At 37.2% G+C, this 113,033-nt stretch overlaps 5 protein-coding genes and 1 long non-coding RNA gene across 9 annotated transcripts; 1 reads left to right on the top strand and 5 right to left on the bottom strand.

The window, feature by feature from the left end:
* Window positions 1–10,548: 10,548 nt before the first annotated feature.
* Window positions 10,549–21,747, bottom strand: LOC126812170 (uncharacterized). Of its 3 annotated transcripts, none has more exons than XR_007675835.2 (3): window positions 21,653–21,747; window positions 18,654–18,871; window positions 10,549–15,615 (listed from the first exon to the last, which is right to left on the bottom strand). It is a non-coding gene; the product is annotated as an uncharacterized LOC126812170 (long non-coding RNA). The 3 variants fall into 3 exon arrangements; XR_007675833.2 differs by lacking the exon at window positions 21,653–21,747 and adding an exon at window positions 20,837–21,630; XR_007675834.2 differs by lacking the exon at window positions 21,653–21,747 and adding an exon at window positions 20,841–21,630.
* A 6,549-nt stretch (window positions 21,748–28,296) lies between these two features.
* LOC126812115 (alpha-(1,3)-fucosyltransferase 10) lies at window positions 28,297–40,579 on the bottom strand. Its single transcript, XM_050538366.2, has 6 exons — window positions 40,449–40,579; window positions 39,631–39,688; window positions 37,983–38,164; window positions 34,324–34,727; window positions 33,439–33,613; window positions 28,297–32,407 (listed from the first exon to the last, which is right to left on the bottom strand). Exons 1-6 carry the CDS (start codon window positions 40,530–40,532, stop codon window positions 31,898–31,900), a joined length of 1,413 nt encoding a protein of 470 aa, XP_050394323.1. The 5' UTR covers window positions 40,533–40,579; the 3' UTR covers window positions 28,297–31,897.
* Window positions 40,580–43,555: 2,976 nt separating this feature from the next.
* LOC126812116 (alpha-(1,3)-fucosyltransferase 10) lies at window positions 43,556–54,556 on the top strand. Of its 2 annotated transcripts, none has more exons than XM_050538367.2 (6): window positions 43,556–43,909; window positions 45,054–45,136; window positions 46,571–46,746; window positions 48,787–49,196; window positions 50,707–50,893; window positions 53,962–54,556. In XM_050538367.2, the coding sequence occupies exons 1-6, from the start codon at window positions 43,878–43,880 to the stop codon at window positions 54,460–54,462; spliced, it is 1,389 nt and encodes a 462-aa protein (XP_050394324.1). In that variant the 5' UTR covers window positions 43,556–43,877; the 3' UTR covers window positions 54,463–54,556. The 2 variants fall into 2 exon arrangements, with proteins under 2 accessions (XP_050394324.1, XP_050394325.1); XM_050538368.2 differs by having other exon boundaries at window positions 43,556–43,914.
* An 11,165-nt stretch (window positions 54,557–65,721) lies between these two features.
* On the bottom strand, window positions 65,722–67,000 carry LOC126812471 (neuronal acetylcholine receptor subunit alpha-7-like; the record flags this gene model as incomplete). Its single annotated transcript, XM_050538879.1, has 3 exons — window positions 66,988–67,000; window positions 66,391–66,530; window positions 65,722–66,219 (listed from the first exon to the last, which is right to left on the bottom strand). Coding segments are annotated over exons 1-3 (651 nt in total), but the record flags the coding sequence as incomplete, so codon positions are not given.
* A 9,181-nt stretch (window positions 67,001–76,181) lies between these two features.
* On the bottom strand, window positions 76,182–78,558 carry LOC130010646 (acetylcholine receptor subunit beta-like 1). The gene is made up of 4 exons (XM_056098401.1): window positions 78,509–78,558; window positions 77,056–77,176; window positions 76,420–76,737; window positions 76,182–76,187 (listed from the first exon to the last, which is right to left on the bottom strand). The coding sequence occupies exons 1-4, from the start codon at window positions 78,556–78,558 to the stop codon at window positions 76,182–76,184; spliced, it is 495 nt and encodes a 164-aa protein (XP_055954376.1).
* Window positions 78,559–78,596: 38 nt separating this feature from the next.
* On the bottom strand, window positions 78,597–87,861 carry LOC130010645 (neuronal acetylcholine receptor subunit alpha-7-like). Its single transcript, XM_056098400.1, has 4 exons — window positions 87,855–87,861; window positions 86,181–86,353; window positions 85,665–85,829; window positions 78,597–78,614 (listed from the first exon to the last, which is right to left on the bottom strand). The coding sequence occupies exons 1-4, from the start codon at window positions 87,859–87,861 to the stop codon at window positions 78,597–78,599; spliced, it is 363 nt and encodes a 120-aa protein (XP_055954375.1).
* Between the last annotated feature and the right edge of the window lie 25,172 nt (window positions 87,862–113,033).

Raw genomic sequence — 113,033 nt, 5'->3', positions numbered from 1 at the left:
ATTTCGAATTCCAGCTTTCAAGGGTTCTTTTAAGTGCACGTCAATGTTTACACGGAACCTCGGTATTTCGTCTCGTCCGAACGACTAGGCCCTCATCCCTGACAAGAGAAAACCACCACCATCTTACTTACTGAGCCACAGCAGCTCTCTCTAAATAAGATACATTAAATAATAACAAATTTAATAGTTAAACATATAAAACATGAGCTGTTTAATACACTAATTAATAACAAATTCCATACTTACATATTTATATAAAACATAATCTATTATATAATATAAACTAAATAATAACAAATTTAATAGTTAAACATATAAAACATGAGCTGTTTAATACACTAATTAATAACAAATTCCATACTTACATATTTATATAAAACATAATCTATTATATAATATAAACTAAATAATAACAAATTTAATAGTTAAACATATAAAACATGATCTGTTTAATACACTTATTAATAACAAATTCCATACTTACATATTTATATAAAACATAATCTATTATATAATATAAACTAAATAATAACAAATTCAATAGTTAAAAATATAAAACATGATCTATTATATAATATACATTAAATAATAACAAATTCAATAGTTAAACATTTAAAACATGATCTGTTAAATACACTAATTAATAACAAATTCCATACTTAAATATTTATATAAAACATGATCTATTATATAATATACACACAATAATAACAAATTCAATAGTTAAACATATAAAACATGATCCATTATATATTATACATTAACTAATAACAAATTCAATACTTAAATATTTATATAAAACATGATCTATTACACAAAATAAAAACAAATTAAATATGTAAACATTTATACAAAACATGATATATTATATCATATAAAATAATCTTTTTTTTTTCTTTTTATTTTCAAAACTTCAACTGTTAAAATATCCTGATTATATCATTTGATATTTATAGTAAAAATATATGATTTGATATGAACGAATCCTTAACAGGCGTATAACACATATCTATCTATTAATTATAAAAACACGTTTTATGACGGAGTAAAAGAATAATATACTATAAAAAAAATAATTTAAAAAACTGAAAAATTCAAGCCATTAAGTGAGCATATTGCAGCCTAAGAAGTAATTATACAAAAAAGATAACATCTCCTCAAAACAATCATCCTATGAAAGAAATAAAAAATGTTCTGCTCCAACTGAGCTAACGGGCATACGCCATACAGTGTGCTGTGAGAGAATTTTTGCCGAAAAAGAAATAAAAGTTATCAAATTAAAATAACAATTCCATAACACCGATTGTTTATTAATTCAGAACCTTTCTATTTTTGATCAAATAATCTTATATTATGAGTAACTCCAGACAGATTATCAACTTGTAAACAATGTAAATGAAAGTATTCACCGATCAAAGATGACGATTTACATAATTTATTCCGTCTACGAGTATTAACATGTATTGAATGACCAATACACACTGAATTTTAGGCCTAAAAAATGACCTGCAAATAGGCAGATTTAGCTCTTGCATAATGTATGTTTAAATGACCAATATACACGTTAACTAAAGTTGGAATAGGGCACTATGCTAATCAAATTAAACACGAATCAAAGATATATCATAGATTGCGTAAGCCAGGCAACGAAACATATGCCCACAGTAGCTAAATCGTCCGGCAGTCGACAATGGTTGTCGCATATTTATTTTTTATTCAAGAAGTTATTAACGAAAATTGCTGAAATTCAAAGGGCGCCTTCGTGTTACTAATTTAAATAATGTATCAATCGGATTATAACACAGATCCTATTGCGTTTCGTTTTTTTATAGTTCAAACTTTTGTTTAATTTGTCTGTACTACACTTTGGCGAGATTCTAGGCTAGGGTTAGTGTATAAGTATTGGGGCTACGTCCAGGCTTAGGATTAGGGTTGGGATTAGCGCTAGCCCTGTTTACATCTCGTGACCTATGACGAAAAATTGAGCGGGCCTTATCATTTAGCACTAACCATACTACACTAGGATTTGGAAGAGTTGTTATATAACCTGCGTTCTGGATGGCGTGAGGGATTAGCCAATGAAACTATCTGTTACGGCGACGTCTTGGCGTGCTGTAGGTAAACTACTAGAAACGTCAACGCTGATTGATTAATCAATGTCTGACGTCTTAGGGTCAAAAGCCGCTCGTACGACGTCTGACGCGACCTAACGCTACAACCTGTCAGATCTTCATGTAGTGTAGGCCACCGAAATTATAAAAAAAAACGAAACGAAATATAGATCTGTATTTTAATCAGATTGAACTTTTTTATAAAACCCCTTACATTTCACCCTGTGCACGCATCAAGTGTATTTTTCAGTATATAAGATTGAGAGAGAGAGAAAGAGAGGGGGAGTGGGGGGGGGGTTGACGTCCACTCGACAAAAACCAGGTCATTTCGGGACTAACATATGGTTCAATGTTATTTCAACAATTCGCTAGTGCATAGGGGTCTTTAGCAGTGGGAGAAAACCACACACTCAAAAGGAACAATCACACCATCCGACATCAGGGGGGTTGGGATGGCCTAGTGGTCTAGAGTGCCGCGCTTCGACCTCTAGCTGGCCGGTCACCTCTGGCTCGTAGATAGGGGGGGGGGGGCTTCTCAACCTCGTGGGTTTACTCCGGGTACTCCGGTTTCCTCCCACAGGAAAGACCCCTGCGCGTGCGCTAAGATAATAAAAATGAAAAATAAGACTTGTCTGCGATATTACCTTCGGTGCAAGCAAGCGTTAAACACTAAGAACAACATCCGACATCACATCTTCCCCAATGACAATCACATCCATCGTAACCACAATCACAATCGCAACAATCTCCATCAAAACAGGCGAAAAAACACGCTCCAACATCACACCCACCGCAATCACAAATCACAATCACAATCGCAACCACCGCAATCACAATGGTAACCACCGCAATCACAATCGCAATCGCAACAATCCTCGTCACAATCACATCGTTTACGACAGCCGCACGTTGGACAACTAAAACAACAACACAACGGACAGGTGTCATCAACTACCGTCGTTCCCCCTCCATCAACTGTTGTATACCTGAAAATAAATTATCCAAAATATTACCATAGGTCATTTCGGGACTAACATATGGTTCTTTAGCAGAGGAAGGAAACCAGAGTACTTGTCACCTACAAGCGGTGGATCGGAAACCACATCAATTGACAGACCATACGATCTAAAGCGCAAGCGTTAAACCATTCAATTCCCCCATATTTAAACTATGTATTAGCAATAAATGAAATGAAATGGGGTTCAACGTCCTAGCTAACGAAGATGGGCTTACGCCAAACGACTAACACACTGTTCCTTGCCAGACCATCCACCCTGTACCGCTGACAAGGAGGTCCATCCATCCATCCAGCACCGCTGACAAGGTGTATAAACTACCTAAATGGAAATAGAATCCATAATGTAAAACCAAAATGAAAGATGACAGTTGTGCAATAAATGAATAGTTATTACACTTCATTTAAAACGTTTGGTAATTTATAGGGATTTTCTTTTTTTTTAAATTCTATTTGGATTATCGCCCTTATTATCGTTAATGTTTGTCCATTCTAACTGATGACGTCGAATGGCAAACAGACGACCACCGCCAATATTTCTTGTAATTCTTGTAACTCTTCTTCATATCTGTTTAATAAGAACTGTCTATTCGTCGCGATTGTCAAGCCACTCATACGATTTGAAGGGTTAGATTCCTTAAATAAGTCACGTACTCAAATCATTTCAGAGAGAGGGAGAGAGGTAGAGGGAACCAGGGTAACAGGGGAAACCCATGAGGTTGGACAAGCGATTAATCGAAACCACGCCAACTGAGGACCCGGAGAAATCCCACGAGGGTGGACAGGCGACCCCACTCTCTACTCCTTGTCACGTGCAGGCGGGGAATAGAAACCATGCCAATTGACTTAATGAAATACCTTCTGATCTGATATCCCCTTCTGATCTGATATCCCCTCCACCCCTGCCACACCCACACACATTCATAAACCAGCGGCTGTCAGGCAGGATACGCCCACATTTTCGAGAGATGAATAGAGAACAAGCTAAAAGGAAAGTGATTTTTCCTGCAATCAAGGGCCATAATTCAGGAAATTGCAATTCGATATGCGCAAATATCGACAGGAACCGAGATCTTTGGGTTATAAACTTTCATTTCAAGTTTCAACAAAATCGGATAAAAATCGTGAGCTCTATAGGGTCCACAACCTTGATATACCATATTTTTACGCTATTTGAGAACGAGGGACGGCCATTTTGCCTGTCAGTTTTGGGCTGATTTTCACAAAATTCGAACTCAGCCGTCCTTAGGGTGTAACGGTGATACACTAAAACGTTTTTTTTAAAATGGGATAACAATTATGACCTCTATAGGGTCCACAAGCTAAAACGCGATTTTTCCTACAATCAAGGGCCATAATTCAGGAAATTACAATTCGATATGCGCAAATATTGAAAGGAGCCGAGATCTTTGGGTTATAAACTTACATTTTAAGTTTCAACAAAATCGGATAAAAATTGTGACCTCTATAGGGTCCACAACCTTGATATACCATATTTTTACGCTATTTGAGAACGAGGGGCGGCCATTTTGCATGTCAGTTTTGGGCTGATTTTCACATAATTCGAACTCAGCCGTCCTTAGGGTGTAACGGTGATACACTAAAACGTTTTTTTAAATCGAATAAAAATTATGACCTCTATAGGGTCCACAAGCTAAAAACGCGATTTTTCCTACAATCAAGGGCCATAATTCAGGAAATTACAATTCGATATGCGCAAATATTGAAAGGAGCCGAGATCTTTGTGTTATAAACTTACATTTTAAGTTTCAACAAAATAGGATAAAAATTGTGATATCTATAGTGTCCACAACCTTGATATACCATATTTTTTACGCTATTTGAGAACGAAGGGCGGCCATTTTGTCTGTCAGTTTTGGGCTGATTTTCGCGAAATTCGAACTCAGCCGTCCTTAGGGTGTAACGGTGATATAATAATACGTTTTTTTTTTAAATCGGATAAAAATTATGACCTCTATAGGGTCCACACGCTAAAAACGCGATTTTTCGTACAATAAGGGGCCATAATCCATGAAGTTTCGATCCGATACATGCCAATATCGAAAGCAGCCGAGATCTTTTGGGGATAAACCTATATGTCAAGTTTCGTCAAAATCGGATAAGAATTGTGACCTATAGAGAGTCCACAAACAATTGTGGACGGACGGACAGGGGCGACGGCATAATACGTCCACATGAAAATGTGGGCGTATAAAAATCTTTCGTCCAAGAATACTTACGCTACAACCGGTACTGGTTGAGTTCTAACGACGGGCGTAGAATTAACCACGGAGAGCGGTTGCATGGTAACGGCGGTTATGTTTTCTTCTTTTGCTACAGCCGTCTGAATGCTAGCGTAGGGATTAACCATGGTCACGAAGGTGGCCTTTTCTTGTTTTTGTCTTTCTTCTTCTTTCTCTTTCTCACATGAATCGGGATCGCTAACGGCTTCTTCATAGCTTGGCGATGATGCGCCATCTTCTTCTGCTGAGTCCATGACAATATATAATGACCTTTCAAATTTATCTGGGGAGAGAGAGAGAGAGAGAGAGAGAGAGAGAGAGAATGGTGTTTAACGTTCACTCGACACAAACTAGGTCATTTCGGGACTAACATATGGTTTTTAATTTTAATAATTCGCTTGCGCGTAGGGGTCTTTAGCAGTCGGAGGAAACCGTAGGATCCGGAGAAATCCAACGAGGTTGGACAGGCGACCCTACTCCTTGTCACGTACAACCGGGCAAATTTATCTAGGGAAACAGAGTAAAATATAATTCTAAAAACAGGAGAATGGTTCAAATATGCCAAATTAATAATTAAAAGCAATCGATGGGAGGAAACTAAATTTACTTCCGTGGACAAGGATACATGTATCCTTTTCATTTTAAATATTTCAAATTGTGATATTTGCTTTATGCCTGAGGGGTTGGATGGCCGAATAGTTAACGGGCTGTATAGTAAGATCTATCACTGAATCAAGTGACGTGGTTTCGATTTTCCGCTTGTACGTGACAGGAGTAGGGTGAGCTGGGTAAACTGTATTATGTATAGCAAGATACCCCGCTTCGCCCGGGGAATAAATTCGCAAGGAGCCAAATTCGACAGGGGTCCAATTCGCCCTGGCCCCGAGTTCACAAAGCATTCTCAGACTTAAGTTGAGAATTTACTCAACTTTCAATCACTGTTTATGAAAAATATCTTTGATCCAGAAACACGAAACTTTGCACATAGTTTCTTATTGATGTATTTGCTACATTAAAACAACAAAAGTTTTATAAAGGTCTATATTTTAGTTAAAATAAGGTGAACAATTTTGAGTAAATTCTTTACTTAAGTCTGAGAATGCCTGTTACATAAAACTCTCCCAGGTCCTAGTGTTGTAAAGACAAGTAAAACGAAATTTTGAACTATAAAAAACGAAACGAAATAGGATCTGTATTTAAATCAGATTGGCGCACATATAATCCTACGTATAAACATATTTATCGTGTTGGGTTGTAAGTAACGTATTGCGGACATTAGAAATGTATAATGTACTGTTATCAAATCACGTGAAAGAAGTGGGTTAAATGTACGATTTGTCATAAGCAGTCTTATTTATACTCTACATATCGTTCAATTAAGATAGTATATGATATCCTCTCTTGAGATAGGGACGGATTAATCGTGCATGGGGTGTGAAATGAAATGAAATGAAATAGGTTTTAACGTCCTACTGTTCTGCTCCGACTGGGCTAACGAAGACGGGGATACGCCATACAGTGTGCAATGAGGGAAATTTTGCCTGGGCAGCGGCACTATGGCCTACTCTTATTTTACGTGCACGCCAATGTGTACACGGGGCCTCGGTTTTTCTTACCATCCGAACGACTAGGCAGCTGTCATTGTCAGGCCCATCGCCCTGCACCACTGACAAGGGGAAACCACGCCGGAAAATCGGCCAACACAAGGATCGAACCCCCGACCTCCAGACTAGCGAGCCAGCGTCTTACCCACTTAGCCATCGTGACATTCATGTACCTATACATACCTCTAGGTATTAGTGGTACATAGCAAAGTACAATACAAATCGTCGGTGACATGGAAAAACTTATTTTTCATGATTTTTAGTAGTATAACTGCCTTCGTAGCTTGGATTATATTTTACAGATAAGGTTGCTCAAATGTAGTTTTGGTGTGTTATTTGTAAGATAATTAAACAAATTAAGTGCTGTACAATTTATAATTTTATTTATTTATGTTATTGTTAAGCACACCTGGGCACTTATGTGTAGGGTGAGCTATAAAAAGTACCCTCATAATAATAAAAATAATACGAAATAATGTTAATAATTGAGTGTTAGTTGTACTTAGTGGGTAATTGTGGATAAAGTATATATACACGATAAAAGCTAGCCAATGAGATTAAAAGATGGAAAATTCAGCATTGAATATTTTCGTTAAGTAGACTTACGAGGTTTTTCCATGTCACGGACGAAACACTACTTACTTGTTTTCTTAAATTACACTGTATGTAATGTCTGTAACGTCGACAATAATATATGGAAATATTCGAGTTGTGCTGGTCAATTAAAAGATGGAAAATTCAGCACTGAATATAAATCCTAAATAAAATCTATTTTCGGTAAGTAAACTTATACGAGGTTTTTCCATGCCACGGACGAAACACTACTTACTTGTTTTCTTTAATTACGCTGTATATAATGTCTGTAACGTCGACAATAATATATGGAAATATTCGAGTTGTGCTGGTCAATTAAAAGATGGAAAATTCAGCACTGAATATAAATCCTAAATAAAATCTATTTTCGGTAAGTAAACTTACGAGGTTTTTCCATGCCACGGACGAAACACTACTTACTTGTTTTCTTAAATTACACTGTATGTAATGTCTGTAACGTCGACAATAATATATGGAAATATTCGAGTTGTGCTGGTCAATTAAAAGATGGAAAATTCAGCACTGAATATAAATCCTAAATAAAATCTATTTTCGGTAAGTAAACTTACGAGGTTTTTCCATGCCACGGACGAAACACTACTTACTTGTTTTCTTTAATTACGCTGTATGTAATGTCTGTAACGTCGACAATAATAGAAGGAAATGTTCGAGTTGTGCTGGTCAATTAAAAGACATCAATAGTAATATTTCACAATAACGAATATTCATCATCACGACCTTAATTCTTTGTCGGGGGAGTGGCGTACCTTAACAGATTGCACTTTAAGCAAGATATTATTTCAATATTAGATCAATGTTTGTATTATATCAATGTATGTATTATTAAGCTTTTATCACTAACATATCGGTTGGCATTATTTTATTTATAGACTATGACTGAAATCCTCACGCACTACAACCAGGGGACCGTTTCACGAAATTTTACCTAAGATAATTTGATTGGATAATATTAGATTGATTTTAGTGCTTAGCCAATCAAAATTGAAGCATCTACTAAAATTTGGATTTTATCAATAGTTAAGATTTCGAGAAACAGGCCCCAGTAGAATAGTATTACAACTGATCATACGATACTACCAGGGATGCATACAGAGAGAGAAAGAGAGAGAGAAATGGGGTTTAACGTCCACTCGACACAAACTAGGTCATTTCGGGACTAACATATGGTTTAATTTTATTTCCATAATTCGCTTGTGCGTAGGGGTCTTTAGCAGTGGGAGGAAACCGGAGGACCTGGAGAAAACCCACGAGGTTGGACAGGCGACCATACTCCTTGTCACGTACAACCGGGGATTCGAAACCACGCCAGTTGACTCAATGACAGGTTTTATGATACAGCGCACACGTGCTAACCAGTCGGCCATCCAACCCCCCAGGCAGAGGCGTAGCCGCGAAATATATATTGGGGGGGGGGGTCCGCAACCCTAACCCTAACCCTTTTTTAAAACCCCTAAAAAAATATAAAGAAACACCATGTGGCCATGCTGTCTACACAACTCATTTGCTGATTGGCCCATCCACCGCGTGCAAAGCATTATGGTTACGTGGCTGTCCGGCTAACTAGAAACAATTTTATGGAACACAGTTACGTTTCACTTAAAACACGTTTCCAGGACGATTCTCTCTGTAAATGTAAACCATATTGGGATATGTACAGGTTTTATACAGATAAGATCTTAACTAATCCTAATAATTGTTGTAAATAAATAGGAGTTAGGGCCTACTATGTAAATTTTCGGGGGGTCCAAGTATATTCAGACCCCCCCCCCCCCCCGAAAAATAATTGGGGGGGGGGGGGATCGGACCCCCCGGACCCACCCATGTGTGACGCCCATGCCCCCAGGGATGCATACGGTCATGGATGAAGATTGGAGAGATCGTGTCACACTGTCACCAACAAATCAGTAAAGTAGTTAAGCCTCTAACCCAGTATCATCCACAGTCTTCGAGATTGAAAACACAAATTTATTGTCGATTTAAATCAACATTGATTTTGTGATCTTACCTGGAAAAGATGGGATTCTGATATCCAATATTTAAGACAAAATAAACAGTTTACCATTGGTACACGAATCGTGTACCAGAAGCGTGTCGGCGCCATTTGTAGCAAGGAGCCACGGTGGCTAGGTGGGTAAGGCGCTGGCTCGCTAGCCTGGAGGTCGGGTTTTCGATCCCTGCATTGGCCGAGAAAGTTCGTCCGATTTTCCGACGTGGTTTCCCCTTGTCAGTGATGCAGGACGGAGGGCCTGACAAGGACAGCTGTCTAGTCCTTCGGATGAGACGAAAAACCAAGGTCCCGTGTAAACATTGGAATGCACGTAAAAGATCCCTTGGCAGTTGGAATTCGATATAAGAGTAGGCGATAGTGCCGCTGCCCGGGCAAAATTTCCCTCATAGCACACTGCATAGCGTATGCCAGTCTTCATTAGCCCAGTATAGGAGCAGAACAGTAGGACGTTAAACCTCATTTCATTTGTAGCAAGGGACTCGAAGAACGAGGCTATTCCACAAGTCCTGTCAAACGGTGACGTCATATTCTTATCTGGAGAGCATGCGCAATAAATACTATTGATTTAGACTGGAATAACCAGACGCTAGAGATCGCCATTCGATTGAGATTTCTCGCGTATTTCGCTGAACATAACTGATTAGAAATTACAGTAAAACAGAAGCAATTGAATGTAAATCAGTTTATATACATTCATATTACAATATTATATGCGTTACGATCCATTTGTGTCAATTTCTAGATCCCATCCTAAAAACTAGACACTGTCCTTGCCAGGCCCTCCGTCCCTCGCCACTTACAATCGAGAAACCACGTCGGAAAACCCCGGGTTTTCGGCCATCACAGGGATCGACCCCCGGAACCCCTGGTTAGTAGGCCAGCGCCTTACTTACTGAGCCACCGCAGCTATCTCTACATAACATACACTAAATAATAACAAATTTAGTAGTAGTTAAACATTTATATAAAACATAATTTATTATTATATATATTAATATAAAGCAATCTATTATTTACAAAATTTCAACTTTTAAAATATCCTGATTATATCCTTTTGATATTTATAGTAAAAATATATGATTTGATATGAACGAATCCTTAACAGGCGTATAGGCGTATATATATATATACCTATCTTAATTATTGATTAAAACATGTTGCACGACTTAGTATATAGAATAAAATATAATTTAAAAATCCTGAAAAATTCAAAGATAAAGTAAGCCGGTGAGTACATTACAGCCTAAGAAGTAAATATAAAAATCTCATCAAGACAAATATCCTATGAAAAAAAAAAAAAAAAAAATAAACAATGAAATTGAAATGGGGTTTAACGTCCTATTGTTCTGCTCCAACTGGGCTAATAAAGACGGACATACGTCATACACTGTGTTGTGAGAGAAATAGTAAAAGTACATGATTTAACAGACATACATGCAATATGCATGTAAAATGAACATATCTAATATATGTATTAAAACATTTTGTGCGGGAATATTTAGTAAAATAATATACGAATTAATATCAGTGTGTACTTATATACATGTACGATAAAAAGAAAATTCAATAAAACTGAAAAATACAAAGATAAAATAACCCGGGTGAGTACATTAGAGTCTAAGAAGTAAATATACAGACCCCCCCCCCCCCCCCCACACAAAAAAAAACATAACAATCTCCTTAAGACAGTTATCCTATGAAACGAAATAAAAGTTATCAAATTCAAAAACACAAATTCATGATACACATTTTAAATTCAGAACCTTTCTAGTTTTGATCATATAATCTTATTTTGAGTTATTCCAGACAGATTATCAAAACGTAAACAATGTAAATTGAAGTATTCGCCGTTACCTAATTTATTCCATCTACGTGTATTATTAACGTGTTAAACGACCAATATATACCTAACTAAAGGTGTGATAGGGCATGTATCACTTTCTACATCAGATCTTTAATTGATTATGTAAGCTTAACAATAAGTTTGAGAAATTCAAGTACTCTAAATCACTGAGATTTTGAGGGCTTATTTATCAGTGTTGGCAAGTTCAAGTACTCTGAATAAAAAAAAACATTGAGATTTTGCAGGCCTTTTAATTAGTATTGGCAAGTTCAAATACTCTGAATAAAAAAACACTGAGATTTTGTAGGCCTTTTAATTAGTATCTCTGAATAAAAACCCCAGAGATTTTGTAGTCCTATTACTTAGTAGGATGACCCATGTACTCACAGAAATACAGTCCACCGCTGATAGTTCGAGACTACCACTGAAGCGTGCACATTCGCCGTGCCGAGACCAACTTTCTGACAGTATGATACTATAAATAGCCATGGCACGTGCAATTCTCTACAAATCTATCAACTATTACAGCCGTAAAAAAATTTATTGTTGACGATTTTGAATAGCAGTAAAATTAAGCTTCTTGGTTATTACAGCAGATTTAGAAATTACGTTCGTTTCATTTTTTAAATCGCTTTATCATTAACTGTACCGTTAAGAGCGGCATCTTTTGGTTTAGTACAAATAATATCTCTGAATCACTCGGGTTAGACAGGAACATGATACTAGCAATAGTTTCATTTTACTTTTACAAGCTTCTTAAAACGATTGTTGAGTTGTCTAAAGTGCTTATTTCTAAATTCAATTTCTTGTTCTAGCTTTCTGTTATGTTTCGTAAAAAAAGTAGTCTTGATTATCCCGACCTGTCAATCAGACGTAGAATGGTCGATAGACTGGTTAAGCGAGACTAATTTCAAAACAAGGGCACGTAACCTATCTTTTACTCAAATGTGTCTGGATGTTATGGACGACTCTTGGAACCAGTTTTCAGTCTATTATTTATACATGATTAATGGTCATAGCTTATTAAGTACAACATGATCGTTTATTTAGTGACTATAATTGTGTGAAACTGATTTGAGGCTTGGCATATATATAAATATTGTGGCGTAATTGTCGAGATATATGGAGATATTTATTTATGGTGGGTCACCCTATACTTAGCATAGTTCAAATATTCTGATTAAAACAAAGAATAAAGGCCCAGTCCCAGTGGTCGATGAACACAAAACGTATGCAAAAAGGACACAGCGGACGAGCACACTTTCGGGGGTGGCTCCATCCGTTTTCATCCGCTCCAGAAATGGACAAAATTGACGAAAATTTGCGAAAACAGAACGGAAAAGAACGAACGTGGGAAGTATGTAGCGGGGATGTTAAGTGGATGTTCATCGTAAGCCTAGCGGAAGAAAGCGGGTGGAAGTGGATGACAGCTCCGAAGGGGTTATCGGGGATAATTTCGAAGCGGACGCCTAGCGAAAAGAGCCGAAGCATAGCGGGTGAAGCGGATGCATCACGTACTCCTTACGGGAACAAAGGGGATCCCGCGCGGATGTATATCGGATGCAAACCGTTCACTGCGCATGCGGGGTGTATGAATTGCGTCCGCTCCGCAGATATAAAGGGATGCAGCACGCGCGCAGTCAGCATAAAGTGGAAAGACGTGCTGGCGGCTACATCGATACATCTCCACTACGTGGCAAGGCGAAGAAGGCCAGAACGAGCACCCTACTCCCTGCTGAAGGCCCTGATGTTCAAGCCCCTAATGCTGAAGCCCCTGAAATCCCTAAACAAGCTCCTGGAGGCCCTGATGCTGAAGCCCCTGAAATCCCTGAACAAGCTCCTGAAGGCCCTGATGCTCAAGCCCATGAACGCCCTGCTGAAGCCCCTGAAGGCCTTGAACAAGCTCCAGCCAGGGAGAAGAAGAGGCAACGGAAGAAAAAGGAAGAGAGGAAACAGTACACCGTTTCCGAGGAGCATGAGGATGATGTGCTGGAATGGCTGAGGGAGAATGAGTACCTCTGGAGAAAGGGTCACAGACTGTACCGGGACACCAAGAAGTGGGCAGCTTGGAGAGACAAGGCAGAGAGCCCGGGGTACACTGCAGAAGTACTCCTTGGATGGTGGAAGCACATGCACTCCTGGTATGGGAAGCTACACCTCAAGAAATCCGGGCAGGCCGCCATCAAGCTCACTTACCGGGAGAAGTACGTCATGGCCAAGTGCAATTTCCTGGAGGGTGAGATCCGCCACCGAGGAGCAGCCCCGCTGAGACCCCTCTCCCTCAGCCAGCCCACAGACAGCCAGCCATCTTCAAGCCAGAAGCCACGTACCTTATCCAGACAGGAGTCTTCAGAGGGCCGCACAGCAGAGACCCCCTCGACAGCTGCACTACCCATGGTGCAGAACTTAGAGAATCCCGTGGAGGATGACGCCCTGCTCTCACAAATGGAGGAACAAGCGGCAGCCACCAGAGGCCAACCCACCTCCAGCACCAGCTCCAGAGGACGCAGGCAGAGAGGCAAACTGGAGGGCCGGGACGACATTGTGCTGTTGGAGATCAGGGACACAATGAAGACCAGCACAAGCCTCAAGGCCCAACTGAAGCTCATCCTACCCAGTCCAGGTCTGCTCCTCCACCCCAGGCGACGTCACAGCCCTTCCACGGCTTTCAACAGTCCCTCACCTACCAAGACTAAGACTACCAGGTCTTCCCACAGCAGAGGCAGATTTTCTCAGTCCAAGACCAGGTTCATCAGACGCCACTCATCACCCAGCTGCAGACCAGACAGCCCCAGCACACTCACCCCAACCCTTCCTACACCCCAGAGCCAAGGCCGTCAACAGACAATTTCACAGCAGTATTGGGCCTGACATCTCAAGTCCTTCATGAAGGGCCTCTCAACCTCTCTGGACTGACGTTTTTTCCCCGTTTTACATCCTCTTTGCATTCGTAAGTGCAGTGGGAGCGGGCCTTAAGATTTTGTTTGAATGAGAAGCGTTCTATTATGAGGTAATATGTGGTAGTGGTGTGTTTGTGTTGGGTAAATCACAATTTGACTTTAAGAGAGAGTCTATTTAATTCGATTCTATAACTATATCTGTCAAATTAAAACGTTGTCCTCTTTTTTCGGGTGAGTCACTGTAAACAGTGAAAAATAAAAGAATATAATATTTGCATCACTATTCAGATGGCATTTGTGGTTACTCGCTGTCCAGTTACAATACATATCGAAGGCTGAATTATCCCTTGCCAATGCCTTTTTCCGCCGTTTAATCGCAGAATATATTCAGTCTCTCAACGCATAAGCGCTCCATACGTCAGAGCAGACACAGCGACAGTTGGCCAGCTTGTGATACCCTTACATGTTTGTAGTGTGCAGGCTACATGGATGTTATTTTTTAATGTTTTCGGGAATCCATTAATTTTCTAGTAAGATTGGATATCTCTACACGATTAATAGATAAATATTTGCCATAGTTTTATTGGTGGTAAATACCATTTAAATACTTCCGTGGGAATGCATCTTTAATAATACAAGAATCCAAATTCAGACTGGCGCACGGTTCAGGCACTAATGGGTTTACGTAGCTATTGAAAATCCTTATAAATTTCTAAGCATTTCCTTGGATTAAGATGCCAGCACGTTTTAGTGCCAAAGTCATCCATTTTCCAATAAACCAAAATTCCACAGAAACACTACACGATGTTTTCAGAAGCCCAGTATCAATTCGGCAACTTTTAACATGCCATGTGTAACGGAAGTATGTTTCCAAAACAAGAATCACTTAAAAGGAAAAATCACAGCATCCGACATCGCACCCTTCGCAATCACAATCACCGCAATCTCTGTCACGGTCACGTCGTTTAATGTCACGGTTAGGACAACCTCTACCAATTCGATAATTTTTGACATGAAAAATGTAAGTAGGTTTTTAAAAAAAATGTGAGTCACTTAAAAGGAACAATCACATCCTCCAAGGTCGCACCCACCGCAATCACAATCACAACCACCGCAATCACAATCGCAACAATCACCGCAATCACAATCACAATCGCAACAATCACCGTCACAGTCACATGGTTTACTGTCGCAGGTAGGACAAGTTAAACAGAAACATAACGTACAGGTGTCATCAACTAGTGTAGTTCCTCCACCACCATCAACTGCTGTATACCTGAAAATGTCCACAAAATTAACTTATTTAAACATACATTATGCAAGAGCAAAATCTGCCTATTGCAGGTCTTTACTGAGGCTTCAGATGTTGTAGAAATTATTAATTAGATCTTTATTTACACGACAAGCTCAAAATCAACTCTGTAGACCCACGGGTGGCTTGGATACAGTTTGGATTTAAACAGTCGTCGATTTAAAATTAAATCAATAAATGGCGGACCAAGCTAAGGTTTACCGTTAGTCGCTAGTGTCACTACCGGAAACTGGTGATGAAAGGCCTGCCAAGCAAGGCTACCATAAAAATTGAGCATGTTACTTGATAATAGAGAATATGTGGGTGGAGTTATCGTCTGTCAATCAAACGATCGCCAATTCTCATAGACGGTGCAGACACAATTGATGCCTATTTCTAGTCCAAACTTCCAACAGTGACAATTCCGTTCAGAACAAAGTAATGTGACTGAAATTTTCAACATTTTCTTTTTTATCATCTATTTTTGAATTATTATAGCAAGAATGGCCAACTCTTTATAAAACTCTTAACTAATGTATCTTTAAAGATACATTATGTCACATTATGATAAAGAGCTGATCGTCCTTGCTATAATAGTTCAAAAATAGATAATGCAAAATAAATATCTTGAAAATTTCATTCAAATTACTTTAATTTGTGCCAAGTTATCACTGTTTGTAGTTTTAACAAAATGTGTGCATTGATTGTTTATTATCGTAACCACGGTGCTGGTTATTCTAGTCTTAGCCTTGCTCCTCCATTTTTAGATTTAATCACTAACTGGCCGAACCGTTCTATCTACTAAAAATCGGAGCCAGATGGCATCAAAAGTTGATTATGGTCTTGTCATGTTAATTAAATGTCCAATTAAAGGACAATATTTATGCCAGTCATTATCACATATGTGACAGAACTGGTTAAACACGTTCCAAATATTATTTTATCACATATATGAGTAATCAATGTTTCAATAATAGGAAGTGACGAACGCAAAAGGAAAACACGAGTTATACCTTTATATAACCGAATGAAGTGACGGGTGATAACAGATACAACCAGTCCCATACAACAACTTTTGGTCTTCGAAGGAATTATTAGTGAGCAGAAATTCGCCCATGTATCTGTTATCACCCGTCACTTCATTCAGTTATATAAAGGGGTAACACGTGTTTTCCTTTTGCGTTCGTCACTTCCTATTGTTGAAACATTATTTACTCATCTATCGTAGCAATGATCTCTGTGATAAAATAATATTTGGAACGTGTTTAACCAGTTCTATCAAATATGTGATAATGACTGGCACCAATATTGTCCTTTAATGTAACATTAAGTCCTAACTATGCCTCTTTAAACTGTCTATTAGCAGTAAATGACATGAAATTTTAACGTCCTACTGTTCTGCATCGACTGGGCTAATGAAGACGGGCATACGCCATACTGTGTGCTATGGGAGAAATTTTGCCTGTACACCGGTACTACGGTCTTTATTTCGAATAAAGGGTTCTTTTGAAGGGTTCTTTTATTTGGGGTTAATGTGTACACGGGTCCGGCTTTATCGTACGAACATGCATGCCAATGTGTACACGGAACCTCGTATTTTCGTCCCATCCAAACGACTAGGCACTGTTCCTTGCCAAGCCACCTATCTTGCACCTCTGACAAAGGGAAACCACACCTGATAATCCCAAGGAATTTTCTCGGCCAACACTTAGGTCGAACCCAAAGCCTCCTTTTTAGCAAGTCAGCGCCTGACTCACTGAGCCACCACGGCTCCCGATTAGCAGCAAATTGCTCTTCCATAAATTTCAATACTACCTTTTCTTCCCATGAGGGGCACGCAAAAATCTATAATTTAAAAACAAAATGGCAAATGACAGAATAAAGGCTTTACTCACTACACTTTGTTTTTTTCAAACCAAATTATTTGTATTCCTAATTTGTTAATTTTTGGCGTTTTTTGAAATTCTATTTGGATTATCGTCCTTATCAGGCGTTCTAACTTATAGCGTCAACTGGCAAACGCCATTCAGCAGACAGCCACCGTCAAGACCAGTCGCATTTCTTGTAAATTAATGCCAAGTTCTTATGTTTCACTGATAACAGGTCCTCACATTTTGTCTATGCTGCGTGTTCGTCGGGATTGTCAAGCCAGTCTTACAACTGACGGGTTTGATTCCTTAACGAGTCACGTACTCATACAAATAAAGGGTTTGATTCCTTAACGAGTCACGTACTGGGTACACATCATACAATTGACGGGTTTGATTGAAGGGTCACGTATCGGGTACGCATCCCACAATTGACGGGTTTGATTCATTAACAAGTCACGTATCGGGTACGCATCCCACAATTGACGGGTTTGATTCCTTAACAAGTCACGTACCGGGTACGCATCCCACAATTGAAGGGTTTGATTCCTTAACGGGTCACGTGCTCATACAATAAATGGGTTTGGTTCCTTAAAGAGGCATTAGGTAAGATAAGATAAATAGCTGACAGTTTTCGCTATAATAATAGTTACAAATAGATAATCAAAACAGAAAATATTGAAAATTTCAGTCAAATTGCTTCACTCTGAAACGAGATATTAACGATGTACTATAACAAATACTTATGGAAAAACAGCTATTTATTTATTTGACTCAATCACAGACCTTATGATACAGCACGCACGTGCTAACCATTCAGCCTTCCAACTCGCCTCTTCGCCAAAGAATGGGGGGTTGGATGGCTGAATGGTTAGCGTGCGCGCGCTGTATCATAAAGTCTATCATTGAGTCGACTGGTGTGGTTTCGAATCCCCGGTTGTACGTGACAAGGAGTAGGGTCGCCTGTCCAACCTCGTGGGTTTTCTCCGGGTCCTCCGGTTTCCTCCCACTGCTAAAGACCCCTATGCGCAAGCGAATTATTGAAATAAAATTAAACCATATGTTAGTCCCGAAATGACCTAGTTTGTGTCGAGTGGACGTTAAACCCCATTTCTCCCTCCTCTCTCTCTCTCTCTCTCGCCAAAGAATACTTACGCTACAGCTGGTACAGGTTGAGTTTTAACGACGGGCGTAGAATTCACCACGGAGACAGGTTGCATGGTAACGGCCGTTCTCTTTTCTTGTTTAATTTCTTCTTCTATCTCCTTTGGATTTGGATTGGGATTGGGATCGCTGACCGCTTCTTCATAGCTTGGGGGTGGTACGACATATTTGTCTGATGGGTCCATGATGATATTATACACCTGATTTATCTGGGAAATAAAATAATATATAATTTAAAAAACTGAAGAAAAAGTCATAAATGCCAGATTAAGATTAAAAACTAAATTTACTTCTGTGAACATAAAAAGGAAAAGGAAATAAAATAAAATGGAGTTTAACGTCTTACTGTTCTGTTCCGACTGGGCTGTTGAAGAAGTGCGCGCCCCATACAGTGTGCTACTTACTCACTTAACCACCGTGACTCCGAACACCAAAAGGACACGCGTAAATGTATCCTTTTCATTTTTATATCTTAAACTGTGATATTTGTTTTATTTATGCATCTAAATATTCTTTTTTTTATCTCATATAATTTCATCGTTTGGCGCGATATAGCCCGTAACATTTCATTCATTCACGTTATACACAGAAAAGGTTTGTATATCAAGGTTCAAATCTACTTGTATTTGGGTCCTAATGTATATTTGGATTTTCGAAAGAGAGAGAGAGAGAGAGAGAGAGAGAGAGAGAGAGAGAGAGAGATGGGGTTTAACGTCCACTCGACAAACCAGGTCATTTCGGGACTAACATATGGTTTAATTTTATTTCAATAATTGCGCGTGGGGGTCTTTAGCAGTGGGTGGAAGCCGGAGGACCCGGAGAAAACCCACGAGATTGGACAGGCGACCCTAATCCTTGTCACGTACAACCGAGTATTCGAAATCACGCCAGTTGACTCAATGACTGGCCTTATGATACAGTGCGCGCGTGCTAACCATTCGGCCATCCACCCCCCTTGGATTTTCGAAATACAGAAAATTCAAAACATTTTTACGTTCCCATTCATTCATTCACGTTATATACAAAGAAAAAATTTGTAGTTTGGTCCTGATCTATATTGGGTCTTTCGAACCGAAATACAATAAATTTAAAACATTTACGTGCTCATTCTACTGAACTTTAAATTAAAAATAGTAGTATTTTATAAAAAATAAAAAATAAAAAAAAGGTTGTTGGCTGCGCTGGTCTAACTTTAATAAAAGATCGAGATATATTTCACTTAGCTTTTGTTACAAAACAAGATTGAAGGACATGCACCGGCAGTAGGTGGGGAATAGGTTGCTGAATAGTATTTGATGTCCGTGATTGAGTCAAGTGACGTGGTTTCGATTCACCACCTGTACGTGACAAGGAGTGGGGTCGCCTGTCCAACCTCGTACCGGTACGTTTTCTCAACTCCGGGTCATACAGTTTCCTCCCACAGCTAAACACCTCTAAGCGCAAGAGAGTTATTGAAAAAAAATTGAACCATATGTTAGTCCCGAAATGACCATATAGTTGGTGTCGAGTGGACGTTAAACCCCATTTGTCTCTCTCTCTCTCTCTGGTAGTACGTTCCGTGTGTATACCCAATCCCCAATACAATACTACTTATAAACATGTTATTGTTTGTCGCGCTGTGTACATGTATATATAGGAAGTAACGTGTTACACCACGCTAGGTCACCTAGCGGGGTGAAAGAATTAGGTTAAATGTACCATTTGTCATAAACACACGGCCATAACTGTACAAATAGACTATCCTTCAATAAAAGTATTATCTGGTCCTAAATATCCCCTCTTGAGATCAGGGCCTGATTATGCCTGGCCCTTGAATCAACAGTGAAAAGAGGCATATCCTGGTCATTGTCAGTCACAATCAGTATGTATATCAGTATATGTTAGATAAATTAAAATAGATTTATTAGACTTGTCCCTAATAACGACCTAGGCTATATTAGTATAGGACGGAACTACGATTACCGTTTCCGTAATTCAATGGTTTCAGCATCCATATTATTTACAGATTTTATCTACACTTTCAAATGAATAATAATAGCCTGATAATAATATAGGTTTGATATACAAGAAAATATATCATCTATATCTATGCATCTACATACCTGTTGGAATTAGTGGTGCATAGCAAAGTACAATTTTGAAAGCGATGTTTACAAACACATATTCATACTTACTTACTTGTTTTCTTAATGTTGATGTTGTTGATAGATTCACACTAATGTCGACAGAGTTGTTGTCTACTCTGCTACTACTACTACTAGTAGATTAAAAATACCTAGTGGCTATAGTAATATTATTATTACTATTACTTAGGCTACACAATAAACTGTCATTCACGACTCACAAGATTATGAAATAAAGCTTACAAAAGTTGTCACTATAAACTGCCTTTCACGAAGTCTCACTTTGTAAGATTATGAAATTAAGCTTACAAAAGTTGTCGCAATTTATTATCGGGAATTCTAGCTGTACTTTACCTAAATTGACAAGGACTTTAAGCGGGATGTTAATTCAATGTAAGATCCTTTATGTTGATATTAAAACCTTTTATCATTGGTTAGTATTTTTGTTCGTTATTCTATTTATAGACTATGATTGACATCACGCAGTATAACAAGTAAGATAGGCTAGTTTTGCTTACGGTTATATCTATCTGATAAGGCCAACTTGAAGTTTGGTCAAAGGTCACGAGATGTAAACAGGGCTAGCACTAAACCCAATCCTAATCCTGGTCCTAGCCCTAATACTTAGCCCAACCCTAACCTACATTCCCGTCAACAATCACGTGCCCTAACCTTATTTACATCTCAGCGATCTTGACGAAAATTGAGATGGCCTTAACAAATAGATTTAGTCATGATATTGCAGTATTCAGCTACACACTACTAGGATTTGACCATAAATGTAGAGGGGCAGGGCGTGTCACACATTACTGTCACAAACCAACCGTTAAAATGTTATTATAAGATTGTACACATTAACGATGTTACCAGTCGATCTATCTAATAGCTCTAGCCTGAGAGCAATATGTCACTTTCACAACTTTCATTCTTGTTGACTAAAATCTGACGTTTAACAGGAATTGTTCAAGGGAGATAAGTCCAAGAGACAAAATGGATTCAAACGGAGGTAGCAGACCACCAAATATTCTCTCATTGACTTTAATGTTAATTCTTGAATTTCAAACAAAATGATCTATTTTTTCTTACACTTATAACTTTCAAAATGACTTTTGGTTGTTTTAGAAAGTCTAAGATGAAAAGCATTTCTTATGTAAACATTAGACATTATACAAGCAGACACATTAAAATTTGTAGCAGGTTTACTTCTGGTGTTGGCCGAGAAAGTTCATCAGGATTTTCTGACGTGATTTTCCCTTGTCAGTGGTGTAGGACGGAGGGCCTGACAAGGACAGCTGTGTAGTCATTCAGATGGGATGAAAAACTGAGGCCACATGTACAAATTGGCATGCGCGTAAAAGATCCTTTGGCAAGTGGAATTCGATATAAAAGTAAGTCTTAGCACTGCTGTCCAAGAACTATCTCCCTCATAGCCGGTCATTATTAGCCCAGCCAGAGTAGAACAGTTGGATGTTAAACCCCAGTTCATTTCATTTTTTCACATTAAAATTGGGTTAGAATTAGCACTAGCCCTGTTTACATCTCGTAATTATGCGTTTGACCTTGTCAAATAGATCTAAACCACCACCTCTAACAAATGGGACTCAGGGGCCCTTATTCACGAAAACTTAAACTAAGTTACAACCGAGATTTTAAGAAATACTGCAACTTCATTGGATATATGCAAATTGATTTTACTGGTCAGCCAATCGTATTGCAGTATTTCTTAAAATTTCGATTGTATCTTAGTTTAAGTTTTCGTGAATAAGGTCCCAGGTTTAAAAAAACCCAAAAGATTTTTTTGAACATTCCGGTTGTTATAGTCCGGTGTTCTAACCACTGAAGACCTACATTTTATGTGCTGCTGGACTACAGGTTTTTGACTGGGTTCATATAACGTTAATAGTTCATCAAACTTTTCAAGGCAAGGACAATAACTCCCTAAATAATTGGGGACAGATGTTGATGTTCCATAGGATTTATCCTCCCATTTAAGTGCTAAATGAAATCTTTTAAACGCATTACACCACACCACAAATTTCAAACGAGAATTGCAGGATTATTGCCCTCTTTAAACTTTTAACTCTAAAGAGGACAAAGCTCTCGAATAAATTGCAGATTTGTCCCTTTTTAGCTCTTTGAAATTAACTCAATGGAATTCTTTAAATTTGACCTTGTAGCAGGCACTGACAATGTTGCTTTGTGGGTGTTTGTGAGCATTTCAGAAGCCAGTTTTGTTCTTTTTTAGCTCTTTGAACTTTAACCTGATGAAATTCTTTAAAATTGGCAAGGACAAAGTTGCTGGCGGGTGTTTGCGTCTTTGCGAGACTCTCAGAAGCCATGGTTTGTGGGGTTTTTTTTATCTGTAACTAAATTCATATTTCTTTCTAATTTACAATAAAACGGTTCCATATAAAACATTTAACATGCAATGAGTATCCTTTATTATGATGATTCATTTTATAAAAATTTATAAAATATTATATACAAATCTATATTTAATATTAAATGCCTATAAACCACTTTCTAGTACATATTTTTATGATATTTAATATGAGATCAAACATTATTTCAGACTAATATATGCGATATATATATACAAACATGTTGAAAACTGAGACAATATTATAAAGAGAGAGAGAGATGGGGTTTAACGTCGACTCAGCTAGGTCATTTCGGGACTAACATACGGTTTAATTTAATTTGAATAATTTGCTTGCGCGTAGGGGTGTTCAGCACTGGTGAAAACTCAAGAGGTTGGACAGCAGGCGACCCTACCACTGGGGAATGGAAACCACGCTAGTTGACTCAATGACAGACCTTATGATGCAACGCGCACGTGCTAACCATTCGGCCATCACCTCCATCAATACTATACTAGGGCTCTTGATTCATTTCTATTTGCCAGTTTCAACTGACTGGAAATGATTATTGACCAGTCAAATTTAAATGCCATAAAATTAGAATTTCAAATAATTTAACATTACAACACACTAAAACAGTTCAAAATATCTTTAAAAATTGGAATAATGCTTAAAACTGTCAAATTCTTGGCAAACAAAAAATCTTGTTTATGCAAGATAAAGAAAATATATCAAAAATTAATCTGCTGGCAAAGTTTTGAATTTAAAGTTCTGATATACGTATAAAATTTATGTAGATCAATCTAAATGAAAGAGGAAAATGGGGTTTGAGTTCACTTGACACAAACTAGGTCATTTTGGGACTAACATATGGTTCAATTTCATTTCAATATTTCTCTTTGTACGTATGGGTCTTTAGCAGTGACGTGAAACAGGAGCACCTGGAGAAAGTCCATGAGGTCCAACAAACGAACCTACTCCTTGAAACCATGCCACTTGGCACAATGACAATCTTACTATCTAAAGCGGACACGTTAAACGATTCGGACACACATTCCCTCAGCAAACAATATACAAATGTGTGAAAATATAATAAATTAAAAACACAATCAATTCATCAGATATTACAAAGTTTTTAAAGATATAAAACATCGTAAATAATACTTAAAATTCTGTAAAATGTTTACAACAGACAGAGATGAAAACACACAAGTCTAAAGAAGTAGGCCCTTCGGCTCAATAAAATCAATACACTAAAACAAGTATTAATACAGGAGTGGCCAACCTTTTACATACCATTCGTCAATTTGTTCATACATGAATTCAGATGCACCATACAACTCTCTCCACCCACCCCAACCCCCAATATAAATGAACAAAAGTCCATCTTTCCTAAACTGAAAACAGATTGATGTGGAAAAGATAACATTTGCTAAAAGAAAGAAGAGAGCAAGAGATAAATGGGGTTTAATGTCCTCTCGACACAAGCTAGGTCATTTGGGGACTAATATATGGTTCAATTTTATTTCAATAATTTGCTTGCTGGTAGGGGTCTTTAGCAGTGGGAGAAAACCGGAGGACCTGGAGAAAACCCAAGGGGTTGGACAGGCGACCCTACTCCTTGTCACGTACGACCGGGTATTCGAAACCATGCCAGTTGACTCAATGACAGGCCTTATGATACAGCGCGCACATACTAACCATTCTGTCGAGTGGACGTTAAACCCCATTTCTCTCTCTCTCTTGTCTTAGTGCATGTGCCGGAGGTAGGCCATCCCTGAGTAAGAGGACAACTAATAAACTATAATATATTAAAATCTATAAAACAGGAAGACAGGATATTATATGAAGAGCCCCGGAGAAGAACGATCCAAGTCACTTTCTCAACGAACCCCAGTTAATGGCACCATCTGGTAGCAAATTGTATAAGCTTTCTGTGGAACAATCAATTTCAGGTAAAAAAGAGGCACATCGAACCAAGGACCTTCTGAAATGGCATCCCGGAGAAATACAAGTCCATCATATTTATTTGACCTTATTTCGGCTTAAAAGTGGAAGTCAGTTGTTGTACTGCTAATTATGTTTCGTATTAAACATCATTTTAAAGTTGTAATTAAACCCACTCGTTGTTCTGTTTGTGTCAAGCATTCTCGTCCAAAAGTCTGTTTTGCCTTTTATGCGAAAAGACATAAATGTGACTTAGATCGTTCTTCCCATGGACTCTTTATATATATCACCTTTTGTTCACTCTATATATATATATATATATATGCACATTTTTATATAAAAAAAAAACAATCTATAGAATAGGCAATTTGATTAAAATACAGATCTATATTTCGTTTCGTTTTTTTTATACTTTCGATGGCCTACACTACATGAAGATCTGACCAGTTATAGCAATAGGTCACATCAGGGGTCAAAAGACCGACTTATGTATGACCCTTTTGACGTCAGACATTTGATTAACCAATCAGCATTAATGTTACTAGTGGATTACCCACAGTTCCGTGAAAAACACGCCTACTGCAGCTCGCCGTAACAGACCGTTTAATTGGATTATCCCTGACACCATTCAGAACACGAGTTAAATAACAACTCTTCCAGATCCAAGTGTAGTAAAGACAAGTAAAACGAAATTTTGAACTATAAAAACGAAACGAAATGGAATCTGTGTTTTAACCAGATTGTAGAATAGGAAGACAAGATATTATATATATCACTCTATATACACATTTTTATAAAAAAAAAATTGGTATTAGTCAGGTCATTAAGGTTAGAAATCAATAACATTTTGACAAAAGCATGAAACTTGGCATACAACTAGTGTTTGATGTTCTATTTCAAATAAGAACTTGACGCACGTGATTTGACCTCATTTTCGACCGCCATTTTGAATTCAAAATGACTGCTCTGAACTATGGGATTTTGGCTATTTCAGCTTGACAATATGATGGAAGAAAGAATTATGGGATTTTGGCTATTTCAACATCACGATATGATGGAAGAAAGAACTAAGTGTCAAAATCTATGTTTTAGCACCTGATGAATTCATCAGAAGTATCGTACTTCTATTACTATATATTTATAGTTACCAAAAACAACAGTTCAATCTTTGGGTCACTGACATAGCAGTTAAAAAACACAACACAATTTATATGGAAAACAGTCACTAGTTTATACACATACAGCATGACGTTTCGACAAATTTGTGTTTAAACCAGTGATTGTTTTTCATATAAATTGTGTTGTGTTTTTTTTTAAGTGCTCAATTGCTAAATGCCACTCAAAGGATTATATTCGTGATAGAAGTACTTTGTTAAGCGGTGGACACACTAGTCGGATCAATTTGCGCCAAATTTTATTCGGCCGAATTGGTGGACACCGCAGGCGAATCCTTCATCCGATTCACTAGACGATTGCATCACCTTTCACGTCACATGATTAAACATGGCAGCGACCATGTCTTCAAACAATCATGTGACTTCTCGATATGATTGTATGATGAGTGGTGATAACTTTAGCCTTTAGAGCGTCACAAGATTTTGCAAAGTGATCAAGGGCCATAACTTTGGCAGTAATTATCGGAAATCAATAGGATTCTTTGTCTCATTATCTCAAACACTGTGTATAAATTTAAAGTCAATCGAATATTAACTTTAGCCTTTAGAGCGTCACAAGATTTTGCAAAGTGATCAAGTGCCATAACTTTGGCAGTAATTTTCGGAAATCTTCGTCTCATGACCTTAAACGCTGTGTATAAATTTAAAGTTAATCGGATATTAACTTTAGCTTCTAATGCGTCCACAAAATTTTTCAAAGTGATCAAGAGCCATAACTCTTGCAGTTATTATTGTAAATCGCTTGTAAATAGGCTTCTTCGTCGCATGACTTTAAACACTGTGTATAAATTTAAAGCCAATCGGATATTAACTTTGGCCTCTGGAGCGTCCAAAAGGTTTTTTGAAGTGATCAAGGGCCATAACTCTGGCAGTAATTATCGAAAATCATGACCCTAAACACTGTGTATAAATTTAAAGTCAATTGGATATTAACTTTGGCCTCTAGAGCGTCCACAAGATTTTTCAAAGTGATCAAGGGCCATAACTCTGGCAGTAATTATTGGAAATCGCTGAAAATCAATAGGCTTCTTAGTCGCATGACTTTAAACATTGTGTATAAATTTAAAGTCAATCGGATATTTACTTTAGCCTCTAAAGTGTCCACAAGATTTTTTGAAGTGATCGAGGGCCATAACTCTGGCAGTAATTATCAGAAATCGCTGAAAATCAATAGGCTTCTTTGTCTCATGACCTTAAACACTGTGTATAAATTTAAAGTCAATCGGATATTAACTTTAGCCTCTAGAGTAGAGCGTCAACAAGCAATTGTGGACACCAGACTGATGGACAGACCGACGGACGGACGGGGGCGACGACAATATACTACATTTCAATGTGTGCGTATAAAAAGGCAGCATGACCAATTTTCATTTTTGTGTAGATTTCTTAATTTAAGGTCATACAAAAAAATATTTCGGATCTCAAATACTCATGTAAATATATCATGTAAATATATTCCCTCAGTTACAGGAAGCGAAAATCTGACAAGTACACAACGCCGACAAATGTTACTGACACTAGATAATCATACATTCCTATAAGCCACATGATGAATGAGATATGTGATACTGGATAATCTTAAATTCCTCTACACCACATGATGAATGAGTTAAATGATACTGGATAATCATACATTCCTATAAACCACATGATGAGATAAATGATACTGGATAATCATACATATCTATCAACAAAATATAAGATAAATGTTACTGGATAATCATATATTCCTATAAACCACATGATGAGTTAAATGGTAAATCATACATTCCTATAAATGATACTGGATAATCATACATTCCTATAAATGGTACTGGATAATCATACATTCCTATAAATGATATTCGATAATCATACATTCCTATAAATAATACTGGATAATCATATATTCCTATAAATGATATTGGATAATCATATGTTCCTATAAATGATATTGGATAATCAAACATTCCTATAAATGATATTGGATAATCATACATTCCTATAAATGATACTGGATAATCATACATTCCTATAAATGATATTGGATAATCATACATTCCTATAAATGATACTGGATAATCAAACATTCCTATAAATGATACTGGATAATCAAACATTCCTATAAATGATATTGGATAATCATACATTCTTATACAGTCTTAAGACCAACTAGAAATCAGCCAGATTTCTTCAAGTTTGGGAATGTGACCTCAAAGATTTGTTGAAGAGAATCCTGTCATTAACCTCTCAAAGACAATAAATTGTAGCCCAATTATTATCTATTCAGATGGTGTATTGTATAAGTGTCATATTACACTACTCTATATTTAGAATGTAACACTAAAGCTAGATGGGTTTGGAATCAGATTCTATGAAATTTGAATAAGAGAATAAGAAAAACTAATCAAATTAAACACAGAAATAAACAAATTTAATAACAATTTAATAAAATTAAAAAAAATTGATTCAAATATTACATAATGTAATAATAAGCTTATTAATTTGATGTAATATCTACAGCAGCTTGTCTAAGCCAGGGTATAAAATATCTTACATTATTTTACTCATATACTTTGATATTGACCAATTTGATGTTAACCAATTAAATGATTTTGGAACTTTTTCTTGGGGAGATAAATATTCATAAGTAAAACAAGGGTTGTTGAGCACATTACGATTGTATAACTCTTGCCAATTATATATTGATTTCTATAGAAAGGGGCCAATATCGAAATATTAATGGCCTATTGATCCATCGTACAATACTATTTACGAACTTATCAATTATCAGTAAAAGAAAATTTGATCCAAAATTATCTATTTTGGTGCAAAAATATGAACATTTACTGATTATTTACATACAGGGAAAAGGTCACCCCAAAACAATCTACATGTATTTGTTATTTAAAAGAGCTAACTCGCTAATATTTAGGACCTAGAAATTGACACAAATGGTTTGCAACACAAATAATAATGTAATATGAATGTACATAAACTGATTTAGTATTTATTGCGCATGCTCTCCAGATAGGAATATGACGTAACCGTTTGAGTTACTTGTGGAATATATCTAGCCCCGTCCTTCTAGTCCCTTGTTATAAATGGCACTTAAAGGCATTCGTGAACCGATGGTAAAATGTTTATTTTGTCTTACAATCTTATGGAAGCCTATAACTACCATTTATAATTTCTACTTTTCGCCCCTTCAAAACACGAAAGTCGAAAAGTGACCTTGAAAGTAGAGACTACATCAACTTCTGAGGCGAAAAGACAACAGTACGACAGCAAGCCAAAATCAAAGGTCGCTAATATCGCCATCAATATTAGACTTTATAAACTATTTTGTTAACGCGAATTTATTGTCAATGTCAACAAAACAGTACACCTTTAATAATGTATTATAACAATATTACTTATATTCTCTGTCACCACAGGGGGATCACGTGGCTAAGTGGGTAAGACGCTAGCTTGCTAGCCTGGAGGTCGGGTGTTCGATCCCTGCATTGGCCGAGAAAGTTCATCCCGATTTTCCGGCGTGGTTCTCCCTTGTCAGTGATGCAGGACGGAGGGGCTGACAAGGAAAGCTGTCTAGTCGTTCGGATGGGATGAAAAACCGAGGTCCCGTGTACACATTGGCGTGCACGTAAAAGATCCCTTGGCAGAGTAGGCCGTAGTGCCGCTGTCCGGGCAAAATTTCCCTTATAGCACACTGTATGGCGTATGCCCGTCTTCATTAGCCCAGGTTAGGAGCAGAACAGTAGGACGTTAAAACTCCATTTCATTTCATTTCATTTCTGTCACCACAGAGTTATTGATGTGGAAATTTACACATCAAGAACTCGTAGTATTATTCTTACAATTTCTCGTACAATAGGGGCCACAAGGCAAGAAGTTAGGCCCGATATATGCGAACATCAAACCGAGATCTTTGATACATAAACATATAATATTAAGTTTTTTTCAAAACCGGATACAAATCGTTAGAGGGACCACAGCCTTCGATCCGATTATCACAAAATTCAAACCCAGGGTGTAACGGTGTATATTTAAACGGTTTTTAAAATCGGGTATAAACTGTAATTTTTGGTACACCCGGGGTCCATAATCTAGGAGGTTACGGACCGATATGTGCGAATATGGAAAGAAACAAAAATCCGTGGAATATAGACATATATTTTAAGTTTGATCAAAATCGGATAAAAAAAATTGTGACTTCTACAGTGTCCACAACCTTGGTATTATATACTTTTATACTATTTGCGAACGAGGAGCGGGCAGTTTCAATCCGATTTTCATGAAATTCGAACTCAACCATCATAAGGGTGGAATGGTGATGTGTTAGAACAGCTTTTAATATTGGATAAAATGTCAATATCAAAAGGAACCGCGTGTCCACAAATAAATTGTGGGCTGACAGGGGCGACTCAATACACGTCCACTTGAAAATATGGGCGTACAAAAATAGCTCAGCATGATAAAACTTGGTTTTTGGAAGACTAAACAACTGATATCAAAGACTTTATATGAAATGAGATTTTTATTTTAGAAATTAAAATGTTAAGTTATTTGATACTCCCACTGGCAGGTTAATAGTTGTCAACGCTTATGTAATTTATATTAGGGCAACACTACTCAAGACGGACATGTTGTTTAGATCAGCATACCAAGCAATTAAAATCAGTGAACCGGACCAAACCCAAACATCCAAAATTTAGCACTTTTTCCTAGATAGTCCTAGCACTGTATAAACCACATGATGAGATAAATTTAGGAGGACCTTGAAATGTGGTCTGAGAATTTATTTAGCCCAGTAGTGACTTGATCCTATGACAAAATAAAAACACAAATATAAAAATCTCCCATAAATCTGATTAAAATACAGATCTATATTTTGTTTCGTTTTTTTTATACTTTCGATGGCCTACACTACATGAAGATCTGAACTGTTGTAGTGGAAGGTCATGTCAGGGGTCGTACGAACAGCTTTTAACCCTATGACGTCGGACATTGATTAATCAATCAGCGTTGACGTTTCTAGTGGTTTACCAACAGTTCCGTGCATCGCACGACAAGAAGTTTTCATTCCGTAATACATCGTTTCATTGGCTAATCCCTCACTTCAACCGAACACGGGAACACAACTCTTCCAGATCCTAGTGTTGTGAAGACAAGTTAAAGTTGCAATTTCATATTTTTAAGTTATATTTTTAAAATTTATTAAAATAAAGCCTTAAAATAGATGGTATCTATAAACAGTCCTACCTTGTTAAAGAATAATCCTATTAATCCTAAAATAATTCACTATTGCCAGTTGAGAAATTTCATCTTCAAATTCAAACGTTTGAAGGTAACTACTCCATGGTGGAGAATAGAAAACAAGGGAGGTAATTGTGTTATTATTTCCGGGGTAAATGAGTTTTAAGTGTGAGAATGACACCTATGTTCGTATAATAGTGAGTTGACAACCTATTGAGCAAAAGACATAAAAATAATTATGTTTTGACTTTCTTAGAAAATATGAAATTGTAACTTTAAATGAAATTTTGAACAATAAAAAACAAAACGAAATAGGATCTGTGTTTTAATCAGATTTTTGGGAAGGATTGTGTAAGAACCAGAATATTTTTTTTGTATGCCCTAAACATCAGTTAATGCATTTCTTTAAACGATTCCTCAAGGATGGACTTTACATCATATTTAATATTATGGTCTATAAAATGTCTGAGTGTTTTGGCCATTTTACCGTGTAATTCCCATTCAGACTGCCAATTCATATCGTCAATCTGTTTATTACCATCAAAACTAAACTTGGTCGGCTTAGGGCAGCCGTAATGTTCAAAGGTAGCCATATGATTTTTCTGTCGTCTTCCCCGTTTTTTGCGTTGAATATTTTCGTGCACTCTTTTACAAACAAAGCACTCAAATCCATCGATGAAGTTGATGGCTGTTGGAGACCAACTACCCCCACTATCGATGGACCATTCTCTGTTTTTCAGAATTTTTAATAATATTGGGTTCGTTACTCCAGTTTTTTTCCATTCTAAATATTTATTGTATTCGTCGTCGTTATTATCGAGGTATTTTAGGTAAGCTGCCAATTCCTTTACAGATTTAAAGTCATTTATAATAATTGCTGAATGATTTGATGGCAAGAGATCCTGAAATCATAAATTTGTTGACATGTTTCAATTGGCAAGTACTCTCAATTTGTCAGTAATTATAATTAATAAAAAAATATAGCACAATGTTTTAAACATACATTACGCAAGAGCTAAATTTGCCTATTACCGGTCTTTCTTTAGGCCTGAAATGTTATCTAAATTATTGATTAGACATTAATTAACTTATCCAGACCATAATCAACTCTCGATGCCACAGCTAGCCTGCAATATTTAGCGGATTGAATATATTTTTCGAAAAAAAAAATTAAACGTAAAAATGGATAATCTAGGCTTTGTTTTTTATCATACCGACTTTAGTAATGATGATCGAGGCTAGCCTAAAATTCAAAAGCTCATGTCTCGGTTCAAAGTGGAAAGATTTGACTGAAATTTTCAGCATATTTTATTTACGCTATATATTTGATAACTATTACAGCGAGAACTGCCAGCTCTTTATCTAATCTTCCACAATGCCCCTTTAAGTAGTTTGTTCATAATCATAGAAATCTCTTTGAAATTTATAACAACTCACACAGTAGTTACTAGAGACGTTTTCTTACCAGTATATATGTCATGTTATATATATCTAGGTTGAAAAACAATTGTATTCTTTCTACCATGTTCATGATGGACTGGATTCAGGGTAAATTTGTTCATTTGACAGGTGGAGTTATTTCCCCTTTTCCCACAGGATTTCAGAAACCAAATCAAAATGAAATGGGGTTTTCGTCCAACTGTTCTGCTCCTATACTGGGCTAATGAAGATGGGCATACGCCATACAGTGTGCTATGAAGGAAATTTTGCCGGGCAACGGCACTCTGGCCTACGCTTATATCAATTCCAAATGCCAGGGGATCTTTTACATGCACACCAATGTATACACGGGTCCTCGGCTTTTCGTCCCATCCGAAGGACTAGACAGCTGTCCCTTCGTCCTGCACCACTGACAAGGGGAAACTACGTCGGAAAATCCTGATGAACTAAGACCAAATCAAAATACACTATATTTTAAATATTTATTATTTACCCTGACGGTTGGAGAACCATACACTATAGGTACAGATCCCACCATTAATGGTCTCCATAGCTTTTCTGTTACATAATCTGGACACACACCATTCTCCATCGCCAATGAAAACTTATATTTCGCTACTAATTTGTAAAAGTCGACATGATCCATACCTTTGATGGGGTCACTTAGGCTAAAATTTCAAATAAGAAAAGTCTGAGTTATAAACAACCATTTTAAGAAAAGGAAAGAGATGAAGGTTAACATTCATGTACCATCCACAGTTAGTGGTGCAATAAAATGAAATGGGGTTTACCACACTACTGTTCTGCTCCCACTCGGCTAATGAAGATGGGCATAGCTATACAGTGTGCTATGACGGAAAGTTTGCCCGGGGAAAGCGACACTATGGCCTACTTTTATATAGAATTCCAACTGCTAAGGGATCTTTTCGTATATATTAAACATACATTATACAAGAGCTAAATCTGCCTATTGCAGGTCTTTCTTTAGGCCTGAAATGTTATCTAAATTATTAATTAGACATTAATTAACTTATCCAGACCATAATCAACTCTCGATGTCATCAGATTTCTCAGATATTATATAGATTAGAACAGTTCAGCCATATTTTGATTTAAGCTAAAAATGGAGGAGTGAGACTTAGCTTCGAACAACCAGTACGGTGGTTGAAATTATTGCACATGTCTGTCAAACCTTCAAAAGCTAATATCTTCGCTCGCAATAGAGTAATTTGAATGAAATTTTCAAATTATTCATTTTACATTATCTATTTTCGAACTATGATAGCAAGAATGGCTAGCTCTTTATCTAAATCTTACATAATGTATCTTTACAGATTATGGCCTCACACACCTATCAATAATAGTATACTGTACTTACTGATCTGGAATATTTTTATTGTGTAAACACTTTCCATAGGCATCCACCTGAACTAAATCCATGAGTATTTTAACGTAACTGTCTCTGTCCGATGGTGGATCACAATCTGAATGAGTATATATTATCGATCCTAACTCGGCCTGCCATTCATTCTTCTCTTTCACGGGAACAACGTATTTCATACTCTGTAACCAATCTAAGCTAATCAGATACTGAGTTGTGATTGGGTAATCAGATTCGCGACGAAATGTACATGTATGGTTAAACATGGTCATGACGTCTGCATGAGAAAAATAATAACTATTTTTTGGAGATTCTTCATGAAACAAGGCCCATTCATGATGAGGTAGTCTAGGTAACGGAAGATCGTCCATTTTCATATCCGAGCCATAGAACATAAACACCTATAAAAACAAGATAATAATAAAATGAAATGGGGTTTAACGTCCTACTAATAGCAAGAGATAGAAAGAGAGAGAGAAATGGGGTTTAATGTCTACTCGACACAAACTAGGTCATTTCGGGACTAACATATGGTTTAATTTGATTTCAATAATTCGCTTGCGCGTAGGGGTCTTTACCAGTGGGAGGAAAACGGAGGACCCAGAGAAAACCCACGAGGCTGGACAGGCGACCATGCTCCTTGTCACATACAACCTACTAATAGCAATAAAGATGGGCGTACACCATGAGAGGGACTTTTCTATGCCACTGAGAAAGTTTTGACAGCTGTCTAGTCATTTGGATGGTAAGAAAAACTGAGGTCCCGTGTACACATTGGCATGCACGTGAAAGAGTAGGCTGTAGTGCCGCTATCCGGTCAAATTTTCCTCATAGCACACTGTATGGCGTATGCCGGTCTTCATTAGCCCAGTTCGGAGCAAAACAGTAGGACGTTAAACTCCATTTCTACGCCTAACTCTTTATTTCGAATTCCAACTGTCAAGGGTTCTTGCATGTTCACAGCAACATGTGCACAGCTCCTTGTTTTTTCGTCCCATCTGAAGAACAAGACACAGCTCCTTGTCAGGTCCTATCTGTCCTACACCACTGACAAGAGGAAACCAGGACAGAAAATCATGAGGAACTTTCTCGACCAACACCAGGAGTGAACCTGAGACCGCCTGGTTAGCGAGCCAGTGTAATACTCACTGAGCCACTGCGGCTCTCAAGATATTAAAGATAGGTTCCCAGAAAAGTATTTATCAGGTGGTTATTTCCAATTAGAAATATCTGCATGCATGACGTCAACAGTTGCACGCTGAGATTGAGTGCTTGATGTACATGTTAATAAACTTTATCAAGCGTTAGAAGTACAACACTTTCTGAGATAAAAATCACACAGAAAGACGCTGCCAGTGGATAATCCGAGAATTTAATTAGGATTTGATATTTGTAATAAATAGTCAGCGATTAAAGACAACATCGTCTTGTGTATGCAATGAATTCTCCTCCGACTTCGCACCTGTTGCTAGGTACCGAGAGAGGTAAGTCACGTGACACAAACATGACCTCTTTTGATCGATTTTTTATAGCAGGGGCATTCCTTGGCAATTACAATATTCTGAGAAGGATTTGAAGCAAAATTATGATAAATTAATTAGTTTGAATATGTTTTTAGTCCAAATATATCATCAAATCACCCAGTTTGTACGCGGGAATGTATCTTTAAGATATTAAGTGTCACTCCACGAGAAAACCATGCAAAATCCTGCAAAAGTGATAAGGTGGGGGGTCGGCACTTCGGATCCATATTCACAGTGATTAATCAGTCCGACTAGACTACTCGTTGACCAAAAGGGCCGATCTAAAAAATTAACCGTTCGGGAGATATGGCCCTATAACGATTTTCAGCCTATTTTCACCGATTTTGAGTCAAAATTTAAGCATATTTAGAGTCATTTTTTCAGGCCAAAATAGGGACTGCGTGATATACTGATGGTAGGTGATGATAGTATATGTCTTCGACTATTCAAGCATCATGACCAATTTATGTTGCTCCATGTCTCTGAGACATAGTATGGAAACCACTAATAGGTGTCGCCCATCACCTTGAAAGTACCCTATCTTTGAAATTAAATATAGCCGATGGTACGGGTATGGGCAAGATGGGTAAACGGTAATTATGTAGAGGGGTACTAGTGCTACCAAAATCAACAATAAAATTTTTGCCCACTCTTGTCCCATTATCAGAAATAATTTTTAAAGTTACCCCTTTTTCGAAATTTTGACCGATAGTTAATTGGTTGTTCACTATATATGCGCATAGTTTAATCGCCATATCGACCATAAATTTGCTCGAATCTGCTCGAATGAACTAGAAATGTTTGATAGAATGACTCCTGTATCAGGGGGAACTGTCAATTTTTTTTTCCGATATCACTTATTCACTGTTTCTGAAATTTTCGCATATTGACTATAAATCTTCATGATACGATTTCATGGGTTTGGTGACCAAAAGTACCTTTATGCATTATCAAAAATTATTTTGACGGATACCCCCTGTCTCTACCTAGTCCTAAAGCGGCGGAAGCTTTATAATGATCAGACCAATAGACGAAATTTTATCAAAAAAATTAAGTAAGTGAATCAGTAATTATACACAAATGTAACAATTAAGTAAGTGAATCAGTAATTATACAAGAACGTAACATTTCTTATAATGTATAATGAATGACTTTAAAATAACATAAAAATGGTTTTCTTGTACAACATAAATATTTTTGCGATATCTATTCTGCGTAGACTCTGGACAAGACATCAATAAATTTCTGAAACGTACGATTTATATCAAATAGGCAAATTTAATGTTTGGCCTTCATATGAAGTTACGTTGCAAGATATTATCCTCGAAGAGTTGATCCGATACGATCCTCGAAGAGTTGTGATTCTTATAGTTCACACTGTTCAATAATTTGAGAACGAAGTTTCCTTCTCGAAACTAGATCTAAGGCAGGTTCTTCATTAATTGTGTCATGTTCAACCTGCCCGAGTGGATGACCGCACGTGGTTCCCTTTGTCCGTGGTGCAGGACGAAGGGCCTGGCATGGAACCATGCATAATCTTTTAAATGTACACAGTGGTCCAATGTACACATTGGCGTGCACGTAAAAGATCCCTTGACAGTTGGAATTTGATGTAAGAGTAGGTCGTAGCACCGCTGCCCCGGGTCAATAAAAACAAAAAAACAAAAGCACACTGTATGGCGTATGCCCATTTTAAATAGCCTAGTCCTTTTGCATTTCATATCCCTTGCTGAATAGTTCATAATTCGTTTTGCAAAACGAAATAAAATGGGGTTTAACGTCCTACTGTTCTGCTCTCACTGGGCTAAGGAAGACGGGCATACGCCATACAGTGTGCTATGAGGGTAATTCCAACTGCCAAGGGATCTTTTATATGCACGCCAATGTATACATGGGGCTTCGGTTTTTTGTCCCATTCGAATGACTATACAGCTGTCCTTTTCAGACCCTCTCCGTCCTGCACCACTGACAAGTTGGAACCACGCCAGAAAATCCTGATGATCTTTCTTGGCTAATGCAGGGATCGAACATGCGACCTTCAGACTAGTGAGCCAGCGTCTCACCCACTTAGCTACAATTCGCTTACTAGAAGATTAATCTATTTGGTGCATGTCATGCAACCTTTTAACCTACCTGAGTTTTAGGATGATCTTTAAGATGTCTGTTTACAGAGAAAAAACATTTATTATCTCCGCAAGTTTTATATCTTCCCTTTTCTCCAGTAAATGGTGTCCACCATAATATAATAGGTTGATTAATTTTATCTGGTTTTAGAGCTAATAATTCCATTTCATCATGTAGAGGTATACGAGGTTCTTAAAGTAAAAAAAACAAGCGGTTGCCATGCAAGAAACGCCCACATTTTGCAAGAGATGGACAGATAAGCTAAAAATAGTGATTTTTTGTGCAATCAGGGGCCATAATTCAGGACATAATTTTGGGATATAAACACAAATTTTTTGCATTAGTACAGCAGTGTTGCGTGTGGATTTATCGGCGATCATGTTTGATCGGACTCCCTTTTCTACTTCCATCACTTTTACACAGAAGACCTAGCGGTTAACCGTCCCTACTGTGTCCACATGGAACTTCCTACTTTCTATTAGGGTTAGGAATAGGGTTAGGGTCAGGTATTTCAGATTAAAACCTATAACACAAAATGAATGTCGATTTATCATGTATGAATTCTTATTTACACTTTGTTTCAATAAAACACAATCTTTCAGAGAGAGAGAGAGAGAGAGAGAAATGGGGTTTAACGTCTACTCGACACAGACTAGGCCATTTCGGGAATAACATATGGTTTAATTTTATTTCAATAATTCACTTGCGCGTAGTGTGTCTTTAGCAGTGGGAGGTAAACCGAGGACCCGGAAAAAACCCACGAGGTAGGACAGGCAACCATATTCCTTGTCAAATACATCCAGGGATTTGAAACCACAGCAGTTGACTCAATGACGGGCTTTATGATACAGCGCACACATGCTAACCATTCGGCCATTCATCCCCCCATGATTTTTCAGAGAATATTTTTGAAGAAATGGCGATAATCTAGGGACAAACAATATATTGGATTATTGCAGTATTTTTAAACGGTCAATAAATTATTGTCAATAAAATTTACACATTGAGATATATTGATTTATTGAAATTATTGTCCAGCCCTAGATAAGTTATAATGTTCCAAAAACCATTGACCAGACAGATTTTAATTGCTGTCTGCTTTTTTCAAAAGGTGGGGGATAAATATTAAGGGCTACTGTGTTTCAAATGCCTCAAAGAACCTATTTGTAGACAGACAAACTAATTTTAATTGCTCTTTCGCTTTTTTCGAAAGGTGGGGGACAACAATTCAGGGCTACTATGTTTCAAATGCCTCAAAGAATCTATTTGTAGGCTATAAGCTTGTCCGATCAAAGCAAAATGCATTGCAACAATAGGACTGTGTATGGCCTTGTATAATATGTGACCCGCTCCCACGAAACCAGGAGCTTGTCGTACAACTTCATTTTGTACTACGGGAACCAAAGCATAAACTGTATGTCTTTTTGTTGCTGTGATTGAGCCGAACTCAACTTCTGATATGACAAATTTGAAAAGAATTGCATTTTTGGAAAGCCTATGCTGTGGACTATTCAAATATGCTGCCAGCTCTATTTTTATAAAAATGATCAAGAGTCTGGTTTTGTGGGAGCAGGTCACACAAGTCATTGAAGTCATATAGTATGTAGGCCTTGTAATATATATATATAGTCACAAGTCATATAGCCTGTATATTTACCCTCTCCATAATCAATGTAATCATCATCCATTTCCTTGTCTTCATCTTCTGACAGAAACTATCGTACAAAACACAAGAGAAAAGTTAAAGATACATTATGGGAGATTAGATAAAGAGCTGGCAGTTCTCACTATAATAGTTAAAAACTAGATAATGTATAGGCAATTTGCTGAAAATTTCAGTTGAATTGATCCACTACGAACTGAGAATTAAGCGATTGAAATTTCGACCTTACTAAAGTCGGTCCGATAAAAAAAAAACATAGTCTCAATTATCTATTTCATGATTAAATCACGAATGGAACTCGAACAGCAAATCAGATCATAATCCAATATGCCATGATTTCTGGATAAGTTAATTAATATCTAATTAATAATTTAGATAACATTTCAGACCTAAAGAAAGACCTGCAATATTAGGCAGATTTAGCTCTTGCATAACGCATGTTTAAGATGCATTACTTCGTGTGTGAACACTACCTAGTACACACTTAGGAATAAAAATTATCTGCATTTTTATTCATAATACTAATAGTTTCTATTATTATCTTGTGTATTTAAGTCAATAACAGATTCAATGGCACAGATTAGGTACGTAGTAAATGCATAGAACCGACCAACACAAAAAAATATTGTCAACTTGCAAGTGATCAAATTGAATGCAGAAAGCATTAACGACCTACACATGCACAGGCCTGATCGGTGAATCAAAATATTACCGGGTAGGCATAAGTAATCATAATGACAATGTATCCATCGGCATCAACAAGGAAGGTAATTTTTCAGTTCAAATGTGTAATTTTCAACATATAAATTTACCTGGAATCCTATGAGAACAAATGAAATTAAAGCAATTAAGAATAGTATAAGAAAATATCGAAACACTCGACGGGAGGACACCATTGCATTTCATCCATGAGTTGTTTGATCGTATCACTTTGTTCACGTTGACAGTAGTAAATTTAGTAACCGAAAGAAAACTAGTGCGCATGTCATACCGGAATTTTCAATTTGCTTCCTAATTCGGAATCAGACCACTATTAAATTTTAGTATTTTGTATTTATCCCCCCTTACAAAGCAGCATTTTAGTGTGTATTGATCTATGTTAATAATGTGTGTTTGTTCTATTGTGGCTATTCTTTCATTTTGTTATTGTATGCTGCTCCACGTGCAATAAACTTACTTATTTTATCTCATTTGCATTCTAATTTTCGTTGATCCTTAGTTTAGGTGTAGAATTGAAGAAATGGTTTAAAATTTATATTTTTCTACAAGTTTTGGTTGTATATTTATAATTGTATCATGGACGGGACATCTTCTTTAAGATCTCGGCCTATATTATAAGATATAGGATAAATTATATAATAATATGTTGCTAATCAAATAAAATCGCACTTTTTATTTCATTTTCAACATTAAGAAAAGCTATCGTCTAATGACCAATTTTGACCTCATCTGCATCGTAAAGGACAGACAAAATGAATATTATCATATTTTAACTAAATATTGTCTGAAATCAGGATAAATTGGCAGAAAATCTTTAGATAGCCCTAAGTGAAATTTGGCCCTGACAACGGCACAAGGCCTACTCTTAACTCGAATTCCTACTGCGAAGGATTCTATTAAGTTCACTGCAAGGTGTATACTTTTGGACCCTGTCCCACAACAACGAATAGACATACCACTTATAGAGAGAACCACGCTTGGGAAATTCCCGCGGGAGGGCTTCCTGCAGTAACACAGGGATCTAACCTTGACCCCTGTGTATTGTTGTCTTTTTGAACCAGATGTCATTATGTCTATTAAACAGGGCCATTAAGATGAATAAAAATCGATGTGGCAAGAACACCGATTTTAAACAACCATAAAAAAAACATCTGTTACGTTCATTAAGATTTGACAACACCAAACATACCGGGATATTTATACCAGCCCCCAACCACCACAAAATCCAGCATGAACATAAATTCTATTTCATATAGCGCCTACCCTACTTTTCGATCCATGACGACGGGTTGATAAGCGAGTGGTGATGCCCCCCCCCCCAACCCCACCGTAGTAACGGAATATTTATTTACCCGCCCCCAACCACAACAAAATCCAACATGAAAATAAACTTTATTTTATATATCGCCTACCCTACTTTTCGATCCATGACCCCCCCCCCCCTCCACCGTAACGGGATATTTTCCAGCCCCCAACCACCACAAAATCCAGCATGAACATAAATTTTGTTTGATATATCGCCTATCCTACTTTTCGATCCAAGACCAGGAAGTGAGTATGACGTCATCGCTGCCATCTTAGACGTCATATCAATAACCGAAGTTTGGGAATCAATTCGCAATTATCCAAGTTTCGTTCATGAATTGGCGGCGCCTTAGGCATTTTTTTTTGAAAAGCGTCGTCCTAAAGAACAACAACATCAACAACTTTTTCCGCCCCTAGGAATTATCATTTTAAACGGATCCTTCCAATATTTCTGTATCTCCGCTTGACGACGAGAGCATCCCCTTGAAACGTTTATATCGGTATTGGCCGATTATCACAAATTTTCTAGACAATCTAATTTTCCAACCCCGACTTATAATCAAATCACATCAACAAGATTTTGTTTTTTATCCATCGACAAAGATCTTCAATCTTGTAAAACGTTTTTAAAAATGTAGCAGCCGTTCGATGTTCGATTTTCTATTACTTATACATGAGAACCAAATGGCCTCATGAACATTTCTAAATGGATGTCGGGTCAGCTGGAAAATGAGATTTTGATCAATCAATAGGTTTTGAACTACATTTAATTTTTTTACACCAAAGCATGCATGTATCCATTTGCACATAATATAGATGGAGATGAACAGGTAGGTCATAGTTAGAAAATACAGATGTTTATGCTATATTCTGTCTGTAGAGTTACGCATGATAAAATGAACAAGTTAGCATTACCAAAAGAGTTTTATTTTCAATCTTTTGAACCAGTCAGTGAGAGTGATCTTAAAGTCTCGTTGCATTATCTTAGCGCAAACGTAATTCTCTTACAGAGATATCGGCCTAAATATGGTATTTAGAATCTTTTGAAGCAGTCAGTGAACATGATCTTCAAGCCTCAGTGCGCCATTTTAGCACAACAAGAATCCCATGCAAACTACAATATTGTGTATACAGGTTACTATGGAACACAATTACTGCTTATTACTGAGCGACGTTTCGATTAGGCTTCTCTAGTCATTGCTTGATAATGAATAGAGAAGCCTAGTCGAAACGTCGCTTAGTAATAAGCATTAATTGTATTCCATAGAATTGTGATCTGTATACTCAAATTCAATTACTAAATGTCATTGAAACAATTTACAATATTGTGAAAGGTGAATCTCTAATAATATCGGTCCAAAACAGTTCAATGCAGTTCAGTATTTATATTTACAAAGATATGTTAAATTCGAATTTCATCGATCTATGCTACTCTCTATGTCATTACGTTGTGGGCGAACCGAATTGATAGGCCAACGCCTGTCCAACCTCGTGGGTTTTCTCCGGGTCCTCTGGTTTCCTCCCACTGCTAAAGACCCCTACGCGCAAGTGAATTATTGAAATAAAATTAAACCATATGTTAGTCCCGAAATGACCTAGTTTGTGTCGAGTGAACGTTAAACCCGATCTCTCTCTCTCTCTCTCTCTCCGATCGCCGATACCTTGGGATAAAGTTAGAAACCCTATTTTTGCATACCCCAAAATGTGGTCCATAATATATCAATCTTCTAGATAAACCTCAGTTCATAAAGACCGACTATACTTCAAAATTATTATACACCCTACATAATTTTTGGAATACTGAACGGGAACACATTTAAAAGCTCCTATCGTGTTACACAAAACGTCGACTTACGTCGTATACGTATATGATTCACACAACTGTTCAAGCCATTATGGAGTAGACAAGCAGGAAACATTCTTTTCTTATACAGGAGACAAAAATACAAACGTGGCTATGATGGTAGTGTAGATCTAATATAGATAAGTCCTACATAAACATATGTATAATTATAGGTTAAAGAATAAGTTACACAGTGTACATGTATATCTTCTATAAGACTGGGCTGTTTATTTTGAAAACGTGTGCATCTTTACAATGTGAGCATTGCATGGAACTCTGTAGAATACACGATGCATTATGCGTGATGGAATTTAATGTTTGTTTGTGTGTGGGAAAATGAATTCCGGAAGTTGGACGCCTTTCTATTTAAAATATGGTTTCGTGGAGTTATTACGTTTATAGAAGGTATGGTATGTAACAATATCTAGTGAATTGATAAGTCTGGTATATTAATAAAACATCGCACTCCCATTTTTGTGTTCTTAAATAGCTGACTCTAACCTTAACCCTAATTCCTATAACCCTAATAGAACGTAGGAAGTTCCATGTGGACACAGTACGGACGGTCAACTGCTAGTTATTCAGTGTAAAAGTGATGGAAATAGAAAAGGGTGTCGGATCAAACATGATCGCCAAACATTGCAATACCCATCACCCCATCCAGATATTCCTCTGCCATCGTTATTCGCATATAGTGTAGAAATCGTTTGAAAGCTAAAAATAGAACTTCTAATTTACCATGATATATGAACGTATTTAAATCAACAATCTGGTATTTGACAAAGCGGGGTGTGGGGAGGGGGGGGGGGTCACGGTGGGTAAGTGGGGAAGACGCTGGCTCGCTAGGTTGGAGGTCGGGTGTTCGAACACTTCATTGGCCGAGAAAGTTCATCCAGATTTTCCGGCGTACGTGGCTTCCCCTTGTCAATGATGCAGGGCGGTGGGCCTGACAAGACAGCTGTCTAGTCGTTCGTGCCCGTGTACACATTGGCGTGCACGTAAAAGATCCATTGACAGTTGGAATTCGATATAAGAGTAGGCCATAGTGCCGCTGTCCGGGCAAAATTTCCCTCATAGCACACTGTATGGCGTATGCCCGTCTTCATTAGCCCAGTTCGGAGCAAACAAAACAGTGGGACGTTAAACCCTATTTCATTTCATTTCATCAAGCATATACACAAATAGTGTATATGTTTGAATCTGGTTAAATCTGGTTGAAACATCGCAGTGAAATAAACCATAGTTATTCCATAAAAGTGTGTTATTTGACAACTCAACTTTGCTCAACCTAATTGCAAGAAGCATAGGCTGATAAACATTATAATTTTCGGTTTGCCTAGAACTCCTTTCAGGAATTATGTTCACCACCTTTGACATTTGACTTTCTGATAAATGGAAAACACAAAGTGTTAAATTCATGGAAGTCGTTAAAATATATATATAAACGGATGTTTGAACAACCTCATCAAAATAAAAAAAAACCCCGAAAAACGCCAAAAATAAATTAATTATTGGACAAAATATTTTATTAATGTATTTGTTTTTACAGGTTAACCAAGGTGAAGGGTTTGTTGTTGTTTTTGGCGGGAATATGTTGCATATTATTATGGTATAACAAATATTACAGTAAAGGTAAATAACATTAAAATATTGATCATTTAAAATTAGAATACACGTAATATTTCGTCATGGCCGAGGATTGTAAGTAAGGGTTAGGATTAGCGCTAGCCATGATTACATCTAGTGACCATGAATAAATCTGCAGGTGGCCTTAATATTTAGATCTAACACGGAACCACCGGACATTGTAAGTCATGCACAAGAGGACCGTGAAACCAAATGAATGGTCGTTTGTACGGTATGCATAAGTAAACTTGAACAGAATATCTTTCTGCACACAGAGATCCAATTAATTCATACTTCGAGAATAGATCTCTGCTCTAAAATTATAATACAGTGTTGTAATGCGGTTCTACCTCGTTTATATATCTGCCATACGCACAAAGACTAATTAAAAATTTCCAGTTATTACATGGAAGCAAAATAACTACTTAACAAAATTCTCGAAGTATACTTATAATGTTTTCGACTAAAATCGACGATTTAGGACGTAAAATGTCGATCAACTAGCTTAGTGTCTGTTCTTAAGCCGAATTAATTGTAGACTGACAGACTTACTTTAATATGTATCTTTCCTTGTCCTTAATTATTTCTATGTCTTTTGCTCAATAGGTTATCAACTCACTATTATACGATCATAGGTATCATTCTCACACTTAAAAATCATTCACACCGGAAATAAGAACACAATTACCTCCCTTGTTTTCATATTCCCCACCATGGAATAGCTATCTTCAAACGTTTGAATTTGAAGTTGAAAATGGTATTTTTGCCAATTTCTCAACTGACAATAGTGAATTATAGGATTAATAGGATTATTCTTTAACAAGGTAGGACTGTTTATATATAGATACCATCTGTTTTAAGGGGGGTTGGATGGCCGAATCGTTAGCACGTGCGTGCTGTATCATAAGGCCTGTCATTGAGTCAACTGGCGTGGTTTCGAATCCCCGGTTGTACGTGACAAGGAGTAGGATCTCCTGTCCAACTTCGTGGGCTTTCTCCGGTTACTCCGGTTTCCTCCCACTGCTAAAGACCCCTACGCACAAGTCCCGAAATGACCTAGTTTGTGCCGAGTGGACGTTAAACCTCTCTCTCTCTCTCTCTCTCTCTCTCTCTCTCTCTCTATCTGTTTTAAGGCTTTATTATAATACATTTTAAAAATATATGAAATTGTAACTTTAATAAAGACCAAAGAAATGTCAAATTAATTGAATATCATATTCACAATAACTGTGGATTCTCGTGATTTATGGTCTGTCATTGAGTCAACTGACGTGGTTTCGGTTCCCCGGTTGTACCTGACAAGGAGTAGGGTCGCCTGTCCAACCTCGTGAGTTTTCTCCCACTGCTAAAGGCAACGTAATTATTGAAATAAAATTGAACCATATGTTAGTCCCAAAATGACCCCTCTCTAACTGCTATACCGTTTAAATTTAATTGTAGATGGACCAAGAGATATTTTATACACATTACCAAGTGACATGGCCAGTAAATCCACAATACCTCTTATATTACGCTGGGAACCAATATCCGGTGAAGGAGAAGGGAAGATAACTTGTGGTCAAGATGTTTGTGAAGTGACATCTAATAAAAGTAGAAAGGCAGAACAGAGTATTATGGTACACGTATGATTTTAGTGTAGTTTTGAAAAAGTGAGGCGCTCTTGGATCACTCGGTGAACCTCAGCAGATTTCAGTACCCTACATCTAGCCTCGGCTGTATGACGAAGTCCGCCATTGGAACCACTTTCAAGTTCCCGGATTACCAACGGCGTTGCTCATAACGACGCCTTTGAAAAATGTTTTATCATACAAATATTTAAAAGTCTGAAGCTGTTTTTCTTTCAAGTTTATCCGATTTTCTTCAAACAAGGACAACTTTGCACTAAAAATTCTACACACGCTTCGAACGACGCAATTTTGATAACTTCTTTTTAAAAGCGTCAAGTTTTCATAATACGTAAACCGGTGCTGTATCGCAATTGTATAGGCGTAGGTACATATCACTTACCGTCATACAACCGTAGGAGCCACGGTGGCTAGGTGGTTAGACGCTGGCTCGCTAGCCTGGGGGTCACGTGTTCGATCCCTGCATTGGCCGAGAAAGTTCATCGGGATTTTTCGACGTGGTTTCCCCTTGTCAGTGGTGCAGAACGGGGGGCTGTCTAGTCCTTCGGAGGGACGACAAACTGAGGTCCCGTGTATATATTGCCATTGGAATGCACGCAAAAGATCCCTTGGCAGTTGGAATTCGATATAAGAGTAGGCCATAGTGCTGCTGCCCGCGCAAAATTTCCCTCGTAGCACACTGTATGGCGCATGCCCGTCTTCATTAGCCCAGTGTAGGAGCAGAACAGTAGGACGTTAAACCCCATTTCATTTCATTTCATGTCATACAGCCGAGGCTAGATGTAGAGTAACGGAATCTGCCGAGGTTTGCCGAGTGGCTTATGGATGGTCATCCTGGCGAGATCTACGAAATATTAATAACAGGAAAATTATTAGTCTGATTAAAACACAGATCCTATTTCGTTTCGTTTTTTTATATAGTTCAAAATTTCGTTTGATATGCGTGTAAAACTTGAGTTAATTAGAACATATCCGGTGTTGGGGTTTGCTCGACATCTTATTTTTTTCCTTTTTTGCAAGTGGATATCAATTTAACATTCTAGCAAGTAAATGTAAATTTGAAATTCTTGCAAGTAAATGTAGATTTGACATTCATGCAAGTTATGGTAAATTTGAAATTCTTGCAAGTAAATGTAGATTTGACATTCATGCAAGTAAAGGTAAATTTGAAATTCTTGCAAGTAAATGTAGATTTGACATTCTTGCAAGTAGCTGTAAATTTGACATCTTGCAAGTAAATAAATGTAAATTGCTGGGTCAGCACATAGCATACAGTACAAAAGGTCACAGTACGATTTAAATAGAAAAAGTAAAAAAAAAACAACCAAAAACAAACCCAAAACATGCTCGATGGTTTATATATTAAAACACGATTGTGGTTATTGAAAGGGACTCGAGCAGAAATTACATAAAAACAATAAATAAGAAAAATAAGGTGATGGCAAAATCACTTTTTAGCTGTTATAAAAATAGACACGTACAGTATAGTCGATACGGTTAGGTCTAATCTCGTGTACAAGAAAGCACAGAGAATCCAGTGTCTAATATATATCAGTTGTATCCATCCAAATCCATCATCGTTCAGTTTAAAGTTACAATTTCATATTTTCTAAGAAAGTCAAAACATAATTATTTCTATGTCTTTTGCTCAATAGGTTGTCAACTCACTATTATACGATCATAGGTTATCTTTCTCACACTTACAAATCTTCACACCGGAAATAATAACACAATTACCTCCCAATTAAAACCCTTGTTTTCCTATTCCCCACCATAGATTAGCTATCTTCAAACGTTTGAATTTGAAGTTCAAAGTGATATTTTTGCCAATTTCTCAACTGGCAATAGTGAATTATAGGATTAATAGGATTATTCTTTAACAAGGTAGGACTGTTTAAAGATACCATCTATTTTAGGGCTTTATTTTAGTACATTTTAAAAATATAACTTAAAAATATGAAATTGTAACTTTAAAGGATTATCTCCCTTAGACTTACTATTTTAACACAAAAATTGTTATTGTCTTTTCAGATATATTCTTTCTATGGCAGCCATTTTAAAATGCACGATCTCCCACTGCCAAGAAGGGCTGGGGATTTGTGGGCTCTGGTTCACGAAGAATCTCCCAAGAATAATCACTACATCTTCTCAAATTTAGAAATACTTCAGTTGTTTAATTTAACTTCCACGTTTAAAAGACAGTCATCATATCCATTAACAACGTTTGGTTTGCGTGATCACGAGAAAATAATGGATCGGACGTTTTTATTAACTCTGGAAGAAAAGAACCGTTATCGTAAATTAGGATTAGCCCCCATTGTGTATGTACAGAGTGGTTGTGACGCACCATCAGATAGGGATAAACTGGTCTATTTACTTCAACAGTATATACCCATAGATTCCTATGGAAGATGTATGAAAAATAAGGATTTCCCTAAAAGGTTAGATTTAAGATTTGTTAGCGGGTGTGTGTGTGTGTGTGTGTCGGATGATATCGTAAACTTTAAGATTTACGACTGTGTTTTTTTATCCGACCACCACGAATTACGTGTAGACACTCAGGGGATCAAATGTCATATATATAAATTGTTCAGAGCAGTCGGGCAAAGAAAGGGGGGGGGGGGTCTAGAGTGTCACGCTTCGACAATCTGGTTAAAACACAGATCCCCTTTCGTTTCGTTTATATAGTTCAAAATTTCGTTTTACTCGTCTTTACTACACTTGGATCTGGAAGAGTTGTTATTTAACTGTGTTCTGAATGGTGTCAGGGATAAGCCAATGAAACAGTCTGTTACAGCGAGCTTTAGGCGTGTTTTGCGCGGAACTGTGGGTAATTCACTAGTAACATCAATGCTGATTGGTTAATCAAATATCTGACGTCATAGGGTCATAAGTCGGTCTTTTGACCCCTGACATGACCTATGGCTATAACTTGTTAGATCTTCATGTAGTGTAGGCTATCGAAAGTATAAAAAAACGAAACGAAATATAGATCTGTATTGTAATCAGATTGACGCTTCGACATCTAGCGGGCCGATCACCTCAGGCTAGCGGCCGTGGTTTCTATCCCTGGTGTGAACGTATGTGGCTTGGAGATAGGGACGCATTCTCAACCTCGTGGGTTTACTCAGGGTACTTCGGTTTCCTCCCACAGGAAAGACCCCTGCGCGTGCGCTAAGAGAATGAAAATAAAAAAAGACAATGTGTCAGCGATATCACCTTCGGTGGAACAACAACTACCGGGCAAAGAATCGTAGCAAATTTCAACAATTAGTGACAACCATTGTGGACGCTCTGACGACTTAACCTACTGCCGCCTTATCTTATTTATTTACTGGAATAATAAAATCGATAAGGTGAAATCTTATTTATTTACTGGAATAATAAAATCGATAAGGTGAAATGCATTTATTTTTTGACATATTGATGAAACTGTGAGAGGATAGGCGTCTAGTATCAGTTTGAAACATAGAGATTCTGTCATATTGGGGGGTTGGATGACCGAATGGTTAGCACGCGCGCGCTGTACCATAAGGCCTCTCATTGAGTCAACTGGCGTGGTTTAGAATACCCGGTTGTACGTGACAAGGAGTAGGGGCGCCCTTCCAACCTCGTGGGTTTTCTCCGGGTCTTCCGGGTTCCTTCCACTGTTTAAGACCCCTACGCGCATGCAAATTATTGAAATAAAATTTAAAACCATATGTTAGTCCCGAAATTTTCTCTTATCTAGTGACAGTCAATTTTTTAAATGAAGTGTCAGATATCGTTTCACAGTCTCACACAACAACTTTTGGTCTTCGAAGGAATTATTAGTGAGCAGAAATTCGTCCATGTATCTAGCTGTTTTCACCCGTCACTTCAGTCAGTTATATAGAGGGATAACTGTGTTTTCCTTTTCGCGTTCGTCACTTTAAATTGTCCTTTAAATCTTATTTTAAAATATCATTTCAGTTTGTCTTTTGACGATGATGGCAGCATGGCGCCAATGGAATCCGACGAATTTTATGCTTTCTTGTCACGGTACAAATTTGCCCTTGCCTTTGAAAATGCGATATGTGATGACTATGTTACAGAAAAGTTCTGGCGCCCGATTCAGATAGGCGTGGTTCCAATTGTGTTTGGATCCCCGACAATTAAGGCAAGTGATATTTTGCTATAAATATGTTTATGACAGATATATGTATCTCTTCAACTAAGGTTGTACGTGACAAGGAGTAGGGTCGCCTGTCCAACCTCGTGGGTTTTCTCCGGGTCCTCCGGTTTCTTCCCACTGCTAAAGACCCCTACGCGCAAGCGAATTATTGAAATATAATTAAACCATATGTTAGTCCCGAAATGACCTAGTTTGTGTCGAGTGGACGTTAAACCCCTTTTCTCTCTGTGTGTCTCTCTCACTGTCTCTCTCTCCCTCTCTCTCTTCAACTAAAAGCGTTGTGCCATTAGGTGACCTCGGTGGTTCAGTGAGTAAGACGCTGGCTCGCTAACCACGAGGTATCGGGTTCGCTGCCGGTGTTGGCCGAGTATATTCCTCGGGTTTTTCCGGCGTCCAGTGGTGCTGGGTGGGATTACAAGGAACAGTGTCTAGACGATCAGATGTGACAAAAACCCGAGTTCGGTGTACACATTAGTTTTGGGGATCACGTGGCTAAGTGGGTAAGACGCTGGCTCGCTAGCCTGGAGGTCGGGTGTTCGATCCCTGCATTGGCCGAGAAAGTTCATCCAGACTTCCGGCGTGGTTCCCCCTTGTCAGTGATGCAGGACGGACGGCCTGACAAGGACAGCTGTCTAGTCCTTCGGATGAGACGAAAAAGCGAGGTCCCGTGTATACATTGGAATGCACGTAAAAGATCCCTTGGCAGTTGGAATTCGATATAAGAGTGGGCCGTAGTGCATACTGTATGCCCGTCTTCATTAGTCCAGTCGGTGTAGAAATGTCGGACGTTAAACCCCATTTCGTTTTAGTCTAGTCAAAATACTGAAAAACCCACAACAAATTCCTTTAGAATATTTATTAGTACCGTCTTGTAGATGACCTTTCCCTGTACATCATACTGAAAATCCACCGAAATCCACTTGGGGTTTTGGGAGTTATCGACGTGATAATTTAATAAATTCCCCCCGAATAACTGCGTCCGGAAGCGAATATCGACGGGTTTATAACGTCACACTTTTCTCCATCGCTGGAAACCACGCGTTTCAATCCCGTATTGACCGAGAAGGTTCACCGAAATTTACATCAGGCATGGTTACACCTTGTCAGTCGTGCAAGACAGAGGGCCATGGACAACGTATACTCCTTCGGATGGTACGTAAAAGAATTTTCGGCAGTTTGAATTCGATGTAAGAGTAGACCGTAGCCCAGACACAATTTCCCCTTTAGGACTCAAAAAAACTCGACAAAAACTATAATTCGCTTGCACGTAAGGTCTTTAACTTTGGGGGAAAACCAGTGGACCAGGAGAAAACCCACGAGGTTAGACGGCGACCCTATTCCTTGTCACGTACAAGCGGAGAATCAAAACCACACCACTTGACTCAATGACACTTATGCTCTAATGTGCACAGGTTAATCAATCGACCCCTCCCCCCCGCCCCGCCCCGCCCCATAACCAAAGAACAATAACATAAACCGAGAATATTAGCTGAATACTTGGGCATTTGCCGTGACCGAACGCTATGCATTTCTATTTTATTTTAAAAGAAACCTATTGGAAGACGACAGATGTATCGAATTGCTTGTTCCTTTATTTTAATCTGTATCGGGGGTGGGGGTGGGGGGTGGGGGGTGGTGGATGGCCGAATGGTTAGCACGTGCGCACTGTATCATAAAGCCTGTCATTGAGTCACCTAGCGTGGTTTCGAATCCCCGGTTGTACGTGACAAGGAGTAGGGTCGCCTGTCCAACCTCGTGGGTTTTCTCGGGACCCCTACGCGCAAGCAAATTATTGAAGTAAAATTAAACCATATGTTAGTCCCGAAATGACCTAGTTTGTGTCGAGTGGACGTTAAACCCATTTCTCCCTCTCTTTTTTTTAATCTGTATCATATATAATTGATTTAATTGAGTATCAGTTATATTCGCTTTCGCTTTGTCGTCTCTGAAATAATAAAATTGAATTATATCTATTGTTGCATAATAGATGATGGTGTAAAGGTATCTTGTATTATTAATGTAGTGTGACATGGTGATCAATCAGGGACAGTTAATGATGCATATTATGTCAAATTTAGATATAATAGAGGCCTGGGCCCTGTTTCACGAAATCTTAACTAAGGATAGAATCCAAGTTTTAGTAGATACTTCAATTGTGATTGGCTAAGCACTAAAATCAATCTAATATTATCCAATCAAATTACTAAAATTTGGATATTATCTTAGTTAAAATTTCGTGAAACAGGCCCCAGGTATGTACATAAGCGAGAGAGAGAGAGAGAGAGAGAGAGAGAGAGAGGGATCGGGGTATCGTCCACTTGACACAAACTAGGTCATTTCGGGGCTAACATGGTCTTAATTTTATTTCAATAATTCGCTTGCGCGTAGGGGCCTTTAGCATGGGAGGTAACCGGAGGACCAGGAGAAAACCCACGAGGTTGGACAGGCGACCGTACAACCGGGGATTCGAAACCACGCCAGTTGACTCAATGACAGGCCTTATGATACAGCGCGCATGTGCATAAATGATTTATATAACATTTGCGGCTACAGGAAATATCTGCAATAGCCAAATTCACATTAAGAATTCGCTTTTATTCATTTTAATTAGCAAAAGGACACCCTTTTGCCTACTTCAATAATTTACAAATCCAAATGTCACCGCAAATATATGTCCATTTATTTGTGGAGTCATGGTGGCTAAGTGAGTAAGGCGCTAAGTCGCTAGCCTGAAGGTTCGATCCTGGTGTTGACCGAGAAAGTTCTTTGGGATTTTCCGGCATGGTTTCCCCTTGTCAGTGGTGCAGGTAGGAGGGCCTGACGAGGACATCTGTCTAGTCGTTCGGATGTTACGAAAAATCAAGATCCCGTTTAGTCTACACATGTCATGCACGACAAAGATCCTTTGGCAGTAGGCTTAGAGCCGCTGTCCGGGCTAAATTTCTCTCATAGCACACTGTGTGGCATATGCCCGACTTCATTAACCCAGTCGGATCAGAGCAGTAGGACGCTAAACTCTATTTTATTTCATTTCATATCCATTTATTTTTCAGGATTTTTTGCCAGATGAAAAATCAGCAATAATAACTAGTGACTATTCTTCTGTAAAAGAACTGGCAGACCATTTATGGCATTTAGATGAGCATGACGATGAATTTTCTCAACATCTACAATTTAAGTTTTCTGGAATAACAAATCCTAAGCTAAAGAAATTCATAGAGAAGAGAGAATGGGGACGAGGCAAAGCCGCGTTTGATATGTTCACTGCCTACACTTGTTTTCTGTGTCACACAATACACGATATTAAACGCGACCCGAAAAAATTCTACAACAAGGAGTTTAAGAAGGTAGATTTATCACATTACGGGTGCCCAGCCCCTCTTCGATTTGATTCAAATGGTATTTATAACGTTGTGGACTCTTGGTGGCAACAGGAATGGACGTTTTCTAAATATTTAGCAAGGGCAGCAAAATATTACCATGACAACAACGAAATAGTTTCCCCGGAACAATTGAATTCATTCGCCCAGGTTCTCTACAAAACGGGATTATAGACTAAAAGAGGAATGTGTGTAAACATTTATATTTAAACGCAAACAATATCATAGAAACGATTGCGATCTGTGACAATAAAAAAATTAAAGCATTTATTTCATAGCCTTAACAGTTTACAAAAATTAGAGACTGTGCAAACAACTATGATCTTTTAGATATGAACATGAAATGAAATGGGGTTTAACGTCCTACTGTTCTGCTCCGACTGGGCTAATGAAGACGGGCATACGCCATACAGTTTGCTATGAGGGAAATATTGTCCGGGCAGCGGCACTATGGTCTACTCTTATATCGAATTCATACTGCCAAGGGATCTTTTACGTGTATGCCAGGGTGTTCGATCCCTGCATTGGCCGAGAAAGTTCATCCAGATTTTCCGACGTGATTCCCCCTTGTCAGTGATGCAGGACGGAGGACCTGACAAGAACAGCCGTCTATTCGTTCGGATGGGACGAAAAACCGAGGTTCCGTGTACACATTATCGTGCATGTAAAAGACCCTTTGACAGTTGGAATTCGATATAAGTGTAGGCCGTAGTGCTGCTGTCCGTGCAAAATTTCCCTCATAGTACACTGTATGGCGTATGCCCGTCTTCATTAGCCCAGTTCGGAGCAGAACAGTAGGACGTTAAACGCCATTTCATTTCATTTCAAGTGCATGCCAATGTATACACGGAACCTCGGCTTTTCGTCCCATCCGAACGACTAGGATACGAACACAATGAACTGTGATTAATTAAAATTACCGCTTCTGTAAACACAGAGTGTGTAACAGTTTAAAGTAGCTAAGTCTCTAACTCAATATCATCAAAAATCTTCGACATTGAAAACACGAATTATTTGTCAATTCAAATCAACATTGGTCTATTGATCTTACAGGGAAAAGGTGGGCTTCTGATATCCAATATTTAAGAACAAATAAACATTTCACCATTGGTACACAAATCGTGTACCATAATGCGTTTCAGCGCCATTTGGAACAAGGGACTCATAGAACAGGGCTAGACATATTCCACAAGTCATGTCAAATGGTGACGCTTTATTCTTATCTGGAGAGCATGCGCAATAAATACCATCGGTGTAGACTAAAAAAAACCCAGACGCTAAAGATTGCCATTGACATGAGACTTCTTGTGTATTTCGCCGAACATAACTGATTAGAAATTACAGTAAAAACAGAAACGATTGAATGTAAATCAGTTTATATACATTCATGTTACATTATAATATGCGTTGCGACCCATTTGTGTCAATTTCTAGATCTCAAATATTAGCGATTTAGCTCCTTTAAAAGGAACAATTTGGTGATAAAGATAAGTCAATTTAATATAGAGAATATTCCAAAAATACAGATTTTATGTTGGAGAGGTGACCCTACTCCGTGTCACGTACAACCGGGGATACGAAACCACGCCAGTTGTCTCAATAACAGGCCTTATGATATAGCGCGCACGTGCTAACCATTCGGTCATCCAGCCCCTCCTTAAAGATTAGATTATTGCGATAATATTGAGTGATGGAAGGGATATTTAGATGATATTTTCTACACATATTGTCCCTTTTCAAATCTAACATGTCAAGAATTGCTTTATTGACATAGGATTTAACTATAATTAGCATACAGTGCAACTTAAAGGGGAATTGTGGACGATTAGATAAAAAGCTGACAGTTCTCACTATAATAGTTAAAAACTAGAGAATATAAAGGGGATATTCTGAACATTTCAGTCAAATTGCTCCACTCTGAACCGAGATATACGTGATTTAATTGTAGGCCTAGCCCCTGTTATCATTACTAAAGTCGGTACGATAAAAGAAACATAGTCTCGATTATACATTTTGACGTTAAATCATCCATCACAAAATGTACCAATTCGCTAAATATCCCAGGTTAGCGATGGCATCGAGAGTTGATTATGAGTGTTGAGCAGCCGATCGGATTCTAATCCGGTGAAAATCCGACATATAAGATGACATCTAGAGTTGATTATGGTCTTGTTTTAATGTCTCATTAATAGTTTAAATAATATTTCAGGCCTAAAGAAAGACCTGCAATAGGCAGATTTAGCTCTTGCATAATGTATGTTTAATGTTTAGATTTCATAGTGTGACCTACATTAATATAGACTCCCCGTTTTTACATATTGGTTAAAGTACAATCGTCATTTTTCTGTCTGGTTATTATTTCTATTGATCCTGATGTAGTTTTGAAAGAGGTTATTTGGAATGTCTTAACAATGTAGTCTAGCAATGCCACCATCTTCCCCTCTCCATAGGAGCCACAATAGTAATATCAGACCTTTGAATGCTATGGGTATCACCTAAGTTACAAAAATGAATTACGGCGACAAAACGACTGTAAGGACGCAAAAATAAAACAGAGGTGGGGTAGAGTCATAGGCGTACGGGCTCGATGACAGATATGGGGCCAGAACCTGACAGGCCCGAAAAAATTTCGGGTTTACAGACAGCGGCGCCGGTCTTTCTCGAGAGGCGAAGAAGCTGAGCTTACCTTGTATTTTGAAATATTTGACGGCTGAGAACACGTTTTCCTGCTATTTCAGTCCGTGAACAAACCAACTTCAAAGTCGTCTAATATAGCCTAATTTAGGTGGCTAACTCGAATTCCAATCAATCGTTTACAGTCCACGGAGACGGGACCGTTGGGAGAAAATTTTGACAATTTAACTGCCGCAAACGCGTTTTCCTGCTATTCCAGGCTGTGATTACAGCAACTTAATTTGGTCCAATATAGCCTGCCTGGCTGACCCGAATTCCAAACAACCAATCAATCGTCGCGGGGTATGGGGGCCTCACCCCTTCGGAGAAAATTTTGAAAATTTAAACACCGCAAATGCGTTTCCAATGGTTTTGTAACCCAAATCCCATTCTGAATTCCAACCATCCAATCAGACTGTTGCAGCTGCATTCACAAATAATAATCAATGCCCGAAAAATGTCGCACAAATTCAGTATAGTTAAATCAGTATAAATTCCTGGTATTCAATTAAAAGAAAAGTAAAATTAGTGTTTTATTAGGACTCGATGACAGTTAGGAAAGTAAAACTAGACATTCAGGTTAACAGACAGCGGCGCCGGTTTTCTACGAGAGGCGAAGAAGGGGAGCTAACCTTGCATGGATCCCCAAGAAAAGTTTGGAATATTTGACGGCCGCTATTCCAGCCCGTAAAATTAGTGTTTTATTAGATTTCGGGCACTTTATTTTGCAATTCCAATTGCCAAGGGATCTTTTACGTGCACGCCAATGTATACACGGGACCTCGGTTTTTCGTCCCATCCGAACGACTAGACAGCTGTCCTTGTTAGATCTTCAGTCCTGCACCACTGACAAGGGGGAACCACGGGGGAAAATCCCAGTGAACTTTCTCGGCCGATGCAGGGATCGAACATGCGACTTCCACGCTAGTGAGTCAGTGTCTTACCCACTTCGCCACAGTGACTCCCGCTCCAAAAGGAACTACCCATATCTGGGCAACTTTTCGCAAGTTTGATTTCCTTGATCTTTTAATTATAAAGCTAGTAGCTGCGCTGTTGTGACTAAGATATTTGCTTCATTGCTTTCTAAATATTTAATTTCAATGTTTTGGATTTTCATGCAATACTTTTTTTTATCGTTATGTGTCATATGGATACCATAGGCATTGAAACTGTTGTTTTATCACCCACAGGTGTTGTGAATAAATGCTGTCACTTAATAGCTTATTATTTTTCCACACGAACTAACAATGATTTGTTGCTTGGAGTTTTCAATAAAACGAACATTTTGATTTTATAACTGTAAAATTTCTTTGGCTCAAAAATTATTAATTCATATGACGTATCTTATTCCCCACACACTTTGGCTTTAGCGACATTTAAGTATTGCACTGAACCGTTGGGTAGGATACGTGTTGACATCGGGCCCTATTGTTCTTCAGTCCCAACAAAAGGCTGTAACACTGAATAAAATGAATATCATCACAATTAACTTAACAGATTTGATTATAAATAATAAGTTAGGCTGTATCATGATACAATATTATATTACACCACTGACTCGTCATGCATCAAAATGAATGTATAGTATTTTAATAGATAATGCTGTCCTGATCTTACAATACTATATTGGTTAATTTTAATAATTCAGAGACGGCAAATTGATGGCCGGATAACTCCCAGTCAAATCAAGTAAACCATATAATCAACATGGAAATAAAAAGAAAAAAAGGAAGTCGATACAATATGGAAGGGTATCGCTGCCAATATCAAATGCTCTGCTAAAATATATTTTCTATTCATTACGTGTAAAAAGTACGATGTACGAAGTCTTAATACCGGTAATGATAAAGTCAAATTACCTATAAGACCAAAGTTAAATGCAAAACGTCAAATGCAATGTGTCATTTGTCCTTCACGCTTTCTACATAACGTCTTACGCAGAGCACCAAGTTTGATATGCAAATGTAGGATATCACATATACGGAAAAAAGGCCGCGATATCACCTCGGTGGAAGCGGGCGTTAAATAAAGCTATTTCACACACACAAGATATTTACCCCACGATATTGAGGCAATCAACATGACAACCTACAAGAAATTCAGGGGACGACCCCGCATGCAATAAAATCGTGTGATTGGTATGGTTAATCCGAGCTTTTGACAAATAACATAAATAGACAATATAGTCTATATTTAGGTCGGGTGTTCGATCCCTGCATTGGCCGAGAAATTTCATCCAGATTTTCCGACGTGGTTTCCCCTTGTCAGTGGTGCAGAACGGAGGGCCTGACAAGGACAGCTGTCTAGTCCTTCGGATGAGACGAAAAACCGAGGTCCCGTGTATACATTGGAATGCACGTAAAAGATCCCTTGGCAGTTGGAATTTGATATAAGAGTAGGCGATAGTGCCGCTGCCCGGGCAAAATTTCCCTCATAGCACACTGTATGACGTATGCCCGTCTTCATTAGTCCAGTATAGGAGCAGAACAGTAGGACGTTAAACCCCATTTCATTTTATTTCATTTCTATATTTAGCAATTAGGTTACTGTCGACAAAACAAGAACGACTTTTCTTTCTCTAAAGTACGTAATTATGAATGTGCCAGGAAATAACTGATAGATTCAAAGAGCCATAGTGATGTATAACACAATAACTGGGATTTCGTATTCAGACCCGTATTTTTGACATTTTAAACTATCGCCACCGCCCCCACACCCTCTCTCTAAATTTTAGTACAGGCTAATTAACTTTAAACCTTTTTTTTAAAAAAAGTTTAATCATTGCGCCGAACAAATAATGAATATACATGTAGGCTACTTAAAGAGAGGAAAGAGTATACATGAATGTGCTTTTCACTGATATGTAACATGCTATCGTGAATATCGTATTATGACCCGTATTTTGACATTGCATACCCCCCCCCCCCATCCGTAATCATGGTAATATAGTTTAGAACCATCCCAATTTGGTCGGTTTTTTTTCAAGGTAAGTAAATTTCTTATAGTGTGTCAGGTTGATTTCCCCTTATCGTGTGCTGGCTTATAGTGTGCCAGGTTGATCTCGGCCTCGTTTCCGTATATGTTAATAAGTCACGTGATATCCTACATTTGCATATCATAGTTAGTGCTATGCGTAAGATGCTATGTAGAAAGTGTGAAGATCAAATGAAATGCGGCAGAACGCAAATGTAAATGTAATGAGGGAAATGTAAAATGTAGACACGCCAAAAAACAGCCTTTTGCAATCAAACATTTGTCATTTGACACATTACATTTGTGGTTTTATATTTAACTTTGGTTTTAGAGGTAATTTGACTTCATCATCACTGGTTTTAGGACATTGTACATTGAACTTTTTACATATCAATGGAAACGACATTTAAGCAGAGCATTTAATATTGGCAGCGATATCCTTCCATAGATACAGACGCCCATTTGTGTAATGGCAAAAGATTTTAAACGCATAGTGGTTTCTGAAGTGAAATGTGCTGAAAAAAAAAAAAAGATTTGTCAAAAAAAGAATTTCTATAATGGATTTTTCAACTAGTGCCGGCTAGATTTTCATAATGGCAGACAAAATTTGACGAAAGTTGAGTTTTTCGATTAGACGTTTCAGTATCGCTTAAGTATAATTTTTGGCGATCCAAACTCCCCAAAACACCGGTCCATACCGGTTAGAATTATTTGATAAGGCCGACTTCAAGTTTGTTCAAAGATCACGAGATGTAAACAGGCTAGCGCTAATCCCAGCCCTTACCTAACCTTGGACCTAGCCGTAACGCGTACCCTAAAACCTAACCTACAATCTCGCCAACAATCAAGTGCCCTAACCTTATTTACATCTCAGCGACCTTGACGAAAATTGATCTGGCCTTAACAAATAGTTTTAGCCAGTCCATACCATAGCTCCAGATAATCATCAACATTTTGGGGACGCTCTAGAGGCTCAAGTTATCTGATTTTCACCTATTTCGGAGAACCCAACTAAATCTGATTACGCATGAACAATATGAACACGAAATGGAATGAAATGGGGTTTAACGTCCTACGGTTCTGTCTGTGCTAATGGAGACGGGCATACGCCTTACAGTGTGCTATGAGGGAAATTATGCCCGGGCAGCGGCACTATCGCCTACTCTTATATCAAATTCCAACTGCCAAGGGATCTTGTACGTGCATTCCAATGAATAAACGGGACCTCGGTTTTTCGTTTCATCCGAAGGACTAGACAGCTGTCCTTGTCAGCGTCATTGTGGCTACCCGTGTCGTATATTCTACGGATTTAATAGTTTCCAGTGTTATTTATATTGAAAATAGGAAGACATGTCCTAGAAGACAACGCGGAAGTAATCAAAACTCACTGATTTTCACGAACGACAAAATCGTTATTAAAAACATCCGTGTAGAATGGTCTAAGCAGGCACAAACGACTCCTGGTAAAATTTGGACTTTTTGCGTATTTCGCCGAACGTAATTGATTAGAATTTGCAATAACGTTTATATTTTATTTATTTATTTTTTTAAAAATGTGTTAATCAATTTATATACACTCATATTACATTAATATGTCCTGTTAGACCTATTTTCGTATATTTTAAGATTCCAATGAATAGAGCTTATGTATACATTTGAAATCGGTCTATCCAATATTTCATTATGTACAATCTGTGAACGCTAAACTTGTCTTTTAACCATTCATGACGCTCATAAAACTATTGTTAACTGACAAGGAAGTTGCTATTTTCAAGTCGGTTCGGAAATTCCCAGACACCGGATAGGGTTTAAGGTAGCTAACAGTGGTCCTAACATGGAAAGGACCTACCCTACCGGCCTGACCAAAAACAATCAAACTAATAACAAAGAGCCTATTTTTGTCAGTAGTAGCTTGGTCCGCCGGCAATTTTACCAGACCTCCGATGACACGTACGGTACAATTTTCTAGAACATATCCGCCCAGCTTTTAAACCATCTAGCCAAAGGGCTTATGTCATCCCTTTTGCAAATACTCTCTTGGACCAGCTTGCTGTACCGGAATTATTCTTTAGTAGGGCGAAATAACCATCCATATATGATTAAAATCTGAACTGTACAACTTCTTCAGAGGTCTGGACAATGATGTTCCGGTGAAAAGCTGAGATGTGACCCTCCTTCATTCCCATACATTGTAATTCATTGTTGTATAGAACAGCTATTATACCACACTATCTATCTTCTAATACCCTGCCATCACCTTATGAGGGAGCCGCGGTGGCTAAGTCAGTAGGACGCTGGCTCGCTAGCCTGGAGGTCACGTGTTCGATCCTTGCATTGCCCAAAACAGTTCATCGGGATTTTCCCACGTGGTTTCCCCTTGTCAGTGGTGCAGAAAGGAGGGTTTAAAAAGGGCAGATGTCTAGTTGTTTGGATAGGACGAAAAACCGCCCTAAAAGATCCCTTGGCAGTAGTATTTCGATATAAGTGTAGGCCATAGTTTTCTACCCCGGCAAAATTTCCCCCCTAGCACACTGTATGGCGTATATCCGTCTTAATTAGTCCAGTCGGAGCAGATCAGTAGGACGTTAAACCCCATTTCATTTCATTTCTTTAGCAGTGGGAGAAAACCAGAGGACCGGGAGAAAACCCAAGGGGTTTGTCAGGCAACGTCACTCCTGGTCACGTACAAGCAGGTAAACATAACCACGCCACTTGACTCAACGACAGACCTTTTGATCATACGTGCAAGCGTTTTATTTTTGATTTTTTTTTTAAATTAAACATCTTTATTTACGCAAGAATATTTACAAGCATCATATAATAAATAATATATATATATATATATACTGAATATATACATGTATATAATACAAGGTTAAAAGTCAATATAAGTCAAATTAAATGAAATGAAATGAAATGAAATGAAATGGGGTTTAACGTCCTACTGTTCTGCTCCGAACTGGGCCAATGACGACGGGCATACGCCATACAGTGTGCTATGAGGGAAATTTTGCCCACTACCGCCTAATCTTATATCGAATTCCAATGTGTACACGCCAATGTGTACACGGGACTTCGGTTTTTCGTCCCATCCGAACGACTAGACAACTGTCCTTGTCAGGCCCTCTGTCATGCACCACGGACAAGGGGAACCACGTCGGCAAAATCTGGATGAACTTGGACTTTCTCTGCCAATCAAAGGATCGACCTCCAGGCTAGCGAGCCAGCGTCTTACCCACTTAGCCACCGTGATCCCGGTTTAAAATTTATCTATGTACTTTACATTTTAAAAATGCCTGTTGTTACAAAGTAATTTTAATTTGAAATTTGTAATTGTAGGGCTCCTGGTATTTTCATTATAGGTAAATATATCTGGAACATGTATTGATTATAAACAAAGATATATTTAGAATAATGAAATTAAGGAATTTAGTCCCTATTATAGAGACTTTAGAAGATGGTACGAAATAAAAGATCTCTACAGGGACAATTCCTCCCACTGCTAAAGACCCCTACGCGCAAGCGAATTTGAAATAAAATTAAACCATATGTTAGTCCCGAAATGACCTAGTTTGTGTCGAATGGACGTTAAACCCCATTTCTCTCTCTCCCTATTCTCTAATCATTTTCAAGTCCAAATTGTGTTATGCTTTCTTATGTGCTCAATCGTTCAATGCCACTCGTCATCAGTATGAAGGTGAGACAGCTAATTGTGTTATGCTTTCTTATGTGCTCAATCGTTCAATGCCACTCGCCATCAGTATGGAGGTGAGACAGCTAAGTGTTTTAGTCAACTTGGTAAACTATTTCATCATTTGTACTTGAGAACGATAAATGCCACCCAAGGATTAAAATTAATTAGTAGAGTAGAGTTTTGTAAATCAATATATGATGAGGAAAGAAGTAATTTCTTAAATTCAGCGTCGTTATAATAGTAATATGATTGTAGAATAACAATCTGATTAAAACACAGATCCAATTTCGTTTCGTTTTTATAGTTCAAAATTTCGATTTTACTTGTCTTTACTACACTTGGATCTGGAAGACTTGTTATTTAACTCGTGTTCTGCTTGAAATGAGGGGTCAGCCAATCAAATGGTCTGTCGAATCGAGCGTTTGACCTTTTTTGCCCCGGAACTGTGGGTAGACATTAGCGGCAATAGAAATCAAAACAAAGCAAAAGTAGATAAAAAAATACTTGGCGGTCGCTAATTGGTTAATAGAATGACTGACGTAATCGGGCCAAATGTCGCTTGCTTGGTACCTGACGTCATAGAACGTGAACTCCCGTGAACTTTATACTGGCAGGTATAAAAAAACGAAACGAAATATAGATCTATATTTTAATTAGATTGGTAGAATAATTGTATAATATCCACATAAGAGTTTGTTTCTGTGAATAAATTCCTGTGCTTAACAATAGCTAGACGTACAGGGGATAATATAATGTTTAATATGGCACCCACTTTCTTAGTTAAAATCGATTAAAATAGACCTTATATGGTCAATAAGTGTTTGAATACGAGTGAACAAGAGTAATCTATAATGCAGGGAAATACTTAAATATATTAATTCAATAAATTGAAAATGAAGCAAGATAAAATCTCTACTTTAGACTATAAAACTGGATAGGTGGTGGGGGAGCGGGGACGAGGATTTTATAGATCTAAAAATGGCAGTCAAAATATCAGTTGATAATAAGTCCTTGATATAAAGAGTCCCACATCACAGCTTAAATTGGATTTGATAGGCTATAATGATGGCCTCAAGAAGTTTCCTGGTATTCTTCATGTGCTGATTTATTGCGAGGGTTCTTGTTCAGTGCCATATGTTTTTAAGGTGTCCGTTGGTAATCAATGCAATAAGAATAGTTTACTTATTTCAGGGGCGGGTCCAGGGGGGGGGGGTCGACCCCCCCCCCCCTGCCCAGCTACATAAATTTTTTTGTAAATCAGCCTTTTTTATGAGAAAGGTTTCTCGGCCGTGTGCTTTATACTTTATCGTCAGATTTGGGACAGTATGGGCACTCAAGGCACGATAGATAGAGACCATGCGGGAGGTGGGGGGGGGAAATACATTGTCTCAGGAACATGACACCCCCCCCTGCAAAAATTCCTGGATCCGCCCCTGTATTTATACCAAGGAGATCGATATTATAATACTATTAACTATTGGTACGTGTAACAACCAACTTGGTATACCATCATAATACACACGCAAGCAATAGTTGCAACGATCATAACCATTGGTGCGTGTAAAAACTAACTTGGTATACCATCATAATACACACGCAAGCAATAGTTGCAACGATCGTAACCATTGGTGCGTGTAAAAACTAACTTGGTATGCAAGTGCTATACCATCATAATACACAAGCAAGCAATAGTTGTAACGATCGTAAATATTGGTAGGCCTACGTGTAACAACCAAATTGGTATGCAAGTACTAACCATCATAATACACAAGCAAGCAATAGTTACAACGATCGTAATAATCATAAACGTCCAAAAGAAAATAATGTCTAATGATTTAGAAACATCTTGCCATGTGGTTAGTTCTTTACCTTTAACCACTGGTACGTGTAACAGCCAACTCTGTAAGAAACTGCTATACCATCATAATACAAAAGCAAACAACAGTTGCGACGATCGTAATAATCATAAACAGCCAAAAGAAAATAATGTCTAATGATTTAGAAACATCTTGCCATGTGGTTAGTTCCTCACCTTTAAAGTCCATGTTATTGGCAGGGGACACTGTGTTTTTATGACTCGGAGTCTTCTGAATGTATCCAGGGACAGGAATATTAGGATCTTTATAATAAATTCTCAGAACAAGGATAGACAATACCACGGATAATGCACTCATAGCAACAAGGACTGTTAAATAAACCGCCAATATGGAAACCTGTAACGACGTCTGTGGCATGCTTTCACTTACAATGGTCAAGAAAACGATGTAAGCCAACAAAATGGTTATAGCTAGAGATATTTTCTCGCCAGCGTCAGCAGGCAACATAAAAACCAAAGCTCCCATAAAAGACAAGAATAGAACGGGTAGTATGATGTTTAAAACGTAAAAGATTCGACGACGTTGTATGGTAAGCTTTATGTAAACACCGGCCTTCATGATCGTATCTTTCTTCTCTATACTAGCGCTTATAAGATTCCATTGTCCATTAGCACCGTATTCATCAAGCCACACTTCACCAGTTGAGCTAGTACTTAACACTAAATCTATTTCTGTGATGTCAGACACCATTGTTTCCAGAACAACGTTACAGACCTGTTGGTCGAAAGGATAATATCTTACATTTATATCACAGGTCGTTTCAAAAAGGTTACTAGGTGTCCATTCCACAAACCCGACACTATGGAGTCGAATAGGCATTTCATCAAATCCTAGCTTAACCCTGTTTTCCACTGAGTTCCCTACCACAATGTCCGGCCTCCATACCTTTTTCTGTGGTACAACCATATTATGTATACCTCCATAGGCTGACTCGTTCCATGAGAGAAAATCGTCTTCCCAACTTAAATGGATATATCCAAACGATACCAGTACCTGGTCCTTTTCCCTGAGTTCGTTGATAGAAACTAGACTAAATGAAGTATAAATCTGCAAGATTTCAGTATCATATGCAACAGGTCTTACATCAGAATTATAGATGCCAAAGATATCATTATGCAAGTTGTAATAGTCATCTTTAGAAGCTGCTTCAGTCGTCTTTATCCAAATACAGAAAAAAACTAATAATGACATGGGCGCCATTTCAACCGAAACTCAGGAAAAATCGACTGAATCTCGTCACCTTTGATCTTTGACTTTAATTGCTGTAAAAAAGAAGGAATTACACAAAGCATAGGCAATATTTCAAACAACAAATTGAATACGATATCTGGGATAAAAATATCTCTTTAGACATCTGCATTCCATGAACATGAATGCCACGATGGCATTTTGTTAAAGCAACCTGGACAGACTTTTTTCGTTGTTTACATTCAATAAACCTAACCCATAATTTCGTCAATCACGTGTCATTACCCTATTTACATCTCGCGACCATGACGATATCTGTAGATGGGCTTAATATTGAGACCTGATCGTCAAAAATACATGTCTACATTTGAACTTTCCGCCATATTTTCGCGACATCTAACTGATGGGCCTGATTATATAATTCAATGGAATCCAATCTGGGAGATAATCTACCCTGATATTTTGTTTTCCTTATTAACTGTTAAGGATACATTATGGGAGATTAGATAAAAGGGGGGCAGTTCACACTATAATAGTTAAAAACAAGATAATGTAAAGGCAATTTGCTGAAAAGTTCAGTCAAAATTGATCGACTATGAAAAGAGGATTAAGCGATTGAAATTTCGGCCTAGCCTCAATCATCATTTCTAAAGTCTGTACGATAAAAACATAGTCTCGATCATCCATTTCATGATTAAATTATGAATGGAAGTCGAGCAGCAAATGGGATCATAATCCAGTAAATATCGCAGGCTAGCGATGCCACCGAGACATGATTATTGTCTGGATAAGTTAATTAATGTCTAAATTATAATTTAGATAACATTTCAGGCCTAAAGAAAGATCTGCAATTGGCAGATTTGGCTTTTGCATAATGTATGTTCATATAATCAACCTGATTTCGTGATACAAAGGATTCTTCGATAATTTCCGAAAAACTCAATATGTTTTTCACAGGTCTTTAATTTGGCTGAAAATGTTACATAAACTATTATTAAGACAATAATTCAAATGACAAGTCTAGATTTAAACGGATTGAAACACGATCGCCGTGATAAAAAAAAAGGTACCGTTGCTACGATAATAAATAATCTATACCGAATCTATAGTAATTTTGCATTATGTACTGAACTATTATACCACGAACGACCTGGCCCCGAGGTCACGAAGCATTTTCAGACTTAAGAATTTACTAAAAATTATTCGCGTTATTTTAACTAAAATATAGGTCTTTATAAAACTTTTGTTGTTTTAATGTATCAAATACATCAATAAACCAGCGGCTGCCAGGCAGGATACGCCCACATTTTCGAGAGATGGATAGAGAACAAGCTAAAAAGAAAGTGATTTTTCCTACAATCAAGGGCCATAATTCAGGAAATTACAATTTGATATGCGCAAATATCAAAAGGAACCGAGATCTATGGGTTATAAACTTACATTTCAAGTTTCAACAAAATCGGATAAAAATTGTTACCTATATAGGGTCCACAACCTTGATATACCATATCTTTACGCTATTTGAAAACGAGGGGCGGCCATTTTGTCTGTCAGTTTTGGGCCGATTTTCACGAAATACGAACTCAGTCGTCCTTAGGGTGTAACGGTTAAAAAATAAAATTTTTTAAATCGGATAAAAATTATGACCTCTATAGGGTCCACAAGCTAAAAACTTGATTTTTCGTACAATCAGGGTCATAATTCAGGAAGTAATGGTCCGATATGCGCGAATATCGAAAGGAACCGAGATCTTTGGGTTATAAACTTATACATTTCAAGTTTCAACAAAATCGGATAAAAATTGTGACCTCTATAGGGTCCACAACCTTGATATACCATATTTTTACGCTATTTGAGAACGAGGGGTGGCCATTTTGTCTGTCAGTTTTGGGCCGATTTTCACGAAATTCGAACGCAGCCGTCCTTAGGGTGAAATTGTGATATAATAATACGGTTTTTTAAATCGGATAAAAAATTATGACCTCTATAGGGTCCACAAGCTAAAAACGCAATTTTTCGTACAATCAGGGGCCAGAATTCAGGAAGTTACGGTCCAATATGCGGGAATATCAAAAGGAACCGAGATCTTTGGGTTATAAACTTACATTTCCAGTTTCAACAAAATCGGATAAAAATTGAGACCTCTATAGGGTCCACAACCTTGATATACCATATTTTTACGCTATTTGAGAACGAAAGGCGGCCATTTTGTGTGTCAGTTTTGGGCTGATTTTCACGAAATTCGAACTCAGCCGTCCTTAGGGTGTAACGGTGATATAAAAATACGGTTTTTTAAATCGGATATAAATTATGACCTCTATAGGGTCCACAAGCTAAAAACCCGATTTTTCGTACAATCAGGGGCCATAATTCAAGAAGTTACGTTCTGATATGCGCGAATATCGAAAGGAACCGAGATCTTTGGGTTATAAGCATACATTTCAAATTTAAACCAAATCGGATAAAAAATTGTGACCTCTACAGTGTTCACAAGCTAAAAACATGATTTTTCGTACAATCAGGGGCCATAATCCATGAAGATACGGTCCGATACATGCCAATTTCGAAAGAAACCGAGATCTGAGGGTGATAAACCCATATTTCAAGTCTCATTTAAATCGGATAACAATTGTGACCTGTAGACTGTTCACAAACAATTGTGGACTGACGGATGTCCGGACGGACAGGGGCGACGACAATATACGTCCACATGAAAATGTGGGCGTATAAAAAACTATGTGCAAAGTTGTTTGTTTCTGGATCCAAGATATTTCTCATAAACAGTGATTGAAAGTTGAGTAAATTCTTAACTTAAGTCTGAAAATAAGGCATCTTTAAAAAAAATATTGACTTGAAATTAAGAAACATAAATCGACCCACACAGCTTTAAGATGAAACTTGTGCACGTGAGCTATCCCAATCTACAAGTGCAATTTTTGTGTATTTTCTTGAATTCTCGTGGTTGAATAAATGAAGACAGTAATCTTGTTAATATTACTGTATTCTTTTGGTTAAAGTTACAATTTCATATTTTCTAAGAAAGTCAAAACATAATTATTTCTATGTCTTTTGCTCAATAGGTTGTCAACTCACTATTATACGATCAAAGGTTATCTTTCTCACACTTAAAAATCTTCACAACGGAAATAATAACACAATTACCTCCCTTGTTTTCCTATTCCCCACCATGGAATAGCTATCTTCAAACGTTTGAATTTAAAGTTTGAAAATGATATTTTTGCCAATTTCTCAACTGGCAATAGTTAATTATAGGATTAGTAGGATTATTCTTTAACAAGGTAGGACTGTTTATAGATACCATCTATTTTAGGGCTTTATTTTAATACATTTTAAAAATATAACTTAAAAAAATGAAATTGTAACTTTAAAAATTAATCACCATAAACTACAGTATAAATTAATTTAACAAATTTTGGTTCAATGCTTAATAATAGATAAGCTTCAATACGGAAATGGGAATTGACATACACGTGTGTATCCAAATACAGGTAAATACGGTATGTCCTTAGGAATGTGATCTCCTGACCGGTTTGTAGAATCGTCCCTCTAACTCGTTACTTTGGGTCTATATACCCTCATGCATTACCTAGGGCACTATAAATCTATCGTCTATGCAAACAATATACCCTGGGAACTAAAACTCTATAGCCCGTAGACGTTAATTATAATTTATAAGCTCAATTTAAAGTGTAAAACAAAGAATACCGGAGAGAGGTGATTAATGAAATATATAAGACAATATGAAGTAGATATAAAAACATTGAAAAAAAAACCCCAAATCATTGGAATAATCTACCTTACCTGTATGTATGTTTAGAAAGCTATATTCGTCCCAGCGTATACGAGTCGAAATGCTAAATGATTAATAGCAATATACATGTATTTTGACTTTCACTAAAGAAATACTTTTAATTAGCTCTGTTTGAATCCATTAATTAAATTAAATATGAAACATGTTGTTATCGGCTGGATGAACACTCTGAACAAAGCAACCTTTCTCATTATCTGATACGAGAGATTTAATTAAACCATGCAGATATTGGAAGATCGTTATTACCCAAATGATTAAAAACAATCGGGTGTTATGTAAGATACGCTCAAATCTTCCCTAAAGATGTAAGAAGAACAGGCTGTAAATCAGAAGTGTTCGTCCTCTAATGATCACAATGCTACGTTAGGTTTAAGGTAAGGGCTGGGGCACGACTGTGGAGGTCCTGAAGCTCGAAATATGGCGGGGGGGGGGGGAATTTGTCCTTCAATGACCTCAATGCTTCACACCAAAGTATGTTATTAACATTTTAGGCCGCATTCCATGGGCACAAATTGTCGTTGCAAAAATATTTTCGTTCCTACAAATCCGGTCTAGAAGAAATTTTGTCAGTGTATAGTTCATATAGAGATATTCGTTTGTTGTAATGTTCCCCAAAAAATTCCATAGTTCTTCGCTGATATTCTTCGTTGAAATCCGGACTATTTATTGATAGTAAAATTCATAGTGCGCGAGGTCACTGGACAGAATTCAGCGTTGTTCGCCGCGTCACGTGATCGTTTTTTCCACAATCGACCAATCACGTTATTGTCTACATTCGCGTGTGTTGTTGGTAAACACAAAATGGCGTGCTTCACGAGGAACACATTGCAGTTATACATGTTGAAGCTACACTAAATGGCGACAAAGGCTCAATTTACTTGTATTGTTCACTTAGACAGTGTTAATAAGGGAAGTGCAGAACCCTTTACAAACACAAGGTGAGATAAATGTCGTGAAGTAGCTATAGACTGGTTTCAATTGGATGGAAATAACCAATCCATTGCAGCATTTTTCGATACAAATGGATATTTTATTACGAAGGATATTATATTGAAGATACAGTCGGCAGTGGTTTTGGATTTCATCCAACGTTTTATAGATGTTTTAAGAACAAAGCAGTTAAATGATGCGAGAAAGAAAGAGAGTGACTCAGTGATAAGGCAGCGTCTACATTCAGTCCAACCGAAACTAAACTGTCACGACATACATACAGACTATTAGTATTAGTATTACTGTGATGTGGTCATAATATATTTTACCAAACATTATTTAACAACTTACTATTAGTATATTAATCATTCGACAAAAATAGCAATTCACTCATAACATAATATTTTAAACACGGTTTCACCAAACCTTCAACAAGATATGACCACTTCTATTCTAACTAGTAGAAGTAATAAATAAATGTAATAAATAAAGGTGCATCATATATAGGCTACAGACCATAAGTCCAGAAAAATTTGTGAATGAAAGAATTGAATATAACCATCCAAGTCAACCCAGAACATTGCATGCTGTGATTCAAAGGAAAGAGGGGAATTATACTAATTAATCAAAGCTTTTGATAATCCCTAATTAAGTCTTTCACACCCCTCTGATAAAGTAACATGAGCTGAACATTAATGTCCAGTCGACACGGTTCCTTTTTATTTAAATAATTTGCTTGCATGTAAGGGTCTGTAGCAGAGGAAGGAAACTGGGGGACTCGGAGAAAACTCACAAGGTTGAACAAGTGACCCTAGTCCTTGTCACGTACAAGCAGAGAATTGAAATTAAGTCATTGACGCAATGACAGACCTTATGATTTCATGTGTACATGTTAAACCATTCGCCACCCACCCTCCATATTAAATAGATGTCTTTGTAAATTATGTATGTTATAGTTATACAGTGTATTAAGTATTAAATGTCTACAGTGTTTTTAAATTTATGTATTAAAGAAATGTATATGAAAATATTATCTATTAAGAAATATTGGTATTTATATTAATAAATATCATTTGATACATAATATATCAAAATTCAAATGTTCTTTTTGGCCATTATGACCCTAATGTTTTGACCGTTATGTAGTTTTGACCAAAATGTTTGACCGTTATGACCAAATACTTGAGCCATTTTGGTTTAGGGCCTTTATGTCCATAACCCCTACTACTAGGCCTAGTACTTCAACAAATTTAAAAACTAAAAGTGTGTCTCATTCACCCCTACTCCTTCATTAATATCACCAAAGGAATCACATCATGGTGCAGTACTTGTTACTACTTCATCAGAGTTAAAGAAGTCAGTTTTATCAGAGAGCTGTATAATTTGCGAGAAAAAATCCAAGTATGTTCGGGCGGGGGCCATACAAAAGAGGGACAATTTAGTCCAGTGCGAAATAAAAACAGCATTTTTATTATTTTATTTAAAGCACCAATGACACTTTTGCTGTTTTGATAAGTCCAGTGAAACAAATACCGGTAGCCTTATTCTAACTACTAAATGAGTTAGTGTCTTACTCTTAGTGTAAATCCTCCATTAAATTGTATTTTATTTATCTTAGGTGATCAAAAATATTTTTCAAATCAAAGGTAATTAGTTTTGGATTTGATCGACTACATGTACAGTATCTGTTATAATTGTTTTAAAAAATCAGAATATTTATTAATCAGAAGCAAGATTCCAACATTGAAAGTGTGTTTGGCACTTTTATCGATGATTACATGTAAACTATGTCGTAGGTGAGCCCCATATTGATGGGGGGGGGGCATCTGGTTCATTCGCAATTGCAGACAAAACCCATTTTGAATTCATATATCTATTGTAAGCTTATACATTGTAGATGCAAAATTTTTATTTTGTCCATATGGGCTTTTCCCTGACAATTCTGAGCTAGTTCAAATTATTTAAGCATTTCTTCTTAATATTTCTGCAACTTTTTAAGTTTTCAACCTTTATTTCAAAATATGTTTTTTCATTCTTAATCTTAGCTATACACTAGCCTATCCATGATCATTATCAATTTTGTTATGTAAAATGAATGATTTTATTAGAATTACACTTATAGAAGCAGTGACCTTGTTGCATTCTCTGTAATCTCCCTTGATATTAAGGCATTTTTCTAGTGAAATAGACCGGTCCCATATCCTTAATCAGTGTCGAAAAAACCTGACTGACTGCCACATTTTATGTCAGTGTGATCAAAATACCTTTTGTGGCTCTCATACACCACTTCTCTACACGGATGGGACGTTTTTGGGGTTCATTTGATCTCTGTTCATCCCAACCGCGAGCGATTTGCAAGGTAAATCGTTCGCATGGCTTTGTTTACAAATGCGATGACTTGGCACTTGACCCCAGAATTTTTGACCGCAACCCCGCAAGCGAGATCGCTGATTGGCCAAATTTTAAATAGATGCGCAGGATCCAACTCACATCTACGCAAATATGGCTCCGCACTATAAAGAAATAAGTCATCGATTTATATCCTATTTCGAGCTTGAACTATTAAATTGGCAGATTTTATTGGAGAACTTTGTTGACATATTGATTGCACGATTATTGATAGTCCGATTTGTAGACCGGTTTAGCGGGAGCGAAGGTGACAAGATTTTCACCCCGAGAATACGGCCTATTTGTGACCCCTATCGCTTTCACGGGTTATTCGGCAATCGGGATAGCTCTTTAACAGAAGGTCGCTGAATGCAAAAGGATAAAAATCCATAATTCATTTCACCGAGAGCCCATATTCAGTGATGTGTTAAACTATACTTCTCTTGTAATTAAAAATATTAATTGTTAAGCACTCGAATTTGCTATACACTTACACTTTCATGTGGACGTCCATTCACACGTTCTTGTGGATACTCTGGAGGTCACATATTGTATCCGATTTTGATCAAACGTAAATGGAAACCTTTTCTGTACCCCATTCCACAGCATAGTAAAATGATAGACGATTACATACAATACCCATCTCAGGAGATTTAATAATAAAAATAAATACGTTGGGGATAATATCTAATATAAATCATTTTATATGTAGTCATTTTAACCCCATTTTCGTCCATATTAAGGTACCCAAGAATAGGATCAAACGCCCTTTAATTGTCGTATTATGGATGGCCAGTATTTTATTGGCATTCTAAGATTAGTTTAAAGCAGTAGTTCTAACATCTTTGCGTTTTGTTATTTGCAGATTACTTTTATTTTCCTCATATTCCTTCATTAACGCGTACCTGACTTCTCACCTATAATATCTGAGATAATATTGATTATTTTAAACCATTCATCATCATTTCATCATTTCACCTAAGAGCAATGAAATGAAATGGAGTTTAACGTCCTACTTTTCTGCTCCTAACCTGGGCTAATGAAGACGGGCATACGCCATACAGTGTTCTATGAGGGAAATTTTGCCCGGACAGCGGCACCACGGCCTACTCTTATATCGAATTCCAACTGCCAAGGGATCTTTTACGTGCACGCCAATGTGTACACGGGACCTCGGTTTTTCGTCCCATCCGAACGACTAGACAGCTTTCCTTGTCAGCCCCTCCGTCCTGCATCACTGACAAGAGAGAACCACGCCGGAAAATCTGGATGAACTTTCTCGGCCAATGCAGGGATCGAACATCCGACCTCCAGGCTAGCGAGCTAGCGTCTTACCCACTTAGCCACGTGATCCCCCACTTATGAGCCATTCTCAATTAAAGAAGGTTGAAGCATGAAACGTATTAAGTACATCGTTCTAGTCTTTGAATTATTTATATATTTTGTCGATGTTAAAGGAGAGAGGAGACAAACACAGGCTTGTTGTCCGATTAACATAGCTTTCAGCTTGCTTAAATATACTTTATTGACAGTTATGAGTTATAGCTTGTGAACAGGAGAGAGAAAAATGAAATGGGGTTTAACGTCCTACTGTTCTGCTCCTAACCTGGGCTAATGAAGACGGAATAGGAGAAAAAGAATGAAATCACGCGGACGACCCCCCCCCCCAACTTACTAACCCTTATTAAAGTAAATATCCGCCCAACATTAAAACCATTGTGCAAATTTAGGGAACAAAGGGGGCCTACGAAATCATTTTTGCCAATAGGTTACCCTATGTGGCCACTTTACAGTATTGGCATTACGCCTGGGCTGGTCAGTTTCAGTGGTGGGGGGCAGTAGTAGACTGAAATAACTCCGAATCTCAGGAACAGTCGTATGTATATTTCAATTCTGACCTGATCAACTTCCGCTAACGTCTGGTAATCGGTGAAAAGATAAGAAAGTCTAACCCACGTATGATAATAGATATATAAATAGGGGGAAATGTCCACTAGTCCGAGGGTTCATTAGTCCACCGATATCTATTATTAGGGTCAGGGTTAGGTTTAATTAGTCCATCGATATCTATTATTAGGGTTAGGTTTCTTGATACCCATATATAGTATTTCTTATAGCGACGGATTAGTGTACACGGGGACTATTGAACCCATCTCATAAATAGCCACATTTCTCACATCACTTTTATTAATTTACAACCAAATAAAAATCATTAAAATAATTATGAGCAAAAGTAACCATCCCACACTTCGCTGTATTGCGTTTCTATTCCTTTCGTTGTACGTTGTTTCAATGGACTCCCCATTTGATTCCAAAGGAGTCTGCGGTTATAATACGGCTAATGCTAGGAGTTTCAACAAACGCATTGTATTAACCAGTTGTTACACCATCATAATACACAAGCAAACAACAGTTGCGGCGATCGTAATAAAAATAAACAGCCAAAAGAAAATAATGTCTAATGATTTAGAAACATCTTGCCATGTGGTTAGTTCCTCACCTTTAAAGTCCATGTTATTGGCAGGGGACACTGTGTTTTTATGACCCAGAGTCTTCTTGCTGCATTGTTTCCTTACCATCGATTGAATGTATCCAGGGACAGGAGTATTAGGATCTTTATAATAAATTCTCAGAATAAGGATAGACAATACCACGGATAATGCACTCATAGCAACAAGGACTGTTAAATAAACCGCCAATATGGAAACCTGTAACGACGTCTGTGGCATGCTTTCACTTACAATGGTCAAGAAAACGATGTAAGCCAACAAAATGGTTATAGCTAGAGATATTTTCTCGCCAGCGTCAGCAGGCAACATAAAAACCAAAGCTCCCATAAAAGACAAGAATAGAACGGGTAGTATGATGTTTAAAACGTAAAAGATTCGACGACGTTGTATGGTAAGCTTTATGTAAACACCGGCCTTCATGGTCGTATCTTTCTTCTCTATACTAGCGCTTATAAGATTCCATTGTCCATTAGCACCGTATTCATCAAGCCCCACTTCACCAGTTGAGCTAGTACTTAACACTAAATCTATTTCTGTGATGTCAGACACCATTGTTTCCAGAACAACGTTACAGACCTGTTGGTCGAAAGGATAATATCTTACATTTATATCACAGGTCGTTTCAAAAAGGTTACTAGGGGTCCATTCCACAAACCCGAAACTATTGAGTCGAATAGGCATTTCATCAAATCCTAGTTTAACCCTGTTTTCCACTGAGTTCCCTACGACAATGTCCGGCCTCCATACCTTTTCTTGTGGTACAACCATATTACCAATACCTCCATAGGCTGACTCGTTCCATGAGAGAAAATCGTCTTCCCAACTTAAATGGATATATCCAAACGATACCAGTACCTGGTCCTTTTCCTTGAGTTCGTTGATAGAAATTAGACTAAATGAAGTATAGATCTGCAAGACTTCAGTATCATATGCAACAGGTCTTACATCAGAATTATAGATGCTAAAGATATCATTATGCAAGTTGTAATAGTCTACTTTAGAAGCTGCTTCAGTGGACTGTATCCAAATACAGAAACAAACTAATAATGACATGTACGCCATTTTGGTAGGAACAATCAACTGGATGTCGTCACCTTTCGATTTTAAATTAATTTCTAAAAAAAATAAAATAATACGAATTCCATGAGACATTTGTAAGCAGAAGAATTTGAATTTGGAATTAATATGAAGGTGACGATGACATTTTTGTTAAAGAAACCCTTACCGTTAAATGACAAACTGCGTTGTTTTATCTGAATATAAGTCGATCTCAAAATACAGATATATTTTTATTACCAATTTAACCAGGACATTTGTAAACCGGAGAATTTGTATGCGATATATGGAATTAAAATATTCCGTAATGGCAAGGGTTTAAGTTCTTTCATAATAATATGATGTTTGAATACAATAAATTTTAAATTTCTAATGTTCCAGACTTAAATGTAAATGTTGACTTTCAGGCCATACCCAATCACAGTAATCGTATCAGAAAGCATACAAATCGACCAATCCGTATCTCCTGTAATCCGAAAAATCCTAGTAAATTGAAATTTTGGAGAAAAGTGAGTTAGACCCATATTTGGATTTAGTATGTACACATGCTTTCTTCATTGAAAAGGCTTCTAATTATCTTCATCTAAAAAGCCAAAATAAAAATTTGTTTTATATTCAGTAGCTTAATCCTAAAACAAAACAGTTTTACATTGTTTTCTCAACTTTGCATTCAACAGACTTGCTAGGTTTTTCCAGATTACAGGAGTTACGTTATGGCCATCGAAATTTCATATTCCGTTCTGAAAGTTTTACGACGTCATTTTTCTTGGCACGTATATATTCACCAGTTGATTTACTGATATTCATGGCTTTTGTTGAAATAGTCTGTCTAATAACTTTTTAGAGGCCTTATCTTGTTAAATTTGTACCAGGAAAATATTACGTAGCCTTTAAAGAGCTGGGTGTATTAAGCAAGTGGTCAGTTCTGTTTGATAAATTTTTATATTCAAACTGGGAAAACATTCGCTTTAAAATGTTCATCGGGATTGTTCGGAGTGGTTCTCCTTTGTGAGTGGTGCAGAACGGAGGGTCTTACAACGTATAGTCGTTCGGGTGAGACGGAAATCGAGATCCCATGTACAAATTGGCTTGTACTTACCAGAGAATAAGTTTTAGCGCTGCTGCTCGGGCAAAATTGCCTTCATTCATAGTACACTTAGTGTAAGGTCACACGGTATACTAAGCTATCATATCGCCATACCACACTAACAATTGAAATAAAAACTAAATGATTAGAATAATGTACCTTACCTTATGCTGTTGGAAGCTATGTGGGCTATAGCGTATTAGCGACGAATTGTATATCCGATTACGCCAAGTAACTAATTATATGTTATATAAATAATACTAATATTTACTGAACTTTTGGCTTCTCTTGATCTCATTATATAACACCTATTTAACTGATTGTGTTTTGTGTGTCTGTCAATGACGTTGGTCAGGGGTCACTGCATCTGCAATATAAGCTTATCCATTGCTTTATGGTGGTATATTAGATTCAAAATACGTTAATGTCGTCCAATCGTCTAATTTATAAATTAAGACAATGTAAAATCCAATTTCTTTATTTGTTCAGAGAAAATTTTAATTTTATTACATTTTATTTCTATTTTTAACACGAAGAATGTCTTCTTCATTGCCGCTTTACATGTTTAGCTTGAACATCGATCTTTTTTTTGGGGGGGGGGGGGAGCTGGTCGATTCATAAGGTTTGTCATTGAGTCAGATTTATAATTTTGGACACTTTACCTAGTAATCATCTTTATGAATACACAAAAACACATACTTATGGATAAAAACAGCTACTTATTTATTTGGGCGACGTTTCGAAGAGTATTCTCTCAACGTTATCAAGCTAATACAGTAATACAAGAATTATTAGATCAATATATACAGAAAACTATAACAACAATTCATGAAACCATACAGGACAACAACAAGATCAAAGGGGTTTAATCTACAAAAAACTAATTAAGTGTAGCCATTGAGTAGCTATGATGATAGATACAATACTACCGACATAATGGGATAGTACCTACAATACAATTATGATATACCATGGTTTGTTTAGATAATGGTAATTAACTTTATAGATCTGTGTGATTAAATGTACAATAGGCTAGAATAAACCATATTTTGTAGAGTGGATATAACTGATAAATTGATAATAACATTATGATAAAACATATTTACCCTCTAATCTGTTGACTGTATTGATCGAGGTTACTGCCACATCTCCATATTGATGGCAATAATAATCTTTTAGAGGCATTTAGCAACTGGATAGAGCAATACACAAAAACACAAACTTATGGAAAAAAACAGCTACTTATTTATTTGGGCGACGTTTCGAAGAGTGTTCTCTCAACGTTATCAAGCTAATACAGTAATACAAGAATTATTAGATCAATATATACAGAAAACTATAACAACAATTCATGAAACCATACAGGACAACAACAAGACCAGTTTTGTTCATTTTTTTTCTTGAAGACAAGTGGAGAATTTTATTTGAATTCTTTTACAGATGAGTTAATTAATACATGTATGTATATACTGTTGATCTTCTATTACTACTCTAACAAAAATATCACTTCATACCCTCCGAACGATTAGCCACTGTCCTTGCCATGATTGAAAGAAGAATTTAGACACATCTCCCATTTGAACTTGAATGCCGTTTTCTTTGATTTCTAGGTGTAACTTTAATATGCCACTATGCAGAGTTCGCATCTAATTTAGAAAACCATTTACTTCCTGCAAGGGTAATTAAATACGTTACATGTCCGTCCGGTTTGCGTATTAATATACTCAGCCAAATTAAAAACTTTACACTCGTGATTTTTGGGACTAGATTTTTAATATTTGGTTTAAGGCAACTATTTTAGTGTTATGTTGTGCACAGACGATCTTGACATCAACAGACAGCAAGAATACGTCTCGCCAAAAGTCCTTGACATTGATAACGTTCGTGCTGTCACAGTACCCCCCAAAATGAAATTCACAGACTTGGAGAACAATCGGAATAAAGTGTTTAGTAACGGTTGTGGCCTCCTCTAGCGTCTCGTACTGCCACACGTCAGTGGTGGATTCACTTGTTGACGAACATTTCGACACAGTTCGTCCCAGATGTGTTCAATAGGATTAAGGTCGGGGCTAAGCGACGGCCAATCCAGGACTTGGACAGCGGCATTTCTTAAAAAATTCTGGGTAGCAATTGCTGTATGGGGTCGAACATTGTCTTGTTGAAACGTTAGTCCAGGCCCATGGCTCTGCATAAACGGCAGAAGAACAGGTTGCAAAATCTGATCCCTGTACTGGACAGCATTTAAGTTCCCTTGGACAACAAGAGGAGAACGTCGGTGCACAAAAAGAACCCCAAACCATGATGCTGCCGCCACCAAATCGGTCAACTTCTCTGACGCATACTTGAGCGTAACGTTCACCTCGTCTGCGGTACACTCGGACCCTGCCATCGGCAAATCTCAAAGTGAATCGAGATTCGTCACTAAAGACAACCGAATTCCACTGTCTTTAAGTAAATCTTATGTGTCTTGTGGCCCACACAAGTCGGTTACGGCGATGAAGAGGTGTCAATATTGGTCCATTATAGGGCCTCCGAGCTCGAAGACCAGCAGCCTGCAAGCTTTTTCGAACAGTTTGTGCTGTTACCCTTCCACCAAACATCTCTCTACTTGTGGAGGTTGCAGTGACAAATCTGTTTCTAAGATGACGTAATCGTATTGCTTGATCTTCCTGGAGTAACGTCACACGTGGCGCTCCCGCCCTTGGGCGGTCGGCAATAGTTCCAGTTTGAAGCACTCTCATTCTAAGATTAATTATTGTCTGGCGTGAACAATTAAAGGCTCTTGCAACAGTGACCACAGACTGACCAGCATAGAGCCTGCCTATAGCACGTAGACGTTCTACAGTTGAAAGGCGCGGCATTTTCTAACAAAGATGAAAATAACAATTTTAATTTGTTTTTCCAGTTCAAGTTACGTGTGCGTGTTCAGTTTAAGCAAACTTGCATCGATTGACCTCGCGAGTTTGTGTTTGCGCGTGTTTTTCAGGTTTTTCATCTTTATATGCTCAAAAGTCACGTGATCCACGTGACTTTACAATTTTATGAACTTAAAGGCCTCTTACTACTTACTATCGTTAGAAACACTTTAAAATTGATTTGACTTACCAGAAAAAAAATTTAATATATTAAATTTAATATATCCCATGAAACTTTATGTAATTGGCACGCAGTTGTACACATAAAATTGCAAAAGCAGTATCTAAACGACCAATTAAAGTCCATCGAAACATGAAATAGACGCAATTTATGTTTATATAATGACATGCTAAGCGGGGCGATACGAACAACTTTATTAAAAATGATAATTCCAGGCGACCGGCCTACGTCTAGATTCTTATTTAAAGGCTCAATACCACTCTTGTTGTAACTGAATAATATGTCCCTATCTTTATTCTGGTTAACAATTTGAACTATTTTACAATATTCCAATTTTGTGATGATACAAATTTCATCTTAACACACCTAATTTAAAAAATTGGAAAAATTCAACTAAATGATTTGAAAAGCCTGACGTAAAGCTTTTCAAATGTGACTTGGATTTAAAAATGTTTTTGAACCCTCTGTACAAGTAAAATATGATTTAATGGATAATTTACACAACAGGTAGGACACTAACACATCTAGTACTTAGAATAAGGCTATTTTTTATTTTCTGGAGCTCTCAAGCCAGCAAGAGTGTTATTGTCCCTTTAAGGGTCGGTTTCTTCTATATTTTGGTGAATAAAACTGCTTAATTTTGTGTTAAAGGCCCTTAAAATCTTCTACCTTTGGGCCGAGCAACTAACTCAATATACGTGATACGTTGTCATCTTAAACACGTCAGTCTTCATCTAGAAACGGAGACCGATGTCCCAAACAGTATTATATGGTGTTGGTATGGAACTTGGCTTTTGTTTTATAAAAATAACGTGTAGGTGAAATGTGGCTTTCATTATCAAGTACAGCAAGTGGGTCATGCACTGTATAGATCTCTAAAGGAACGGCAATAGATTATCAGGTCATCCAACGACAAAAATTAAATCGAACACTTAAAACGGTTACTTATCCGGATAAGTGGTTTTGGCGTTGTTTGTGAGTGTGTGTTGTTGGTGTTCACCAGAAACAAATTTGTCGGTATTAAAACAAAATATGCGTCTTCGGTTGATCACATTGATAAATGACTGTTCTATCGCGATATTGTGCCATACATCAATTTTAAAACAGTTATGTTGTATTTTCCCCATGTGTGGTCAAAGTGGGGGGGGGGGGAGCAAAAACCATAACGTTGTTATTTACAGGTTAAAGACCACAATAAGTGTCGAGTCAACAGTATGATAGTATAGAGCAAATTACCTCGTTTCGCGGCGTACCCAGCTTACACCATGCGTGTCCTCGATTGGGCATAACTAGCATAAGGATTCGGTCGGTCGTATTTCCCCAATTTTTTGCAAATTCCTGTGTGTCCGCATTTGTTCCTTAAAAAGTCAAATGCAAAAAATATACTCTTCAAAAAAAAGTAGGGGATATTCAGAAACAATACAAAACTGCGGAAATGCACTGCTGTTTTTATTAGAGGTAACCAGTGTATGTTAATAACAGGCCAATGCCTACACATGAATATAAATAGTTCATATGGGCGGCTTATCTGACAGCCCCATTTCACTCGCAAAGAGATACCGTCAAAAGTGAAAATGGACGTTTTTGATTTTTGTCTTAAAAATGAGTAATTGCTCCGCCAATCCTCAGACATTCAGCAATTCGTTGTGGCATGCTCCTAATCAACCGTCCAATCACGATTTGGGGCAATCTGACCAACTCCTCTTGCAGTACCACGGCCAATTCTTGCTGTGTTGTCCGTTGACGTCGAAGAACACGTCTCCCAATCAAATTAAACGTAACACACTAAAGCAAAGATACGCTAAACAGTAAATTTTATGCAAGAACCGATAGGAAAGCAAACATGGATAGATAAACCAGCACGCGGCAGTGTATGGCGCTATTGCGTGTCGCATGTGAAGATCAGTGGTTCTGTTGGGGCGATAAGTTTTTCATCTGTGAACATACTCTCAAAGCATGTCAAATGTCTATGACTATTTATCATATCACACCTGCATAGGTATTTGCATTTAAATATCCTCTACTTTTTTTGAAGAGTATATATAAACTGAGGTATGATGTAATATATTTCAGAAATAAGGGTAGTTTTCAGCTACATGCAATATTTATCAAGACCTCGATTAGGATTATCCAATCAAAGTCCTCGATTTACACTATATACATGTGTGTGTGTGTTTTCATAATTATTCCTTGTACCATAAGGATGATCCCTGTTGTTTTTGGTGCATGCCCCATCACCAGGGGCAAAGTCACGTCCATTTTTGTATTTGGTGGTTTGTTAATACAGTCGCATTTCTTAACGGATCATCTTGAAACTTTGGATACTCATTCTTTATACCCTAAGGATCACCCCTAATGTTTGTGGTGCATGTCCAACCCCCAGGGGCAGAGCGACGCCCATTTTCTACAGGCCGCAATTCTTAATCGATCGTCTTGAAAACTGTTCATACTTATTCCTTATACCCTAAGGATGGCCTCTATTATTTTTGGTGCCTACCCGAACCCCTGGGACAGAGCCACGCTCAATTTTTGTGTGTCTTTGTGTCGCTTACAGGCCGCAATTCTTTACAGATGTACCTAGGTACAGATGTACCTACAGTTGTACCTATTTATATTGGTCCATGTCAAACCCCCAAGGGCAGAGCCACACCCAATTACTGCGTTTTTTGTCTACAGACTGGCATTCTGAATCTGAATGGATCATCTTGGAACTTGGCATATTTATTCCTTATGCCTTAGGAATAGCAACTATTTATTAAGGTGCATGTCCCGACCCCCAGGGGCGGTGTCACACCCACTTTATTTTAAAAATAACCATATGAATCAAAGCACGAATGTGGACGTATATTGCAGCAATAGCGATGCTCTCGCTCAAAGAAATTTCGTGCGTGTGAGAAGAGCACCCCATCGTACCCCATAGAGTATTGCTTGGTGTTGCTAGCTTCTGCAATTCATCAGAAACGACGTACATTCACTCCTGTTCAGCCCATCCCTAAAAAGGGATTGGAAAGATGGGAAGTTAAAACGCATACTTTAACAACCAGTAGAAATACGCTATATAAAATTATAATTCGTACATCAGTTTACAGCTAGAAAATAGAAAAAAAATTGTTTCCGTTTTATCCAATAAACAATTTATTTTCATTTCATGCAGAAAGATATGGTGTTAAAACGTATTGCAAATTTTTGTATTACATTGTAGGCCTTAAACTATCATATAAATTAACACTTAGTATTTTGATCGAGTATTTTACGCACAATACTAGATCTTTGTACGATCTTAGAAATATCTTTCTCTATGGTTAGGGTTCGGGTTGGGTTTATAAATTACATGTCAAACGTACAAACTGAAGCTGTAACAACGGTGGATTGTGGTTAAAACTATTCTGAAGGGTTAGGGTTAGAATTGTGGGTATAAACACGTAAAAAAATCAAAGATATTTCTCAGAACGGGAGGATCCAGTATCGTGCGTATTTTACAGTCACAGGAACGTTTCCGTTTAATCGAAAATTCCAATAAACAATTTATTGTTAGTTCGAGGGGAAAGTGTTACAGGTGGTAGACAATATTTCATAAACGTATTATGCAGAGAGGTGATTATAATGAAGGTCCACCTGGATATAAAATAAAATTTTGTGTGAATTAGGCGTCCTGAATACAATGCAACATAGGAGGCTTATGACATTTTGCATTATAGTACTGTTAACCATTGGTAAGTGTGACAACCAACTCGGTAACAAACAGCTATACCATCATAATACAAAAGCAAACAATAGTTGCAACGATCGTAATAATCATAAACAGCCAAAAGAAAATAATGTCTAATGATTTAGAAACATCTTGCCATGTGGTTAGTTCCTCACCTTTAAAGTCCATGTTATTGTCAGGGGACACTGTGCGTTTACAGCCTAGTGTCTTCTTCCGGTATTGTTTCCTTACCATCGATTGAATGTATCCAGGGACAGGAGTATTAGGATCTTTATAATAAATTCGTAGAACAAGGATAGACAATACCACGGATAATGCACTCATAGCAACAAGGACTGTTAAATAGACCGCCATTATGGAAACCTGTAACGAAGTCTGCGGCATGCTTTCACTTACAATGGTCAAGAAAACGATGTATGCCAACAAAATGGTTATAGCTAGAGATATTTTCTCACCAGCGTCAGCAGGCAACATAAAGACCAAAGCTCCCATAAAAGACAAGAATAGAACGGGTAATATGATGTTTAAAATGTAGAAGGTTCGACGACGTTGTATGGTAAGCTTTATGTAAATACTGGCCTTCATGGTCGTATATTTCTTCTCTATACTAGCGCTTATAAGATTCCATTGTCCATTAGCTCCGAATTCATCAAGCCACACTTCACCAGGTGAGCTAGTACTTAACACTAAATTTATTTCTGTGATGTCAGACACCATTGTTTCCAGAACCACGTGACAGACCTGTTGGTCGAAAGGATAATATCTTATATTTATGTCACAGGTAGTTTCAAAAAGGTTACTAGGTGTCCATTCCACAAACCCGAAACTATTGAGTCGAATGGGCATTTCATCAAATCCTAGCTTAACCCTGTTTTTCACTGAGTTCCCTACAACAATGTCGGGCCTCCAAACCTTTTTCTGTGGTACAACCATATTATCAATGCCTCCATAATCTGACTCGTTCCATGAGAGAAAATCGTCTTCCCAACTTAAATCGATATATCCAAACGATACCAGTACCTGGTCCTTTTCCCTGAGTTCGTTGATAGAAACTAGACTAAATGAAGTATAAATTTGCAAGACTTCAGTATCATATGTAACAGGTCTTACATCAGAATTATAGATGCTAAATATATCTGTATGCAAGTTATAATAGTCTAGTTTAGAAGCTGCTTTAGTGGTCTGTATCCAAATACACAAACACACTAACAGTGGCATGGGCGCCATTTTAACACAACCTTTGGTCTCTGAATTTAATAGCTGTAAAAAATGAAATGAAATGGGGTTTAACGTCCTACTGTTCTGCTCCTATACTGGGCTAATGAAGACGGGCATACGCCATACAGTGTGCTATGAGGGAAAGTTTGCCCGGGCAGCGGCACTATCGCCTACTCTTATATCGAATTCCAACTGCCAGGGGATCTTTTACGTGCATTCCAATATATACACGGGACCTCGGTTTTTCGTCTCATCCGAAGGACTAGACAGCTTTTCTTATCGGGCCCTCCGTTCTGCACCACAGACAAGGTGAAACCACGTCGGAAAATCTGGATGAACTTTTCTCGGCCAATGCAGGGATCGAACACCCGACCTCCAGGCTAGCGAGCCAGCGTCTTAACCACCTAGCCTCCGGAGCCAATATTTGTAAACAACAAATTGAATACGATATTTGGGATAAAAATATAAGTCTGTATATAAGTCGATCTCAAAATACGGATATATTTTTATTACCAATTTAAAAAAACCAAATAGAACAAGATGGCTCATTTCTTACGCATTTATTTGCTAACAAAAACAATAAAAATAAAAAACATAAAGTTGCCATGCAAGATACGCCCACATTTTGCAAGCTATGGACAAAAAAAAGAAGCGATTTTTCGAACGACCATGGTTCAAAATGCAGAAAGTTAGGGTCCGACACCCGCAAATATCGACAGAAACCCAGATCGTTGGGATACAAAAATATATTTTAAGTTTCATCAGAATAGGATTTCCACCAGCGGCCAAGCAGCATACGCCCACATTTTGCAAGAGATGGATAAAGAACTAACTAAAACCAAAAACGATTTTTTTTTGTACAATCAGGGGCCATAATCCAGAAAATTATGGTCTGAAATGCGCAAATATCAAAAGGGATTGAGAATTATTTCTATCTCTCTAGCTTTCCCCCTCCCTTCATCTCAGATAAACTACTTTTAAAGCCAAAACTTTTCAACGGGTTTTCAAGCCCCTGTGTTATGAAATAATCTAACTTGAAGTTTAAGATGTTGCACATCTCTATATTCTTTCTGAAAAACAAAACAACTTAATTTTATTTAAACAAATCTTTAACGGACTCTGTATAGACAACATCTAATATGTTATATAATCACCATGTAAAGTTTCTCTGGACACTTGATGTGAAAGGGTGTACTATAAATATGCTTATAATAACGATAATAATAATCTATATACCTTCCTCTCTTTCATTCTCCCTTTCACCCTCTTTCTATCTATCTTGCCCTCTCTCTCCTCGCTCCCCACCCCCTGTTATGTCTTGAGTGGATGTTATACTCCGCATCCCTATCTCGGGTTTCCTCCCACGACTAAAGACCCCTCTGTGAATATTGCCCCCTTTCCTTCCACTCCCTGGGATCAATTCCTTGATTGTATATGCCAAAAAGACTCACGTATAGGACATAGTACTTAGTTCAGAAATGATGGTAAACTGACTGACAATTTTTACGTAAATTTTGCGTAAAATTAACATCATATTGTTATGTAGGATAGTACTTAGTTCAGAAATGTGAGAAAGGAGGATATTTTAAATGTTAAATAGTTAACAACGATAATTTTAAATTTCAAACATACTTTTAAAATTAAAATGCAATTTCAGTAATTGATTGCCCCAGCACCCCCACTCCGACAAGGAAGTCCCGGGTCATTGCCCCCCTTTGCATGCTACTCCCTAATACAGACCGGGGTAGCACGTCTCGTCGACACCAGAAAGAAAGGCTAGTTTCGGCGATTGGACCAGACACCTAAGACAAATGCAATCAATATTGCTACATAAACCTATGGATTATTTGAATATATCAAACTGAATTTAACATAAAGTTTTACATTTATTTACATGAATTTGGTAAATTAACGCAACAATATGTTACCAACCCATGTAGTTTGATTCTGTTTACGTCCACGTTGAATCATACTGGTGAAATTTTCCATACAGAATTTCAATTATTATTTCATTATAAAAATTATTATTAAAATCGCGCTTTTAGCTTGTGGTCCCACTAGAGGTCTTAATTTTTATCCGATTAAAAAAAACGTTTTAGTATATCACCGTTACACGCTAATGATGGTTGAGTTCGAATTTCGTGAAAATCGGACCAAAACTGTTGAACAAAATGGCCGCGCATTGTACGCAAATAGTGTAAACTTATGGTATATATGTCAAGATTGTGGACATCCTAGAGGTCACAATTTTGATCCGATTTTGATGAAACTTGCAATACATGTTTATAACCCAAGGATCGTGGTTCCTATCTATATTCGCGCATATCGGATTGTAACTTCCTGAACTATGGCCCTTGATTGTACGAAAAATCGCGTTTTGAGCTTATGGTCCCAATTTTTATCCGATTTTTATGAAAATTAAAACGTATCTTTATAGTTCAAAAATCTTAGTCCCTTTTGATATTTGCGCATTTCAGACCATAACTTTCTGGATTATGGCCCCTGTTTTTAGCTTGTTCTCTATCCATCTCTTGCAAAATGTGGGCGTATCCTGCCTGGCAGCCGCTGGTTACACTATTTGCGTACAAGGGGCGGCCATTATGTACGTCAGTTTTTGTCCGATTTTAACGAAATTCGAACTCAACCATCATTAGTGTATAACTGATGTATTATCACGTCTGTTTTCATAAATCAGATAATGACAGACCTTATGATACAACACGCACGTGCTAACCATTCGGCCATCCAACCCCCCGACCTCTATAGGGACCACAAGCTCAGAACGCGATTTTTCGTACAATCAAGGGCCATATTCTGGAAGTTACGATCCAAATGAAATGAAATGACATGGGGGTTAGCGTCCTAATGCTCTGCTCCGACTGAGCTAATGAAGACGGGCATACGCCATACAGTGTGCGATGAGGGAAATTTTGCCCGGGCAGCGGCACTATGGCCTGCTCTTATATCGAATTCCAACTGAAAAGGGATCTCTTTCGTGCATGCCACTGTATACACGGGACCTCGGTTTTTCGCCCCCTTCGTCCTGCATCAATAACAAGGGGAAACCACGCCGAAAAATCCCGATGATCTCCCTCGGCCAATGCAGGGATTGAACACGCGAATGTCTAAGCTAGCGAGCCAGTATCTTACCCACCGTGGCTCCTTGAATTTAAAACCATACAGCTTTAAAATACAACCTGTGCACATAAGCTATCCCAATATAAAGATAAGAAATGGAGGAACAAATCATTGTCTGCGATATCACTTCGGTGGAAGCGGACGTAAAATACAACTAACTCATCATCAGGAACAAATCATTAGAATAATCTACCTTACCTATATGTATGTTTGGAAAGCTATATCCGTCCCAGCGTATACGAGTCGAAATGCTAAATGATTAATAGCAATAAATTTTGACTTTGACTAAACCATTTACTTATAATTAGCTCTGTTTGAATTCATTAATTAAATTAAATATGACACCTGTTGTTAGCGGCACGATGAGCATGCTAAACAAATCAACCTTCCCATTATTCGATTATGAGTTTGATTTAATTATACCGTGCACGTATTGCAAGATCGTTATTACACAAACCATTAAAAACTAATTTTACACCGTTTTTCACCTTTAAATCGAAATGACGCAAAAATGAAATCGAAATTTAAAAAACTGCTTCCGTCTTTTTTTGCGCCTTTACATGGCGCAACTTCTTACTTTTTACTTATTTTAAAAAAATAATATTTGCTTTCGAAAAGACGTACCTAACCGCCAAAATTGTAGTTTTGGTCAAAATTACGTCATTTCCGCTGCTGACAGAAAGCTTTATCAGTAATAAAAAAGTTGAGACTTTGCATCATTGAGCATATGAACTTTGTTTTATACAAATCAAGCAATACATAATTAACCCAGAACCCATAAACTGAATTAGCCAATAGCGGCCAAGGTGAATTATCGATACAAAATTTTTTCATATTTTTGCTCAAATCACATGACCCTTTAATTATAGGTAAAGCGCCATAAAAAAATATTAATAAATAAAAAAGTTTTTTGTCAAAATTTAAATTTTCAAAATTTGGCGCCTAATATCTTCGAAGATTAATCGAAAATCAAAAATCTAAACAATCGTAGCTATTTACCGTGTCTCAGGCTATGTCAAAATGTATCAAATGTTAAAATCCAACAATTATTGTTAATATTACGGCAATATTTCAAAAAACGGTGATTTCGGACATTTCGCATTGTCACAGAAAGTTCGAAATAGCTTTAATCTCTAAGTCACACCCACTTTCCCATTAAAACCGAAGACATCGAGTTGATCCGACAAATAGTTTCTGAGATATGCTCAAGTGGAAAAAAAAATAATAATAACTAGAACTGCGAAGCAGTAATGACGGGTTTCACTGGTGCCACGTTACCCTAAACATATGTCACTTCCTGTACCAACGAAACCATTAAACAGGTTTCCACATAAGCATTGCACACATCAATTAAAATGGACCCCGAATCCAGCAATATAAATTCATTTTATACATTTGTTACATGTAAGTGTACAGTACTTCCGGTGCTAATGAAAATGTTCAATTAGTTTTATGAAATCAGAAATGGCATAAGGCATTGACTCTTTTACAGGCAAACTAGCGTTAAAAATGACACTTGCAAAATTGACCATTTCTCGGCAACTGCTCATATTACAAACTAATTTTCACATACATTCTCTTCGTATGGATTATTGCTACAAGTTCATGAAAGTTGCGAAGAAATATATTAAAACATGAAAAGCCTGAATGGGTTGTATATAGCTCATTATTTCACCTTTTTTCACCTTTAAATCGAAATGACCCAAAAACAAAATCGAAATTAAAAAAACTGAGCCCGATGTTTTCTGTGCCTTTACAGGGCACACCCTTTCAGTCATACCAGATTTGAAAAAAATAATATTTGCTTTCAAAAAGTGGTACCGAACTGTCAAAATTGTATTTTTTGCTAAATTTATGCTAAATGTACCGGTAACAAAAAAAATGACATTTTGGACCACGGAGCATATGAACTTTGTTTTATACAAATCGAACAATCAATAATTAATCCAGGACTGAAAAACTAAATTAGCCAATGGGAGCCAAGGAATAATACGGTGACAAAAAATGTTGCCATTTTTGATCAAACCAGATGACTCTTGAACCCTGGGTAAAATACCACATAAAAATATTCATGAATAAAAAAGTTTTTCGTAAAAATTTAAATTTTCAAAATTTGGCGCCTAATATCTCCGAAGATTCGTCGAAAATAAAAAATCTAAAGAACCGTAGCTATGTGCCTTGTCTCTGGCTATGTCAAAATGTATCCAATGTTACAATCCAACGATTATTGTTAATATTACGGCAATATTTCAAAAAACAATAACTTCGACGATTTCGGACATTTCGCATTGTCGCAGAACGTTCGAAATAGCTTTAATCTCTAAGTCACACCCACTTTCCCAGTAAAACCGAAGACATCGAATCAATCCGACAAGTAGTTTCTGAGATACAATCAAAATGGAATAAGAAAAATAATAATAATAAGAAGAATAATAAGAATAATCTTAACAAAAACAATAGTGTTTCACACAAGCTACGCAGTGTGAAACCCTAATAAGAAGAACTAGAACTGCGACGCAGTAATGACGGGTTTCACCGGTGCCCCGTTACCCTTGAACATATGTCACTTCCGGTACCGATGAAACCATTAAACAGGTTTCCATATAAGCATTGCACACATCAAATAAAATGTAAGCAGAATCAACCAAATCCAACAATACCAATTCATTGTATACATTTGTTACATGTAAGTGGTCCTGACAAAATTAAATTACTTCCGGTGGTAATGAAAATGTTAAATTAGTTTTATGAAATCAGAAATAGAACTAGAACTGCGACGCAGTAATGGCGGGTTTCACTGGTGCCACGTTACCCTTGAACTTATGTCATTTCCGGTGCCTCGTTACCCTTGAACTTATGTCACATTCGGTACCAATGAAACCGTTAAACAGATTTCAACGTTAGCATTGCACACGTGTTATGAAATGGACGCAGAATCAACCAAATCCAGCAATATCAATTCCATTTATACAATTGTTACCATGCGTTAGATATGTCAAAAATGTGATCCTGACAAAATGTATTACTAACTTACCACTAAGTTAACTGACTATCTAATGGGAACTTAAAATGTGAAAAAAGTCTTAAAAAATGATCCTGACAAAATTGGTTATTTCTCGACAAAGAAAGATGGTAGAAGCAATTTTTGGACATCTATATGATCGTATTGATCCAATCTATATCTCCATTGGAATCAAATGTCATAATGTTAAACGAATAATAAATATAACTCACTTCAAAATATATTTGTTTTGAAGGCTAAAAATAAAGTTTTTGCCAAAACGACATTACTTCCGGTGATAATGAAAATGTTAAATTATTTCCATGAAATCATAAATGGCATCAAGTATCAAATGGTGAAAATTTATGAAATTCAAATAATAATTGACACTTTTATAGACCAAAAACCTTGAAAAGTGACTTGTAGAAAATCGTCTATTTCTCTGCAACCGTAAAAGTTAGGAACCATTTTGTGGTATCTGTATGATCGTATTGATTTATTCTACTTGTTGATTGCAATCAATTATCATAAATTTAAAAACATTACAAATCAGACTCCTCTGAAAAAAATATCTGTTTTGAAGGCTATAAATACAGTTTTTGCCCATATGTCTCCATTTCAGGCGACACTGAAAATGTAAAATTGGATCCGCCCAGTCAAAAATGGCATTAGGCATCATATGGTGAAAAAAAAAGAAAATCGGATTATAATTAACTCTTTTACAGGCAAAATAATGTGAAAAGTGACCCATGCAAAATTGCCTATTTCTCGGCAACTGCTAATATTACAAACTAATTTTGACATAAATTGTCATCGTATGGATTAATGCTACAAGTTGTCAAGAAATATTGTAAAAAATGAAAAATCTGAATGCATTGTAAATAGCTCATTTTTACACCTTTTTTCAGCTTTAAATCAAAATGATGCAAATGCAAAACCGAAATAAAAAAAAAACAAAACAAAGCAAGACATATTTTGCGTCTTTAGTATGGGCATTCATCTTGATCTATTAGATTTGTAAACATTAATATTTGCTTTTTAAAAGACCTTTCGACACGTCAAAATTGAAGTTTTGGGCAAAATTACGTCACTTCCGGTGCCGTCAGAAACTTTTATATGTAGAAGTAATTTGAAAATTTGCACCAGGTGGGCTTTTCTTTTACACAAATAAGGCAATAAATAATTAACCCAGAACCCATACACTGAAATTAAAATGCGAAAAATCTTAAAAAGTGATCCTGACAAAATTGGTTATTTCTCGGCAAGGGAAGGTGTTAGAAACTATTTTGTGATATCAATATGATCGTATTGATTGATACTATTTGTTCATAGGAATCAAATATCATAATTTTACACCAATTATAAATATCTCTTACTTCAAACAATTACTTGTTTTAGAGGCTAAAAAAACAGTTTTTGACAAACTGACGGTACTTCCGGTGATAATGAAAATACTAAATTACTTGTATGAAATCGTTAGGTATTACACAGTGAAATTTTTATGAAAATCAAATAATAATAGCCACTTTTATGTACCAAAAACTTTGAAAAGTGACCTGCTGAAAATCGCCTATTTCTCCGCAACTGACCAAGTTAGAAAACATGTTGTGATATCTATATGATCGTATGGGTTCATTCTATTAGTTGATTGGAATCAAATATCATAATTTTGAAAACATTACAAACCAGACTCGTTTGAATAAAATATCTGTTTTGAAGGCTATAAATACATTTTTGCCCAAATGGCGCCATTTCCGGTGACATTGAAAATGTTAAATTGGTTTGAATTAGTCAAAATTAACATTACGCATCAAATGGTGTCATTTTTATGAAAATCCAATAAAAATTGGCTCTTTTACAGGCAAAATAGCGTAAAAAGTGACTCATGCAAAATTGACCATTTCTCGGCAAATACTCATTTTGACATAGATTCTCTTCGTATGGATTAATGCTGCAAGTTTATGATAGTTGCGAAGAAATATTTTGAAATATGAAAAGCCTGAATGGGTTGTAAATAGCTCATTTTTACACCTTTTTCACCTTTAAATCGAAATGGCGCAAATACAAAACCAAAATTAAAAAAAGTGAGTCCGACATTTTGTGCGCCTTTTGTAGGAGCATTTATCTTGATCTATCAGATTTGCAAAAATTAACATTTGCTAGTGAAAAGACGTTCCGACTCGACAAAATTGGAGTTTTTAGCGTCACATCCGGTACCGATAGAAAACTTTACCGGTAATAAAAAAATTGAGAATTTGCACCATGGAGCATATGAACTTTGTTTTATAAAAATCGGACAATAAATAATTAACCTAGAACCGATAAACTGAATTAGCCAATAGCGGCCAACAAAAATTATCGAGACAAAAAATGTTCACATTTTTGATCAAATCAGACGACCCCTTAACCCTGGGTAAAATGCCGTAAAAAATTATTCATTAATAAAAAAGTTTACTGTCAAAATTTAAATTTTCAAAATTTGGCGCCTAATATCTCCGAAGATTCGTCGAAAATCAAAAATCTAAACTATCGTAGCTATGTGCCCTGTCTCAGGCTATGTCAAAATGTATCCAATGTTAAAATCCGACGATTATTGTTAATATTACTGAAATATTTCAAAAAACGACAAATTTGGCGTTTCGGACATTTCGCATATTCGCAGAACGTTCGAAATAGCTTTAATCTCTAAGTCACACCCACTTTCACAGTAAAACCGAAGACATCGAATTGACCCGACAAGTAGTTTCTGAGATATGCTCAAGTGGAAAAATAAAAAAATAATAATAAGAACTAGAACTGCGAAGCAGTAATGACGGGTTTCACCGGTGCCACGTTACCCTAAACATATGTCACTTCCGGTACCAATGAAACCATTAAACAGGTTTCCACATAAGCATTGCACACATCAAATAAAATGGACGCCGAATTAACCAAATCCAGCGCAATCATTTTTTCACCTTTTTTCACCTTTAGATTGAAATGATCCGAAAACGAAATAAAAATTAACAAAACTGAGCGCGTTGATTTCTGCGCCTTAACAGGACAACCCCTTTCAGTCATACCAGATTTGAAAAAAATAATATTTGCTTTCAAAAAGTGGTACCGAACTGTCAAAATTGCAGTTTTTGCTAAATTTACGTCACTTCCGTTGCCGAAAAGAAAATGTACCGGTAGCAAAATAAATGACATTTTGGACCACGGAGCATATGAACTTTGTTTTATACAAATCGAACAATAAATAATTAATCCAGGACTGAAAAACTGAATTAGCCAATGGGGGCCAAGGAAAAATGCCATTTTTGGTCAAATCAGATGACTCTCTAACACTAGATAAAATACCACATAAAAATATTCATTAATAAAAAAGTTTTTCGTAAAAATTTAAATTTTCAAAATTTGGCGCCTAATATCTCCGAAGATTCGTCGAAAATAAAAAAATCTAAAGACTTGTAGCTATATGCCTTGTCTCCAGCTATGTCAAAATGTATCAAATATTACAATCCGACAATTATTGATAACATTACGGCAAAATTTCGAAAAACGACAACTTCGGTGATTTCGGACATTTTACATGGTCGCAGAACGTTAGAAATAGCTTTAAAATCTAAGTCAAACCCGCTTTCCCAGAAAAACCGAAAACATCAAATCGACCCGACAAGTAGTTTCTGAGATATGCTCAAATGGAAAAATAATAATAATAATTTGTTTAAAACAAAGTTCATATGCTCCTTTTTCCAAAATGTCATTTTTTTTTACCGATAGAGTTATCCGTTGGCACCGGAAGTGATATAATTTTAACAAAAACTATAATTTTGACAGTTCGGTACCACTTTTTGAAAGCAAATATTATTTTTTCAAAATTTGATATTAACAAAAGGATGCGCCATGCAAAGGCGCATAAAACATCGGTCTCAGTTTTTTTTTTAATTTCGATTTCGTTTTCGAGCTATTTCGATTAAAAGGTGAAAAAAGGTGTAAAATTAAGCTATTTATAACCCATTCAGTGTCTTCATATTTTAAAATATTTCTTCGTAACTATCATAAACTCGTAGCAATATGTGAAAATTAGTCTGTAATATGAGCAGTTGCAGAGAAGTCGGCAATTTTGCATGCGTCCCTTTTCACGTTATTTTGCCTGTAAAGGGGTTAACTATTATTCGACTTTCATGTTTTTTTTTTACTATTTGATGCCTTATGCCAATTTTGACTAGGTCAAACCAACCTAACATTTTCGCTGTCACCGGAAATGACATCATTTGGGCAAAAACTGTATTTTTAGTCTTAAAAAGAGATATTTTATTCAAATGATTATTATTTGTAATGTTTTTAAAATTATGATATTTGATAAAAATCAACAAATAGAAAAGACCTATACGATCATACAGATACCACAAAATGGTTTCTAACTTGAACGGTTGCAGAGAAATAGACGATTTTCTACAAGTCAGTTTTCATGGTTTTTGGCCCATAAAAATGTCAATTATTATCAGATTTTCATAAATTGTCACCATGTGATGCCTTATGCCATTTATGATTTTATAGAACTAATTTAACATTTTCATTATCACCGGAAGTAATGACATTTTGGTAAAATCTGTTTTTTAGCCTTCAAAACTAATATTTTCTTGAAGTGAATTATATTTATCATTCGTTAAACATTATGATATTTTATTCCAATGGACGTATAGATTGGATCAATAAGATCATATAGATGTCCAAAAATTGCTTCTAGCATCTTCCCGTGTCGAGAAATTTCCATTAGAAAGTCAGCTAACTTAGCGGTAAGTTAGTAACAAATTTTGTCAGGATCACTTTTTTGACATATGTAACACATGGTAACACATGTATAAATGGAATTGATATTGCTAGATTTGGTTGTTTCTTCGACCATTTTATAACACGTCTGCAATGCTTATGTGGAAATCTGTTTAACGGTTTCATTGGTAACAGAAGTGGCATAAGTTCAAGGGAACGAGGCACCAGATGTGACATAAGTTCAGGGGTAACGTTGGACCGTTGAAACCCGTCATTACTGCATCGCAGATCTAGTAATGATTGTTTTTACCAAAAAATCAGTCATCCAACACGTTGGCCGTTTTATTTTCCACTTGAGCATATCTCAGAAACTACTTGTCGGATCGATCTGATATCTTTGGTTATACGGGAAAATTGGCATAGCATAGATATTAAATCTATTTCGAACATTCTGAGACAATGAGAAATGTCCGAAATCACCGAAGTTGTGGGTTTTTTTTTTAAATATTGCCGTAATATTTACAAAAATCGACGGATTTTAACATTTGATACATTTTGACATAGCCGGAGACAGGGCAAATAGCTACGGTACTTTAGATTTTTGATTTTCGACGAATTTTCGCTGATATTATGCGCAAAAGTTTGAAAATTTAAATTTTTACAAAAAACTTTGTTATTGAGGAATATTTTTAATGGTATTTTACACATGATTAAAGGGTCATCTTACTTGAGCAGTTGTCAGCAGTTGTCGAGAAACAGGCCGTTTTGCATGCGTCATTTTTCACATTATTTTGCCTGTAAAATAGTCAATTATTATTCGATTTTCAATTTCGTTTTACTATTTGATGAATAATGCAAAATTTGACTAGATCAAACCAATTTAACATTTTCACTGTCACCGGAAATGACCTCGTTTGGGCAAAAACTGTATTTTATTAAAACGAGTTTTTTGTTTATATGTTTTTAAAATTATGATATTTGATTCCAATGAACAAATAGAATGAACCAATATGATCATGCAGATACCACAAACTGATTCCTAACTTGTACGGTTGCAGAGAAAAGGATGATTTTCTACTAGTAACTTTTCAAGGTTTTTGGTCTATAAAAGTGGCAAGTATTATTCGATTTTTATAAAATTTTCACCATGTGATGCCATATGACATTTATGATTTTATAAATCTAATTTTACATTTTCATTCTCACTGGAAGTAATGTCATTTTGGCAAAAAACTGTATTTTCGGCCTTCAAAACAAATATTTTCTTGAAGTGAGTTATATTTAGCATTCGTTTAACATTATGATATTTTATTCCAATGGACATATAGATTGAATCAATTTGATCATATAGATGTCCACAAATTGCTTCTAGCATCTTCCGTTGCCGAGAAATAACCACTTTTGTCAGGATCCTTTTTTTAAAGATTTTTTGCCTTATTAATTTCAGTTTATTGGTTCTAGGTTACTTATTTACTTCCCGATATTTATAATACAAAGTTCATATGTTTCATGGTGCAAATCGCTAACTTTTTTGTTACCGATAATGTTTTTTATGTCGCCACCGGAAGTGACGTAATTTTGCGAAAATTTTCAATTTTGACCGGGATCACTTTTTAACATATGTAACACATGGTAACAGGTAACAAATGTATAAATGGAATTGATGTCCCTGGATTTGGATGATTCTCTGTCTATTTTGTAAAACGTGTGCAATGCTTATGTGAAAACATGTTTAACGGTTTCATTGTTACCGGAAGTGACATAACCCTAACCCTAACCCTTTACTTCACTTTGTCGTATTAGCTGGAACACTCAGAGTTATACAAATTGATTATTATTATTATTAAACGTTAGGACAAATAACGTGGGAAGTCTTCTCTTTAAAGAAAACGTATTGCTTAATGTCACTCCTATTGTACGGTGTATGTGAAGCTTGTAATGTATTACCGACTTCAAATCAATTCTAAAAACAATATTTTTTTTAATTACGACGGACCAATAGGCTTAGATGACTTTAACCATGTTTATATAATATGCAGATTTCGTTCTTAGTATAAGATGTTTAACACATAAGTACAAGTAAGTAAGTAGGCTTATCATCAAATATTGCGATCATTAGAAGTGGAATAATTGCCGATAGTTCATCAAACTGCTTCTACTTTGATACATTAACCAGTGTTTGATTCTACGGTGTGATTGGATAAATTACCCCGATTAAACTCTATATTTATTTATGTAAAGAATAAAACATAAAAACATGCGAGAAAATCAATACAGCTGAGCACATGATAAATTGAAGATTTGGAAAACGTTTCTCACAATCTATTCTCTATCTTTTTTGTAAGTTTATTTTGAGGTTTAAATAAAATATTCACTGATTCAATCAATAGGAAATTTTCCATAATGGCTGAATTAATGCTACATGTGCAAAACAACTGTTTTATTATTGGTTAGAAATGTATTGTTTTCTAGACATCTGTCATACAATAACTTGTTGGATGGTGAAAGAAATGTTGTAGTGTTGCTTGTTTGTCATGTTTTTAAAACATTTGGTGTATTGTTTGATTCTCTAGAAATATGTACAAATAAACAAAATCAATTTCAAGCCATGTCAAATTTATTATTAAATGAATCCACGTCAAATGTTTCTACCAAGATAAAAGTTTGAATATTTTTGATGTGTCGTATTTTAAACTATTTTCGAAGAATTCAAATTTTCACCAAATATTCACCAATTCCAGATAAAAAGGTCCTTGGAGCTACCAACAACAATCCAAATCACACAGTCACGGGTAAAACAAGCTATTGGACGTATTATACATACAGTCTCAGGTTGAAGAAGCAGAGAGAGAGAGAGAGAAATGGGGTTTAACGTCCACTCGACACAAACTAGGTCATTTTGGGACTAACATATTGTTCAATTTTATTTCTATAATTCGCTTGCGCGTAGGGGTCTTTAGCAGTGGGGGGAAACCGGAGGACCCGGAGAAAGTTAAAGAAGCAATCCAATGTATTATAATAATATACAGTATAATGATCTATACTAAAGGATAAGAGGGCAGAATTCACACATAGGTTGATCTTTAAATACCTAACATAAGCACATACACGTGCAAAGAACAAAAACGTTATACACACCAGTCCAAAACTTTTCTAAAAATGAGAGAGAGAGAGAGAGAGAGAGAGAGAGAGAGAGGGGGGTAACGTCGACTCGACACAAACTAGGTCATTTCGGGACTAATATGGTTCAATTTTATTTCAATAATTCAAGGGGTTGGACAGGCGACGCTACTCCTTATCACGGTACAACCGGGGAATCAAAACCATGCCAGTTGACTCAGTTACAGACCTTATGATACAGCGCGCACGGGTTAACCATTAGGCCATCCACCCCCCTTACTCAAAATGAAAAACAGACATACCAGAAGGAATATTTCCCAAATGTTGTATAATAATATTGTAAGTAATAATCGGCTATTTGGCATAGAGCAAGTTCAAAGGTAATGTGGCACCGGTGAAACCCGTCATTACTGCGTCGCAGTTCTAGTTATACATTTGTTGCCATGTGTTACATGAGTCAAAAATGTGATTCTGACAAAAATTGTTACTGACCTGCCGCTAAGACTTTCTAATGGGAAATTAAAATGCGAAAAAAATCTGAAAAATTGATCCTGACAAAATTGGTTATTTCTCGACAAGGGAAGATGCTAGAAGCAATTTTTAGACAACTATATGATCGTATTGATTCAATCTATATGTCCATTGGAGTCAAATATCATATTGTTAAACAAATAATAAACATAACCCACTACAAAAACAATATTTGTTTTGAAGGCTAAAAATACAGCTTTTGCAAAAATGACATTAATTTCAGTGATAATGAAAACGTTAAATTAGTTCTATAAAATCATAAATGGCCTAAGGTATCACATGGTGAAAATCTTATGAAAATCGGATAATAATTGACACTTTTATGGACCAAAAACCATGAAAGGTGACTTGTAGAAAATCGTCTATTTTTCTTCTACCGTACAAGTTAGAAACCATTTTGTGGTATTTGTATGATCGAATGGGTTTATGCTGTTTGTTTATTTGAATCAAATATAATAATTTTAAAAACATTACAAAAAAAGAATCATTTGAATAAAATATTGCTTTTTAAGGCTAAAAATACAGTTTTTGCCCAAATGATGTCATTTCCGGTGACAGCGAAAATGTTAAATTGGTTTGACCAAGTCAAAATTGGCAAAAGTCATCAAATGGTAAAAAAAAAAAATGAAAATCGAATAATAATTGTCTCCTTTACAGGCACAATAATGTGAAAAGGAACGCGTACAAAGTTGCCTATTTCTCGGCAACTGCTCATATTACAAACTAATTTTCACATACTTTCTCTTCGTATGCATTATTGCTACGAGTTTATGAAAGTTACGAAGATATATTTTAAAATATGAAGACGCTGAATGGGTTGTAAATAGCTTAATTTTTCACCGTTTTTGACCTTTTAATCGAAATAGCCCAAAAACGAAATCGAAATTAAAAAAACTGAGTCCGATGTTTTGTGCGCCTTTGCAAGGCGCATCCTTTTGGTAATATCAAATTTTGAAAAAATTATATTTGCTTTCAAAAATTGGTACCGAACTGTCAAAATTATAGTTTTTGTTAAAATTATGTCACTTCCGGTGCCGACAGATAACTATATCGGTAACAAAAAAAATGACATTTTGGAAAAAGGAGCATATGAACTTGGTTTTAAACAAATTGAACAATAAAAAATCAATCTACGAGCGAAAAACTGAATTAGCCAATGGACGTCAAGCAAAATTATCTAGACAAAAATTGTTGACATTTTTGCTCAAATCAGACGACCCTTTAGCCTTGGACAAAATACCATAACGAAATATTCTTTAATAAAAAAAATTTTGTAAAAATTTAAATCTTCAAAATTTGGCGCTTAATATCTCAGAAGATTCATCGAAAATAAAAAATCTAAAGAACCGTAGCTATTTGCCTTGTCTCTGGCTATGTCAAAATGTATCAAACCTTAAAATCCGGGAATTATTGTTAATATTACGGCAATATTTAAAAATAAAGCAACTTCGGTGATTTCGAACATTTCGCATTTTCGCAGAATTTTCGAAATATATTTAATCTCTAAGTCATGCCATCTTTCCTGAAAAACCAAAGATATCGGATCAATCCGAAGGGTAGTTTCTGAGAGATGCTCAAGTGGAAAATAAAACGGCCAACGTGTTGGATGATTGTTTTTTTTGGTAAAAACAATCATCACTAGAACTGCGATGCAGTAATGGCGGGTTTCACCGGTGCCACGTTACCCTAAACATATGTCACTTCCGGTACCAATGAAACCATTAAACAGGTTTCCACCTCATCATTGCACACATCAAATAAAATGGACGCCGAATCAATCAAATCCAGCAATATCAATTCATTTTATATATTTGTTACATGTAAGTGTACAGTACTTCCGGTGATAATGAAAATATTCAATTAGTTTTATGAAATCAGAAATGGCATAAGGCATCACATGGTGAAAATTTTATGTAAATCGAATAATAATTGCCACTTTTATAGACCAAAAACCTTAAAAAGTGACTTGTAGAAAACCGTCAATTCCTCTGCAACCATACAAGTTAGAAACCATTTTCTGGAATCTGTATGATCGTATGGGTTTATTCTATTTGTTGATTGGAATCAAATATCATAATTTTAAAAACATAACAACTCAGACTCATTTGAATAAAATATCTGTTTTGAAAGCTAAAAATACAGTTTTTGCCAAAATGACGTTACTTCCGGTGATAATGAAAATCTTAAATTACTTGTATGAAATCGTAAATGGCATTAGGTATCACATAGTGAAAATTTCATGAAAATCGAATAATAATTGACACTTTTATGGACAAAAAACCTTGAAAAGTGACCTGTTGAAAATTACCTATTTCTCTACAACTGAACAAGTTAGAAACCATTTTGTGATACCTATATGATCGTATGGGGTCATTCTATTAGTTGATTAGAATCAAATATCAAAATATTAAACAAACAACAAATACGACTCATTTCAATAAATTATTTGTTTCTAAGGCTATAAATACAGTTTTTACCCAAATTTCGTCATTTCCGGTGACATGGAAAATGTTAAATTAAGTTGAACTAGTCACAATTGACATTATGCATCAAATGGTGTCACTTTTATGAAAATCCAATAATAATTGACTCTTTTACAGACACAATAGCGTAAAGAGTGACTCATGCAAAATTGACCATTTCTCGGCAACTGCTCATATTACAAACTAATTTTGAGATAGATTCTCTTCGTATGGATTAATGCTACAAGTTTATGAAAGTTGCGAAGAAATATTTTAAAATATGAAAAGCCTGAATGGGTTGTAAATAGCTCATTTTTTCACCTTTTTTCACCTTTAAATCAAAATGACCCGAAAACGAAATCGAAATTAAAAAAACTGAGCCCGATGTTTTCTGCGCCTTTACAGGGCACACACTTTCAGTCATACCAGATTTGAAAAAAGTAATATTTGCTTTCAAAAAGTGGTACCGAACTGTCAAAATTGTAGTTTTTGCTAAATTTACGTCACTTCCGTTGCCGAAAGGTAACTTTACCGGTAACAAAAAAAAATGACATTTTGGATTACGGAGCATATGAACTTTGTTTTATACAAATCGAGCAATAAATAATTAATCCAGGACTGAAAAACTGAATTAGCCAATGGGGGTCAAGGAAATTTACGATGACAAAAAATGGTGCCATTTTTGGTCAAATCAGATGACTCTGGGTAAAATACCACATTAAAATATTCATGAATAAAAAAGTTTTTTGTAAAAATTTAAATTTTCAAAATTTGGCGCCTAATATCTCCGACGATTCGTGGAAAATCAAAAATCTAAAGAACCGTGGCTATGTGCCTTGTCTCTGGCTATGTCAAAATGTATCCAATGTTAAAATCCGACGATTATTGTTAATATTACGGCAATATTTCAAAAATCGACAAATTCGACGATTTCGGACATTTCGCATTGTCGCAGAACGTTCGAAATAGCTTTAATCTCTAAGTCACACCCACTTTTTCAGTAAAACCGAAGACATCGAATCAATCTGACAAGTAGTTTCTGAGATACAATCAAATTGGAAAAAAAAATAATAATAATAAGAAGAATAATAATAAGAATAATTTTAACAAAAACAATAGTGTTTCACACAAGCTACGCAGTGTGAAACCCTAATAATCTTAACAAAAACAATAGTGTTTCACATAAGGCATCACATGGTGAAAATTTTATGTAAATCGAATAATAATTGCCACTTTTATAGACCAAAAACCTTGAAAAGTGACTTGTAGAAAATCGTCTATTTCTCTGCAACCGTACAAGTTAGAAACCATTTTGTTGTATCTGTATGATCGTATGGGTTCAATCTATTTGTTGATTGGAATCAAATATTATAATATTAAAAACATTACAAATCAGACTCATTTGAATAAAAGATCTGTTTTGAAGGCTAAAATTACAGTTTTTGACAAAATGACGTTACTTCCGGTGATAATGAAAGTTTTTAATTACTTGTATAAAATCGTAAACGGCACTAGGTATCACACACTGAAAATATTATGAAAATCGAATAATAATTGACACTTTAATGGACCAAAAACCTTGAAAAGTTATTTCTCCGCAACAGAACAAGTTAGAAACCATTTTGTGATATCTATATGATCGTATGAGTTCATTCTATTAGTTGATTGGAATCAAATATCAAAATTTAAAAAAATAACAAATACGACTCATTTTACTAAATTATTGGTTTTGAAGGCTATAAATACAGTTTTTGCCCAAATTACTTCATTTCCGGTGACATTGAAAATGTTAAATTAGTTTCACCTAGTTAAAAGTGACATTACATATCAAATGGTGTCACTTATATGAAAATCCAATAATAATTGACTCTTTTACAGGCAAACTAGCGTAAAAAGTGACTCATGCAAAATTGCCCATTTCTCGGCAACTGCTCATATTACAAACTAATTTTCACATACATTCTCTTCGTATGGATTATTGCTACAAGTTTATGAAAGTTGCGAAGAAATATTTTAATTGCCACTTTTATAGACCAAAAACCTTATAAAGTGACTTGTAGAACACCGTCTATTTCTCTGCAACCGTACAAGTTAGAAACCATTTTCTGGTATCTGTATGATCGTATGGGTTCATTCTATTTGTTGATTGGAAACAAATATCATAATTTTAAAAACATAACAACTCAGACTCATTTGAATAAAATATCTGTTTTGAAGGCTAAAAATACAGTTTTTGCCAAAATGACGTTACTTCCGGTGATAATGAAAAACATTAAATTACTTGTATGAAATCGTAAATGGCATTAGGTACCACATAGTGAAAATTTCATGAAAATCGAATAATAATTGACACTTTTATGGACAAACAACCTTGAAAAGTGACCTGTTGAAAATTGCCTATTTCTCCGCAACTAAACAAGTTAGAAACCATTTTGTGATATCCATATGATCGTATGGGTTCATTCTATTAGTTGATTAGAATAAAATATCATAATTTTAAAAAAAACAACAAATACGACTCATTTCAATAAATTATTTGTTTCTAAAGCTATAAATACAGTTTTTGCCCAAATTTCGTCATTTCCGGTGACATGGAAAATGTTAAATTGAGTTGAACTAGTCACAATTAACATTACGCATCAAATGGTGTCACTTTTATGAAAATCCAATAATAATTGACTCTTTTACAGACACAATAGCGTAAAAAGTGACTCATGCAAAATTGACCATTTCTCGGCAACTGCTCATATTACAAACTAATTTTGAGATAGATTCTCTTTGTATGGATTCATGCAACAAGTTTATGAAAGTTGCGAAGAAATATTTTAAAATATGAAAAGCCTGAATGGGTTGTAAATAGCTCATTTTTTCACCTTTTTTCACCTTTAAATCAAAATGACCCGAAAACGAAATCGAAATTAAAAAAACTGAGCCCGATGTTTTCTGCGCCGTTACAGGGCACACACTTTCAGTCATACCAGATTTGAAAAAAGTAATATATGCTTTCAAAAAGTGGTACCGAACTGTCAAAATTGTAGTTTTTGCTAAATTTACGTCACTTCCGTTGCCGAAAGGTAACTTTACAGGTAACAAAAAAAAATGACATTTTGGATCACGGAGCATATGAACTTTGTTTTATACAAATCGAGCAATAAATAATTAATCCAGGACTGAAAAACTGAATTAGCCAATGGCGGCCAAGGAAAATTACGATGACTCTTTAACCATGGGTAAAATACCACATTAAAATATTCATAAATAAAATTTTTTTTTGTAAAAATTTAAATTTTCCAAATTTGGCGCCAAATATCTCCGACGATTCGTGGAAAATCAAAAATCTAAAGAACCATGGCTATGTGCCTTGTCTCTGGCTATGTCAAAATGTATCAAATGTTAAAATCCGACGATTATTGTTAATATTACGGCAATATTTCAAAAATCGACAAATTCGACGATCTCGGACATTTCGCATTGTCGCAGAATGTTCGAAATAGCTTTAATCTCTAAGTCACACCCACTTTTCCAGTAAAACCGAAGACATCGAATCAATCCGACAAGTAGTTTCTAAGATACAATCAAATTGGAAAAAAAAAATAATAAGTGTTTCACACAAGCTACGCAGTGAGAAACCCTGAGAATAATCTTAACAAAAACAATAGTGTTTCACAACTGGCTACGCAGTGTGAAACCCTAATGAGCTATGTTTAAATAGGGGAGGGGGGCGGTGGATGGCCTAATGGGTAGAACGTGCGCCCTGTATCATAAGGCCTGTCATTGAGTCAACTGGCGTGGTTTCGAATCCCCGGTTGTTCGTGACAAGGAGTAGGGTTGCCTGTCCAATCTCGTGGGTTTTATCCGGGTCCTCCGGTCCCCCCCCCCCCCCACTGCTAAAGCGAATTATTGAAATAAAATTAAACCACATGTGAGCACCAAAATGACCTAGTTTATGTCGAGTGGACGTTACCCCCCCACCCCCTCCCTCTCTCTCTTGGAAATAGCGTTGAATCATTATAAATGTGTGTTAGCTGTGGCAAGAAATGATTCCTTTGGCAAACAAAGAAGAAACATGGTGAAAAATAATTGGTAAGGATTCCAAAATAGCCTTAGACCAGAGGTGGATATGAGTGGTATTTTCATATTGCAGCTATACTATTCAAAAAAAGTAGGGGATATTTGATTTTGAAGTGTTATTAAAGTCACCTAATGAAACTGACGAAGAAACAAATGACAAAATGAAATGAAGTTCACATTCATCGATTTATTCCAAATGATCGTTAGACTAAGTAAGGCACAGACTGACCATTATAAGGGTAAAATGATACACGGGGTCAAACAGCAAAGTTACCACAGCATCACAACCAAGTCAGTAACGGGTAAATCCTCCTCTGTTTGCCAAACAAGCATTGATCCGACGTGGCATACTCCTAATGAGACGTCTAAGGTCATTTTGGTCCAGACTGTCCCATTCCTGTTGCAACGCAGCAGCAAGTTCTTGGACATTGGCAGGACGTTGTTGACGTTGACGTAACCTCTGTCCAAGCATGTCCCAGACATGCTCGATGGGGGAGAGGTCGGGACTCAGTGCTGGCCAAGGTAATGTGGTGATGTTCTGTTGTTGGAGGTAACCTGTAACGATCCTGGCCCTGTGACATCTTGCGTTGTCATCCTGGAAGATGAAACGGCGGCCATGACGTCGTGCGAACGGCACAACATGGACTGCCAAGATGTTGTCCCGGTAGTACTGGCCTGTAACACGCCCTGCAACAACATGTAAAGCCGTTCTTCCAGCAACAGTGATGCCTCCCCACACCATAACAGAACCACCCCCAAATCGATCATGTCTGATGACGTTAACGTCTTGTAAGCGCTTGTTTCGACGACGCCACACCCTCTTGCGTCTGTCCAAAAAATCAACAGTGAACCTTGACTCATCTGAAAACATCACATTGCTCCAGCGTCGATTATCCCAGTGTTGACGATCCCTACACCAACGACGTCTTGCCTGAATGTGATGATCTCTCAAACAAGGGATCACGGAGGACGTCGGGCGCGAAGGTGACCCCTATGCAGTCGATTCCGAATCGTCTGGCCACTCACTCTCACACCAGTGTCTGTTTGAAGACGAGCGCTGATCTGATTTGCTGTGATGACACGATTTCTCAAGGCCAAGGTACGGATAAATCGATCCTGGGCTTGAGTTGTCGCCCTTGGTCGACCTGAGCGTGGTCTGTCCTGTTCAGATTGTGTATCACGGTATCTGGACCATAGCCTGCTTATGACAGACTGAGAAACATTCATCGTTCGCGCCACAACCGCCTGTGTTGTGCCGATCTGTAGCATGCCAAGGGCACGTAACCTTTCATTTTGGGTAAGCCGACTCATATCCAAATTTGTTTTCTGGTCACTAAAACAATTAAACTGATGTTTCCACCCTGGAATTCAATGCCACAACGACTGTAACATTCAAAGTCAGAGTCGTGCAAATCTTGGGTTGGACCCCCATGATGATCCCAAGCATCACCTGCATTCCATGCGGTAGCTATTGGTGCGTTTGGGCGTCACATGTAACTGGAAATGTTTCTTCTGTTAGGTTCTATAGTGACTTTATTCGTAGTCATTTGCATATTTTAGTATTATGCCCCCAATTCAAATATCCCCTACGTTTTTTGAATAGTATATATAAGAAGGAACAGGAACTGACAGCGGACATCGTCCGATCAGAGACAGTTCCTAAAGGAACTAATGAAGCACCACGATAAATCAATTCCCGGTACATTAAGTATACATGTATATGCTCATAGCGCTACAAAAAGTCTAATGACATTCTGGTTTCCCCATTAAAATTTCATACCTAAATGATGTTTAGTGATCACTTTAAAAAATAAGTCTTGAACATTTATCATAATAATATAATGATTCACACCGAGGCTACTTGGAATAATTAAAATTAGGAAAATCAATAGTTACATTCAAACAAATATTATGTTTGACAAAAACTGCTTGGTTACAGCATGTATGATTATCAATTCGTTTTTCATTTTATTTCGTCTTATATTCCATACTTTACATTTCACCACGGGAGGGGGGGGGGGGGCAAATAGTTAGCGCGTGTGCGTTGTATCAGAAGGTCTGTCACTGAGTCAACTGCCGTGGTTTAGATTCCCCGGTTGTACGTGACCAGGAGTAAGGTTGCCTGTCCAATCTCGTAGGTTTTCTCCGGGTCCTCCGGTTTCCTCCCACTGTTTTTCTAAACTTTTATAGCGAGAACTGTCTCCTCTTTATATAGTTCTTCATGACTCGTGAGACCGGGTACAGCTGGGACACTTGCCCAGGGGCCCGGAATCTAGTGGGGCTCGCAGGTATTCCGAGTAATGTTTTATAAAATATGTGCCAAAATTAAGTTAGAGACCATGTTTTCTCTGTAAAAAAAATTCGAGCTACCGTGACTCCCGCTACCAAGCCAAACTAGGTAATTTCGCGACTAACATATGGTTTAATTTTATTTCAATAATTCGCTTGCGCGTAGGGGGTCTTCAGCGGTGGGAGGAAACTAGAGGACCTAGAGAAAATCCACGAGGTTGGACAGGCGACCCTACTCCTGGTTACGTACAACCGGGGATTTGAAACCACGCCAGTAGACTCAATGACAGGCCTTATGATACAGCGCGCCATAATAATAAAAACTATGCGCAGAAATATAAGTTTAATTATAGATGGCGTTTAAATTTACCATATAGGTTTTATTTCATAAGATTTTAAATCAATAATTTCTGATTTATAGGGAGTCAAGTACCGGACGACTTGACCGCCAACCCGCATGGAGTTGCATACTTAGTGTTTCTGTAATATTAGCATAAGTAGTAAAATTAAACCGGTTAACATTTTCTTCAGGGTCAACTTTGTGATCATACAATTCAATTCCATATAACTGTGTCCAGTCTGGTTTGTATTGTGGTGCCATTGAAAAGTTGGCCCATTCTGTGTATCTGTATCGATCGGGTCTGATGGAATAACCCATCACGGCATCATATATGTGTTCGCCTGGTCTGGATCGCGAATACTGGGAGAAGACGGCCGGCTTCCAGTCTTGTTTTGGGTCTAAAGCTAATGCCATAAAGCTTGTACCTTCTCTACACAGCTTCGTGCTAGTGGAGTTTTCGTTACACAGAGGTAACTGTTCCAAACCAGCAGCTTCCACTAAAGATGGAAACAGATCGACAAATTCAACCATTCGTTCAGTTACTATTCCGTTATCAGTAAGTCCAGGAACGTGAATCATCATTGGTGCGTGTACGGCGTCTTCGAAGTTGGTCTGTTTGCACCATTCACTATGTTCACCTAGCTGCCACCCATGATCGCCCCAAAAGGAAACAATCGTGTTGTTAGCCAACCCTAGATCATCCAACTCTTTTATGACTTGCCCAAAGAGACTGTCGATGTAGGAAACGGCACTGTAATATGCACGACGTAGATCTTTAATTACGTTCTCTGGAAAGGTGTCGTTGATTTTGCCAGTAGGGTGATAAATACGCACGTCCTTATAGTTTCTGATTCTCCCACAGTCATTCCAGGCGATGGACGGCATTCCTGTTGGTGCATAAGGATTAGCAGGCATGCGTATCTCGTCCAGGGGGTAGTACTGTAGAAATTCTTCTGGGAAAATAAAGGGCAAATGAGGCTTATGAAAACCTACCGCGACGAAGAACGGAGTTTCTCCTCGTAAGGCTGCCGGTGCGACTTCTTGTAAGGTTTTAACGGCTCTTTTAGCAAGTAAAACGTCCTGGAGAGGGTATTGGTCCGATATTGCTTTTGGCACTCCCCACCAACTTCTACAAGCCTTCGTTCCATTCGCATAAGGTGGATAAATAGGCGCATGATAGTATGGATCACTCCAAGATGGCGGATCATCCTGACTTCCCGGATGGAAAATTTTCCCCATACCAATTGTTCGGTATCCATTCAATTTGAAATATTCTGGAAGAGTTGTAAAATTTCCACCAGTTTTCCGGAAGTTGGGACCACATTTATACACATGGGTTGTATCAGGCCGCCGGCCTGTCAATAGAGAACTTCGGCTTGGTCCACATAATGCTTGTTGTACATACGCTTGCTTTAACAATAAACTCCGTTTAGCTAGTGCATCTAATGTTGGAGTGTGCATGTTTGGGTGCACTGGTGACGGAAAATCGGGTCCATAGTAAGCTCCAAGTTCTGGTCGCATATCATCCGATACCAAGAATAACACATTTTTTATGCACTCTGTTCCAGATACTAAAAAAACAACCACAAACAAGAAGTTAAAATTTAGCATTGTAATTCGTGTATAGTTATTATCTATGAAAACCTTGAATTTAAAGATATTTGACCTTTAGTACAATTTATTCACATGCTTATTTTTATCTGTAAGGGGCGGTGAAATGAAGCCTCAGCTTATCATAATAAGCTAACTGGTTTATTATTACTGACGTTATGTTTGCCCGTTCATAACTGCCCAACATAACACAGACATTAACTCGTGAGGTTAATCACATATCGTTTATAGATGTTTTATCGTTCAAACTGCTTTGATTTCGAGGCTGTGTTAGTCGGCTGGTCAGGGCCGTGTTAGTCGAGAGGTCAGGGCCGTGTTAGTCGAGTGGTCAGGGCTGTGTTAGTCGAGTGGTTAGGGCTGTGTTAGTCGAGTGGTTAGGGCCGTGTTAGTCGAGTGGTTAGGGCCGTGTTAGTCGAGTGGTCAGAGCTGTGTTAGTCGAGGGGTCAGGACTGTGTTAGTCGAGAGGTCAGGGCCGTGTTAGTCGAGTGGTCAGGGCTGTGTTAGTCGAGTGGTCAGAGCTGTGGTAGTCGAGAGGTCAGGGCCGTGTTAGTCGAGGGGTCAGGACTGTGTTAGTCGAGTGGTTAGGGCCGTGTTAGTCGAGTGGTCAGAGCTGTGTTAGTCGAGAGGTCTGGGCCGTGTTTGTCTAGGGTTCAGAGCACTGTACTCATGATTAGTATGTTTCGGGTGCTAATCCCGGCGTGGTCGAGAAAAACCGTTGGGATATTTCAAGCCCGGTTCACTTGTCAAATGAAGAGTAGCCCTATTCTGCATCGTGGACGACTCAAAATATTATCAAAGATTATAAAGTGGTCTTGGACACGTAATGTACAATTGCGGTTTCCCCTGGGGTAATTTAGGACCGCGTAAGCCGAGGAGATGTATCTTTAAACCCCTTCTGATTCTAAACAAGATAGCAGTTATCAAGATAAAATTATATTAGGGGGGTTGGATGGCCGAATGGTTAGCACATGCGCGTTGTATCATAAGGCTTGTCATTGAATCAACTGGCGTGGTTTCGAATCCCCGGTTGTACGTGACAAGGAGTAGGGTCGCCTGACCAACCTCGTGTGTTTTCTCCGGGTCATCCGGTTTCCTCCCACTGCTAAAGACCCATACGCGCAAGCGAATTATTGAAATTTTAAAAAATCATGTTAGTCCCGAAATGACCTAGTTTGTGTCAAGTGGACGTTAAACCT

Source organism: Patella vulgata, chromosome 2 (genome assembly GCF_932274485.2).
Source record: "Patella vulgata chromosome 2, xgPatVulg1.2, whole genome shotgun sequence".
NCBI classification, from domain to species: Eukaryota; Metazoa; Mollusca; class Gastropoda; family Patellidae; genus Patella; species Patella vulgata.
Note: the sequence above shows the minus strand (reverse complement) of the source record. Positions and strands in the feature narration are given on the sequence as shown.

Bases quoted from the DNA above. Each gene is read 5' to 3' on its own strand.
- LOC130010646 (XM_056098401.1), bottom strand. From the start codon at position 78,558: ATGAATGAAGGCAATTTTGCCCGAGCAGCAGCGCTAAAACTTATTCTC. The intron at 77,177-78,508 runs GTAAGTACAAGC...TATCCATTTAAG, and splicing joins GCGCTAAAACTTATTCTCTG to TTGGGAAGACGATTTTCTCT. The intron at 76,738-77,055 runs GTTAAACTAGGA...CTTACCATACAA, and splicing joins GGAACTCAGTGGAAAACAGG to CGTCGTCGAATCTTTTACGT.
- LOC130010645 (XM_056098400.1), bottom strand. The intron at 85,830-86,180 runs GTGAAAAACAGG...ACCTTCTACATT, and splicing joins ACATTGTTGTAGGGAACTCA to TTAAACATCATATTACCCGT.
- LOC126812116 (XM_050538367.2), top strand. From the start codon at position 43,878: ATGGTTTCGTGGAGTTATTACGTTTATAGAAG. The intron at 45,137-46,570 runs GTAAATAACATT...ATTTAATTGTAG, and splicing joins TAACAAATATTACAGTAAAG to ATGGACCAAGAGATATTTTA. The intron at 50,894-53,961 runs GCAAGTGATATT...TTTATTTTTCAG, and splicing joins TTGGATCCCCGACAATTAAG to GATTTTTTGCCAGATGAAAA.
- LOC126812115 (XM_050538366.2), bottom strand. From the start codon at position 40,532: ATGGTGTCCTCCCGTCGAGTGTTTCGATATTTTCTTATACTATTCTTA. The intron at 39,689-40,448 runs GTAAATTTATAT...TTTGTACGATAG, and splicing joins TTGTTCTCATAGGATTCCAG to TTTCTGTCAGAAGATGAAGA. The intron at 32,408-33,438 runs GTAAATAATAAA...TTATGATTTCAG, and splicing joins ATGGTTCTCCAACCGTCAGG to GATCTCTTGCCATCAAATCA.